Raw genomic sequence first — 144,179 nt, forward strand, 5'->3', positions numbered from 1 at the left:
CTACAAGTCGTACAGTTATTTATCTCCTTGACATCTGATGGGAGGGCGTTCCACAGGGCAGGTGCCACTATTCTGTAGCCTGACCCTATCTAAATTCTAGAGATATGGAAAGCTGCTATAATGTAACATGGAATTAAGTATGAAGCCTTTTCCCCCTTCAGCCACTAATCCACCCTTCCTTTTTCATCTGGAAATATTTAATAGTTTCAGAAATCATATTCAAGGGAGGGAGTGGATTCAGTGTAGATGAGAAACAGTCATACCCTCCACCTGCCTGGTATATATCAGGCTTGCATGATATATTCATTTACAAGAATAAAAAGGAAACATCTGTCTTGGAATCCTTTTCAAATTTTATTCCTTACTTAGCCTGCAAATAAGATGCATTTCCAATGCAAATTATCCTTCATGCCCACGAAAGGGATTTTTAAAAGTTACTTTCAACACGGCTTTCAAATTGTCATCCTCATTCATGTATTTAAGCCCTTATAAATGGAGAGGATTTACTCCTTTTTGGAAAGCTGTCAATCTACGTGCAGTGTGGGAAGCCTCTGAACCAAGCTTCTCCCACACAGCTCGGTCAGGCTCAGCAATCAGCTTCATTTTACAGAAAATGTGTAGTCTGTATAGGCTGCTCAAGTCCCAACCAACTCAATGCTGTTGACACTGAATGGCAGCAATGGTTCTCCAGGGCTTCTGGGGGGGGGGGAATCTTCTGCCAGCCCTGCCTGAGGATACCATTGGAGATTGAACCCAGGACTTCCTGCATGCAAGACAGATTATTTATCCACCACTTTGTCAAATAGGAAGCTGTCTTCAGATATCTAAAGGGCTGTCACATGGAAGATGCAGTAAGTTTGCTTTCTCCTGATCCAGAGGGTAGGGCCCAGTGTATTCAAGTTCCAAGAAAGGAGATCCCAACTCAATAGCTTTCTGGCAGTAAAAGGTATCCAATAGTATCCAATAAAGAATAAATTATTATTATTGCTACGAGAAGCCAAGTTACAGGGAACCAGGCAGAGGGCCTTCTCGGTAGTGGCGCCCACCCTGTGGAATGCCCTCCCACTAGAGGTCAAAGAGAACAACAATTACCAGACCTTTAGAATGCATCTCAAGGCAGCCCTGTTTAGGAAGCTTTTAATGTTTGATGGATTTCTGTATTTTAGTGTTTTGTTGGAAGCCGCCCAGAGTGGCTGGGGGAACCCGGCCAGATGGGTGGGGTATAAATAATAAATTATTATTATTATTATTAGTGGGATGGACTTCCTTGGAAGGTGGTGGACTCTCCTTCCTTGGAGGTTTTTAAGCATTAGTTGAGATTCCTGCACTGCAGGGGGTTGAGCTAGATAACCCCCAGGGTCCCTTCCAACTTTCAGTTCTATGAGTCTATCAATAGTTCCTTTTAAAATTGGCTTTTATGAGTAATATGACTGTTTAATAGAGTACTTGTAGAATAATAAGAAAACGGCTCCAGTCATTAAATTATATGTATTTTTCTCTTCACAATTTTCTTAGATTTGTCAGTTGCATTTTAAAATAGAATTTAAAAGGGAGAAGATTGATCAGGAACGCTATTCTCTTATCTGAATTAACCTTTAGTTTGTTAACTGCATTACCACCTCCAAGCACTGATTCAGAACTTTTTTCTGGAATCAGATGAAAATGAAAGAGAACTGTGTGTCATCAACATACTGATGAGACACACTCCAAATCCTTCAATGACCTCTCCCAGAAAGTTCCTGTTGATGTTAAATAGCATGGGAGACACGATTTCACCAAGGCCTAGGCATCAAACAGGACTCTCCCAGCACCACATGGTGCAGATGACCCTCAAGAAGGATTGGAACTACTGTAACATAGGTCTCCAAGGCCTGTTTTCTCCAAGCAATCCAAGGCCAGTGGTACTGAAAGCCAAGGAGACTTCCAGAACAAGAACACAGTCCCCACCACCATCATCCAGTTGCTGGAATTCATCTACCAGAGTGATCAGAGCTGTCTCTAGCCTCCAACCAGGCCTGAATCCAGATTGGAATGGGCCAAGAAAATCTGTCCCACTCAGTGTCCCTATAACACCATCTGCGCAAGCTACTTTCCCCAAAGCACATGTTAGCAATTGGCTTGAACTTCTTTGACCCAATGGGCTTCAGAGACCAGGCAGCTGCCTCGAGTGGCAGGTGCTGGGAAGTGGGCAACAGCAATGCAGTGTTGGAGCTTTGTGTGTCATTCAGGTTCCCCTGCTACCCCATTAGCTAGTCTGCTGCCCTCAGCTACAGCAGAGGACACTGTAGAGTTGAATTCAAAATTTCAGCTACAAGTCTGGTTAGCTTCAGTACGTGGAGGGGAGTGCACCATCTTTGTCTCAAACCGCAACATGCCTTGGGGTTTTTTGTCCAGAGAGGGTATCTCTGGGAACACTCAAGGGCATAGCTGTCAAGTCTCCCGTTTTTCGCGGGAAACCCCCGTATTTAAATCCCTTTCCCGCTGTTATCCCAAATGGCAAAATATCCCGTAATTCCCCCGGATTTATAAGGAAGCAGCTCCTGCCAGCTGAAAATCGCCTCTGTGCATGCCTGAAGCTATTTCTTCACATGCAGAAGTGACTTCCGGTGCCGCTCTGCCCATGTCTGGGCATTGGAAATCGGGCAGAGCCGGCACCGGAAGTCACTTCTGCGCATGTCCAAACATGCGCAGAAGCGACTTCCAGTGCCGCGCCACTGCTGATCCCTTATTTTCCAAATCAAAAGTTGACAACTATGCTCAAGGGGGAAGTGAATTCCTACTCACCATTACTCTGTGCTGCAAACCATATAGGGTTATACTTCAAGAGCACCTATTGCGAAGTAGGAAAACTATCAGCCTTTCTCCCTCCATTTATCCAAGAGCATGCTGGGAAGCTTCCTTCACTCCTCACATACATTGTCACAGACTAAAACCTCTTTTTCTCCCCACCTTGTGAACCCTGAAATGGTGTCCTTCCCTCTTAACCTCATCACTTCAGTAAAGCAGGACTTGTGGAGCAGAAAAAAGACATGGAAGTCTAGCTCCCAAAGTCTAGTTTAATTTGGGATATTTCACCATTTAATGGTGTCATAAATTAAAATAAGTTCACTAGACTCCTCAGACGTTGTCCTTGTTTTCTAAAGAAGATAAATAATAATAATGAGGAGGAGGAGGAGGAGGAGGAGGATGGAATAGTGTGGGTAGATTTTGTTAAATATTATGGCCCTTAAAAGCTAGCTAAGTTTAAATCACCTTAATGGCCCATCACAGTTTAGAATAGTGTGAGAAATGGATAGTGATGCTATTTGTTCCTCATGAAACAATAACTAAAGTTGGTGGAGAAATCTGAGAACTGCAACTCCATTGTTATCTCACTTTCATATCGGAAACTCAGCTCAAATTTTATTTAGTATATAATGATCATGCATGGCACTGAAATCAAGATAGAAGGTGATTGAAAGTCACCTAGGATGCTTTGCTTATTCCGTCAGCAGTCTTTCATTTTGACTGGAGCCACATCGGCTGATCTTTAAGAATGAAGCAGGAACTAGGCTACTTTTTGCGGGGGGGAACAGAAAGGAGGGGGGAGGAGGGATTCGGTTTGGTTCACATTTCAAAGTGTTCCTAACTAATTCATTCTTCCCGAAACAAAATGCAAACTGAAATGCAACTATATTTCCATATTCACGTTGCTAAGAATTTTACAGTGCTGTTTCCCAGCCAAATAATGTGTACAGAAATATGTATACAAGGACATGTGTATCCAAAATGTGCACATTAGTGAAAACAACATACAAAAAGTGCATTATGTTGGGGGAAATTTGCTTGTGGGGATGTGTATTTCAGGCTCTGCTGTATGCAAAAATATACTGTACCCTATATCAGGAAAAGTGTGCACTAAACTGCTGGTGAATGTTTGTGATTTGAAATTTGCAAAATGGTGTGGAAATGAGAAGATCTGCATTTTAGACTAGGAAAAATGGGAAACAGGGAGAATTTTGAATTGGCAGGCTTATTTGTCAGTATTCTAGGACCTGTTAAATACACTAAGCATCTACAAGAGTCTACCAGAGTGAAGGAAGGTTGAGAGGGTGCTATCATTGGCTAACAGAGAATGGGTGCCATCTTCAGAGTAGTAGGCTGTTCCGATACATAGAAGTGGGCCAAGATGACTATGGATAGCAGCTATCACTTGGTAAGTGGGACATACTCATAATAAATATTCACCATGTGAGTTTGACACTGAAAACCAATCTTTTGATGACTTTATCCAATGTGGATTGGTTCTGAAATCAGCTTTGTTGATGAGGTTTTATGTAACCCGCTTTGTCCAATTGCATGCCATACTCTGTGTAGTGTGTGTGTGTGTGTGTGTGTGTTCACAGAACAAAAGGTGTCTCCATCTGGGAAAACATCTTTCATATGGAGCATCTAATATTTATAGCACCATTAATATTTCGGAAGGGAAGCCAGTGAGGAAAATAATCACTTCAATAAAGTCTCCCCTGAAGTCCAAACAATTTGTTCATGCATTTTTAACCCCCCCCCCCCCCGATTTGTCATGTGGAACTAGATCATCTCCATCCAACACTTCCTTAGAGCTGACATCTGGAAAACTGAAATGTGAAATAAACACTAGCCTATTTTGTCATCTCTTGATGCTATAGTTGTGTTCACTTTACTGCTTGCTACAGATTCAGGGGGCTCCTACTGTTAATTTTTTGAAGCTGCATTCACATGGTGTTAGCCACAATCCACAGCAATCCTATCGTTTCTTGACAATTTCTGTTGTTTGATGTGTGTATGTTTTTTTCTCAAGCCAACTTCAGATCACTAATAATAATGTATTATTATTTATATGCTGCTCATCTGACTGGGTTGCCCTAGCCATTCTGGGCAGCCCCCAGCAAAAAAAAAATAGTAAAAACACAACACACACTAAAAACTTCCTGCTGGATGCAGAATAAGCAGTAATATGAACATACCCTAACAGGTGTTGCACAGGTGCAAATGCATGGACAAGCACAAATGGACCCACAATTCACATTCACAAATGGAGGTGGGGTGGCAGCACTGGAGTAATGTTGGCGAATGATGTATGCTGGAGTATGCATGCATGCACAAACATTCAAGTATATTTTCTTTCTTTCATTAAATCCTTGGAAGTACTAGGAATTAGACAGAAATAAAAGAATGTTTTCATGTCTCAAGTAGATCTGTATTTAGTAATGTGGAGGGATTATAGCTTTTTCTACCCCCATCCCCAAGGAGCTAATTTGATCCAGGCTGTTTTTGGTCTTGTAATCCATTTCTCAATAACCTGTTTTTGCATGGTTGTATAACAAAATCCTCAGTCTAATCTTAGCACGGTTTGTTGTTGATTTACAGATTTGCTTTGATTTACCTGTGTGAGCTGTATACACAGGTCCTTTTCAGGCATAAAGCTCAAAAGTCCATTCTAGCTTCAATTGACTGTGCAACTCACATTGGTCAAAATGCTCATCCACACCACAAAACCCTCTCTTTCAACTCCTTTTATGCACTGATAATGCTTAACGGGTGAGAGAGGCTCAGAGAGGATTGCAACTTCACATAGGGAAAAAGAACTCAGCGTTATGACTTCCATTAATGTAAAGTTAAAAGTCCACAGGCTGTTTTAATTTGGAAGTATTCACTTCCTCACTAACTGGCATGAGTTACATTATTTTTTTGCCAATGTTATATGCAAGCATTAAATGATCCATTGTGCATCTTACTGAATTGTGCTCTTCTAAGGCCCACCATTAGGACAAGTTGCATGCACTTCATTCTAGTCCTATGACATCTGTACTCCTGCAATCTCTAACTAAATTGATGAATCTTTCCCCAACTCTCTTGATAGCACTATTCATGCATGATATTTCGTAAATTGGGTTAACAATGTGGTGCCACCAGGCACCAATGTGCCTGCCAGGAGCTCCTCTGGTGCCTGCAAAAGCTACTGGCAGATGTTCTTCAAAGTTTTAGGGGGGAATCCTTTTTTGCCTAACCTGGAGATGCAGGTATGGAACATTACGAAAGGTTGCACTGGTGGGGGTGGGAAAAGGTGAATTAGCAAAAACATCCTCTTCATTCCACTTATGGGTGCCTCCACTGAATCAAAAAGCCTTGTGTGAGCAGAGGAACAGCAATGGCTATAACCTAGAACGGGCACGGCCAACAGGTAGATTGTGATCTACCAGTAGATCACTGGATGTCTGTGGTAGATCACTGCTAGATCACTGGCACCCCTAAAAAAAAGCTCACCCAAAATTTTCCTCCTCCCTAAAAAAAAGCTGAACTATGACCTGAAGCCCTAAACAATAATGGGCCTCCCTCCCTCCTAAAAGAAGCTCAACAAGTTTGACCTAAACCCCAAAAAACAGGGCTTCCCTTCCTTAAAAAACTCAACAGCTTTGACCTGAACCCCCCAAAAGGGGGTAGATCACTCCCAGTTTCTAACTCTGTGAGTAGATCAGAGTCTCTTGGGAGTTGGCCACCCCTGACCTAGAAGAACCCTAAAATAAATATTGTAAACACATATTGTGACTTCTGAATTTCCAATGATTGGAATGTATTTAGTTTGGGAGCATGTAAATATATTTTCAGTTTAAAGTCCCTTCCATTTCTTTCTCAGGTTGGCTCAGTACGTATTCTAATAAATTCTTCACTTGACCTGCTGTTGACACCATATTGGGTTGGGGCAATTAAATTCAACCACTATTCCTTGAGGCAAGGATGTAGGTTAGACTTATTGATGAGCACATACCTAGCTGCCAGATGTTTTCTTTTTCCTTCTTTCTTCCCTACTGGCAAAATCTTCTGCTTTACATTCTGCTCCATACTACTCCTTTTTTTCTTTTTTACAGAATTTGTTCTGTTAAATTAATGAGCAATTTTAAAGTCTGATCAAAACATTATAGATAGATCAAAAGATGAATACATCTCTAATGGAATGCCGTAGAGCAGTTGTGAAATGGTCTTGGCATTGAAGATCTTGAGCGCAGAAGGGATATGTGAGTTGCCCCTTGTTGTAAAAAATCGCGTAATTGCCTGCGTGGATATCTTACTGGCGTTCACCACCACGCCTCGATGTGGAGACCAGAGGAGCCTATGGTGATAGGTGATTCCTAGATAATTGAATTTAAAGACCTGCTGGATGGGTTTACCTCCAAAAACCCAGCTATAACTCGTGCGTGAGTTACCAAACACCAGGATTTTGCTTTTTTCAAAGTTCAAGCATAAGTTCATTTTGGCCATGTACTCAATGCAGGCAATTACCAGACGCTTTAGACCTATTCTGGTCCGCGAGAGCAAAACCATATCGTCCGCGTACAGGAGGATGGGAATGTTTATGGCCTGGAGTTTTGGAGTGTGGGCATCCACCTGATTTAGTAATGGGGCTAGATCGTTGAGAAAAAGATTGAAAAGCGTAGGAGCAAGTACGCAGCCCTGTTTAACTCCTCTGTTGATACTGACTGGTGTTGTGATTTCATTCCCAGAATGGATTTTTATGCAGCAGGTGTTATTGGTATAAAGCTTTTTGATCAGGTAAAGAAGTCTGGGTTCTAAGCCCATAGCCTCCAATTTGGCCCAAAGCAACCTCCTGTCGATGGTATCAAATGCCGCTTGAATGTCCAGGAAGGCCACATGTAGATGTTCTTTATAGAATCGTGTGGATTTGGCGACTAGGTGAGACAGCACCGTGCAGTTTCGTAGGGTCGATTTTCCTGGTCTGAACCCAGCCTGTTCAGGGCCTAAGATGTTATTGTCATCGAGCCAGGTAGTTAATCTGTTTAACAGATGCTTAGCATATAATTTCCCAATGTTAGAGAGAAGACTTATTGGCCGATAATTTGCCGGCAGCTTTTTGTCACCTTTTTTGAAAATAGGGATAATTATGGATTGTTGCCAGGAGCTGGGCATAATTCCTGAGCTATCGACCAACGTGAACAAATCAGCCAATATCGGAGCCCACCACTCCGGTTTAGTTTTAATCAGTTTAGATGGAATGGCGTCCGAGCCAGGGGCCTTCCCTACTTTCATCTGATCGATTAAATTTATGATTTCTGACATGGATACTGGAGGCCACTCATCTAGGAAAGAGAGAGTGTTCTGATCTTGCCTGTCCGGTGGGATGCAGTTGTCGAAAAATACTGACTTGAAATGTTCTATCCATGTGCCCGATGGAATTGAGGTTAGCTGCTCATTCTGTGGCAGTGGGGGATCTGCTACGGCCTTCCAAAAATTTTTGTGATCTCTAGATTGTATGGCTGAGAGTAAAATTTCCCAGCTTTTCTGGATATGGCTTAACCGGCCGAGCTGGATGGACTCCCTTAGTTAATAATAATAATAATAATTTATTATTTATACCCCGCCCATCTGGCCGGGTTCCCCCAGCCACTCTGGGTGGCTTCCAAAAAAACAGAAATTCTAAAATACAGAAATCCATCAAACATTAAAAGCTTCCCTAAAAAGGGAAAAAGTTGTTGAGTTCTAGAAAAATAGATGTCAGGTAGGCAGGAACTGCCCGATTCTCTGGATTCTCTGTACAGTTTCCTGATTTCGGCTTTCATAGCTAAAGTCTCTTTGTCGGTCCAATCACCCGGGCTCCTTTTCTTAGGAGGCCTATGTGAGTGCGTGTGGGACAGTTCTGTTATTAAGATGTTAATAAATTCCTCGAACCGAGTAATTCCCTCAGCTGGAGTAAGAGCACCTTTCTCTGCTGAAAACAATTGGGTCACGCGGACGGTTTTTACCAGGCCTTGGAAGCGAGACAGAGTGTGTTCGTTGGTTTGTATCCTTGGAAGCTGGAGTCTTGGTTCCTGGGGGAGTGGGTTGTTTAACTGTACAGTCTTGCTCAATGGAAAGACAAGCTTGCAGTGAAGAGGGAGATGGTCACTGAGCATAGGATCGCCTATGTAAAACTCATCCACGAATGGCGTCATTCCAGCAGGTATTATAATATAGTCCACCACGCTGTTCCCCTGCGGGGAGATATGGGTGAAGTTCCCGGAGCCTTCCCATTCCGTTAGCCCGTTAAGCCATGTAAAAGTAAGCTAAATAATATCTCCTGCATACAATAAACACGAAGAGCGTACACCTTAAACAGATTTAACTTTTATCTGTAGCTTTGAGAAGCAACCTGCTCTGTTTTTCGAAGTCGCTCTGGGTCTTTCCGGTTTTACTGATTGTTTGGGAGCATATGCAATTCATTTAAAATGAAACATTGGTTCACTCTTGTTCAGTATAATAGGAAATCAGAAAAAAAACACTATAACTCCCCCCCCCAATTCACAGAACCGAATAGGAAAAATTCTCACAATATTTTCTCATAAAACACACAATTTGAAATGGTATCTTTTCTCAAATTGCACAATTCTCCATGTATTGTATGCTTTTCTCTCTCTTTGTGGGTGCCTCTTGGTACATTTTGGGATCCCAGGACAGTGTCACAAAATTCATAGACTTGCATATCTGAAGGATAACTTGCGTTCTAATCCCCACGGATCAGGTGATTTCACAAATAACTATCCCTCAAGTATCCCTGGCTAATAATTATGAACTGCATAACATTTCCAGGGTATTGTTATTAACATTTGTATTACAAGCCGTGAAGGTTCATGGTTACAGGCCTGGTGTTTGTGAACTGCAAGGTGAATGTTTCCACCTGCCTTGCTTCATCTCCCACCCCTGAGAGTCTTCAAAGGGGAGCTGAATCTAGAAGAGCTCTGAGGTGACTTTCTGGTTCTTGGGGTTGAGGCATGAAAGATTTGGTTAGGAGTCTTGCTAGGTCCTAAGGTCCTTGACTTCTGAGCTACTTTGTATGTGAAAGATAATTTATTTGTTTACTAATAGATTTATTCACCATAAAGTCTCAGGGTAGATTACAACCATAATGCTAGAATAATGGCTAAAACAGTTACAATTATAAAAACAAATGAAGCCATTTTGAACAGAATAGTATTAGATCTTGATGCTCACCTATGTTGATGTACTTATTTATCTTCAGTGTTATGTTCTAGTGTTAATATATTTGCTATCTATAATTATACTACTGTTTATATGTATTTTTTGATCACAGATACAGGGCCTTTCTGCACTTACCTTTTTTGTGGTACATTGCTGGGTTTTCTTTGGGGTTGGGGTGTTGGCATGCTGCCACATGATGTCATCCATGGTCAGCTAGTATTCCAGAATAATGTACTCTCTTTTAAAAAAAACCTCATTGTTTTCTTCGACCACAAAAAAAATCAAACTTCTGTGAAAGATCCACAGTGTTCTCATTTTTGCACAAGCATCATCTTGCTTTCTGTGTGGAGGGGTTGGTGGCTGGTGGGCATTTGGGGGACATCTGTTTTGCGCCAATTTCCTCCGACTAGTCCAAGCTGTCCATTTGTGAGTTCCATTCAGAGGGAAAATATGTTAAATTGGGATGGTGGTACAGAGTCAACGTACTGTCTGTGGAAACAATCATTAGCTGCAGATAACATTTCATCACAATAACCAGGTTTGACATAGCTCAGGCAGACATGTAGTCCCTAGTCTAATATCCCATATAGCCACAAGATTCTGGAATACTAGGCATTAATTTTTATTTTTATTTTTATTTTAAGCCACAAAAGGGCCACCCCTGTTCAACCAGAGAACTTTTCTCAGTTTGGGCACAATCCATCACTAGTGTGGAAAGGAAACCCGCCCCACACATACACTCTAACAACAGCTACCGTATTTTTCCGTGTATAACACAACCCCTATTTTTGGAGACTCCAAATTGCGAAAATGGAGGGAGTTTGCCCAGAGTTGTTAAGCTTTTGGGGAGGGGGATTGCCCAGAGTTGTTGAGCTTTTGGGGGGGGGATATTGCAGACAATTGCTCACCCGCCTGACCATTGATGCCAATCGCTCACATCAACGAAGCAACCAATCGTCTGCCACCACCAGCCACCAATCGCCCATCCAATTGCCGCAGCAGCCAACAAACCTTACCGCAGCCACCAACCACCCGCCCAAACACAGCTGACAATCTCCTGCTGGGGGCACCCGCCAATTGCCCATCAAACCTCTGCACTCTCCATGTATAAGACGACCCCCAATCTTTAGCATCTTTTTAATAATAATAATAATAATAATAATAATAATAATAATAATAATAACAACCTTGTCTTATATATGGAGAAATACGGTATGTGACCCCAAGGTGCAAATTTACTTTAAAAAACTTTGGATCAAACAGCAGCTACAGCACTATAAATGGCAAGTGTGGGGAATGTGATATATAAATAGACTATTATGAGTGTACATTCCTCCAAACAAATGATTGGTCTGCCAGAGCTCACAGCACTCTCCAGCTGTTTGACAGGTGTGCTGTACAATGAATGCAGCTGCTGCTCAATATGAGTATCTCTGAATTGGGGCAGCAAGCTTTAAGAATGGAACAGAATTCTTTGCTGCTGAGAATAATCCCACTGCCATTTTAACATAAGCAGGCTTAAAGAGGAGCTTTAATATTCAAATTGGAAGGCTTTGAAGATTTAGTGAAGCATGTGTCTAATTGGATTATTATTATTTTTCTTTAGGAGTGATAGCATTTTAAAATGATATTATCCTTGCATTAGGCAGGTTAGGTAAGCCAGAATTTTGGTAATTAATATTTTTGACCTTAAAAGCTATCCCAGATGATCTGGGCTTTCAGAATGTGAAATTAGTTTTCTCTGAGATTTGTAAGCACCAAAAATAAAAAGGTAAAGGGATCTCTGACCGTTAGGTCTAGCCGCGGATGACTCTGGGGTTGCGGCGCTCATCTCGCTTTACTGGCCGAGGGAGCCGGAGTACAGCTTCTGGGTCATGTGCCCAGCATGACTAAGCTGCTTCTGGCGAACCAGAGCAGCACACAGAAACGCCGTTTTCCTTCCTGCCGGAGTGGGTCCTATATATCTACTTGCAGTTTGACGTTTGACCAAGAATCTTTGCTGGTTGTGAGATCCAATTCCCAGCTGTTTCTGGAGATCCACCACAATCATATTGCTTTAAAATAATGAGCAAAATAACCTCAGATATGCAGATGACACAACCTTGATGGCAGAAAGCAAGGAGGAATTTAAGAACCTTTTAATGAGGGTGAAAGAGGAGAGCGCAAAATATGGTCTGAAGCTCAACATCAAAAAAACCAAGATCATGGCCACTGGTCCCATCACCTCCTGGCAAATAGAAGGGGAAGAAATGGAGGCAGTGAGAGATTTTACTTTCTTGGGCTCCTTGATCACTGCAGATGGTGACAGCAGTCACGAAATTAAAAGACGCCTGCTTCTTGGAAGAAAAGCAATGACAAACCTAGACAGCATCTTAAAAAGCAGAGACATCACCTTGCCAACAAAGGTCCGTATAGTTAAAGCTATGGTTTTCCCAGTAGTGATGTATGGAAGTGAGAGCTGGACCATAAAGAAGGCTGATCGCCGAAGAATTGATGCTTTTGAATTATGGTGCTGGAGGAGACTCTTGAAAGTCCCATGGACTGCAAGAAGATCAAACCTATCCATTCTTAAGGAAATCGGCCCTGAGTGCTCCCTGGAAGGACAGATCGTGAAGCTGAGGCTCCAATACTTTGGCCACCTCATGAGAAGAGAAGAATCCTTGGAAAAGACCCTGATGTTGGGAAAGATTGAGGGCACTAGGAGAAGGGGACGACAGAGGACAAGATGGTTGGACAGTGTTCTCGAAGCTACGAACAGGAGTTTGACCAAACTGCGGGAGGCAGTGCAAGACAGGAGTGCCTGGCGTGCTATGGTCCATGGGGTCACGAAGAGTCGGACACGACTAAACGACTAAACAACAACAACAACAATGAGCAAAATTTTCCTGCCCACTGTTAAAAGTGAAGGTTTGGCAAAAAGGGCTTTAAAATTAAATTCAGTTGTGCACCGTGAGAATTAGTGTGTGCCCCGCCCCCCGAGAATATTTTAACAGTTCAGTCACTGAGAGTAAAACAAAGGATAAAACTTCATTCTCTCTGATTCACTTCCATCCTGATATTAAAGGTTAATGGTGGGGAAGGGGAGGTAGGTGGAAGGGGGGAGTTGTGCAGACTGAAGCAAATTTGTATTTAAGAAGTAGAAACTGAACACAGACTCACTTTGTTGACCAAATCAAAGGGCCAGCTGAACATTTCTCAAATGGAATAGGATCTCTCCCTAGTTGGAATTATTTTCCTTTAAAAAAAAAACCAACCTACTTCTGCCACCCAGGCTTCTCAATGCAAAGAAATTAGTTTCCATAAATAAATGGCACGGCATTCATTTTCTGTCTCTGTGGGCTAGATCCAATTTCCTTTTAAGTGATACAGAGCCTTTTCATTGATTTTAGTAGGAATTAGAACCACTTTTAGCAATTAGTCTATGGATGAATTGGACTACACAGCCTACCAAAAGTAACAAAACTAAGATTTGCAATACAGTATTAGTATGGCATGTATTTTTTGTTTCAGAGCAGAGAACAAGCTAACAATGTAAAACCTTAGCTTATGTAAGAAAGCAGAACTACAGTGGTACCTCTACTTACGAATTTAATGCGTTCCGAACGAACATTCATAAGTCGGAAAAAATTGTAAGTCGAATCCCATAGGAATGCATTGGGAGAAAAAAAATCGTAAGTTGAAGCAACCCTATCTAAAAATTTGTAAGTAGAAAAAAATCCTATCTAAACCGCATCCAAGATGGCGGACGGAGCTCTGTTTGTAAGTAGAAACATTTGTAAGTAGAGTTATTCGTAAGTAGAGGTACCACTGTATATAAAAACAAGTGCATGTATAGTGTTGCAGTACAAAACTCATCACCTTCAACCAAGGAAGTGGGTTACAAAGTTGCTGCAAGAGGTCAAATGTTAAATTGGAAATGAAAGGGGACTACTTGTCAGGGGAGAAGGAGTCAGGGAAGCCTGCCAGGAAGGTTGCTGCTAAGGGCAGGAAAGAGAAGTGGATAGAATGTAATGGGGTCTGTGTGAAGTGCAGTAAAGCAGGGAGGATGAGGGGTTGAAGGCACACATCTGTGACAAAGCAGGCGGGCGAGAGACACAAAAGCAGCTACATTGCTCAGAAGAGCCAGGCATCAACTGCCTTTCCCCCATAGTCTTAAAATGGCCTGCAATAAATTTATGAGAAGGGGGGAGCAGAAATGTGCCTGCTTTCTCAAGACTACAGCAGCTCTGTGCATGCAAAACATGCCTCTGATATCACAATAAACCATGGTTTATGGTGGTGAGAATAAGTTTAGGCAAGTCTCAGGCTTGTGTGCACGCCCTCCGCTCTCCTCCTCCAAGAGAAGCCACATCCGAAGCTTGTTGATTTAACTGAATTTGACAGACTGTGGTAAATTGTAATTGTGGCCTGTTGGAAACAAGAGAGCTTCAGTTCATGGGTAACAGAAAGGCCTATTCACAAGCCACCTCTTTCTGTAGACTAACCAGTGCTTTTTTTCTTAAAAAAAATGTTTAGGGGTACTCTCATTTTCCTACTCATATTGAAAGACTGCCCCTCAATGAGGCCAAACTTAGATGCACAAAATGTTTAGGGGTAAGCGTCCCCCCCCCCAGAAAAAAGCACTGAGATGATGGGGCATGTGAGCAGCCCCAGAGTCATATGCGCCACTGGCCGAACATCAGTACCTTCAGTAGGTCAAAAAGAGGACACAAAACATGTACACCTAGGTACATGTAGGCACTCTATGCAATCAAAACCTCTAGTTGCACAGGGTTCCTGATTACAGTGAAAGCCTTAGTGCGTATAGTTGTAGTCTAGGAATATAAGGAGGCAGCAATTTTCATTTTCGCAGAGAAAAGCTAAAGAGCATTCTAAGGGGCTTAATCAGAAAATCTGAACACCACTAAGCTGGGTTTGTTTAAATATGGGGAACAAATATGGGGAACAAATTAAATATTTGTTGGCGTTCAACAAAAAGCATGACTCTCTTGAAGGCCCATTGACACAAATGTCAAAAAGGGCAAAAGGTAAGAACTTTCTAATTCTGTTACTGGGTTTCCCCTAACCTCCTGGAGAAGATTTGGGGAGAGGAGGAGGAGGAGGAGTTCTGCTGTACAAGGGGAAAGCCTTGCGCCAGCAGATCTACTTCATTGGACACTGTCTATCAGGGCCGTCTCAAGCTGGGCAGGCACAGCGCCCTCCTGCCGGCCCGGCGCCCTGGTGCCCTGCGCCACCGAGACTACCCCTACAGCCGGGCCTGCTGTCTATAGCCCCATCAGGCTGCCCCACTTACCAATCTGGTAGCCACACTCTGCACTGGCTGCAGTCTTCAAGGTCAGCCCCAAAGGGCTGCTCCACATAGGGCGTTTAACTGCTATCTATATTAGCTCAAGGGCACAAGGAGAAGGGGACGACAGAGGACAAGATGGTTGGACAGTGTTCTCAAAGCTACGAACATGAGTTTGACCAAACTACGGGAGGCAGTGCAAGACAGGAGTGCCTGGCGTGCTATGGTCCATGGGGTCACGAAGAGTCGGACACGACTAAACGACTAAACAACAACAACAACAACATATTAGCTCAACTTCCTCAGAAGTTTAGGAACTTTATATATATATAAAAAGAAGGCAACATCAAGTTATAAGATTCCAGAAGGGTTGGGGTACATGTTAATGCAACATCTTTGTTATGTTTGCTACATGATAAGCCCACATATTTTTCTAGGTATCAGTGCCACTGCTACAGGAACTAGAGAATTTCTTTTTGAGCATCATTCTGACAAACAGCCAGCTAGAACCTTGCCTGGCCTCATTTTGAAGAAAGAGCAACTGCTTTATTTTGAAAATTATCTGGAACTGTAAGCCTCCTTGGAGATAGGGTTCTTCATAAAGCTCAAAGATTAAAAAAAAAAGCCCACATCAGCAATGTTTGACTATAGATATGTCATTTTTAAGAAGAGGGTGGTTGGCAGTGGAGGGAGTTTTCTATTTACTTGCAAATCGAGACATTTACAGTCTGTCTGCATCGCATGGCTATCGTGACTGCAAAACCATTCTTGGAGAAGACAGTTCATGAGATACTGTAATTATTTTAATATGACACCCCCTCAGTATTGCTCTCAGTGAAAAGAAGTGAGGAAGCTAGCAAATAATACCATGCAATAGAAGGCCTGATGATGATGACACTGTCATCTTCAAAGCTTCTTCCAATCAGGAACTATGAGGTGATAGCTGCAAAATAGATGCTTGCATTGCAGCCGTGAAAGGGAAATAATAATTCAGTTAAATCCTAGCACAAAAACATACTTATCAGAGTTGTTAAGTGCACTCCCTTAGCCTACATCAGAGTTCTTTAGTGGAGGAAATGCAATCAAGAGAACAAGCCTGTCAAGTTTGATATTTTCTGAAGTGATTTTATGTAGGCTGAGCCTTCTGCACAAGAGAATGGGCGATAACATACTCAGGCCCGGTTCACATGCGGAATCACATCATGTCATTCCACCCCAACTAGGTGCTTACTGATAAATGTGAGAATTGACACCACTGAAAGTGTCTGTTCCTGAGATAGGTGAAATGAGTATTTGAAATGATATCATAGTTCTATCTGCAACATTTGACCTGTGTTGGTTAATTCCTGCAGGCAAGCCCTCTCTTGATTCTGCACTGAAAACTGGTTAATGGATGTTGGAGCCGTGAAAGAAGCCGGGGGGGGGGGGTGTAACTCAAAACACTGCAGGAAGCATTTTGAGGGAAGAAAACTGGAAGTTTGGAATAGTCCAAACTGATTTACAAGTTGAACTGAAATCCAAAAATATCTGGATTCAAATAATACGAAAGTTAATTATTTCGGAACTGAGGTGGCTTGCTTTTGACTCTCCCCAAATGCAAAATTTTGCAGTATCACTAAAGCACACCAAGATGTATAATAAATATTTTCATTTGTCTTCCAGTAAAGAATCTGCCTGTTTCCTTTCTATCTGTTGCAACGTCAGGCTGATCTGGGATGACTTCTCAAGCTTTGTGTTTGTTTTCATAAGCGAGGGCGTTGCAAACACTTCACATCTGCACTGGCTTTTGACACCTGCCATCATGTTTATGTTTCAGTGCTAGGGATGGGGGCAATATTTGATTCAGTTCATATTTAAAGCTGAATCTACCTGGTTTGAAATTTCTAAAACAATTCACAAACCAAAACAATGACATCTTTCAGAATTTACACTTCTCTGAATCTTGAAAGTAATGTGTACATATACTAAGGCAAAGCGTGCATAAAAAAAATGAAAATATGTGTGAAAATAACATCCAAATATGCATCATATTAGGTGATATTGCATTTTATAAATGTATATATTGGGAATATTTGCATACTGATGAATTTTCATGAGAACAGTTTTTAAACTGTTGTGGAAATGTGAAGAACTGAATTTAAGGTGGGGAAAATGAGAAATAGAGAGAAGCCAACATTGACAGATTCACCCACCCATATTCAGTGCCCTTCAGCATCCTTTGGGTTCTTTAGCTGCTGTTTCTCGCCACTCTTTTTTATTTTTCATTGTTTTTGCCCTCTGCTTCACTTTAACTCATTTTCAGGTAATCTATTTAGCCAAGGCAACACCCATGATTTTGTGAATTATGTTACAATTACTTCCCTTGTGAGAGGAGAGGCATGTGCTCAGGCTGTGGGGCTGAATGCCCTCACGACCAATGCCAGATTTATGTATAGGCTAAGTAGGCTGAAGCCTAGGGCCTCACCAGCCCTCCCGCTCCCCAGAGGGCAGTCTCCCCTCTCCCAAAATTGCAAACCCAAGACTTCATGCCAAAGTCTGCAAAATCTTATAGATATAAATAAAATCCATCTAGATCGCCCTGGTGCGGGAGGGGCCCTTGGGAGCGGTATGCGGGGCCCAATTTGGCCCAATTGCTCCAATTGCCTTAAGGTCAGCCCTGATGGGACTGTGCAGGGGTTGGACTGACAAGCCCTGCACCTTCTAGGTCTCTGGTGTGATTCTAAGTACAGATTCAATGACTTATTATGGAAATAAAGGGGGGGGCACTTATTGGAAATCAGTTTTGCCACCTCTTCCCCCCAAACCCTGAGACAATGAGCCCAGCCACCTTTTTTTCACAGTCGCATAAGCACTACACTACAACATGGCCATAAACCTGTACGTTCAACCGCTGGAACATACACCCAATATGTAGCAATGAAGATTTATGTTACTGCTTTATGAATGAACACTGTGTTTTATGAATGGACTCTGTGTTTTGTGAATTACCTAAGAGCCACCAGTAGGGAGCTCTAGAATCTGACAGCTAACCAATTGGGTACTACCAAACAGTGACCCCTATTGCTGAAAGCAGGTAACCAGCAGGGAATGCTTCAGCTCAGCCTTTGCACTGTTGACTGAACACCCCCTGCTGTGCAGATAACGGAGAAAGTTTGTAAATTGTATCCCTTCTGGCATCCTGGCCAGCTCTATTACACTGGTGTAAACCATAGTACACCAGAAGCCCAGAATAGCAGCAAATAAAATCCGCTCATATGTCAGTAACTGATAAGACTTGTCAACCAGTTCTTCCAAAGTCTTCCTAAATTATAAAGCTCCAAAATACAGGCCAAAAGAGAGCAGGTCTGGGAAGAGCGAGGCATACAATGGGCACTACCAGTGAAAAGGCCCTTCTCCGTGCAGCTCCTGCCCTGTCATTTGATAGGGTGCCCACTTGCCCTCCTTCTTGACATGGAATGCTCTCTATTGGAGTCTCCAAGTCCAGTACAAAGACCATAAGAAGGGAGAGCAGCATACCTGCCAAGTCTCCCACTGAAAAATGCAGGAACAGCAGCGGCACGGCACCAGACATTGCGTAGAAGCAACTTCAGGGGCCGCTCTGACTATGTGTGGGCACCGGAAATAGGGCAGAGCGACACCGGAAGTCGCTTCTACGCATGCCTGGTGGCCATCTTGGTGTGGCCGCCGGGCATGCGTAGAAGCGACTTCTGGTGCCGCTCTGCCCCATTTCCGGTGCCCACACATCGTCAGAGCAGCACCCAAAATGGAGGCTCCCTGGCAGATAGGAAATCTGGGGGATTTCCAGGATTTTTCTCCATTTGGGAGAACAGCGGGAAATGGATTAAAATCTGGGGGTTCCCCACAAAAAACGGGATACTTGGCAGCTAAGGAGAGCAGGGACCTTGAAGTTCCCAACCAGCTGTTAAGCAAGCAAGCAAGCACACAGGTCACCTTTGTCACAGTCAGGGTGCCTATGTCCTGGCCAGACCTGCACCCAATCTTGTTTTTGTACAATCTTGTTTGTCCTCAGTAACCAAAACTATATTATCAACATATACAAGCAGAAAAGTTGTCTTCATTCATTTGCAAGGAATCGTACAAAACAAAGTGGCACTAATAAATGAAAATTCCAGGGTGGCAACTGAAGGCAAACTAAAAATGCTTGTGCAGTTCATCAAAACTATCCAACAATATCAAGTTATAGGAAAACTGGTGCTATTAACAGTAACCCATCTAGTTGAGGGACCCATTCAGGTGAGGGTGAAATGCCTTGTCAATCCCAGCAGGTATATAGAGGATGACCCGGTCTGCGGCCTGCAGTTTACAAAATTCAGTTATTGCAAAAGTTTTTGAGTGTTAATTTTATGCATTTTTTAAAATCACTATGGTATTTAACAATAATATATTGTGTCCTTTAGAGGAGAAATTGTGAATTGCAGAATTTTAAATACCTGTCATCATCCTTGGCTTCACTCAATTTTGTTTATTACAGTCTTCCATTTCCTTCTAGTTGTGAGGGTGGGGGATGGGGAGGGGCCTCACAAGTGGAGCAGTAAGTAAGTAAAACCTTTATTGGCATCAAACAAACTCACAGACAAAATAATAAGAGACTAAAACTGTCACTGTGGCAAACGCTGTGTTAAGAGAGAGAAGGGAATAATCCGCTATCCGCTCTCACGACAATGGGGCTTCTAATAATTCAGACGACTGCAGAGTACAGCGACGAGAAAATAGTAAATTAAGATATTGAGCCACCATCTTGGTGAGGGCCTGGTCCTTCCCCAGCAAAAGAAATTGTAAGATTTCCCGCTCTGGTCTCCTTCTGGGGATGCCGAGCCGGTCCAGGAATTGTTGACGAAGGTCGGCGTAAAGATTACAGTGAAAAACCACAGGCTCCTCTGGTCTCCACATCGAGGCACGGCGGTGAACGCCAGTAAGATATCCACGCAGGCAATTACGCAATTTTTTACAACAAGGGGCAACTCGCATATCCCTTCTGCGCTCAAGATCTTCAATGCCAAGACCATATCACAACTGCTCTACGGCATTCCAATCTGGATCCCGGGGTTCACCCAGACAGTAGAGCAAGTGCAATCAGCCTTCCTCTACAAGATTTTCTCTGTTCCAAGATGCGTCCCATATGCAGTTTTATGTTTAGTGGAGCAGCTTAGGGCCTCTCTTCATCTTATCTGGCCCTGCTCAGGATATGTCCTGCCACCCCAGTCCTACTCCACACACCCTTTGAGTGTTTTTTCCTGGCTTGTGTCCTTGAACTGTAATAGTGCCTCTTACTTGTCTGGATGGAGGACCCAGGAGAGTTGGGGCTATATTAGTTTCTGGGCCAATGTTGGAGGCCTGATATCTTTTTCCTTAGAGGCAGCTGGAGACCATCAGTGGAGGAGGTGAACTGCCTCCTTAGCCCTGCTCCATAGCTACCTGCACTCCTTGCTCCTAAGGAAGCTGGTCTTTTCTCATTTCTGGCCTGCCCCTGCTGATTGACTGAGAGCCATCCTAGACTCCATATCCAGTAGAGTTCATGATATATTACTTCCCTGGGCAATGTGGTAACCCCAAAGGGTTATTCCCCTTTGAGGAGCATTTCATGTGAAGTGAAAGGGCAAGAGCCAGCTCCTGAACATCTGAAGACTACCCTGTTTCTCATATTTTAAGACATACCCATAAAATAAGCCATAGCAGGATTTTTAAGCATTCAAGGAATATAAGCCATACCCCGAAAATAAGACATAGTGATAGGCGCAGCAGCAATGCCGGCCACGGCAGGAGGAGGAGGAAAAAAATAAGACATCCCTTGAAAATAAGCCATAGTGTGTTTTTTTGAGGAAAAAATAAATATAAGACATGTCTTATAATATGAGAAACACGGTAAGTTCGGGACTTTGTGGAAAACATGGCCTCCATGGGGCTGTCCCTAAATAAGTTTGGCCCAACCCGTAGACATGGACATGCCTTAGACCTGGTGTTCACTTCTAAGGCAGATCCCAAGTGGTGTGGATCTACATGTGGAGCTCTAAGCCAGCATACATTCTAATATGTGAAATGGCCCTGACCCTAAAACTACCTTGGTCCTAGCTAGGGAAAGTCAAAAACTGTAGTTTATGTCAAACTCTGGCAGAAGTGCCATTAAATACCACTGATTGCCATAGAATTGCCTGTGTTGTGGCTGTAACAGAAGAACCGCACATTTAAACTGAGTGGTTTGCAAGAGACAAAAGCCTCTCAAGTAACAATACATCATCGTCATCGTTCTTATTATGTTAACTATTAGCAAGAACATGTGTTGGCAAGTTCTGCAACAATGCTGCTTTTTAAAAATTACCATTTCAAGTAAAAGGAAATACTTCTTGATGAGGAGTTCCTGACCTCCATTGTCGGTCTTTTATGAAAACTGGGTCCATTCATGTCTTTGAGCTTAACTTTGCAATGCGAACATACCAAAGTATTCACCAGGCACTAATCCAACAACATTATAGGTGCTCTGAACTCCTTCTGTACAAACTATAGTATTCAGCCAGTGAGACAAAGCAAATCACCAGAGATTTCGCGTAAGTGATCTGGATATGAATACAGCATTTTTTTCTGTAAATCATCAACTATTCAAGCTGCAGTCCCTACAGAATAGTGCATGATTCAGTGCTAAAAGTTCTAATGTGCATTAGATCATCTTTAGTATGCCGCTTGGGGGAGAGGCTGTCAAACCGTCATTAAACTTTTAAGTTTCTCTGTGCTCTGAGATGCTAAGAGGCAACAATTCAAACAATGCTGGAATCAGGCAAAGAGGACTTCTCAACAGATCACAACAGAAAATGATGTATTCTTGAGTATAGGTAATTACAACAGGACTGAGATAACAAATAGACCTGATTTCTAGCTCTCCAAAAGAGTGAAGCAGGAGAGAATTCATATCCACACCCAAACCCATACCAACTTCCTTGATAATATACTTTGCTCAGTGAACATTTACTAACTGAGATTCTTTTGTCTGCTGAACTGGAAGTTTTAGTAATCTAGTTCATCTAATAGCAATGCTGATGCTCAAAATTTATGGTTTGTAATGAAAAAGTCATAATAGCTATTAGACAACTAAAAACTTTTGTAACTATAGGGTCAAATTAAGTTGTACTCAGAGTAGAATGGCTGAAATCAGGCTCGGTGATTTCAGTAGTACTGGAAACCAGACACAGATGTAGATTACTGAAGGTATGGCCTATCTCATTCTCAGGGTACAGGTTTCAGGGGGCATAAACATAGATAAAACATCTACTTGATACATTGGTTTAAAGGCCAACTTGTAATAGTTGTAATAGGCTATTAATGATAGCCAAGCTTGGGCTTTGTACAAAGCCAAGTCTCCAGTGAGATGAAGATGCCAGCAATCTATGGATCTGCATAATTCAGGAGTAGCCAATATGGTGTCCCATCAGCTGCAGACAGCATGGCCAATGGTCAGGGATCATGGGAGCTGTAGTCCAACAACATCTAGAGAGTCACACATTGGCTACTCCAGCATAGTTAATATGGAGACAAACTGTCACCATGATGTGAAACATTCCAGTAACTGTTCTCCATCAAATAATCTATATTTGTAGAGCCAGCATGGTGCAGTGTTAGACCTTGTAGTGTTAGCTCACTTGATTTCCTTTAAAAAAATATTATTTGATTTTACAAGTGTAAGGTTATAACAATACCAAGTACATATCCATATATAGAGATTTCTCTGAAACTCCAGACTTCCCACCCTCCCCTCCGTGAGTCCTACGGTATTGTCAACATTTTCAACTGCATATTATTTCATAATCCATATTTTGTATCTCTCCATATTGTCCATAGTGTTTGTTACAAGTGCTATTAGAATCCTGCTAATGTTTTCATCTGCTTACAGAAAATTTACCATTTTTCCCAATTTTTAAAGTTTTTGTCTTCTTGGTTCCTGAGCTTTCCAGTCAGTTTTGCCATTTCATCGTATTCCAACAGCTAGCTCACTGGATTTCCATGAAGTCCAAAAACATTTGAGCCATAGCTCTTCTCCAGTGAAATTCCTACATCTTAACCAGGCACCTGTTCCGACCAGTTATGGCCTGAATGTGACACTGTTGCAGAGACAAAGCCAAGACTACACATACGTGATAGAAGTTGACAGCCAAACACAGAGGTACTTACATGTGCATAACTGTTGGTGAACATAATCTCAAAGCAAGTAATAACCAGTACAGAACAAAAAGTGCACTTCCTCCCTGAAAATATAATATTTGGTGAAGACCTTTTATATTCTATCACACTATGCACAGGATGCACTATGCTACAATCCTGTGGATGTCTATTCAGAAGTAAGTCGTATTAAGTTCAATGAGGCTTACTTCTCAGATAAGTGTGTATTGAATTGCGCCCTTAATCTTCATAAGCGGCTTATGCCCTAGTTTCAAAGCCATCACAGTTCCTTAGTTGAATGGACCTAGGGAGGGTGTTCTTATTCTGCCCTTTGGCTTGACTGCTTAGGATTGCTCTTAATAAACCCAACCCTTTAGTTCTTGGCAAAGGCCTCAGACATGTAAATGCCATCCTCAGCATCATTATTTTATGATCATTTCAATCCATTAGTTGCTTTCTACATAGGGAGTCTCCAAGCGATTTTCAACATTTTCAGAGGATAAAGCATCATAAAATAAAAAAGAGCAGCACATTACAATTAAAAAGCCACTGAATAACCCAATAAAATAGCAGGAAAAACTTAATAAGCAGGAAAATCATTATGATTGTTGCTAACTTACAACTCTCCCTTCCATGTATCACACCTGAGTTGGACCTGGAATTATGCAAAACTAATCAGAGCTGATTTGAAGTGACTTGAAATCGTTGTGTCCAAGCATTTGCAGTGTCTTAATAGTGAATATTTTATTTACTCATGCAACAATCTCTCTTTTTTTACACCACTTATCCTTTCTATTCTACCAGCCCACGTTACCATTAACTTTGAGAAAACAAAGAGTTAACTATGTTTCTGGCAGACAAGTGAGCAGACACATGCAGACACTTGAAAACACACACACACTCACACACAAAGTCAGGTGATGTTGCAAGTGATCTCAGTATTGGATGAATTATCTCTAGCTCACTATTTATTTATATTCATATATTCATTTGCACAATATGCACATAATTTTTAGGGGGGGGGAAACAAGTTAAGACCCTACTCCAAGGAAATGTAGGCATTCCAGAGAACAGGCTTGCCACCTGCAGTTATTTTGAATGTATATACCTCTTATTGATTGCCATAAATCATTCATTTCTATTTTCTGCAAATTTTGGGATTTTCCCTAATTTTTCTTGCCAGCTACGCGCTGGGCATTTTGCCAGTGTCACTTTTTTGTTTTCCTGGCAACAGATTAAAGTTAACTAACAGATAATCTCAAAATGCAGAATGCACAGACACAACTGGGGGTGGGGACTCCTGTGATGTTTACCTAGAATTTTAAATCAAGAGTGTTGTAAACCACCTATATCTGTATATATCCATATCTATCTTTATAGCTATGTCTCCAAACACACACACTAATAAAGATAATTCTTTAGCCCAGAAAGAGCTTGTTTCTTGTATGTGGTGTTGTCCCCTTATTTCAATGTCCCTGTTTTATCTTTTGGATAGAATACATTAGTGAGTTAACAACCATAAGTACCAACATGAGTATGACAAAAGAAGTTGCTCTTTGCCAGAGGTCAAATGGGTTGCCTTCCCCACTCACCTGGCTGGTAGTTAGAAGCCAGAAACCCAGGCTGTTGTGTGTGAGCTGAGTTGGAAGCAGGTGGCAGGCAGAAGCCAGAAAATGAGAACCATGCTTGATTTCTGATTGAATCCAAGGATGCGACTATGGGAGAAGCAAAGCAAGACCTTCTGGGGTATTGATGCTGTGAGCCCCTCCATTGTAGGCTCAGGTTGTATATATGTGCAAATAAACCATACAGTATATCACAAATACACAACAGCCTCCATTGTCCTTCATTCCAAGAAAACTGGAGCCTGGAAGTCTCCATCACTCGAAGATTGGGGTGGCGTGTAACACAGGGCATGCCTAGCTGTGGCTAAGCCCTATAGGCAGGCTAAGCACTCTTCAACCCAGGTCAGCTGACCTCCAGAAGCACCAGATACCTGTTTACCTCTCTGCCCATCAACTTTTCCCATTCCTTCCTTCCTGAAACAGAAGCCGCACCAACTTACAGAACATATTTAAAGCAGGAGCTAGATTAAGATATGTCAAATTACCATCCATTTCACATACGCCTCTCATAAAACTATAGTGTGTTGGAATCACCTTTCTCCACCCTCTCTCTCTCCACCCATCTGAAACCTACTGTTTGCTATTTATAAACTGAACATCTGCACCATACAGACTGCTCTTGTCCAAGAAAAGTATATTTGAACAGGGAGAGACACCTTTACTTCATTTTGTTTTTTTAAGCACGGTTCCATGGTCTGGTAGCAGGAGATACTGGCTTTAAAGAATATCATTATTATTTTGGATGGAAATGTTCAAACTTGGCACCTGTCCTTTGCTAGTTAATATGTAAACACAGTTACTCTCTGAATATGCTTTATGCTGCTTCCCAGCCATACTTTTTATTATTAATCACACTTCAAGTGTCTGTGCTGCTCCATTCACCATGGTACCTGAGCACCTAATAGGTTTTCTCATTTATACACCTCAAATTCTTGATGCAAGAAGCGAACAGATTAGAAAGGATTATTTATCAGCAATAAAGAGAGGGGGGCTTTCAGATAAAGGATGAAGAGTACAGAGGCATTGGCAATGACAGGATAGAGCAGAGAATAAGGAGTTATAAGGGACAAAAAGAAACCATGGTGTTGTTGTTTTTTAAAGTCACCTTGAAGCGTTTGAAATTTTCATTCGTGCTGTTCCTACCTGCAGCTTGGGTTCCAAGCAGGTTTAAGAGCTCAGGTTTGGGGACTACACAGAACCATTTGGGCCATTTTGTCCCATTTTAATTATAGGCCCCTGAGATCGATTGATACATCGCCCATCTAAGCCTGCTTGTTCATCGATGGCCTTGAGAGGATATTGTTACAGCTCCTAATGATGTAACATCTCTACAGCCTGAGACTCAGAATAGATTTCTGCATATAACATGCAGTATAATTTGATGATCATTTCCCCCTGGGTTGGTGAGTGAAGGAGGAATTAAATCATGGCACTACCGGCTCATCTGTGCACCATCAACTTTGCATCTTCTTCCCCCTGCCCAGGAAGTTCAGGTTTCAATAAAGTCTAGCAATGTTAGCTCATTCCAGTGTTTCCAGCAGTTTGTTTGGACGAGCGTTTAAAGAGATGATAAATGCCAACATGCTGGTGCCAGTGGGCAATTAAAAGAGGGCACCAAGTCCATCGATCAAAATGTGTCTGCATTCTCTCAATCAATGGGAGAGCTTAGCGCTGCAGTTTGTGTGCTGGATGGGATAAATAACATTGTAAACAACATTTATAGAGTTGAAGTCAGGGGCAGTAGTAATACATAGTTAGTTTGACTTTACGTGGTCATAAATGGCAGCTCTTAATGTATCAGCAATGACACTTTCATAGCACAGCAATGAACCAGTTCATTAAAGCAGGTGTTTACAGACAAAGCTGAGAGCAAAGAATTCATTTCAGGCACCGTTCGTAATGACAACCTTAAATGAGGTTTGCCCGGTGGGAATGATCATATGGACAACAATTATGGTGTCACTGCAGCTGCTAAGAGACTGATCTGGAATGCAAGAAACTCACCCAATATTCAGCTTTGGTTACTACTCACTTTGGAAGGAGATTATTTAGAGTCTTGTTTTTGTTTCATCTGGACAGTTTTATAGAATTTATTTCAATCTGAATTCCAGACCCCCTTCCAAGCAGCACAATTTTAAAATATTTGATGTTAGCACTTATTAGCTTTGCAATAACGGAAAAAGGTACATTTGTTTTAAAAAATTCTTTTGCATCTTGTTTAAGGAGAATGCGTGTTGATTGTGATAAGCTGCCATCTTATATTAGCAATCAAACAGTAAACTATTATTATTATTATTAAAAATACATTGGTTTATTTAAAATAAAGGCTTCAAAGAGGCTTCAATGCAGCCAAGAGCATTGAAAAGCATTGAAAAGAGCATATTTAAAAAGCATTAAGGCAGCAGAGGTTAAAACAATAATTAAAACCACACACCCAAATATTATAATTAAAATAGCTTCCACCACAATTATAACACATTTAAATACAAACCCCTTGGGAAAGGGTGGCCAGAGGACTACAGTGGTACCTTGGTTCTCAAACTTAATCCGTTCTGGAAGTCCGTTTCAAAACCAAAGCATTCCAAAACCAAGGCACGCTTTCCCATAGAAAGTAATGCAAAATGGATTAATTCGTTCCAGACTTTTAAAAGCAACCCCTAAAACAGTAATTTAACATGAATTTTTACTATCTAACGAGACCATTGATCTATAAAATGAAAGCAATAATCAATGTACTGTATTATAATATAAATAAGACAGTTTTGTAAATGATAATTTCTTTAAAATAAAAAAAACCTTACTTGCACTGATGATAGTCATTGTTTGGAAGGGGGTCTTTTATCCATTTCCGCATTCACACAATCAATCAATCAGTACAGTCACAAAAACAAAAACACAAAATAATAAATAGCAAAAACAAAAGCACCAAACTTAATCTGTTCCAGAAGACTGTTTGACTTCCAAAATGTTCGAAAACCAAGGCACAGCTTCTGATTGGTACAGGTACCTCAGAAACAATAGCTGACAGCCACATCGGACATTTGGCTTCCGGAAAACGTTCGAAAACTAGAATACTTACTTCCTGGTTTTCGGCGTTTGAGTACCACTGTATTGAGTTCGAAACCTCTCCCCATTTCCACAGGTAGAGAAGATCCAATGTTGAAGGCTAACTTGTTACTGTGGAAGAAAGAGCTTGGCAACCATTGCTCCTCTGCTATTGATGCTCCAACAGCAGTAGGGCGGGGGGTTGAAAAGCGGTGTGTTGGCATCCATTGGGGGAGCCCTCCGACCTACTTTTCTCCGTGGCCAGCATAAGCTTATTATATACACACACAAAATGGCATGTGGTTTTGCCTGTCAGGATAAATGCAAGCTAAAATGCATCTGGGTTTTCATGTGGATTTTTAATAAATAGATAAATCACAAGCTCACATGGAAACAAGCTCAAATTAAAAACTGGAACTGAGCAACCAAAATTGGCAGATTTGTCCAATTGTCTAGAACTGCTTTTTATGAGACTTATTATCTCGTCCAGATGTCCCCAACCATTTTAGGCACAGGGGGGCCATATTTGGAAAACGTCACAAAAAATAGTTGTCATGAGGGTGAGTTTGAGCCTAATCACAAAAGGGATGCTGAGATTACCTGCCTTGTCGCAAAGGGCAAATGACTTCCAACAAAACCCAAGTACAAAACCAAGGTTAGGTTTGAGTCTCAAATCACACAGTTGTCACCACAAATGTGAAACGCAGTGGTGACATCCACATCCCAAAGCAAACAAAACAGGAGACCCCCCCCAAAGCCAGTGGTTTTCAGCCAGTGTGCCGTGGCGCCTTGGATGATGGTCAGGGGTGCTATAGGCCACACTGGCCTCTGGCCCTCTTTCCTTCCCTCCCTCCTCTGATGTTCTCTCATGTCTCTGCCTCCCAAAGGCTTGCACAGGTGTCTATTACAGCAGCCCTGGTTATAGGTTCTGCAAGGGAATGGTGCCTCTGGGAGGCACCTCTTTTTGGGGTGGCGGCGGGGGGCAGCTCAGAGACCAGGGACAACAGCAGCAACTGCCCAGAGGACTCCCAAAGAGAGGGGAGGGGAGGGGAGACTGAAGGAACACTCCCCAAGGGAGGGTGTTCGAAAAAGGGTGAGAGGCTGCAGCTCTGTAGGCAAGGGGTGACATAACTGGGCTCCTGAGCCCCACAGGGGTGCTGCAGAAAGAATGTAGTTGGCCAAGGGAGCTATGGACTCAAAAAGGTTGAAAACCTTTGCCCAAAGCCAAATATGTCCCTTGCCAGCCTAGTCACCTCTCAATATAAAAAATCAAATTAAATAATCAGAATGGGTAGGTGTTCTCCGCAGGCACCTAGAGGGTGTCTAAGGGCATTGTTGGGATACACAGAACTCTGTGTGAATTGCAATTCTGGGCTGCATCAATAGGAGTATAACATCTAGATCTAGGGAAGTAATAGTACCACTGTATTCTGCTCTGGTCAGACCTCACCTGGAGTACTGTGTCCAGTTCTGGGCACCACAGTTCAAGAAGGATACTGACAAGCTGGAACGTGTCCAGAAGAGGGCAACCAAAATGGTCAAAGGCTTGGAAACAATGCCTTATGAGGAACGGCTTAGGGAGCTGGGTATGTTTAGCATGGAGAAGAGAAGGTTAAGGGGTGATATGATAGCCATGTTCAAATATATGAAAGGATGTCATATGGAAGAGGGAGAAAGATTGTTTTCTGCTGCTCCAGAGAAGCGGACACGGAGCAATGGATTCAAACTACAAGAAAGAAGATTCCACCTAAACATTAGGAAGAACTTCCTGACAGTAAGAGCTGTTCGGCAGTGGAATTTGCTACCAAGGAGTGTGCTGGAGTCTCCTTCTTTGGAGGTCTTTAAGCAGAGGTTTGACAGCCATATGTCAAGAATGCTTTGATGGTGTTTCCTGCTTGGCAGGGGGTTGGACTGGATGGCCCTTGTGGTCTCTTCCAACTCTATGATTCTATGATTCTAAGTCTGCAGGCTTTCTATAGGAGTGCTGAGTCAGAATGACTCAGCAGTAGTATGCAGACAGATGATTGGCTATTGTCTTGTATAAAAGGGAAACCTGTTAAGCTGTGAGCGGAATGTTATCAGAGAGAGAGAAAGAGTGAAGTAGTCATTTTGTCTTGTTTCTTTTGGTGCAGGTAAGCACTTTGTTTGTTTGTTTGTTTGTTTGAACTGACTGTAGGTATATAGTTCACAATAAATACATTACACTGAAGAACCTGTGGCTTTTGTGCTTCTCTGCTACAACGCCGTGGAGGAATCTGCGACAGGCATCTGGATGAGGTGCCTCATTGAGGATCCCAGGTCTTGTCCTAAACATGTACTCAGAAGTAAGTTCCTGGTAGTTCAGTGGGGTTTATTTGCTAGCAGCTATGGTCAAGACAGGATATTTAGGCTTGGCGTGCATCTTGTAATTCACAGAGAAGCATTTGAAAATGGATACTGTCTTAGCTAAAGAATGAGGATATAAGAAACGGAGGATATAAGAAACAGTTTTCATGATCAAGTAAGGTTGGGGAAGAGCATTGTTTGTAATCACTGCCAGGATGGAAAATGGTTTTCACATGACTTTCTATAGCTTCTTTCTATGTGAGGGAACTCTTCATTTATATTAGTAGACATCAATGAACCAAGTTAAAACAAAACAAAAAACCCTGACGTGACAGAAACCAAATAAAGGTCCAAAGTGGGAGAAAGTCTGTCTTGCTTTCATACTTCAGATACTTGAATATGCTGACTGGGTAGCTTTGAAAGGTTGACCCATGGTTCAGCCGGTGACATCCAGTGCTGAGCTGAGCACACACCAGAGTTCACCAAACAAATATATAACTTTTTTTCCTTTCCCAGAGAAACCAAGGTCACATCAAATCTAAATTTATAGACTAGACTTAACTGCTATTGCATTAAGTCTGCTTTTACCTTGCTGGGATACAAAGTAAAACTTGCATTAGAGAAATTAAATTTTTCAATTCCACTTTACACATAATTTTCTAATACCACATCTCCAATGACATTAAAAGTGTTTGATACCTTAAGCAGACTTTTGAAGTGAGTGCTCAGATAAAATACAACTTGATTCCATGGCCTAATTAGGTGTGTAGTAAATCACTCTCAAAGTTGGACATTTTAGGCATTTCTCATCTTATTCTATCTGAAACAAATTTATACCTCAGCTTTATTTTGCACTTAATCAAAATGTGAAGCTCATAATATTCAGGTGCCAGCGCTGGGGGATCAAGGAGGGAGAAATCAGTCCTCCAGCACCACAGATGCTTCATTGGTAATAAATATGAAGTGGTGTCTAAATTGTAAATTGCATGGCATCTGATAGAGGAATCATGCTACCAAAGTTTAGAGTAGTCATAAGACTACTCTAAACTTCACCTCCTGGCAAATAGAAGGGGAAGAAATGGAGGCAGTGAGAGATTTTACTTTCCTGGGCTCCTTGATCACTGCAGATGGTGACAGCAGTCACGAAATTAAAAGACGCCTGCTTCTTGAGAGAAAAGCAATGACAAACCTAGGCAACATCTTAAAAAGCAGAGACAATACCTTGCCAACAAAGGTCTGTATAGTTAAAGCTATGGTTTTCCCAGTAGTGATGTATGGAAGTGAGAGCTGGACCATAAAGAAGGCTGATTGCCGAAGAATTGATGCTTTTGAATTATGATGCTAGAGGAGACTCTTGAGAGTCCCATGGACTGCAAGAAGATCAAACTTATCCATTCTGAAGGAAATCAGCCCTGAGTGCTCACTGGAAGGACAGATCGTGAAGCTGAGGCTCCAATACTTTGGCCACCTCATGAGAAGAGAAGACTCCCTGGAAAAGACCCTTATGTTGGGAAAGATGGAGGGCACAAGGAGAAGGGGCCGACAGAGGACAAGATGGCTGGACAGTGTTCTTGAAGCTACAAACATGAGTTTGACCAAACTGCAGGAGGCAGTGGAAGACAGGAGTGCCTGGCGTGCTATGGTCCATGGGGTCACAAAGAGTCGGACACGACTAAACGACTAAACAACAACAACAACAAAGAACAGAGGAAACTGTTTTATACTGAATCAGGCCATTGGTCCATCTAGTCCAATATTGCTGATACAATATTGGACAATATTTTCTCTTTTCAGAAGAGTCTTTCCCAGACCTTTCTGGAAATACTGGCAATTTAACTGAGGACCTTTTGCATGCAAAGCAGATGCTCTACCACTGAGCTATGGCTCCTCCCCTCTTGCAAGTTGCTACTTGCCTGAAAGCAGCACTTGTTTCATAGTAGTGGCAACAGTCTCTCCCACCGCTCAACCTGCTCTACTGCTGTTTGACCTAGTCAGGAAATCAGAGCACAGTAGAGTGTCCCGATCAAGGGAAGTCATAGTTCTGCTTTATTCTGCCTTGGTCAGACAACTCCTAGAGTACCGTGTCCAGTTATTGGTGCCACAATTTAAGGAGGATATTGACAAGTTGGAACGTGTGCAGAGGAGGGCGACCAAGATGATCAAGGGTCTGGAAAGCAAGCCTTATGAGGAGTGCATGAAGGAGCTGGGTATGTTTAGCCTGGAAATGAGGAGACTGAGAGGAGATATGACATCCATCTTCAAATATTTGAAGGGCTGTCACATAGAAGATAGAACAAGCTTGTTTTCTCCTGCTCTGGAGGGTAAGAAACAAACAAATGGATTCAAGAAACAAGAAAGTAGATTCCAGCTAAACATCAAAAAGAACTTTATCATGGTACATACTGTGTTCAGTAATGGAACAAGCTCCCTAGAGAGGTGGTGGACTCTCTTTCCTTGGAATTTGTAAAGCATATGTTGCATGGCCATCTGTCATGGATGCTTTAGTTGAGATTCCTCTATTAAAGGGGTTTTGACTAGGTGACCCTTGGGATACCTTCCAACTCTACAGTTCTATGATTCTGTGAAGAGACTTTAGGAATTCTACAGTGTGACTTTAACTTTTTGTTCCATACACTTAAGGAACTGGGTGGTGTTTTTTAAAAACTTATACGGTCAAGTATGCTTTTGTGCTATCAACTTAATTGTGTAAAGGTGCTCTGCTTGAAAGAAAGAAGTTCATGATGAAAGCTGTTAATGTATGATGAAAGCTAATGAATTTCAGAGGACAACATTCATAATCATTTTAGCTACCTCGATCTATGGACTTAATTTTGCTGCAATGACTTCAGTAAAGCTTCGCTATCAAAGACCAAGGTCAGTGGAGTAGGAGCGAAAAATGTTGCGATCACATCTTACACTTTTTTATGACTCATTATCTCTGGATTCACACTACTTATGACATTTTCCTCCTCTGTCTAAGAAGATGGTAATGCTTTTTTTCTACATTTGCTTGTTTCCTTTGATGGTTTATTTGATAATCTGGTTACCCTTTCATCTAAATTTTTTGCAGTCTTACCCAGGAGAGAGATTGTGTCAAGCTTATCAATTACAAAAAAAGGAGAGACTTTCATTATGTAGTGAGGGTGTGTACTCACCACAAGTTTTGCTTTGACTCCAATTTGGTGCTTCAGAAAACACTTGGACTCAGTTTGAAATATCTAATTCAGTTTGGAGTCTACTTGAGTCCACTTCCTTTCTATGCCACACCCCCACCCACCCACCCCTATTCACTATTAGGAAATGAAAAATGGCTATAACTTTGTTCTTTATGGCAGTGTGGATAAAGCCTTCCAAGTTACAAACAAATAGTTATAGGAAATATTTTCTTACAATTTTGGGGGAGCAGATTTAAATGAAATTTGCAGGTAAGCTTGACCCTTCTCAGGGTATTAACCCTGTCAATATTCCAGAAAGATAGTTGTAGAAGATTCCCCACAAGTGCAGCCATTACAGTTGTGGGGGGCACTCATTTCCCTCTTTTCACTACTGGGAAATCAAAAAAGGGCTAAATCTCTCTCTTTTTTACCGAAGTATATGAAATTTGTGGACTTACTCGACTTTCCAGAATGGATAAATCCTGCTAAATTACAGACGAACAGTCCCATAGGCTTTTGTGCTGGACAGAAAATGTGATTTTGTTGTTTTGAAAAAAAAAGTATCTATAATAAATTCTATTTTTGCGAAGCTTCTCCTTCTCCTCTTTTACCTGATACCCTGGTGCTTTCGTTATATGGTAAGTTTAGAAACATAGTTTTGTTTCTCGTTGATGCCTGTTTACAGGGTGCCATGAACAGTTTCAGGGTTTGTCCATACCAATCTTGCTTTACATTTGTGTTTGTTTGCTTGCTTGCTTGCTTGCTTGCTTGCTTGCTTATGTGATGGCTTGACAGGCCTGGAGAGAATGTAAAAGTGTTTTAGTTAGGACAGCTGCTAAACTAATAATTTTATTCTTCACTGTGTAGAATGTTGGTGCTGGTACATTTTTTAAAATACAGTTTTATTAAGTTTTACATAACAAATTCAAATTCAAACAAATCATCCACCTCTTCATTTAGGATTCCCTGAATCCTTTGACTTCTCTCCGCCCTTCCATGGTTACCATCATCAATCTCCCCCCCCCCCAACTGCTTATCTTATTTTCTCTAATTTGTTAAAGAGTAGTAATCCATTTTTCCATGGTTTTTCGTACATTACAAGCATTACTCAAATCCTGCCAAAGTTTTTAGTTGCTTACAGTGTTCTCTTAAATACATTATCAATTTTCCCCATTCTTTCTTAAAATTCTTCTCTTCCTGGTTTCTGATTTTCCCAGTCATTTTTGCCATTTCAGCACAGTCCATCATCTTCATCAGCCATTCATCTCTGGTTGGAACTTTGTCTTCTTTCCATCTTTGGCCCAGTAGTATCCGCGTTGCTGTCGTCGCGTACATGAATAGTCGTTTCTGCTCCTTTGGAATCTCTGTACCTAGAATGCCTAACAAAAAAGCCTCTGGTTTTTCCACAAACGTTATTTTAAACATTTTTTTCAACTCATTGTAAATCATTTCCCAAAATGCTTTTGTTATCTTGCACATCCACCACATATGGTAGAATGTGCCTTCTTTCTCATTACATTTCCAGCAAACACTGCAAGTAGTTCTATAATTTTTTGCTAATTTTACAGGGGTTAAGTACCACCGATACATCATTTTCATATAATTTTCCTTTAATGCACAGCATGCTGTAAATGGTGCTGGTACATTTTAGCAACTGCATAGTTTTTCTGTTAGCTTATACATACCCAGTTCCTTCCTTCCTTCCTTCCTTCCTTCCTTCCTTCCTTCCTTCCTTCCTTCCTTCCTTCCTTCCTTCCTTCCTGGTTCAAGTCCCATGTTGGCTGAAAGTTTCCTGCATTGCAGGGGGTTGGACTAGATGACCCTTATGGTCCCTTCCAACTCTATGGTTCTGGTATTTCAAACACTCGCTCATCTGTATTACTGTAAAGAGTCATCCCAGGCAAAATCGACAGTCTCGGCATGAATGTGCAATAATAATATATAAGTGAAGGTTTTCATCAATCTGAAAAAATCCAGCTGCTTTGTGGCGTCTGATGCAGGCTAAGGCATGTCTCTCAGGAATATGTTCTTTATAGAAAAATTGCTCCTGCCCCAAATTAGCATGAAAGACTTGTCAATGATTTCTTCTTCCGTCTTTTTTTTTATTTCAAAAGAGCTAGACTTTATGACCATCTACATTTTATCAAGCTCAAGATCAATACATGAGCACAGCTTGAAAGATTCTGATCACTGCACACTTTGCGTCACTGAAACTTATCAGAAGAAATAGGTCAGAACGGGCATTAGAATTGGGGGAGGCGGGTGGGGAGGAGAAAGAGAGACTCAGAGAGAGTTTCTTTGTAAGATTTATGAATGTATATCCATATTTAGCCCAGGAACTTTGATTTGTTTCCTAAGCCCATTTGCCTTTCTTGAATTCAGCATTGTCTTTGGTTACTTTTATCTCTGCCTTGTTTCTCTTTCGTGGGTTATCGTGATCCGCAGAAGACTTCTAGCTGTGCATAAACTGAACGCAGCAAGCAGCAGCTCTTGAAATCCTGTAAGTGATTCACATATAGTAAAGCTGTTTAGATGCTAAAATGGGAGGTTTGCATATGACAGGAGGGCATAGGCCACAATTCAGTACACACCTATCTAGCCCAGAAACCTGCTTTCATAGTAACCAGCCAAATGCTTCTGGGAAGCTTGGAAGCAGATTATGAAAACAGTTATCTCTCCCCTCTCCAGCATCTAATGCTCACAGATATACTGCCATTGAACAATTAGGTTCAAAATTTTGAACCTGAGTATATAAGAACAATATATCTGAAATATACTCGGAGTCGAGAGTGAATTTCATGCTCTTTATTCAGCTCTTAGTCATCAAGGAGAAGAAGAGAAGAATGCCCTTTTCCCAAAACCATCTGCTTATATACATTATTTACACAATGGGCTTTGTGTGATTGGCTACTTCAGGGCTACACCTGTGGGCCAATCAGTTTGTGGATTGACTTCTGCCAGCAGCCTGATTGGCTGCTCCTGCAGGCCAATCAGGTTGCGGATTCACTTCCACCTGGAGTTGGATTGGGTGGCTCCTGCGGACCAATCAGACTGCTGATTCTGGATCCTATTGTTCTATGATTCAGCTCAGTACATAACAATATCTGTCATAGATGTTAACATCACTAACATTTGATATTAGGTGTACTGTATATCATTAATATTACTAGCAAGAACCCTTCTAGTGTGCAAAGCAGTTGTTAGAAAAAATCCTTTTGTGTCATGCCTTTTGTATTGTAAGGCTGAGAGTCTTATTACCCTGATCTTTGTAGATTGCTCTGGGTGCATTTTTGGCCTGAAGTCCAGAGTGAAAATTCAGAGGCCTGGTTTAAACTCCCAGTCCCAGTCCCACTCACAAGGGTTCCGGGTAGCGCACTGGGGCTTCTCCTTCTATCCTCACCCAGAACCTCAAATCCACTCTGGATGGTCATGAGAATCCCCTAGCATAGAGGGACGAGAGGGCTTACACTGACAGAACAATCAGTGTTCAGGAGGTCCTCTGCCTCACAATGCTTTCAAATTATTGCTAGTTTTGTCGTTTGCAGTGAGAAAACCAAATAACGTTTGATTTCTCTCTGGGTTTCTCCTTCTATCCTCACCCAGAACCTCAAATCCACTCTGGATGGTCATGAGAATCCCCTAGCATAGAGGGACGAGAGGGCTTACACTGACAGAACAATCAGTGTTCAGGAGGTCCTCTGCCTCACAATGCTTTCAAATTATTGCTAGTTTTGTCGTTTGCAGTGAGAAAACCAAATAACGTTTGATTTCTCTCTGGGTTTCGCCTGAAGGGCAGCTTTGAAAACAAAAGATTCCCAGTAATATATTATTTTCAGTTGAATAACAGGATTTCTGGAAACAATTTTTCTAGTTATATTTCTACAATGTTCTTTTATTCCTTATTTTACTCCATATTTAAAGAGCAAGATGTTCTTTCCTACCTGCTTATTCTTTGCCCCATGGTAGAACCTTACAATGGCTGAGTTTCCAAACATGGAATTGTGGGAACACTGATAGGAGCAGACTGTAGAGTTGCTTGTGAAACCAAGCTGAGCCTCATACATTCTTAGCCTTCGAAACCCACTATCTTCTGTGGGGGATTTCTCTCTCTCTTTGTTTGCAAACTGCTTTCTCTAATAGCTGATCTGTGTTTTCTTGCATTTCAATTTTTGACCCCCAGGGATATTATTTCAAACACCTGCTACTCTAACCCACACTTCCTCTTTGCATTCACAATGTTGTTCATTATAATATATGGACATCTGGGGAAAATTTGATTTGTAAAGATTGCAGGGCTGTGCTTTGTCTTGCTTGCTTGCTGCTCTAAATAGCGAGCAAGTCACAATCTGCATGGGAGTAAACACCATGAACCTAAAATATTTAATTCTTTGAGCATGTCTATATCAAAATGGAAAAAAGCTATCAACAAACCAAAATGTTGTTCATTGCAAACAACAACCGTACAATACCCAAAGCTTGCATTTTGAGGATAAATTTACTAACACTAAAACAAACTTCTACTTAAAATAGTATAGGTTTATTTTATTGTTTATAACTATCTTCAGAAAGCTTTCGGTTTTTGTGTGCTTGTTTTAAAAAATTGCAATATGGTGGTTTCTTGATAGCTTTCTTCCATTTTGACTAGATTTGGGAGAGAAATTCAATTCAGCTTGCATTCAAAGGGGGACTTAGCAAATTCACACTGTTCAAAATAATATGCAAACTGAAATATTATCATCCTTCAGAATTTTAACTTCTCTGAATTTTGCAATGCAGTTCTTCAGCCAAACAATGTGTGCAAAAATGCATATACTAGTGGGAAGTGTGCATATAAATGCACATATTGGTGGAAAATGTGTATATTAGGAAACATTGCACAGAAAAAATGTCTGCATGAAGAGAATGTTACATTAAAATGCTGATGAAGTGATGTGACAATGAGAAGAGCCAAACTTAAGATTGAAAATCATAAGTTCCCACTGCCTTCCGTCACTATGCAGGCAGCAGAAAATAGCAAAAAGCAACGTGCAAAGAGAAAGGGAAACATATATTTAAGAGAGGCACCTCCAACCTAGCATCAGTAGTTATAGTAATGTTCATGATGCAGCCTCTTGAAGCACTATGAAGGCTGCAGTCTGGCACACACTTGCTAGTGAGACCGTTTAGTCAGACTTAGTTCTATGCTTTCTGGGATACCATTCAAGAAGCCCACAGCCTTGTCAGGAGGACTACCATCTGAAGTGGAGCAAGACATCCACTAGTTTTTGATCCATCCATTAGCTGGATTGCAGCTCATGCTTCATTATAGTTTCCTTTCCTTTCCTTTCAAGGGCACTTAAAGTGCATTTTGGTATTTCTGAAGATTCTAAAAAATGTCCCAATAAAATGTGCAAGATTTATGCACAACTAATAAAACATTCTGACTTGCTGACTGCAATACTTAAATCATTTGTTCTCCTTGCAATAACTGCATGTAGTTAGAAGCTTTCTTGTGAGGACAGTGAATCAGGACCATGTTCAAAGGAGAGAAAGCAAATTTTCTTTAAGCACGACAGTCAGAACATACCAAGTTTTGAAAACATCTGCCATGGAAGTTTTAGAATGGATATGCAAACTCAGACATGCCAATGCTGGCAGCTTGTACACTGAGTAGCAAAGCGTTCTCAGATCCTTTGATTGGTATATTTATTGATTGGTATGTATTTTTATTGGATTATTAATATAAACAGTGCTTCACAACGCCATCATGAATATACACTGTGCCTTCAACTATAATGTGAGAACAATAAAGTGAATCAATGCATAATAGTACAAATAAACTTTGATGCGATAGGGAAAGGAAGAGAGAAAAATATGTTGATACTGGTCCATGAATCCTTATTCATAACAGTATAAAAGGAAGCCAAATATCACTGAAAGGATCATGCTGTGATGCTCCCCTCATGACTCTGTTCTGCTACATCAACCACTTGTACAGCACCAACTGCTGCACCTTACTATTTCATGAATACTAAATAATATTTCCAGTGGTACGCCATCTCCATACAAGCCACTGCCAAGAGTATTTATTTTTGTTAAAAAATTAAAAACCACTTTTCTGCTCCCTCCCCGCAAATAATATCTCCCCAGAGCAGCAGGCAACAAATAAGGTGGGTATGCCAACAACAGGCAACAACCAAATCAAGCAACCCAATTCAACAATAAAACATTTGAACAGCAAAGAGAACGTGATCAGAATCATCAAGAAAACCAAGCATCAGTTTAGAAACCATACATACTGCGTGGAGGGTGGAGGCAGAATTAACTGAAATTAAAAGCACAGCAGAAGAAAAATAATAATATTTATTATTATTTATTATTTATACCCCACCCATCTGGCTGGGTTTCCCCAGCCACTCTGGGCGGCTTCCAACAGAAAAATAAAATAAAATAATTGATTAAACATTAAAAGCCTCCCTAAAAGAGGGCTGCCTTCAGATGTCCTCTAAAAGTCTGGTAGTTATTTTTCTTTTTGACATCTGGTGGGAGGGCATTCCCACAGGGCGGGTGCCACTACTGAGAAGACCCTGTGCCTGGTTCCCTGTAACTTGGCTTCTCGCAGCGAGGGAACCGCCAGAAGGCCCTCGGCACTGGACGTCAGTGCCCGGGCAGAGCGATGGAGGTGGAGACGCTCCTTCAGGTATACTGGACCGAGGCCGTTTAGGGCTTTAAAGGTCAGCACCAACACTTTGAATTGTGCTTGGAAACATACTGGGAGCCAATGCAGGTCTTTCAAGACCGGTGTTATGTGGTCTTGGGGCTGCTCCCAGTCACCAGTCTAGCTGCCGCATTCTGGATTAATTGTAGTTTCTGGGTCACCTTCAAAGGTAGCCCCACATAGATGGGAGATGCTCTTCAATAACAGTTGAAAGTCTAACAAGGAAAAGGGCTAAGTGAGTCTCTCAGGGGAAGGAGTTCTACTCTACAATGAAGAAACCCTTCTCCTTGCCTTTACTTCCAGTAACAGGAAGACACAGACCATAGGTCTCTGCCACTGAAAATCTCACATGGTGGGCAGGGTGGCTGTAGCCTGCCTTTTAATTAATTTGTTGATTCTGTTTGTTTAAATATGTTTTTAAACACATTGATACAGAAGCAGGTGGTCCTTTAGATCACATGGACCAGGCTATTTGGGAAGTTTTTTTAGTTTCAACAGGACTGGCCCTGCCATAGGTGCATAGCTGCCAAGTTTTCCCTTTTCTCGCGAGGAAGCCTATTCAGCATAAGGGAAAATCCCTTTAAAAAAGGGATAACTTGGCAGCTATGCATAGGTGGCAAATGTTGAGTGTTAGTAGTAGCAGCTGTTCCTTCCTAACCTCTTAACCATTCTCCTCTGCTGCCACATAATCTCTCCTTGGCCCACTAATCTACCCTGCTGCCTCAGGTGTAGTGAGGAATGGCACCCCCCCCCATGAGTGGTGAAATACAGTTCAATAGCCATCTTGTTTGCATCAGGCAGCAAAATGTTTTGGGCTTGGCCCTGCAGGTCAGGATGAGACCTCTGAATGGCACTAAAACATGAGCTGGAATGATATGTAGTTAATATACAGAGCTTCAGGGACAGAAGTAGATAAGCAAAACAACAGGTAGTCAAACATAGTAGTCACTAATATAATTCAGCTCAGTGAATCATACTTTTTTGTAGGGTTGGAAGCAATGGTGTATCATATATCATTGCTATAATGCAGCAGCAACTCAGTATTTCCAAGAAAAGCAAACCTATTCTATAACATCCATATGGATACATGCAAATTGTATATGCATAAACATGCAGTGTAACAGAGTAAACACTATTAAAAATCAATCCAAGACCTGTTGCTGGGTAGAGACCTGAAATTATTCCCAAACAGATAGGCATCCAGTTAGAGTAAAAAGTAATAAGGAACTTGGATTGCAAGAGGATGACTACATCAGTGATACCACAGATCTTCAATATGCATATCCATTCACAGGAATATGTGTAGGTAAGCAAATATCTTTAAAAAAAATCCTTCAGTAGCACCTTAAAGACCAACTAAGTTTTTATTTTGGTATGAGCTTTCGTGTGCATGCACACTTCTTCAGATACACTTGAAACAGAAGTGTCAAGAGTCTGACTCTTCTGTTTCAAGTGTATCTGAAGAAGTGTGCATGCACACGAAAGCTCATACCAAAATAAAAACTTAGTTGGTCTTTAAGGTGCTACTGAAGGAATTTTTTTATTTTGCTTTGACTCAGACCAACACGGCTACCTACCTGTAAGCAAATATCTGTTATTCAGAGTTCTAGGCGATCTGATTTTGTATTCACTTATTTTATTTTATTTTTTTAAAGAAACCCTGTTTTAGCTGTAGGTCATCCTGACAGATTGTCGGCAATGATGGCCGCTTCAAAATTTCACTCAGAAATCTGTTCCATGACTGAGGCACAAATAAATGCACTTGTCAAGTTCCATTTTATGCTAGTCTTGTTTTGGTGTTTGGAATCTACTCAGACCATTTTAAATTGGGTTAGAGAACTCTGATGGGAGATAGCTTTCGGCTGATAGAATTTCATTTACTGTATTATGTGTGGACAGTCTCCTGCAGAAGCCACAGGCTTGTTGTAATGACTTGTGACTATTCCACTTTATTGGCTCAGACTGTCTCAGAAACCTGTCTGAAGCTTGTTTCATAGGCCTTGCCAACCTACTGACATCTTAGCAGCACGGCAAAGGGAAGTGGAGCATTTGGTTCCCATCACCACCACCACCAATGTCACAAAGCTTTCCAATTGAAAGAGAAGTGCATTATCATGAATTACATCAACATCAGGAAGAGGGGGAAGGCTACACTCTTGAGAGGATGGTTTTGGGTGACAGATTCAGCTTCTTAATAAATAAGACTGAGGGGACAAGAACTAGTGAGAGAGGGCATAGGTATGGAAAAGAAGAAAGACGAGTCCCTGGGGTTTTAAACATGTATTTATGAGTGCCTTTCTTTTCCCTGCTTTGTTTAACCTCTGTCTATCTAATTTCTAATTTGATCCCTTGAGGAAAAGATAAACGTTCAACATATGAATAATTGCTATCTCTGGCAGCTGGTTATGTGAAAGACTGGACTACACACAATAAAAAAATATGATTTAACTTGTTTTTTAGAATATAATTATCATTGAGAGGTAATAGATTATGAGAGAATATAAATAGTCCCATGGCGCACAGGTAGAGCAAGCAGGGTGGCTGGCCCAAGTGGTTCCTGTGGCTTCCCTCCACAGTAAACGGCCTTGGCCCAGTATACCTGAAGGAGCACCTCTCCACTTCCATTGTTCAGCCCAGACACTGAGGTCCAGCGCTGAGGGCCTTCGGCGGTTCCCTCCCTGCAAGAAGTGAGGTTATAGAGAACCATGCAGAGGGCCTTCTCAGCAGTGGCGTCCTCCCATCAGATGTCAAGGAAATAAACAACTACCTGACTTTTAGAAGACATCTGAAGGCAGCCCTGTTTAGGGAAGTTTTTAATGTCTGATTTTTATTGTGCTTTTAATTCTGTTGGGAGCCAGCCAGATGGCCGGGGTATAAATAAGTTGTTGTTTGTTTGTTGTTGTTGTTGTTGTTGTTTTATTGCTTGAGAGCAGGCCTCTGGAACTATCCCCATTCCCAACTGCATTAGGCACAATCATCAGGTCCTCATTTGCTCACCTCGTATAATTCCTCTGTGTTATCCTGGAGGTGCTGCTGAGTTTTAGCTATGAAACGCTCAGCATATAATTTAGGGATATTCTCAGTATCAATAGTGTGGCACATGTTGGCCCTTACTGCTTTAGTTAGGGCCTCTTCAGCATTATTTTCAATGATGCAGGATGCAGAATGTCTCTTCCTGCTATATCACAGGGCCAAGGTAACATGGGAGGAATCTAGTTACTTTCCAGAACTGACCTATGACTCCTGAATAAGACTATCAGAGGGATGGGAAGCAGGTTCTGCTGAGAGGCCAGTTTCATTTGGTATTTCCTCTTGCTCAGTTACTATCTTTCACCTGCCATTCTACCTTTTTCCGCTAGAGATGGAAATCAGGATACACTCCATTTACTCACTGACAAACTAAATTTAGTTTCTTCTGTTTTATCCTAGGTAGGAATTGCTTTTTTAAAAAAAATTGTCACAAATATTTTATTGAGAGAGGAGAAGGGACCTCAGCTCCTAGGAATTGGCTCCCATGCAGGGTGGATGCATTGGGACATGAAATATCAGTGATCATGGGCAAGAGGAGTTACACTAGGACCAGACCATGTCATAACCAAGGAGGCAGGTTTAGTCATTGTTTGAAGACTACCCCTGCCTTCGCGCCTTGTGCTGACCAGAAGGATACAGGTATCAACAAGGGTGTCCCACATGACCTTAAGGTGCTGCTGTTCAATGTCAGATCAATGATTCATGAGGCTGTTGCCATCCATGACTTGATCATGGATGGAGGAATTGACCTGGCATGTACAACAGAGACTTGGTTGGACACAGCAGATGGGCCTGTTCTTGCTGCTGCTTGTCTGCCGGGTTTCTCTTACGCACAGCAAGCCTTGTTTGCTGAAATGGGCCCAGTCTTATTATTTGATTATGTAGATCAGCGTTTCTCAACCGCTGTTCCGCGGCACACTAGTGTGCCGCGAGACGCTGGCTGGTGTGGCGCGACGTGCAGCGACGAGAAGGGCAATTTGCATCGTCACGTGCCTGACCCGCCGGAAAGGAAGCCGGCCGGGTCACGACGCGGGGCGAGCGCAGCTCTCAACAGCCACCACCACGGGAGGGTGGTTTTAGACAAACTTAAAGAAGCTGGCTGGATGAGCTCAACCTGAAACTTGCTGAGCAAAGGATTGTGCTGGCAGAGAAATCAGCGGCTTGTGAAGCCTTATTACAGGAGATTGCAACCAACACAGCAATTGGCAAGTGTTTCTTACAGTCATAATTATATAGTCAATATAGGGCGGCACAGAGTTAAATTTTTTAACTTTTTTAATGGTGGTGTGCCTCGTGATTTTTTTCATGGAACAAGTGTGCCTTGGCCCAAAAAAGGTTGAGAAACACTGATGTAGATCCCACCCTCCTTCCCAAAGGTGCCCAGGGTGGCAAACAATAAGTGACAAAACAATAGAAGCATCACTCCATAGTGGAAGAAAAGTGGGATATAACCACCAGTATTTTAGTGTGTGTTTGTTTTAATATACACATCCCTAATATAAGAGTCGGACACGACTGAACGACTAAACAACAATATAATTTTATCTAATATAATTCATTTTTATGCTATTTTCACAAATACATGCATTTTGATGCACATTTCTCACCTAATACAGTATATCCATTTTTGTGCAACATTTTGGTCAGAGAACTGCTTTGATGGGCTCATTCATGGAAGCCTTTTAGCCTTTCAATCTGCCCCAAATCAAACATTTCTATTGGGAAAGGGTGTGCTTTTGATTTCTCAGATCACAGTGTACTATTTATTGTCTTGGTTGCCCAAAGTATAAGCATGTCACCATTTCTAAAACAGTATTATTTTCTTCTTTGCTCATAAGCCCAAAACAATTGTTTCTGATTTTTTATTTTAAATTGGGAACTCCTCTTGATACTTTTGCACTTTGTCCTCCTTGTGGCTTATATTACTTTAAAAATATGTCTTTTCCTTATTATTTCATGACTATAATTTTCTAGTCTAGCTCCTGCCCTCTTTTCTGATATGAAATGCTACAGAATATTGATTGTCACCAGACAGTACATCGACCGGATCAATAAAAGGAACTGGTTGTCTGATAGTTTTTCTTAATCCTTCAATGGGGATACGTAAAGTAAATCTGAAGAATATATAGCAAGTTGTCTCCCATAAAAGAGTTAAGAGCGTTTATCTGACCTACTTGGAGATGTCCCACATGAATTTGCTGCACAAGTTGTCAAGAAAAATGACAGCCATAAATGTATAGCAGGGATACAATGCATAGGCATATAATATCTGTGTCATTGAGATTTTGTGTTCAAGATTGTCCCCTTCTCATGGGAAATCACAGTTCTCTATATTAAAGATGTCTTATTTTAGAACAACAACAGCACAAAAGGAAACGACCATGGCAGTTATCCAGCACCCCTTGCTTTTGAGAAACAAGTGCGACTAAGAACTCAAAGCTCGGCTTGCTCATTGTAAATGCTGGGCATGTGAAGAAACCTCTTGCAGCCTGCAGAATAGATCACTGCCCAGTTACAGAATGTGTAATATTAATAGGACTGTTCACATGTTCATGTGAACCAGCCTGGACCCCACAGTCCTCATCAGAATCCCTTTTCTATTTCCCTCACCAGAGGGAGGTGCAGAGGGTGACCATAAATGGTGCCCCCCCCCGGAATGATATCCCCAGGGAAATATACATGGCACTGTCATTATCTTCTTTGAGGCACCTGCTTAAGACTTTTTTTTATTCACTCAGGTGTTTAGTAACTAAGCTGGCCTCTGTGGTGGTGCTCATCTTTTAGCAAGGCAGGGCTGGGCTTCTTAGTGTGTTTTTGTATGAGCACTTTATATATTGTGTATTACACAGCTAGGGAAGGTATAAAGGGAAGGAAAACGCTTCTCTCCCATTGCTGCCTCTCTATTAGTTTTCATATAATGTGTGAAGGGCTACTGCGCTTTTAATAGCTGTACAAAAGAGAGACTTTCTCTAAGTACAACTTTTCTCATGATTGCACCATTGTGATGTGAGAAACTTGTACAGGGATACCTCTGGTTATGTACTTAATTCGTTCCGGAGGTCTGTTCTTAACCTGAGACCATTCTTAGCACTTTAGCTAATGGGGCCTCCTGCTGCTGCTGCGCCATGTGATTTGTGTTCTCATCCTGAGGTAAAGTTCTTAACCCAAGGTACTACTTCCGGGTTAGCAGAGTCTGTAACCCGAAGTGTTTGTAACCTGAAGCGTTTGTAACCCGAGGTTCCACTGTATTTGCCAAATTCTCTGTTCCCCAAAGCTGTTTAAAAAGTCCGGGAGGATTTGTTGAATATGATCACTCTGCACCTTACACAAAATCCAACGAGCCCTTGGAATAAAGTAAGGAATAGGGAGGGTGCATACTAATTCTCTGGAAGGTGATTCTGTTCCATTTTCCAGCAATAGGATTGAGCTTCACTGCATTAATACAAGCTTTCGGCAGTATTGCCAAGTCAAGGAACACATTTGCCTTTTTTTAGTTCCTCTCATTTGCCTTAAGAGTCCCACACCTTTTGACTTTAAGAGCTGGATAGAAGTTAAATTACACCACATGCAGCTTTTCCTAGTTGCAGGGAATGGGAGAACAGAAGGCTACTAGACTTTTTTTTTTCATTCCCCCATTCCCCATTCCACCCTTAGAGATAATCTTGGTCACCATTGCAAAGAGCAGCTTAAGACAACACTGTGGATCATGGGAACATGCCGTGAGGTAACTTGATTATTAAAAGCTTGACATTTTTGCTGTCTGAATACAATCACTGTCTTAGTGTTGTTAGCTTATTCCTCCACTCAGTTACTATGATTCCTTACAGTGTAAATATGTTTTAATTGTGCCCACTGGAAGTTGCAATATCACTTTGAATTAGCACGGAAAAATTAATTGGAATATTTATGAAGTGGCATTTTCATCAAGGTTTGTATCCTCTAATTTCACCCACCACATCTGACTCATGGCTAAGATAAGAAATCAGAGTAGGTGTTGCCGAGGGAGGTGGGAATCAGTTTTGCCTGTCGTTCAGAGCCAGCAGGCCACAGACATTCTGAATAAGCTCAGTGCTACAAAACCCAGAATGGTTTCTTAACGGTTGCTAGATAAAATTTATTTCCTGCAGAAAGGAGAAAAATTGCATGGATGTTGCTTGATGAAATCCTCCAGACTTCAGCTGCTGCCATGTATTATGGAGGAAATCAGCTGGATTTTCACTAACAAGAAATTGATTTTTGTTTTAGCAGCAAACTCTGTTCCCAAGTTGTTCTTAAACTGTTCAGCATCACAGCACTAGGGCATGCAAATCCCCACAACCTGGAAAAGGGGAAAAGATGTGTGGAGTTGCCTTTGAATCCATCACCTTGTTCTGTTAATAGTTATTATTTCAGTAGGTATAAAATGACCCCCACACTTTTTGGGGGGCGGTGTTGTGTGTGGGATGGGAAACATAAATCAATGTGATCACCCAACCTGAAACACAATATACATGTTTATGGCAAAAGTTGATCCCCTTCCCCACCAAAATCAGCATTGAAAGAAGCCTTCTATTGTAGCCAATAAGCCTGTGGGGTAATTTCAGGGTAGGGGGTATTAGAAGAGTGTTTCCTTTCCCCCTGTGAAAAAGCCCCTTGTGCCACAATTAGGCTTAAAATAAGACTTCAGTTGGCTGCAATTATATTCTGTTGTACCCAACAGAAGGCATTTTTCAATCCTATTTTTTTGGGGGGGGGATGTTTTTTGGCAAGAGTCTAGTTTGAGAAGTAAGGGTTAACGATACCACAGTTAGCGTTCAAATGGAGGAGGGCGATTTTGGCAAGGTAGTGTCAGTATTTCATTCTCTCATCGCAGGATCATGTGATTCCATAACACTGTAAGTGTGGGAGCGGAACTCAAGACTAGAGAACTTCCGTCCTGTGTGTTTTTGTTTTCTGCTCTTTGTTCTCTGCTCTTGGACAGAGAAGATGTATGTGTGAGACACTGTTCACACTAGCCATGTTTTGTTGTTTTTGATTTGCTATAAATATAGAAAAATTGTGATGACACATACCTACACAGCCTCGCTTCTTGCAGAACTCTGCTAAGCGTGCATACAGCTCCATTGGATGTATGTCACAGATCTCCTCCGTACAGGGGATGTATGGAAAGGTGGGGTATCAAAGCTGGGGAGGGAAGGATCACCACATCCCTCAGTTGTGTGACCATATTCCACCCAAAATGCCCTGCCACAATTAAGCCTTGATCTTCCTGGAGATTGTAGCTGAGGAGGGAGGGTTAACCCAAGCTGCAGTATCCAGGAAGAACAATCCCACTTTCCAGGCCTGATGAAAAAGCAACAACACTTTCCTCCACCCTAATAACTGGCAAAAGAGAGTGAGTCTGCATGCGTATATAGTTGTAATGTGTGTGTGGTGCTCACAGAAGTTTTTTCCTGTTTGCAAATGGGCCCACAGGCCCCAGAGGGTTGGCAATGCTTGTGTGACCACAATGGTGTGTCCAGAGAAAGTGTGACTGTGCCTGGCCCTCTCTCATCTCACTATTGCTTTCCCAACAGCTCTCCATGACTTGTGGGCTGAACTGAAGAACATAACAGCTCCATCTAGTCCAGCACCCTATTCTCATATTGGCCAAGCAGATGCCTTTAGGAAGCCTGCAAACAGCACCTGAGTGCCTCAGCACTCTCCCCTCTTGTGATTCCCAGGAACTGGCTTCGTGTCTGGGACATAATTATACAGCAGGGAGCCCGCTCTTGCTTGTGAGGGCTCCCCATGCCGTTAATGGGGAGCCCCCCACTGATCTCCCACTGAGGCTACGATTCTGTGCTCACTTTAGAGTAAGACCCACTGAAATCAGTGGGCCTTGCTTTTGAGTATTTGTGTTTGGATGTGAAGTCCTAATCCAGGAGACAACTCACTGCAAAACCCAAGTACAGTTGCTCTAACAAGATGGTGACTAAAGGGGGAAAAAACTGAACATCTATGGCTGACCTCTTGAATCAGGGCCCCAAACTAAGGCCCGGGGTCCAGATGCGGCCCAATCACCTTCTAAATCTGGCCCGCAGACGGTCCGTGAATCAGCATGTTTTTACATGAGTAGAATGTGTTCTTTTATTTAAAATGCATCTCTGGGTTATTTGTGGGGCCTACCTAGTGTTTTTACATGAGTAGAATGTGTCCTTTTATTTAAAATGCATCTCTGGGTTATTTGTGGGGCATAGGAATTCATTCATATATATTTTTTTCAAAATACAGTCCGGCCCCCCACAAGGTCTGAGGGACAGTGGACCGCCCCCTGCTGAAAAAGTTTGCTGACCCCTGTCTTGGATCATTCTGAACTTACCAAGTGGACTTAAATGAGGCATTTTCCCCACCATACCTGAGCCTTAGCATCTCCCTTTGGAACCGGGTTATAATAGTACCAGTCTACTGCAGAATGTTGTGTTAACAGCTCCTGTGTTGTGAAGGGCTTTGAGCATTTAGAGGAAGTGTGATATCCCTGATAAAGCCCACTATTATATATCACAAGCTTAACTTCAGAATGAAATAGACAGATACAGGACAAGACTGCTTGGACAGATGCTTAAAGTAGTCAAAATCCAAACCTAAGCTGCTTTGCCCAAATGCATGTCTTCATAGCTGAAAGAGAAAGGTCTCTGGCATCTCTGAAGTTTCCGCCATTGATGGGCCACTTAAGAGAGACATTAACACTAGGAATGGACTTAGCACTGGGGTTGGGGAAAACTTTCCACCCCAAGGGCCACATTCCCATCTGGCCAACTGTTCGAGGGCCACATACCAGTGATAGGTGGGGCCTGAGGTAAGAGTCAACAGAGCAATTAATGTAAATTTTACTGTTGTACAGTAGGCTAGTTTCTACACACACAACACTGCTCTCTAGAAAGAATCTGCAGTAGTTGAAATGCTTCATTTGGATAGAAAATCTATAGTTGGTGATATGCTGCCTTGGCTAATTACCTTAAGACAGTGTGATTTTCATAGAGTCCTCTACTTCTTATATGCAGAAAGGTGATTACTGATGATGGAGCTCCAAAAATTTATTTAAAAACAGGCATTTTTCTCTCTAATTCTAGTAGGACTTGTCTGAAAACCTTAGGAACTAACCTTCTGAATAAAGGTTAGCTGCCAAAACAGTGAGTACAAATTGTGTTCATGTCTACATTGGTGAAAAATAATAACCAACAGATGTACCCGTCAATCATTAATACTGCCAGGATTTCCCTTTAACATATGACACCATGTTAGCTCCAATCTGCCAGTGCGTGATTTGGATTTTTATTATGTGGTTCATGGAATGAGAACTTACAGTTTGCTTCTGAACAGGAGGTCAAGGCCCTGATCTTGGAGCACAATGTTATAGCAGCCCAAAGCACCACTGAGGTCACTGTTGCTTTAGTAGGCTTGCGGGAGACTTTGTCCATTCCCCATGGTAAGTTCCTTTCTAATCTTGCTAAAACAACAGCAGCAACCTCAGTGACACCATTAGGCATTTGATTATCTTGTGATCCAACTTCATCAGTGTTACGAAGGTCAGGTTCATGGCCCCTTACTTTTGGGAGAGTCGAAAGGCATCTGCTACCTGGAACTGAGTCAATGAGTTCATCTGGGCAGTAATGAACAAAGTAAGGTGGTCTCTTGTGGTTGTCATTCTGCCCTGGCTGAGCTAGAAATGTAAAAGTAGACCTTCAGGTGAAAAATAAGGTGTTGCCATGCCATACATGAAAAGAGATTTAAAGACGCAGTAACACTAGAGGCAATTGACATCAAGCCCTTGCATTTTAACACACCTAGATTGTACCCACTCGCCAAACAGTGACAGGAGCGAGATGGTGGAGCAGCATCTTTCACATACCTTGTGATCTCTCACTATTATTTATTGATTGCACTTATATGCCACCTTTTTATCCAAGGAGCTCAATGTGGTATACATGGTTCTCCCCCTCATTTAATCCCCACAACCACGCTGTGAGGTAGGTTAGGCTGAGAGGCAAAATGAGCTTCCTGGTCAAGTGGGGATTTGAACCCTGGACTCCCAGGTCCTAGTCTGACACTCTAACCCCTACACCTTACTGGCTCTCATCTCTTCACACCCCAGAAAGAGGGGTGCCAGCAAAGGGGTAGCGGTGACAACGGAAAGGAGGAATGGATCCCACAGAGATTAATACCACATTGCTCAAAGGCTCTCCAAAACCTGCAGTCAAGTACTAGTGATTTCTCCCATTAGAATGGGATTTTTAAAAGCAAACTGATTCACAAAAGCAGACCAGAGTGAAGCAATGATTCACTGCTAGGTCACAAATCAAAGAACATTGTGCTGTCAGGTGCCCAAGAGAATAGCTTTAGAAAGAAACACATACTCTTGTGATTGGTATTTGCCATTATGAGTGCCACAACATTTAACTTTTCTTCAGAAATTGACTTTATTACATTGCCATTTGGAAATAATTGTTTAATATTTCAGCCATGGTAAAGGACCTCCATATACACATCCTAGGAACTGATTAAACTTGTTTCCACACATTTAAGTTTACTTCTATGTAGGTTTCATTTGTTGAGTCCCCTTATTTGGGCAATGGAGGGGAAGATGGTCTTCCAGGTAACCTGGCCAAGAGATGTTTGGGGTTTTATATGGAAGTAGCAGGACCTTAAAGCTGGTGCAGCAATTATTAATCAACCAGTAACTGGCATGATAAGGGGCACCACTCAACATTTGGGCATCTTTTACCAGCTGCAGCCTCCAGACCAGCTGAAAGAGAAGCATGAGAGAAACATATTGATTAATCTACATACTGTCTCTCTGTTCAAATAGTACAGTATATATAAATAGCAAATAAATCACAACCAAGCCGCAAGCAACATGAAGGGTATATCTCAGAAAATCACAGCCTCCTCATATTTTATAACAGACAAGTCACCTAACTGCCACATACAGTAATATAGTTTATTTTATTATTACATTTGTACCCCACCTTTCCTCCAAGTTTCTCAACCCTGTGAGGTAGGTTGGACTGAGAGATGGTGAATGGCCCAAGATCACCCAGGTGAGTTGGACTTTGGTTACACAGGTCATAGGCCAATGCTCTAACCACTACACTGGTTAGTGACAAACCCAATATTCTTTCTAGCCCCTTCCTCCCCCTCTTCCCCTTCCTCCTCCTCCTCCTCCTCCCCATCTTCTTCTTCTTCGAACCTGGATACCTAGAGATTCTTTAGCTTAGGCCAGGGATGAACGGTCCATAGGCTCACAAGTACAAAACAGGCCTTGCCTGGTCGCCAGCGACTATTTCAAACCAGAGGGGAAAAGATGGGTTAAAAATGCCTGGGTTTGTGAGAGATAGCCCATACTTCACTGTGCCATCCCTCCTGGAGTTTTATTCACAAAAGAATTTTATACACATAGCTAGAAGCAGTGAGAATGGTTTCAAAAGTAATGAAACACTATATATTGTTTGTGCACTTGTTGCAATCTCAGGGGCATTCCAGAAAAGCAAAGGAACCCCTGAAGGTATCATTTGAAAAATACATTTGTTTTCAGCCCCACTGCAGTGATCACCTTAAATCACTTGAGTACATATGCTCTATAACTATATATGCTTTATATCTAGTTGCTGCCAAGCTTACTATAGGCCATGATCAATAATGGGTATGGCAGGCTCCGAGTCAAAATGCACCTCTGGCCCCCAGATTAGATTCTTGCATGTTCCCCAGAGGTCTTAATAGCATGGACAAGCATGTGCATGAGCTATTTTCCAGCCCAAATTCCATCCAGATGATCAAATGTCTAGGAAATGGAATAGGCTTTTAATGGTCTATTTAACTTTAGGGGGTGTAGCAAAGGGAGAGGTAGAGACTAAAAACATATTACTTTCATTCTGATGTGTTTGTTTTACTTCTGTATTTCTGCCATGGTTTGTTTTCTGTAAGGCCTTAAGATGGAGGGAATTCAATCACTACCTGGAAGTACGTCCAACTCAACCCAAATAGATATGTATAGGATTGCTCCTAATGTACTAAGACATTGCATATGTCTCTATACAGATATACTGTAGATATAAAGATGACATAATGTGATGTTAACATGTCTCCTTTTTTATGAATGCAGCATGGCTCCTCCAAAGCTAACATCCTTCCTCGACAAGAAAGCACTAGAAGCTCAAACTTTTGTTTTTACAAGGGGGTAATATTTTCTAGCAGTTGAGGACCTTTCATTTAAACTACAAGTCCTATAAATACAAAGTGGGAATTGTAATCACTTCCACATTCCCAACCAATCACTGCACTCTGCAGGAGTGGGTTTCCTGCAGATACCATCTCATCAGGACATCCATTCCAAACAATGTGGGAATAGGTCCTTTAAGGTGGTGGTGTCTACTCTCTGGAAGTCCCTCCCATTACACATTAGACAGATGCTAATCTAACTGCATTTCCAGTGCCTATTGAAGACCTTCCTTCTTTCGCCAAGCCCCTGAAGTAGGTATTTTTTATAATGCAGTGTATATCTGTATTGAATATGAGATTGGTTTATAGCTGCTTTTTATTGGTAAGCCAAGATGTTTCATAGAAGAATGATACATAAATGTATCATGCATCAGGCCCACTGGCAGACCAACTCTGAATTACAAAGATGTCTGCAAATGTGACATTAAGGCTGGCAACTCCTTTCTCTTTCTTTCTTTCTTTCTTTCTTTCTTTCTTTCTTTCTTTCTTTCTCTCTCTCTCTCTCTCTCTCTCTCACACACACACACACACACACACACACGTGTGTGTGTGTGTGTGTGTGTGTGTGTGTGTGTGTTACAAAGAAGAAATAGGCCACATTGTTAAAGTTCACTCACCCTCACCCAAAAGTTCTTAGATTCCCCCTACTTCAAAGATTAATGCAACTTGGCTCCTCAAAACTCAAAAAAGGAGAAAAGTCTGAGGTTGAATACTAAACTTCACTGTGCATTTGCTATTCTATATATGGTAAGGCTGGCTCACCAAAAGGCATATCAGCATAAGCTGTTGTTTAGTCGTGTCCGACTCTTCATGACCCCATGGACCAGAGCCTGCCAGGCACTCCTGTCTTCCACTGCCTCCCGCAGTTTGGTCAAACTCATGTTGGTAGCTTCGAGAACACTGTCCAACCATCTCATCCTCTGTCGTCCCCTTCTCCTAGTGCCCTCCATCTTTCCCAACACCAGGGTCTTTTCCAGGGTGTCTTCTCTTCTCATGAGGTGGCCGAAGTATTGGAGCCTCAGCTTCAGGATCTGTCCTTCCAGTGAGCACTCAGGGCTGATTTCTTTAAGAGTGGATAGGTTTGAGCTGTAGAGTACTCTAATTTGTAGGAAACTGTTGATAATCCAGGTTCACGCAGTAGCTAGTCATAAGGAATGCTTCTGACAGCAATACTCCTGTCAGACTTCCAGGCTGATAACTGTGATGAATTGTGATCTACAAGGTTGTGTGACAATGCCTTCATTCATTTTTTTCTTCATATCTATCAAGCTTGAATGGTTTCCTTTCTTTGGTTGCTGTTCTTTGAATTACCTCTGTATCTTGAATTTCCATCATCTTTCATTGTGTCAGTCATGGGTGAGCAACCCAGTGGTGTAGTTAGGTAATTTTAGACTTAATGATCTAGGGTGGGGGGTGGGGCTTATCTTTACTTCACTTGCTACGGTAAGCCAGTCCTGCTGAATTTGGGGGCCTTCTTGTTCATTCTGCTGAGAGTGGTCCTTGAGTTCTACCTTAAAGTCATTCCCAGACAACACAACTGGATCAACATGAATGCTACATCTGACACATGTGGTGATGCAGAGGAAGACCTTTTCACTGGTGGCTGAAATATATTTTGCTGATAGTCATCTTGGGGAAGAATGTCACCAGCACTCCATGTGTTAGCATCAGTGACCACACACTGAGGTGGAAGACAATTTTGTGTACTTGGGCTCCACCATAACCAGCAACATCTCCATTGACACTGATCTGGACTTTGATGCTGCGTGTGTTGGCAAGGCAAATACAGCAATGGCTCACTTCTCCAAAACGGTATGGAAGAATGTAATCCTCACATCCAGTACCAAGATTAAGGTCTACCAGGCTTGTGTGTTGAGCATGCTGCTTTTTAGAAGTGAGTCATAGGCAATTTACAACCATCAGGAGCAACATCTCAACGCAATCCAAATGTCCACGTGTCAGGATTTCGGGTGTCACATGGCAGGACAGAATTCCAAACAGAGATGCGCTCTCCCGAGTCCACATTCCCAGCATGTTCTCACTCCTGTCTGAGCAACATCTACACTAGTTTGGTCATGTCCACAGAATGGAAGATGGCAGATCCCCAAGGACATGCTCTATGGGCAGCTGTCTTTTGGCACCAGGCCAATTGGCAGACCCACTCGGTGTTACAAAGATGCAGCTTGAATCATGCTTCTTCAAATGCCACTTCGGTGATCTTAGAGCTTTTAATTTATTGTGGGTTTTTTCTGATTTATGTGTAAATGGTGTTGTTGTTTTTTATAAATTATGTTGGTGATATGATTGAAGGGTGCTATAAAAATACTAAACAAACAGGCAAATGAATATGGGCCACATATTGAGATGATGCTGAACTGAGCAAGCCAGTAAATGCTGTTTAGCTGTTCTGTGCCTAGTGTACAGCTAGATGTAGCACCGTTTGCAGTGATTATGCTTGGAAACATCTGTCTTGTGCTTGCTTATTTATTTATCTATTGCTGAGAGTCGGAGCCAGCCAGGTCCTCAGGTGTTATTCAGGAAAGCGCCACTGAAGTCAGTAGAGCTGCACTAATTTGCATCAGGTGAAAAATCTAGCTTTCGGTCCATTGCTTTGTTTAATCCGTGTTCTTTAGAACTGTCCTTTACAATAGATTGCAGCATCGATATTGGCTGTCATTTGAAAACAGCACAGCTGGATTGATTCAAACATTTATTTTTAAATGCGCACCCAGTGCCAGGCTATGTTGTTCGCCCTTGCAGCCTACAAAGCAGAACTGATTCATCTTAAGAATCTTAAGATTTTTAAGAATCTTTAATTTTTAAGAATCTTAAGAATCTTAAAAGAATGTGTGTGTATTTGGAGAGGGGGTTGTTCCTGTTTTCAGGGTTTGTTTAAAGTTTTTGCCCATTTCCTTCCCATCTTGTTTTGCCATTTGGTTGGACACAATATGTCCCCCCCCCCTTGATGCAGCAAACTGTGGAAATAAGCTGAAGGACTTGACACACATCTCCAAAGTCACCTCTCGTTCTCCCGTAGTGCTGTTTTCCCTCCATATTGTTCCAACATCATCATCTTCACTTTGAGCAGAAAGCTGAGGGTTTGTCAAAATGGTCTTTCCATCCTTCTTCTTACTGTTTCCTTTGAATTGGTGATTCAAGACCTTTCCTTTGAAACTGGTATAGGAAGATGAGAATTATAAGAAACCGGGAAATGAAGCAACCCACCCACCAATATATCAAGATATGTATGCCATTTATTTCAGCAAGGAGAGAGATCCTCTGGCTAGAATTGCAGTTTCTGGTTGTTCTGCATCACACTATTATAGTACAGTAGTTTCCTTCATTCATGCATTACTTCAGGGGTGTGGAACCTCAGCCCCAGGGACCTACTTTGGCCCTATGGAGATAAAGATCTCTCTATCCAGCTCTTGGGACTTTCCCCAGACTGTGCCCCACCCCTGAATGCCCACATACTGCCTTTGGCAGTGGAGATGGAACACTGTGGTAGCAGCCATGGAGAGCTTTATCTTCCATGAATTTGACTAATCCTTTTTAAAGCCATCCAATTGGACATCACTACCCCTTGTGGAAGTGAATTTAACTATAATTTAACTATGCACTGAGTGAAGAAGTGCTTTCTTTCATCTCTCCTGAATATTTTAGCACTCAACTTTATTGAACGACCCCATTCATTATGAGAGAAGGGTGCCAGAAGATGAAGGGACAATGTCATAAATTGTGAATGTAGCCACACACAAGTGATTTCTCATGCTGGGCTCACAGGAAAACGTGAAAAATATGCATTCTTGTAAAAATAAAATAAAAAAATTCCAGAGGAGCTCAATTGCCTTCTAAACCCACCCCGGGGATGGTCAGGGAATCAACGTGTTTTTACATGAATAGACTGTGCCCTTTTGTTTAAAATGCATCTCTGGGTTATTTGTGGGGGCTGCTTGGTATTTTTACATGAGTAGAATGTGTGCTTTTTATTTAAAATTCATCTCTGGGTTATTTGTGGGGCACAAGAATTCGTTCATCGCCCCCAATATATATATATATATATATATATATATATATATATATATATATATATATATATATATATATATATATAGTCCACCCCCCCCCAAGGTCTGAGGGCCAGTGGACCGGCCCCCTGCTGAAAAAGTTTGCTGACCCCTGATCTAGAACATCTTATTGGTTTAAAAAAATTACCTCAATTTGGTTTCACCTATGATTTACCCATGACACTTCTGTGTAGATTCTGTGTTCTATAAATGCTGATAATCTCTGTTCTGCTGTCATGGAATCCAGTAAAAATAATTTCAGTTTTGCGCAGGCTTCATTTAGGCTACTGCTATTATTTGGCTATCAATTCCACTTGTATCTCCTTCATTAAGAAGAAGCAAAAGGGAAATGCTTTCTCCAGGAATCCAAAGACAATAATTTTTTTTTAGTGGGGGAGGGGGTGCTTAGTGTCACCCAACTCACATAAATTTTAACATGGCATCTTACTATTGTTTATTTATTGTTTCATTGCTTCCATTTTATTGTTTCGACTTATGCAAACAGTTCTGGAATCATCGGATGAAGAGCAGTACATGATTTTTTGCAAACCAACAAATGGATTAAATGTAAATATCTGTTAATCATAATAATATAAAGCTCCCTGTTATCAGACATGTTAAAAAAATGAAATGGATAAATCAAGGAGAGAAGTGCACACAGAAACACTGCGCTGTGCAGAAAACAAAATTGGAAACGGGCTCTCCACATTCATGGTACGTAGGAAGAAAGATGAGAACACAAAGAAATAACACATGTATAAATATTTGTCGAGATAAAAGAAGCAGATAATCTTAGGCACAATGGCCTTCTACCCCTCAAGATCCAGCCAATTATTTATCTAATATTCATGCTGGAATTCCAATTAAATGTAAGAATTCTATTCTATTTATGACCCACACAAGAAGAAGCAGAGGTGGTGGGGGGAGTAGTAGATCTCTACAGAGAAAACAAATTAACAAATTATTGTTCAGGTTTCAGCTGCAAAATTAGGAAGGGTCCATGGCTCATTGGCAGAATGTATGCTTTGCATACAGAAACAAGTTTTTCACACCGCACAGAGTTCCATGTGCCTTTTCTCTGACCTTTTTAATGGAAATGTAGAGCTGGAAGGGACCCTGAGGGCCATCTAGTCCAACCCCTTGCTATGCATTCCACCCTTTCATCCCCAGGCATTTCTTTCCCTCTAATTTTGCCCTCCAACTTAACTAAAGGGGGGGGGGAAATACCAGCCCTCCATATCATTACCTTCCTGGCAACAGAAGCATTTAGAAAGAGGAAAAAATGGCTCCAGCTTCTCACCTTCTTTTCATCTGCTCTTGACTGTAGTCTCCAGTGGGTGAGAATTCTTCTTCAACTTAAAAACTGGCCAAATTTGGGTGATATCATACGTATGTCAGCTTAATAAGCTAAGCTATGATTGAGCCTTTTGCCCACCCCCCCAGCCCCAAGTGTCCTCGCTTTACAGTGTGCCACAATAAAATACAGACATCTCTAATTAACCATAGTTTCCCATGTTATCCAATTCAGGAAACTATGGTTATCAGCTTTGAAACAAGTCAAGATATTAAACTATGGTTTGAGGTTTGTGTAAAATTATGGTTTGTTCCGAACTGGATAGCTATAGTTTCCCAAGTTGCATAAAATGGGAAACTATGGTTAATTGTCGAGGTACACATTTCATTAAAAGAAGAGAAAGGGACGTATACACAAGCAAAAGGCTCATTCATATTTCAGCTTATTAACTCAACATATGATTGAACACAATCGTTCAGTTTCAGGCTAAACTATTGCATGTGCTATTCATGACCTGTCCTTTAAAAGCATTCTGAAACTTCAGCAGGTGCAAAAGTACTGGCTCTATTATCAGCTGGAGTTGGCCAATTAGAAGATACAGTGGTACCTCGGTTTAAGAACTAAATTTGTTCTGGAGGTTCGTCCTCAAGCTGAAACTGTTCTTAACCTGAGGTACCACTTTAGCTAATGGGGCCTCCCGCTGCCACCGCACGATTTCTGTTCTCATCCTGAAGCAAAGTTCTTAACCCGAGGTGCTATTTCTGGGTTAGCGGAGTCTGTAACCTGAAGCGTCAGTAACCTGAGGTGCCACTGTATTACACAAGTTTTGCTTAGGGTGGCAGATCCCCAATGGCTAGAGACAGGTCTCTTAAGCACCATGTTATTCCACGTGTATCTGCATAAAAGCACTGTGTTTAATATAGTGCTTTGCTGAAAGTTAGGTCTGCAACTTTTTCAGCACATTTGTGATGGCTGGAGTGAAGGAAGGGAAACGGGTGAGCAAAATCCTTTTAACCTTCATTGGGCTGAAGGGGCTACAGTCATACCTCGGTTTAAGTACGCTTCGGTTTGAGTATTTTCAGTTTAAGTACTCCACGGACCCGTCTGGAATGGATTAATCCACTTTCCATTACTTTCAATGGGAAGGTTTGCTTCAGGTTAAGTACGCTTCAGGTTAAGTACAGGCTTCCGGAACCAATTGTGTTTGTAAACCGAGGTACCACTGTATTGAAAATCTATACCATTTAAGGGAAGACAGACCTCCCTCTCTGCACCCCTGGGCACAGGGCACACGCACTGCCCCATGCGCCTGATTGGCTTCCTCCACCGCTGCTTGTGAGGACAGGATGTTGAACTAGATGGGCCATCATCCTGATCCACCAGGCTCTTCTTATCATAAGCAAACAATGCTTGCAGATCTCAACACTGCAGCCTGCACCAGACAGGCACAACCTCATTTTTTTAAAGTAGATGAAGCAATGTTTGAACAACCTGTTCTAACTTATTGCTCACCTCCCAGGAAAGACTTCGAATGTGGCTGAGAGTGCTGCTGCTGACAGTTTGTGACAAGGAAGTTACTTCTTCCCTGTCAAGGTTACGCTTATTTCCAGCAGGCTCTGATGCTACCAGGGGAGCTCATATAATGAACTCTTTATGGCAGATTATGTTTTATGGCCATGCATTCATTTAATGTGCTCTGCCTTCAGTAAAATGTGTGATATGTATGAATTATAATGACTTGTACATAAATAGCGAATCTGCCTTCAAAGATCTCGGAGTTGTGCTTATGTGATTTAATTAAATGCTTTGCCATATTCCCATGAGCCAGGCAGCGATCTGCACATGTAACTGTTCCCAGGACTGTGTGAGCTTCCTAAAAAGGGAGAGTTTGGTACAAATATAAGAATGGTCCAAACCCTCATATGGCACATTAGATACACCAGACCCTGGATACTTACCTTTGCACTATGTCAGCAGAGTAGTTCAATGGCATAACCTTGTGTGTTATGAACATTTTAATGGATCTTAATGGTAACTTCTCCAGTGCATTACCTCATTCTGAAATGTTAGGGCAACTTTAGCTCTAAGAAGGAGTTCAGTCCCCATCATTCATGAGCTGCCAAGAACATTCCCTGGAGCACCACAGTTATGGATCGGAGAAAGATGTACAGTTAAATGTGCAGCTCATTAAGCAATCACCGGTCTTAAGAGACCACATCAAAAGGTCTGTGAAATGCACAGCAGCCCTGTTGGTTAGTTCTTTTCCATTAACCAATTGCCCTTTCTAGTCCTCTGGGTGGTTACAGAAGACACATTTCACAATAACTCTGCAGGAATAATAAGCAATTGAAGATGCGTAGGAGCAGATCCATCGTTACCTAGGAGAGAGCATTGGTAGGAGAGAGATAAGATATACAACAATGGCCTACAGAAGTTTATTTAGGGTGCTTTTAAAAAAGTGTTGCCTTTGTCAAAAAAAACTTTGCAAAACATATTTACATGAATGCCCAATATAACAATTGTCAATGTTTTCTTGCTGCTATAAGTAATTGTTCCAAGTTTTTTATTTATCCCATTTTTACTATTTTGACTGGTGGAAAATGTATGCCACATCACACTGTTAAGCCTCACAGTATGTAGAAAGAGGAGAGGAGAATAAAAGGGAGGTATTCGTGTGCACTCCAAGGCTTCCAACTCTCCTTTCTGTTTGCTCACATTGTTTTCGTACAGCTTGTGTACATTTCTGCATATCTAAATCAAATAGCTTTATCAACTATTAACAGACCTGCGTCTTCATTCAAGCTGAGCTTAGATATTTTTCATTATTATTACACCAATGGGACTGCCACTATCTTCCATAGGTAGTGCTGGATTTGGGGTGGGAGGTGAAGGATGAAGCCATTGTGTTATTTAATACTGCTTCTAAATGCTGCTGTTGTTTTTGAAAATAATAACATTAGTCATATTTATATCCTGCCTCTGGGAACTGGATATCAGAATGATATTGGTCTGTGTTGTATATATTTGGCTTGTACAACAAATGGATGATTCTCCCAAATATTTGATGAGCTTAAAGTTGAAATAAAACATGCAAATAGGGAGGTGAGGAAGAGGATGACTGAAAATCAAGATTGCCTGTTATACAAACCATAAGCTTTACTTTCTTGTAAAACATTTCAAGGATACAAGCTATGCCCCCCCCCCCGGCACCATAAAGAAATAGTTCAAAACTAATATTTCAGCAGCAAATGCAATGCTCTTTTCCAGTGTTTGAGTTAAACATTAATCTAATGAGCAGGATGCCGATGGATTTTGACACAGAATCATAGGGAGAAGAGGGGATCTAAATGCTGTGGAGCCCATCCCTGTAGCTCTAAACAGGACTTTCCCCACAGCCACGCTTCCGGAGCACATTGTGTTGGAAGGGGGAGCATAGGATGCATGCTTCACTGAGATGCCTACTTTGCACAGAGCAAACAGCACCTGCTAACTCAAGCAAACAAGTCAAGCCACTGCTGCAAGAGAAGGCAGTCATTGCCTGCCCCAAAGGTGATGAGAGGTTACCATGAGGCAAACCTCCATAAGGAGGAGAGGGGAATATTAATTGGAGCTCTCCAAGGTGCTGGACAGAGCTCTTTTCCAGCACTGCTATCGGCAGAGGTTAAACAGACTTCCTTAAGCAAAGAGTACATTTTTAAACCAGATCACTGACATATATTTAGTCTATTGGATTAATATATACCTTCTTTGATTTAAGAAGAAATTAATTACACTGGGGTCATAAAGTGAATTCCTCGAGCATATTTGGATTTAATCGCTCCAATACCTTTAAACAGAAAAAGGCTTATGGGCTTAAAAATGCCTTTAAGCAGATGAGGCCATTTATGCAGAAGATGAAATGTTCCCATTAAGCATTAGGGAACCACAAAATTTCAAGGGTGGCAAACTCAGGCATCTTGTGCTGCCTGGATATGATATAATATAATGGAGCACTTGAAATACCAAGTGTATGAGGATTGTCTGTGCCACTAAATGGCTGGCACCCATAGACATGCAACAATAAATTATGCTAAGAAGACATAAACAAATGGTGTCAAATTATGAGGGGAGATAGACTTTTTAGCCTTTGCTTTAAGGTTCTTTGGCAAAAAAAAGCAATGGGTAAGTAAATATTAAATTATTATTTATTATTTATTGTAAGTATTTTTATACTGCCCTTCAATCCTAGGGCAGTTTACAAAAAGCATAAAACAAAATGTTAATGAGAGAGAGGCCACAAAAACTTACAAGCAGCATAGCACACTCAGTAGGATTAAAACCTGCATTTAAAAGATTCAGGAAAACAATCAAGTCTTTGCCTGGTGCCAAAAGGACAATTAAGTAAGAACCAGAAGATCCTCTTTGGGGAATAGCACAGCTGGGGCCCTGCACTGAGAAAGCCCTCTATCTGGTAGCCATCTGCCTTACCTTAGATAGCAGGAGCCATTCACTGAAGAACTTAATGAAAATCTTAGTTGAAGGTAGGCACATATGGTGAAAATCCTTCAAGTACAATGGTCCTAAAAGGTAAAGGTAAAGGAACCCCTGACCGTTAGGTCCAGTCGCAGACGACTCTGGGGTTGTGCGCTCATCTTGCTCTATAGGCCAAGGGAGCCAGCATTTGTCTGCAGACAGCTTCCAAGTCATTTGGCCAGCATGACTAAGCCGCTTCTGATGAACCAGAGCAGCGCATGGAAATGCCGTTTACCTTCCTGCTGTAGGATTTATCTACTTGCACTTTGACGTGTTTTCGAACTGCTAAGTTGGCAGGAGCTGGGACCCCCGTCATGGGGATTCAAACCGCCAACCTTCTGATCGGCAAGCCCTAGGCTCAGTGGTTTAGACCACAGCGCCTGCCATGTCCTAGGCTAGCTAAATAAAGCATAACAAGAGGACACTAATGCAGAATGGTAAGGGAAGGCACATATGCATTAATAGAAGAAGAGTAGAAGAAGAAGAGTTTGGATTTGATATCCTGCTTTATCACTACCCAAAGGAGTCTCAAAGCGGCTAACATTCTCCTTTCCCTTCCTCCCCCACAACAAACACTCTGTGAGGTGAGTGGGGCTGAGAGACTTCAAAGAAGTGTGATTAGCCCAAGGTCACCCAGCAGCTGCATGTGGAGGAGTGGAGAAGCGAACCCAGTTCACCAGATTACGAGTCTACCACTCTTAACCACTACACCACACTGGCTCTCAGAAACCTTCTGGTCTTAGAAACCTTCTAAGACCCTTTAAACTTATGGCTAACTTTAGTGCACTGCTCATAGAATCTTTTCGTTTGTGTCTATAGAGCAAGAAAGATAAATATACCTACATCTTAAAAGTATGTTTGTAAGGTGCAAACATACTCTGAACAACTTTGCTAATGTTTCGGATATTGCAGTGCAATGCTTTTCTCATGATCGGAGGTCTATATTTACATCTGTTTGGCTCTGCTCTCACTTTTTAATATATTCCTGGCTATCAGTCCATTATAATAGACTTGAGTGTAACATAAAGTGTACAGGATAAGTGTGACTTTGCTTCAAAATTTAATAAGAAGAGTAGAGAGCTTGGGAAAGAATAAATTGCTGTTTCCGAATACAAACACCTCTTTGCTGATCTGAAAGTGTGTCCAAAGTAATTACAAAGCATGAATTAGAAATGAATTGGTCTGGATTGTTGAAAGTCTCCCCAGCACAGATATTTCTTCTTAGGAATGTTGACTGGAGGGGAACCCAGGTGTTAGACCATTCTAATCTACACTTTTTTCCTAATAATAATCTTTATAGCAATGGGCTGCTATCTGGAGTTGTTGCTTTGTTATTATAATTTATGGTGCATCTTTGGTACTTGTTTGCCATGCTATATTTCTTTATTATTAATAAGTTATCAAATATATTTTCATCAATACCCTGTTTCTCATATTTTAAGACATACCCATAAAATAAGCCATAGCAGGATTTTTAAGCATTCAAGGAATATAAGCCATACCCCGAAAATAAGACATAGTGATAGGCGCAGCAGCAATGCTGGCTGCGGCAGGAGGAGGAGGAAAAAAATAAGACATCCCTTGAAAATAAGCCATAGTGTGTTTTTTTGAGGAAAAATAAATATAAGACATGCCTTATAATATGAGAAACACGGTATTTATTCATACTCCAGTTGCTCTATATCATCTTCATCATCATTTACAGTAATAACCTATAATTGCAACAACAGTGCTTGGAGATGATAGGTAAGGTGATATTCAACTTAGCTTTACAGAGAGTAGACCCATTGGCATTAAAGGATCAAATTTGGTCACTATCATTAATTTCAATGGGTGTATCTGACTTTGACTACCACCCATAGATAGAATAAAATATAAACTGTAATTGAACAAGCAAATTATTCACCAGTAGCTTTCTGAAAACTACCAGAGAAAGATATTGTGAATTCTGCTCTCTGTGGAGAATAAAACTGGGCAGATGAGGGGAATATGAAGTATGATGGGCTGACTTCCTCCTTTCTACCCTTCCTCCTTTTTTTTTGCTAGTGAGAAAGGCACTCTTCATTGTAACTTGAATAGTTTTGTAGGGTGTTTTGCTGCCTAGAAAATCATACAGCAATCCCCCTCTGCACTGTGCTGCTGTTATTATCTTGTGTTTTATGCAGTCAGTGATTTCTGGACTCACTGTGCCTGGTCATTGAAGCAATGCGGTATGCGAAATGAGTGTCAGCGTGTCAAGTAGATGTGTGAAGTGAGCACAATTCAGGGTTGAAGGGTGTACAAACTGGGACCCTCAAAGTCACACTGAAATTCATGACTTTCACTGGCTTAAATAACTCTGCCACTTTGGACAGTGATGACCTCCAAATAAAGCAAGAGACTCCCTAGGAGCTTGAATGATTTTAAGATGGGCTGTATGCATGATGTTGAACATGGCTTTGTGTAGCTGCCTGCAAGCTGCAGAGTTTTGCCTTATCTAGGGCAATAATTCCAGTTATTATGTTCTGTTAAAGTCAGGCCAAATAAATCAAGAAGAAAGTCCTGAATTTTAGGAGCTTCTGGCATTTCCTTTCCTTTCCCTTTCTCTTTATCCTTAAAGACTTACCCACCTAGCATATTTCTGCTCGTTCCTCTTTGCCAAAACATGAAAAACCCTTGACTAATATGCTAAGCAAGAAGAAGCATTTCCCATGGCAGACTAGCAAAAACACGCTATCATTTAATTGATGCGTGCACATATACTGCACAAGAGGCAAATCCTACGCCATGCTATCATGAGTTGTTCTTAAGTAATTTATTTGTAATTAAAATTAATTAGACCATATTGTGGCCCAGGCAGCTGCCAAATGTATTTTTAAGTTAGTCCCTCAAGAATATGCATATCACAAGCCAGTAAAGTTTGGTTTTTTTAAAAAACCACACACACAAAAAAACACAAAAACTACTGCAGAGGTTCCAGCGCAGTTCCCATGAGAACAACTGAAACTACCCCTGACTGTTAAAATGCCCGTCAGTGGAACCTTCATCTCATCTGAGACAGGTTGTCAAGCTCTGTTACAACAATCGTTACCGCCATGGCATCCATTTTGTGACTGGCTCCCATGGCACATTCTCAAAATGTGCCCACTGTCCCCAAAAGATTGCTGGCATGTACACCAACCCATATGTTTAAGGAGGGATTCTCATTTTCCTTCCCACCCTAGCAATACTTTAGGCAGCCCATTTCATATTTCCATTGGGACAGCATATAATTCACAGCAATATGTTCTGTGGTTACTTTTTTATACCTCACAACAACTAGACATTTAGGTGTTCTGAGGAATAATTGAATGTGGTCTGAGTCACTGAAGAAGGCCTAACGGTGGCCTTTAAACATCTCAGCAGCAACACAAAAGTCGGGAATATTAGCAGAGACATGCAAAAGGAAAGGCTCCTTTTGGGCAGAAAGGCTTGCGAGAATCCAAGGCAAAAAAAGAGAGGGGGGCAGGTTTATCAGTAGGATTTTTGTTTGGCTCTAGACAAAAGGTTGAATGTTGTGTGCATGCTGTAATTTCTCTGCTAACCAGATCCCAGCTTTTGTAAATCAGATGACAAACTGGTTGAGATAAAAATGGGAAGACAGATGCTCAGGCCATTTGGGACAGCTGGTTTATCCCTTTCAATTTGCATTGCATTCAAGCAGGAGGTGAAAAGACTAGATAACCTCAAACCCTTTAGCCATTTATGAGAACATATCCCCCCCCCTAACTGGTGCGTTTTACTTTGCAACAGCCAAAGCTGGGAGGATATATTCCCTCAGTGTGAATTTTTAAAAAACGCAGCAGTAATGTGACCCGGTGGCAGTAAATAATTCTGCCACCTGTACTTGAATGGAATTTCAGATGTCTTGTTTTTCATCTCCACCACTGGTGTATCTTCCCTTAAGACAATATTTTATAACCCTTATAATGAAAATGATAATATGGCCTTGGTTTATTTATGGGGCGCATTTCTGCGTGACTGAGAAAGTCTCCACATTTTTTTTGTATTATTAATCAAACCCCAGACCGATGTTAGTGCAGCAGTCAAAACCCAACAAATTATATTTCTACTGGGCATGGAGGGATTTTATAACCATAAGCAAATTTGCCACTATAGTTGTGACTAATAAAATTGACTTTATTTCACTGGAGGACTAGGCAGAGGGTCATGAAACATTATGTGAGGTTAGCAAGCAAAAAGAAGAATGGATGCAGACTGATATTTCCCCTTCAGGTACTTTACCACCAAAAGTAAGACAGTTGAACCGTGGTCCCCAGTGACACAAGGCCAAGACTAAATGGAGGTATCTTGGCTTCTGTACCTGACAATTGATTGTTTTTCTCATATTTTCCAAGGATTTGGATTATTATTATGTAAGACTGTCATATTTTATAGATGAAAAGCTGTCAAAAGATTCCTAGTTATTTTAGTTGTGAGGGGAAAGAAATAGTGTGGCTTTATGTGAGTGTTCTACTGCCTGTTGTATAGCATCATGAAACACACAGTTATGGCTGCATCCTGCAACTGTTATAAGTGCCAGAAGCCTTTATAGGCTGTCATGGACTAAAACTAAAGACAAGAGTAGATATATATGTCCTCCATGGAGACACCCCCAAATGGAATCTCCATGACAAATTCCTTCCATCTCCCTGGAATATGTAAATGTGGTTGCCTAGTAATTGGCTAAGTGTTTGCATTAGTTTTCTTGTTTAAAGTGAATTGCATTACCATACCTATTAAATGCTTCCTAGCCTACAACAACATAAAAATTGGACACGGGTGTGGGTGCCCAAGGTCGTGGGTGCCATGCAGCGTGCATGGCCCTGGCACTGAAATTTGTGGGTGCCCAGCCCATCCATGTGGAATTTTGTGGGTGCTCGGGCACCCAGGGCCCCAGGGAGTTGGCACCTATGGTCAGACACAGTCCCAATAATAAAATTGCTACTTCAGTGCCTTACCTAGAAGCAGAAATTTATATAAAAGTAATGCCCTTGTGATTAATGAGTTATTCCAGGTCTGAAAAAAATGTAAAACTGTCATTAGCTCATCCTGCCCTAAGTTGTATAGAAAGGTCTTTGGGGCTGGAAAAAGAATTTGTTTTGTCTGCTTTTCTCAGTGCATCAAACTGCATTGCTTGCAGATTGGAAGACAACTCCCAACTGGATTACTCACTTATCCTGATTTTGCAATCCATTTTAGGTGCACAAAAATACACATTTTACAGAAAGGGAAAATACATAATGCAATGCAGGTGAGGGGGGCGGAACTATAACTGAGTGACAATGAGATTGAAATAGCATGTGGCATGTGGAACATACATGTGGCCTCACAAACCTGGATAATTTTTCTATCATTGTCCTGAATAATGGGGGAGGAAGAGAACAGTAACAGCAGAAAATAGTACACATTTGTTATTGCTTAGCTGTCTGTAGAAGTGTCCCCAGTGATAGGTGTTGGGGCTGAGTTAACTACCATGGCTCCTTCACCTGTCCCTTCCACCCAGCACCTCATGCTTCTGTTACAGCTTGCAAGTAAAAGGTAAAGGTAAAGGGACCCCTGACCATTAGGTCCAGTCATGACCGACTCTGGGGTTGCGGTGCTCATCTCGCATTATTGGCCAAGGGAGCTGGCGTACAGCTTCCAGGTCATGTGGCCAGTATGACAAAGCCACTTCTGGCGAACCAGAGCAGCACATGGAAACACTGTTTACCTTCCTGCTGTAGTGGTACCTATTTATCTACTTGCACTTTGACGTGCTTTCAAACTGCTAGGTTGGCAGGAGCTGGGACCGAGCAACAGGAGCTCACCCCATCATGGGGATTCGAACCACCAACCTTCTGATCGGCAAGCCCTAGGCTCAGTGGTTTAACCCACAGCGCCACCTGCGTCCCCACAGCTTGCAAGTAGCTTCCATCTTTTCTAATGGGCTTCCAAGAACACATTTTCAGTATTTATGTTATTCCACTATCCCCCCACTATATTGGTATGGAACAAAGGTGCCTTAGCACAGTCACTAAACATTAAGGGGGAAAGCACATGTAGAAGCAGACCCAGAGGTGTGTTTCTTCACATGACTTAAACTACAAATGGAAAACCATAGGACCAACCTCACATAAGGCCAACCTATTAGGGTGGATGGAACATTGCAGGATACAAATACAAGGCAAAGCAAAATTTGCTAGAGCTTCCATTTAACTGCACTTCCAGCTGCTTCTGGGATTGCATTTCAGAATTAAAGCAGTAAAAGGCTCTGGTGTGGATGGCTTGAACATGAAACGTGACATTAAGCAAATTGATCACATGACTTTGAAGGTTTTTATTTAGGAATCAAAGTGTGCCTTCGCGTTAGAATGGAATGAGGGAAATGGGAATCTAACCAAACAAAACATGGTTTCAGACACCATGGCTCTAAGAATGAAGCTGCAGAATATGGTGGCCACAAATAATAAATGTCATGATAAGAAGGTAATTAAAAGAAGTCCAAAATCAGTATGATTTTAGTAGAGCTGAGTCCAAAATACTCATCTCATTTCACCTTTATTTTCATATCAAGAGTCCTCTTGTTTTTTGCAACTTTCATCCCTTTACAAACATATTCATGTGCTATTTTTCACAGTGACATCTTCTCCATTCCTCTCGCAGTCCTAGGTCACCCTGCTGTTTAATCCAACTTCTGTGCCTCCCCATGTGATGTTTTTAAATTAGACCCATGAAACATAGTTAAAATATATTTACTAGCAACATCTCTAAAGTTCAAGGCACAAGTGGATTACCACTTCGTTCAGTGGAGTCATGTGAGCTAAGGAGGCAAAAGAGTTTGATCAGTGGAAGGTCGGACAAGGGAAAGTCTTGTGCTGTCAAAATAGCCAACAAAGCAAAGAAATAACTTGAAGATGAGTATCTTTACCATATTAGATATAATACAAAATAACCTTTCAATTGATTCTTGACAGAAAGCACCTGGAACTCAAAATGTGGTGGATCCACTTCACCCTCAGAGAATAAAAATAAGCCACGATGTAGGTCCGCTGCTTGAATCCATTTCCAAAGGAAGATATAGTGATGACAGCATCAAATGAAATATAAATAAAAGCAAGGGGAGAAGATGCACGCAAAACGTTGACCTTGAAGGTCAGCCGTTATTGCAGAAGTAATGAGAATGAAACAAAGACAGAGCACATCCTGGAGACTGACTGCCTGGAGACAGAGCCCGAAAGAGATTCACTCACCAAGAGATTTATTTTTTTTACATTCACTTTGTGCCTCTGCTGCTACAGCATCAGCTACTTTTAATGTATGCAAACTGGAACAGTCAGTGCTCACACTACTTAGCTGGCAGGGGGAAATGCTCTAAAATGAGTCCGTCTGATGGGCGATAGAAACCTCTTTGCATGTACACGGGAGGAAAACATGCCCCATCCTATAAAGGTGGGCAATGTTGCCCTCCAAATAAAAATTCATGGGTTTCACCAAGTTGACTAGCTGAGCAGTTATCTCACAGTCCGATTAACGCACCTCCTGCTTCAGAATCCAGTTGTGCCTTTAAAAATAAACCAGAGATCTGTCAGACATTACGACCAGATATATTAAATGCATGTGCAAACAGTTCTAAAAATTATCTCAATTCACAGACATCCCAATCTAAGCAGGAGTTTACATTTTAAGGAGGTGTGTGTGTTCCATTAGACTGTATATGCTGCAGTGTATATCTTCTGGAGCAGGACAAGCCACCTTGAATCATCGTTTGACCTGTTCTCCAAACTGGACTGATTTCAATAAGTTGGGGGTGATATGTAAGTTATGTCAGTGTAGTAGAGTAACAGCTGTTGAGAGGAGGAAGTGACCCTGAGTTCGGGAGGCACTGCTCATCTTGGTTTCCCAGCTGTATGTTTAATTAGGGTTCTAAACATTATCCCCACCCCTGAACTTGTTTGGTAACAGATCTGGGCCAGGGTGTGTCAACCTGATAACTCCACCCCACCCCCGCCACCACACACACACATTGGAGCCACAGTGTGGATTGGGTGGCTGGCTGTTAGATGTTAAGCAGTATATAAATTGTTGAAATTGCCTTGGCATATAAATAGTTGAAATAAATAATAAACCAATAAATAAAGTTGGGAGTAAGAAAAAGGCTACTGCTGCTGCACCAAGCCCCCTGACTTCACCCCCAAAACAAAGCAACTTATTTCCCACCCAAACGGGTGAGGGAAATGCAATTTGAGAACACAGTGTCGAATTTTGGAGATGATGTTTTCAGTTCATCCTTATTCTCCATGTTTCGCATTCTGTAGCACAACCCTTTATAAACTCTGCCACTTCCCTGCACAAAGTCTGCTGCTTAAATTTGTGCAAGCGTTTATGGAACACCACCAACACTGTTCTTAAATGCCTAACCTTTTTTTGTTTAGGCAAGCCTTATCCAAACATATAGGAATAAACCACCTAGAGATTTACTCACAGTCAAGCGGTATAGAAACTATGTTAAATTAATAAAATAATAAAAATTTCTGTTCTCAGCTCTTTCTATAGGTTTATATAACAGCTCGATAAATGCTTTTGTATTATCTCTAGTGTATAGAATGTGAAGGTGCCCTCAGCTAATTTTCCTCTTCTATAGAATGGGGTTTGAGGTGTTTGCATTGCTATTGACGCCACATCTGTAAACTCTCCCGGAAATCAAACCAGTAGTGGATGATTCCCGATCAGTGACTCCAGGCTGGATCTGGTACAAATAGTACAAGATAATTTTCAGTACTCAAAAAAGGCTTTCCTTAATATTGCTGAACTAAGTTTCATTGTCTTTATTAACAGATTTTGTATGCACTAAGAAGGAAGAAAGTTGAAAAGAAAAGGCATCATTTTTGTACATATTGAAACCCAAAACAACTAAATGTGAATTATGATAATATTTTATCTTTATTATGATTTTTTCCCTTTAGGATTTCATAAATAGCAGATTGTTTTGGTTGCCATATGGGGACTAAAATTATTGCTCCATGAGGTAATTAATAAATGATATCATGATTTAAACCTGCAAAACAGAAAATTGCTCCACTCTATATAAAAAGGCATTGCTAATTGTCTTACCCCATATCATAGCTGCCATGTTTTCCCTTTTCTTGCGAGGAAACCTATTCAGCATGAGGGAATTTCCCTTAAAAAGGGGGATAACGTGGCAGCTATGCCCCATATGTGTCCAGGGGCCACATAAAACCCATTCTGTATTTGTAAAAAAAGTTCTTTAAGCGTGGCAGCCCGTGAATTTCCAACATTCCTGCCTGTTGACACCAGGAAGGCACTTTTACTGCACTCTTTTCAGCGCCTGCTTAAAACATGTCTAGACATGTAGATGCTGATGAGTTTTAATCTTTTAGTTATCTTTTAAATGTTTTATTTACTTGTTTTCAATGTGTTTTTATTGGTAATTTTAATATTCCTTGTAATATTCCTCAGAGGTCATATTACAATCAAGTAGTACATAAATTTGCCATATATGGATATGATTCCTTGGGGAGAATTTAAGGCTGCATGTGGTATTTGAGGAATAGTTCATGAAATGCTTTGGGAAGGAGATCCTAACTTTCCTGGCCTCCTATGCATGTTTGGCATGCCATCACTAGAATCATAGAATCATAGAGTTGGAAGAGACCACAAGGGCCATCCAGTCCAACCCCCTGCCAAGCAGGAAACACCATCAAAGCATTCTTGACATATGCCTGTCAAGCCTCTGCTTAAAGACCTCAAAAGAAGGAGACTCCACCACACTCCTTGGTAGCAAATTCCACTGCCGAACAGCTCTTACTGTCAGGAAGTTCTTCCTAATGTTTAGGTGGAATCTTCTTTCTTGTAGTTTGAATCCATTGCTCTGTGTCCGCTTCTCTGGAGCAGCAGAAAACAACCTTTCTCCCTCCTCTATATTACATCCTTTTATATATTTGAACATGGCTATCATATCACCCCTTAACCTTCTCTTCTCCAGGCTAAACATACCCAGCTCCCTAAGCCGTTCCTCATAAGGCATCATTTCCAGGCCTTTGACCATTTTAGTTGCCCTCTTCTGGACACGTTCCAGCTTGTCAGTATCTTTCTTGAACTGTGGTGCCCAGAACTGGACACCAGGAGGTCTGACCAGAGCAGAATACAGTGGTACTATTACTTCCCTTGATCTAGATGCTATAAGGAGTCGTCGTCAAGTGTCCTCCATATAGTCTCATTATCCCTGACCATTGGTGATGCTGTCTGGGGCTGATGGGAGTTGTAGCCCAGCAACATCTAGAGGACATCACAATGACTGTCCCTGATCTGGAGGGTGGAAAGTCAGCTAAGGCACACTTCTCCCAAAAGGTTAAAATCCACCGGCTCAAACCAGAACTTGGGAAATGACTTAGTGGTAGAGCACCCGTTTTGCATGCAGAAGGTCTCATGTCCAATCCCCAGCACCTCCAAGCAGGGCTAGAAAATACTCCTTGCCTGAAATCCTGGCGTGCTGCTGGGAGTCAGTATATAGAGCTAGATAAACCAATGGCTGGCTCTGGATAAGGAAGCTTCCTGTATTCCTCTGCTCCAACTTGCAGCTCAGGAAATAACCCCAAGAATAATGAACTAACAGCAAGCCTAAATTATATTTCAGCTTAGCATTGCCTCTCCCTCTGCTCAGGGAAGCTTGCAAGCTTGCCATATTTGAGGGCTTGGTTAAACCTACATCAAAGGAGAGGAGAGTTTTAGAAGCCCCTGAATTCTTCTCCGGTTTAGATTTAATTCTGAGCAAGAGAAGACTCTGGGCTAAAGAGTTGGCTGCAGGAAAACTGGGCCCAAGGACAAATCCCCCCCCCACAAAGGAACCCCTCTTAGTGTAAGGTTTTCCCACAGGTGAGCAGGGTTTTGCCACCAATATTCAGGGAAAGTTCTTCAATGCACCTCCCCCCACCAAGGAAAACCATTGAGAAATGTTTCCCATCACTTTGCCATACATTGCTTTGAAAGCTGCCCATGTTGGTTCGGCAAGGAACTGAGCTGTTTATCAATTTGAGGGGAAATAGTTCGCCCCATTGCCAAGCTAGTTGCCAAGCCCCATTGCCAAGAGAGTTGACCCACCTCTACCTCTGCCCTTTTGCCATCAATCTGATTTTGAAACCAAAGTGATTTAAGCATCTGCGCATCTGCCATTTATCTCGAGCTCATACACTGTGCTTTTATGAGAACGAGCCCTGAAACACCAGAGGGCTTTGTGCCACCTTCTGCTAGTAGCTGGAGGTTGTACACCAGCCCCCGGGTGGCAAAAATAAATAAATCCCAGAAGCTGAGGCTTTTGGCAAGCTTGTCACATACACAGCAGAAACTGCTGAGGGCTTCCTTTCTAGCCAAGCACCAAGGTTATAGCATTCTAGCATTAAAACAATCTGCATGTCCCCACTACCCAGCACACAAGGCGATGTCCTTGTTGTCGCCCTACATATTTCAAGCTTGAAAACCAGACATGCGGGCTACAGAAGTGTGGAATTATTAGACCATTTATATCTCTCTTTCTCGAGAGATTCGAAGGTTAGTGAATTTGACATTTGAGTGTGAAGAGAAGCATGCACTGACTTGGGTCACCCCCAGATTGTCAGTATTTCACAAGAGCAATTCAACCACACATGAGAAATGCGAGTTTGCACAATCAAAATGAATTAAAGCACTCTTTAATTATTGTTTTTTAATGGTAACTAGGAAAGAAGTAGAGAACTGCATTAAAAAGTGTGGGATCAGTGAACGACAGAGTGGATGTTCATTGTTGTATAACCTCCCTGCAAACAAATCACAACAAATGCTTAAGAAAGAGCAGTCATCGCATAATCTCTATGTAAGCTTTGTGTAAGCAGATCAAGAAGAAAGCTCAATCAAGATGTCATTTTAAGAAGGCGTGCAGTTAGTGGTGTTAGCTAGGGTATTTGGGTGTCCCCTAGTTTGCTTTGTATTTCTTGTGTCAATGTGGGCTTGTTATTTTTGTAGAAGTCTGCTAGGCAATAGAGGTCTTTGGCTTGCCAGGTTTTATCTAGAGATTTTGTGCTGTGTGGTGGAATGGTGAGCCAAGGGGATTAGTGGAGATGGGGTTGGGGACAGTTTGCCTACTACTCCCTTCCATGCTTTCAGCATGGTCTGTGACACCTGTTCAATCCAGTAGTAAAATCAACAGCCACTAGGCCCTTGTCCACCTTCGAAAACCTCCTAACAACAACAGGACATGGCAAGAGAATGGTATCCACAATATAAAAAACATTGCTCCAAAGCCCCACAAAGCCCCTTGACGCAATCAATAAACAATGGGAGGACGACATAGGCTACGGAATTAACCTCACCCAATGGACTAGAATGTGGTCTAAACCTCCCTTTAAATCCATATCAGTGAGAAGAAAAGAACTCACTCTGAAACTCACTTCAGATGGTAGCTAACACCATGGAAACTGGCTCTGATACACCCAGGAGCCTCACCAAAATGCTGGAGAGGCTGCACCTCCACATGCACATACCTCCACATGTGGTGGGAATGCCCACAAACCCAACACCAGTTTAAGTACACATTTGGTTCTGGAAGTCTGTGCTTAACCTGAAGCGTATTTAACCTGAAGCGAACTTTCCTACTGAAAGTAATGGAAAGTGGATTAATCCATTCCAGACGGGTCTGCGGAGTACTTAAACTGAAAGTACTCAAACCGAAGCATACTTAAACCGAGGTATGACTGTACAAGAAATAAGCAAAATAACTAAACAGGTACTAGATCTCAGCCCAGAACTGGCCCTACTGAACATCTTCCAAGATAACAATGCCCACTCACACTATAAAGAGCTCATAACCCACCTACTCTCAGTAGCAAGAAACATCATCGCCAGACATTGGAGGGACCTGTCAGGAATAAACATGGAACACTGGTATCAAATAGTATGGGAAACAGCCTTACTAGAGAAGCTAACCAATAGACTGAAACTGACAGGGGGACAAGTAGAAGAGGACACATTCACTCCGGTATGTCTCCCCTTTATCACATATCACAGCCCAACAAGACAACAACATGAACCCACCAACAGCATACGATTTAATATGGCTAACTTAACCCAACAATGCCCTCCCCACATGCAGAAACAAATCCCACTGCAGCCAACCAAAGACAACCACACCCTAGGCCACCCCAACCTCTCTCAGCACCAAGGAAACATAACAAGCGAATAGAAGAGAACCTACCCAAGTGACGCTGACACAAAAACCCCACACATACACTAAGTAAAAGAACATAAGCTTTCCCATCCCACCCCCCTCTTTCCCTGACAACACAGCCTGAAGACAGAGACAATGCATTTGCTTTTATAAAATTAATAATAATAATAATAATAATAATAATAATTTAATTTATTATTTATTAATTTTATTTTTTTTATTATTATTATTATTACTACTACTACTACTACTACTACTACTAAAAAGGTCATTTTGGGGAGTCCTTGAGTTTTCACTCAAGTGCAAAGGCTTCTGTGATCAAACTTGTGTTTTAGGAGGCAAGAAAGCTAGTCTGCTGCTTTATGGGGGATTTCAGAGGAAAAGTGGGACAAATGCTCTGACGTAACATCTTGTATTATTATATTTTAAGTTATTTGAAATCCACCTGTACTAGAGCCTTTTTTGTTTGAGTGATTTCTTTCCCCAAAAGTCTCTATTTTCTGCCTATAATCATATGAACTCATGGAAGAGAATGTGCATACATTTATAAGGATCATTGTAATTAACATGCATGGTTTCCACCTGGAGACTGTGCCTATTGATTCATCAGGCAGTGTAGAAAGTTTATGTGGCCAGTTTGCACACATTCTCCATGCATTCATATGAACACCAAACAATCATTCTCTACTCCCCGATCCCAGCATAAAACCATCCATTTCTTCTCTCTCTCAGACACGCACAGAGAGTTGTTGTTTTTTTTGTCAGTTACCATTGTATAGTTTACTCCCATAAGCACATTATAAGCAGTATGGAGTTGTTGTGCACAAAGAAAAGATGGGGGGGTCCCAGTAGAACCTGTTTGAAAATCTACTACTGGGTTTTTCAATTTCCTGGCAAATAACATGTAATTTAACAAAAAATAAAATAATCCTTTTGAATCAGTCAAGGATTTCTCTCTATATTCATTGAAGAGAGAAAAGGTTGTATACATATGTATTAAGAACGGCTGTGAATCTAAAATGAATGTTGCTGGCTTGCATTTCTGCTTATCTTGATGTTTTGTTGGAGTGAGTGTTCATTCTGAATCCCAGCCATTTGTAATCAGATTTCCCCAGCATCTAAATTAAGAAAAAAATATGGTTAGGATAGACAGAAAACTGCTTAGACAGATACTGCCATTTGTGATTGGAAGGGTAAAGAGGTCCCTCCCTTTCATTCTCTCACTTTCCCTTTCTCTCCCCATAGTACTTGAACAGCCAAGGTATGAAAATTAATCTTGCTCTGTTGCATGTGCAGCACTTTTCTATTTTAAGGCAGCTGATTTCATAGATGGCACCATCCTTTTCAAGAGGGCCAGTGGTGGCTAGCATTTAAGAGGTGAGCTATTGGCTGGTGACAGGTTGGCATGTTCATACCACAAGGCCATGGAAGCTCAGGCACCAAAGGGTTGAACAAGGGTTGGTTTACCATATTCGCATAGGTTGAAATGTTTTACATGACCACAATGTGGGTTCTATCTCTCAGTAATTGATGGAAAGGATACCTGAAGTATACCTGAAGGAGCGTCTCCAACCTCATCGTTCTGCACAGACACTGAAGTCCAGCACCAAGAGCCTTCTGGCGGTTCCCTCACTGCAAGAAGCGAAATTAAAGGGAACCAGGCAGAGGGCCTCCTCGGTGGTGGCGCCTGCCCTGTGGAACTCCCTCCCACCAGATGTCAAGGAAATAAACAACTAAATGACATTTAGAAGACATCTGAAGACAGCCCTTAGGAAGTTTTTAATGACTGATATTTTAATGTATTTTTAATCTTTTGTTGGAAGCCACCCAGATAGGAGAGGTAGAAATAAATTCTTATTATTAGTATTAGTAGTGTTACTACTACTACTACTACTACTACTACTACTATTCCTGTTCTTAGCGATCAGAAGCTGCAGTCATGTTCCTCATGTTTCAATGAACCCTTGAGGGATGAGATATTGTTTAAGGCTTTTGTTGCTGTTGTGGATATATCTTTATATTGTATAATTTTAGATCTTATGATTTATGTGGAAATTGTTCGATTTGGTTGTGTGCTTTTTGATGTGTTTTATTTGTTGTCTATGATTACTTTTGGGGTTTTTTGTAATTATGCAAATACTTTTGTGTTGAAAGCTGCCTTGATCATAGTTTTAACTACCGGTATAGAAAGGTGGCATACAAATAAAATGATGAGGATGGTGAGGCAGAAAAAGCCCCATCCTTTCCAGAACAGCATTTGTACACCGTTGAACGCTCAACGCAAGTGCGAGGGTGGAGGTCGGAAAAGTGGGAGCCTCTTCTATTAATCTAATTTAAAACCTGATTGCTCAGCCACGGAAATTCTGCATGTTATCTCTCTTCCTTCCTATAAAGGCAGATAACACAAACACATAGAGGGACTTGTGGAGCAATGGAAAAGTTCTGAAAACCCACTCAGCTGTCTATGGCTTTTCTTGGCAAGTGAAAGCAGGAGCACCTGGCGGGGGGCAGCTTAGGAAAGGCAGTTTTGTTTCCTCGCTTTTCCAACAATGAAGAGAAACTGGATAAGCAACACTGCCTTGCCACTGCTGGTGGAAAGGTGAGTCGATGTCTTTCACATGTCAGCAGGATCAGATTAGAGTTCAATGTAACTTTTATTCCATTTTTTGTTTTTGTTTTAATTACCCCTGTCTTCTGTGGTAGAGCATATACCCGTCCCAAAGTTATCAGAAAAGAAGGTAATGCCATTCCTTTGTACCACTGCTCGTCTATGACATGCACAGATGATATGCACCGTAGTCGCTGGAAACAGACTTCTGAAAATACGATGCAAAGAATAAAATAAAGCCAGGGCCTTTCCACATGTCAAAACATGCCCAAAGTTATAGTGCCATAAGGTAAATGATCATTTATTACATTGTAAGTGATGTACGAGAGAATTGATTTTACGACACTGTGAAATATCATGCTATATATCACCAGCCCCAACACATCCATGGCTTCAATAGAAGCCACAGTTTAAGAGGACTGTCAAAAATCTCTAATCCGACCCCGCTGGACACGAGAGACATCATCTCACCTTTCCATCTCGCAGGCTTCAAAATGAGAAAACCCATAAAACCAATCAGAATATCCACACACCCCTGCAACTCCACTGCCAAGTTCTCCTTCATTTCCACTAGCTGACTGGTTATCTGCTTTTAAAGCAAGGGAAGAGAGCGACAGGAACAATTTTAACTGCAATGGTGGAGGAGGCAAACTAACGTCAGCACTCCAACCGTCTCACAACCGCTCAGAAGCTGTGGCTGAAATATTCATTTGAAGAAATCCAAAGAGAAAATAAGACAGAAAGTGTTAGCACAGAGAGAATTGAAGGAACATGCACAAACACGCACAAGGCATATGGAAGTCTTTATTAGTGAGTACCGGGGGGTGGGGGGGGTGGAAATAGGTGGTAAAGCTGAAAGTGCCTTTGAGGGGGAAAGATGTGAAGAATATTCCCACCACCAAACATGTGTATATCTGCAGGGGTCCTTTTTTCCAAGCATCTGCAACAACTTAACATGATCTGTGCTCCTGGAGTCTCTGAAGGAGGTGCAGTAGAAAGAGAATCTGCTTAAGGGGGTGGGAGGCGTATTAGCAATGAATGAAAATGAATGCACACACACACACCCTAGGCTTTGAGGATCTCATTATCAGAAGTGGTTGAGTAGTGCAGGCTCAGGGGATTCCCCCCACCCACAGTTTTCTCCCCCACCTCTCTCTCTTATGTGTAAGTCACCTCTGGTATGTTGAGCGATGACAGCTCAGCTGTATATGAGGATCAATATTTTGCCACAATCTTTGAAAGGTAGTATTCCAAAAAGGGATTTTCCCGGTGCAGAGTTAATGAAGGAGGAATTTGCTTTGATTATACCGTGCCGTTTTATTCATGCTAAGAACAAGAGGCTCGCGCCCAGGATGTTCAAGCCCTGGCTGCCCAGGAAAAAGCCATTTCCTTAATTGAGAAATCTCATTTGGAAAAGAGCAGCACGCCAGGTCTCCAAAGCATATTGCACACGGAGCACGTAGGGGAGAGATTATGCTTTCATCTTTGGCTTTGATGGGGGCTTTGCCTCCCACAGAATTTGAGTTTAAATCCGAGCTCGGTTGGCACATGGGGCTCCCTGCAGTGTGGCATTCATCTCTCTGTCTAGCTCTGTGTCCTTGAGGCGGGCAGCCTTTGGTGTCATTGTTTCTTGAAATCAAGGCTTCTGACATCTGGCACAGAAGCATGGCCTGTGCCGTGTTGCATAAGGCATTATATATATGAGAATGACATGGCGGAACAGTCAAAGGCTACCATGGAATGCCCTTAGTCTTCGTGGGGCTTGCAAAATAGGCCTTTGGCCATGTTTTCATGGAATACATTTGCTTCCTCTGTTTGATTCTTTAATATAAGAAGTTGTTTAGTGGGTGAAAAGTACCAGGAAATCTCAGGCAGTGTAAAGCGAAGGGGATTTTGGTAGGAGATGTGTGGGGATAAACTCAAAGAAAAGGGACAATAAATCAGCAGGGTAGGAGACCTGCCAATCTCAGTTTTTTTCCCTCAGTTTCTCATTTTTCCAACCTTAAATTCCATTGTCCACATCAGTTAGAGAGAGAGAGATTCTCATGAGAATTCTTTGACATTTGAGAGTTAATTTCTCCTATATTTGTATGCAATTTTGCCTAAATTCTGCAATGCATTCTGTACATTTTTATACACACTTTACCTTGTACACATCACATGACTGGAGAACTGATTCACAAAATTTGGAGAAGTGCAAATTTCAAAGGGTGGCTTTGTTTTGGTCCATGCACTCTTTTAGAAAGTTTGAATTAGACAAGTTCATGTTTAAATGCCTGCGAAAGGCATTACAATCAACTAATGAACCCAGTTTGTTTTGCCATGGCCTCATGATGCCTTGTAGTAACATGGAGGCAGGTTTTTTCCACTAGTGGTTGTGAAATGACCTCCCAGCTAAAAGGGAGGCCTAATCAGGATTGGCTTTCCGGCAGCCCTTGTTTAGGAAAACATACCCTTGAACGGATTCATGTATATCATCTCAGTAATCCTTACAACAGTTCTATAAGGTAGGGTAGGTGAATCTTCTTATCTCAGAGTTGCAAATGAAGTATAGAGGCTGAGAATGAGTGTCTTGCCTAAACCAAATATTGAGTTCACAAAACTATTATTTGAACTGGGAAATTTCTGCATCACCACACACAAGATCCAGCTTAATGAACTAATGCAGAAGCCTTATAGTGCTCAAGAACCTGGAAACAAGTATTGCTATATAGAATATGCCCAAAGAATTTAATGTGTACTTAGTGCAAAGAAAGAAAAATATATGCAGTGGTAGATCATGAAGCACATGGAGTACCTAGGGAGTTCCAGGAAGGTACCTGAGCATTTTAAATAGGTCCCTAGTACACATATGATTTATTGGCATAATAGAGATGTATTCATTTCCCAGCTCATCCTTCTTGCTAACAAAGCACAGGTTGGGAACCATTTCCAGGTCTTGGTCCAGATGGCCTATTTTCACAAGTGGGTGGCAAGTGGCACATTTCAGTCTACAGATTGTTGGCACCTGCAATGCCCATTATCTTTGCAGAGGGGCAGAGCTTTGCATGGCATGAGCATGAGTGATGATCAGTTGATCATCACTGCCTCGAAGCCCCACTTTAGGCAGGGACCAATATCTTTACTTGCCATTCATATCATGTGAGATGCAGTGAGGGGAAAATCTGTCCGTATCAGTTTCCCTGAGTTTCATAATATTCCAATCTTAAATCATGTTCTTCACATTTCTGCAGCAATTTGTGAATTACTCTTTTTTAAAATAAATAAATAAAATCACCAGCATTTTAGTGCAACTTTCTCCTCATAAACACATTTTTATATGCATTTTTGACTAATATGTGCAGTTTTGGAAAGAAAGAAAAACCCCTCATATAATGCATTTTGGTAGATGTTATTTGGTTGGAGATCTGCATTACAAAATTCAGAGGAGTGCAGATTTCAAAAGACAGCTGTGTTTTGGTCTATGCATTTGTTTGAGATGTACAAATTAGGCAGCTTCTCATTAAAAAAAAAACCAACACAAATATCTGCACCATTCATAGTCAAGTGTAGGGAACAGTAGGAGTAACCTAGCCAATATAGCCTCCCAAGCCAATTGAAAAGGCTTACTGGGTCAAATTGCCCCTTCATGGATCAATGCCTTGTCATGGCGCAAAATATGGTCTGAAGCTCAACATCAAAAAAACCAAGATCATGGCCACTGGTCCCATCACCTCCTGGCAAATAGAAGGGGAAGAAATGGAGGCAGTGAGAGATTTTACTTTCTTGGGCTCCTTGATCACTGCAGATGGTGACAGCAGTCACGAAATTAAAAGACGCCTGCTTCTTGGGAGAAAAGCAATGACAAACCTAGACAGCATCTTAAAAAGCAGAGACATCACCTTGCCGACAAAGGTCCGTATAGTTAAAGCTATGGTTTTCCCAGTAGCGATGTATGGAAGTGAGAGCTGGACCATAAAGAAGGCTGATCGCCGAAGAATTGATGCTTTTGAATTATGGTGCTGGAGGAGACTCTTGAGAGTCCCATGGACGGCAAGAAGATCAAACCTATCCATTCTTAAGGAAATCAGCCCTGAGTGCTCCCTGGAAGGACAGATCGTGAAGCTGAGGCTCCAATACTTTGGCCACCTCATGAGAAGAGAAGAATCCTTGGAAAAGACCCTGATGTTGGGAAAGATTGAGGGCACTAGGAGAAGGGGACGACAGAGGACAAGATGGTTGGACAGTGTTCTCGAAGCTACGAACATGAGTTTGACCAAACTGTGGGAGGCAGTGCAAGACAGGAGTGCCTGGCGTGCTCTGGTCCATGGGGTCACGAAGAGTCGGACACGACTAAACGAGTAAACAACAACAACAACAACACTGGGTCAAATTAAGGCCAGGGGCTGGAGATTCCACGCCACTGTTCTAAAGGATGTGGCAGTGTTGATGAAGCAACTTGAAAGGCATGCAAATGAAACTGTAGGGTATTTTGCTGCTGAGAATGAATTCTTGTCAGGGTTTTATAAGGACGCGTAGCTGAAGGAGCGAGAGAAGAAACTTGATGTAGCTGCCTGTAGAGCAGGCATGACCAAACTTGGCCCTCCAGCTGTTTTGGGATTACAACTCCCATCATCCCTAGCTAAGAGAACCAGTGGTCAGGGATGATGAGAATTGTAGTCCCAAAACAGCTGGAGGGCCAGGTTTGGCCATGCCTCCTGTAGAGGAAGCTGAAAACAATTGTGGCCATTGTGGCAGCTGCATGTCTTGTGCAGCTGGAATCAAAGGAGACCTAACATCTGTGTTTAAAATGGTAGGATTTATTGCACTGGCATCAGATGGGCGGTTGGTTGGGGAGTGCCGATAGGTTAAAAAATACTATGCTACAAGCTGTGTTGTGTATTTGGGGCATGGTCTAGGATTGTCTTCTGTGATTATGTTCATTGATCTTGCTGCCTTTAGGTGCTGCCTTTTGGAGATAAATATAAATAGGAAGCCATGTATTCCACCTTGACTGCAAATAGATGTTCATTTGGTGCACTCTTCTGCCAGCTGCTGTGAATATCAGAAAATAATGATTTTATTATCCAGAAAGCTGCTTTCTGCAGGTTGATCTGTAGATTAGAAGGCTGGACAGTAATCTGTCTCCAGAGAGGCTAATGTATAGTCAAAGCAAAGAGATCAGACATGCTCGCCAAGATTATTATCTGCCTCCTCAGAATCATGCTGGGTGCTAATTCTGTTGCAATTTCTCTGATGGGAACCTCTACAGGGCACAGAACAGTCACCTGTCAGACACAGGAACATAGGGAGGTGCCTTTCAGGGAGTCAGAGAATTGTTCTATCTAGTTTCTTGTTGTCTACACTGACTGGCAGCAGCTCTCCAGGGTTTCAAGCAGGGAACATTCCCAGCTGGAGATGCTAGGATTGAACCGAGGACCTTATGCATACAAAGCAGATACAGTACTCTACCACTGAGTTGCAGCCCTTTCCAAAACCACTAACATGAGCAGCAATGTTTTTCTGCAAGATCTCCAATGTGGGCTATGGGGATTTATCCTGGGCAGGTGGAGGGAGGGAGACTAAGCAGAGACTTGTTCCCTCTCTTGTGGTAGTGCTGTGGGGGAAGAATTGAGATAGGTAGGAATCAAGCAGGCAACTCAGTGGCACCTTTCATGTAACTTGGAATTCCTGAGGCTTTCCACCAGGAATATAAGGACCCTAGAGGCAGGATATGAGTTCCTTTGGGGGTGAAATTGTTTCAGCTACCCTGAGCTGTGAGAATGGGGTGAGGGGGAAGAGGCTGAAGGATGGCCTCCCTCAATACCTGAACAGGCATAAGCTAAAGGAAATGTGGGAATAACTGGTTGTTCCCTCCCCAGCTCAATGGGCTTAATTTGGATAGATTTCAGTTTCTTTTCAGTTCCTCTCCCCCCACAATCCTGAGTTCAGTTTGCCTAATTTCTACATAAGGTTTTTTGGGGGAAGGGGGTATTAAGTCCTCATGAGAATTGGCACATATGGAGTTGGTGTGAGGGCAGCTCGAGGCCCCTTAATTTCAGAAAGCAAGGTTCTTGGGGGTGCAAGACAGATCAATGTGTCATGGTCCTGGTTCTATCAAACAAGCTCTCCTTGGAAGTTCACCTTAGCATTTTACAGGTATGAGCCAAATTTGGATTGGTGGGCATTTAAACTCTGAAGTGTTCTGATTGCTTATGCTTTTACTGTTCGATCAGTGGTTGCTTTTAAACTGATTTCAAAATTTGATTTCAGTTTGGCTTTGTGTTTTAGTGGAAGCCACTGGAAAGGTTTCAAGTGAGCGAAATAAAAACTATAAATCACTAGCAGCCAATACAAAGGGTCAAGGTCGTCTGCATTTCTATACACAGCTCTGTGTCTTTCCTTGCCCTATCTGGATAGTTAATGAAATGGGCAGGAGGAAGAAAAACAAGGGCAGTATATATGCTAGCTGTTTGGCAGAAAGAACTATCAGGATAGATCGGTTAGTAGTTTTGACTTGGCAACTCTCCCTGAACCATCAAAATGCTGGTGCGGCTCTTTAGAAAGAAGGATGTGGAAATTATGGTGGCTCCAGAGAGCTATAGGTCATATGCTTCTGGCATTGCAAATGCAAGCGACCATGACAGCAGCAAAGGGGCATTGTCATGAGGACCAACTCCAGAAAACAGAGCGTAGTTTTTCTGGTGTTGTTTCTTAAAGAGAAGTTATAAGCTACTAAAGGAATGAGGAAAAGAGTGCTGAAGGATAGATCTCAATGCAAAGGTTAGTCAGAAGTATGGAGTGAAAAGGAATAAGATAATTCAGCAAAGTGCTGGTGGGACTGTGGATGTGTTGGACAGTTTTCTTGCCTTGATAATGGATTGTATGCCAACAAACTGAATCTTAATCTAGATAAGACTGAGACACTGATAGTGGGCAGTTCCCAGTAATAAAGAATGAAAGATGAAGCCTACAGTGGCCTTCAGTTGGTGGGAAACAGCCTGATCCAAGGTGAGTAGCAACAGGAACACTTCCACCATGCAAATATGTTGTAGAAGATTAAGAAATGTGTCCCCAAATGCATGTTTGGGTTAAAAGGGAGTCCTGGGTCATAAAAGGTTGGAGTAGTTGTCTACCCCACAACAGAAAACTAAAGCTACAAGAAGGTTGGGAGAAACTCAGAACCTTTCCAATTGAAGGGAGGAAACCACTCAGAAGTTATGTTTAGCATCAGAGTATCCACATAATGGATGGGATAATCTTGTGCAGATAATGCTTATGGGGTAGTGGGCTCGTGGTGCTGCAATATTCATTTGAGTTTGGGGGGAAAGCGAGGGAGAGTAAATCAGATTAAAAGGATCCACCCCTGAAAGCCTTACCTCTCCTATGTCTTTATCAAAATTTGGAAGTAAGGCAAGGACGTAAGTAGGGTCTTTACTTACTGGTTTTTACTTAATTAATTTGAACCTGTCAGGGTCTGGAGTGGATCAATGGAAGAAGGGAGCACACAGATGAAAGAAAATTAAAAATACAGTGTGGGGGAGGGAGTCAACAAGGGAATGGAGTAAGTATGGGATGGGCAAGTTGTGTCAATGAAAAATAGTAATAAAAAGCTCCCAGTGCTGGCAATTTTATTTATTAGGGAATTAAGTGCCCCACTCACCTGTGGTGGCACGGTGCTTATCCTCCATCAGGGATTCTTTAGCTGTGATTCCTACATCACAGGTGGTTGCGCTAGACAGGCCTTGGGGTCTTTTCCAACTCTGTGATTCTTTCAGTGGTGATAATATGAGCACTTCCCAAGATGAAGCCATGGTACCAGCCCAATGACATTAATCCACACAGCACTCCAAATATAGTTTAGGAACATAAGGAGAGCTCTTATGGACTAGACCAAAGAGCTCTTTCAGTACAGGATCCTGTTTCCCATGGTGGACAAGCAGATGCCTATAGGCAGCCAAGAAACAGGACAGGTGAGCAATAGCATCTATTGTTCCCCAGCAACTGGTATTCATGCTGCCTGTGATCCTTAGAGGTAATACAGCCAGCACTAGCTGGGGGAAAATAAAGGTATTTTACCACTGACAAGATATTGAATTATGAGTGCTGGGGAAGTGTGACTTCCTTCCAGCATAAATGCTTCCTTGAGGAAAATATTTTTGACAACTTTGCAAAATCTGTACATTTATCATGAAGGAAACCGTGCCTCTCAGACACCTGATGGATCAAACCGCAGAATGTGCCACAGGAGTGATTGCCCTGGGAACAGAAGCCTTTTGATGTTTCAGTGAGCTGAACTCGAACAAGGTTTCATTCTGTTATGAAATGTTCAAAAACAATTTGTGAGCTTCCCAGCTCCATCAGGAAAGCCTCTTTTAATTGTCATTATGCTCTCAGGTATCAAGTAGGGAAGGCCATTTCCTGTGTGAGTTAAGTGCTCTGCTGTGCGGAGGCTCCTGACGGCTCTTTTTAATGTGCCCTATTGGGTATTAATAGTGCTTAGCTTTATTTTACATAATTTAGAGGTTGCCTTATCAAATATTAAAATGCTTATTAATGTTTTGGGAAACTGGCAAAGCAACAAACATAAATTACGGGCAGTGGCGAGAGTACTGATCTGCACCATACTAATTAGCTACACAGCAACACTTAACTGTTATTCATGGGAGGACAAGTTGGAGGCAAAATCCTCCCTGTCCCCTTCCCAAAAGTATCACTTTTAAAACTTTCTTTGTATTCCCTGATAACTATTTGCCACACATTTAAAAACACTGAATTGTGTACAGTTGGATTCCGGCATCGTGATTCCCTGTTCACTGTCACCAGAACAGCCGCAAGCTCCCCCAAATCCCCTGTTCCTCTCTTCCTTTAGCCTAGGAGAAACCCAGCTGCAGGCCACACCTGGGAGCTTTGCCAGAGAGCTGGATATAATCCCGCAAACAAAGTAATTCATTTCCGAAACAAACAAACCTTTATGGAGCCTGAATTCAGCCGGCAAGGCTCAACAGAGGACGTGGCCTAGTTTCGACGTGGCCTAGTGAGCTTCCATATTGTTGTTTTACTGGTTTTACATGATTAGTTTCATGTTTTAATTCTATATCATTTGTTTGCTTTAGACTGTGCAACACTTAGAGATCTTTGAAACATCAAGCGGTGTATAAATGCTTTTAAATTTAAATCAAATCACTATGTTATAGGTACAAAACAAGCCTAAGGCTCACCCAATTCCCTCTGCCTTCTCTTCTTTTGGTATGTCTGTGTGTAGGACATATGAACATTAGAAGAGTTTGCTGGATCAGACCAAAGGCCCATCTAGTCCAGCATCTTATACTGGTCCAGTAGGACCAATCTGTCCATTTTGATTGATTGAATGATTTAGTCTTACAGGTTTGCCCCATTTCCACATGCTTTCCTTGTAATTTTTTTTTAATTTAAAAAGTTTCCCTGAAAATATATACATGTTTTTGTGGTCATTTCCCCTATTATATTATCAGCTCACATATTTCAGAAAGTGTGGATTAAGTAAGCTTGCTTTTAAATGCAAACTTAACTGAATTTCTCTAGTGACTGTCAGAATACAGAGTTATTTCCACAGTGATATTAACTGATGAGAAATTGGAACCCTGTTACTGAATACCTCAAAAACAGAGCAATCTCTTCAATCAACGACAGCTTGCCTCAGCTCTTAAAACTTCACAGGTTATGCTGCATTTTATGTACATCACATATCTAAAACCAGTGCGAGCTTGACTGGGCTTTAATGTTAAATAAAAGTCAGTAGAAATGCCGATGACTTTCCAGCTTTTAAATCAGAGAGGGAGATGCAAGATGCTCTGTCTATTTTAGCACCCAACTTGAGTGAATGAGCTCTTTGCCTTTTACAGATATCACAGTATGGGTAGCTCAGTGGGAGAGAAAGGGAGGTTTTAAAATGAAAGAGCAACAGACCTTTCAGTCTGGTGAACTTTGTGTGTGGGGAAATGTCAGCTGCATAGTGTAATGCTACTGGGAATTCTTCAACAATTTACCTCGCTTATTTGTGTCAATAGAGTTTGCATGTGGTCCCTGAGAAGTCAGCATCCTCCCAATCCAAGTCTTCGCTATCGGTAACAGAAATGTCTCCACATAAAAAGAGCAGCCAGTCTCGGAAAAGTCATATTCATTATCCAGAAAAGATTTCATGGGGAGTCATCTATTTTAGCACTAGTCTTGGCTGGATGGACTCCGAAATTCTAACTCTAAATTTTCCTATACTTTTTGTTTTAAGCCTCTCCAGCCCTCCTGCTTTAGTGCCACCCAAGGGTAAGAAAATAACCTGAAGGAACAGGAATCATATCTTCTAATATTTGCCTCTTCCTGTGCCTCAGTCTCACAAATTCTCCACTGTGAGATTTATTAGAGGAGGACTGCCCCCTACTGCAAGAAAATGAAAAAATATAAATGAAGCCAAGGCACAAAATGATAGCCAGTTTAAAGAGCAGCTGGTAGCAAAAAGGAAGCGGGGGTGGCCCTGCTGGTTTTAATGTAACACAAATACAAACTGATCAGAAGAAATAGGGAAGTAAACACATTTCAGTAGTGATATCAAAAAGTTGGCATATAAATAAGAGGCAAACAAACCCACCCCGAAGCTGAACCTAGTTGAGCTACTGCAGTGTTGTAGAATCCATAGCAGGGCAAATGTATCTGAAAGATCACCTTCCCCTGTATATACCTGTAAGATCACTTAGATCATCTGAGGAATTTCTACTCAAAACACTATACAAAATTATGAACAGCAGGGCCGGCTCTAGGTAGAGTCCTGGTGGCGTGGGGCGCCAGGGCACTGGGCCGGTAGGTAGGGCGCTGTGTGGCAAAGCCGCACAGAAGCCATGCTGCACCCTGCGAGGGCGCCGGAGCGATCTCCGCCCCTCAGCGCCAGGGCGCGCGACCTGCTCGAGACTGCCCTGATGAACAGTATAGGCAAGATTCTATATCACTTGCAGTTTTACACATAACCTCAATCTTTGAGGCAATAGCGGAATACCATCATAGGCCCACTAGTGGCAAAGGATAGAAACAAATTACCATACTGCCCTTGATGTGTGATAAAATTCTCCTTACTGCTTAGCAAAATGGCTGACATAACCAAGCTATGCTGGGTTGAGAGACCAATAGGGAGATTTGCATAGATTGTTCGGGTTCAGTTTGACAAGCTGCCATCAGTACCTTCTGTGGGAATGAATGTCATAGATCAGGCATCCCCAAACTACGGCCCTCCAGATGTTTTGGGACTACAATTCCCATCATCCCTGACCACTGGTCCTGTTAGCTAGGGATCATGGGAGTTGTAGGCCAAAACATCTGGAGGGCTGCAGTTTGGGGATGCCTGTCATAGATTAACTACGTGCTGAGTAGAGAAGTGCTTTCTTTTTCTGTGATGAACTTTCATCATTCAGCCTCATTGGATGTCCACAAGTTGAAGTGTTATGTGAGAGGGAGGAAAACCCACTTTCTTTACCCACTTTATCCATGCCATGTATAATTTTATAAACTTCTACCGTATCACTTACATTTTCTTTGAATTAAAAAGCCCCCAATGCTGCAGCCTTTACTTATATGGGAGTTGCTCCATCACCTTGACTATTTGGGTTGCCCCTTACTGTTTGCACAAATCATTACAATGCACACACAAAAAAAAGACTTCTGGAGAGGACGTATTCCACACTCTGAAAACTGTCCTCGTTCCCTATTCCCTGGCCACACTTTGCCCTATTTTGGCCACTATCCGTTCTTACAATTTTGCTATCCCTTCTGCAGCCTATTCCTTTACATATAATGTACTTTGTTACAAGACCTCATCACAACCCAAGTCTGGCCTTCCGCTTTTCGATTTTTCCAAAGGTGGGCAATGAAAAGTTGGTAATGTTCCTACCAAAAACTTCCAGGACATTTTAGAAGTGTTGAAAACCAAGTTTCAGTCTGACTAAAATGATAAGGTAAATCTTAGGTAGACACTGAGTATATTCTTCTTAGAACCATATACATCATAATTCTTGGCATATTGTAGGTAGTATTTCTATATAACTATGCAATACAGAGGTACTGCATTTTCTCAGCTCAGGAGGCAACAGTAGTATTTTTTGGCAGGAGCACGTATCCCCACATGTACACAATTGCAAACCACTTTGTAGGCTGCCTCATGTTTCTTCTGACTAAAAAGCGTCATTCAAATATGTAACAAAAAGTCTAAATAGTCTGTTTTGCCAGGAGTGCTGAACTACTAGTTTTAAGGTAGCTATGGTGTAGCATAGAGGAGCATAATACAGCCCTTTCTGTATGCTTATATTGCTACAATACCTCCGTAACTCCCAAAGGATTCGAAAGCTCTCCCCCACCCCCTCGTGAACTATAGCAATTCCCCTTTAAAATCACCTAATGTCCTTCCCTTCCCTAGATCATGTGCCAACAACACTCTAAGTGCACATAAAAAAACAGGAGACTGTAATTTACATCTGAAATGTAATTGTGTTAACTTTGTAATCAACACCATTTAAATTGAGAACAGGTGGGTAATTGTCGGTGTGGCAGTTTCCTTAACCAAAGCAATTTCCTTCCTTCCTTCATGGGTTAGGAAGATACAAGAGCAGGTGTGTTTGAGGATTCTCACTTTTATGATTAGTGTGTGTTATATACACAATGGGTAATTAATATTGACAGTGAGTCAATGTTACTGTTTTTTGTTTATTGAAAACTTACCTAAAGAGGCCTCTGCAAAAATTATTCGGAATATCCCTACAGGTTTTCCTTTTTGCCTGCAGTACAATCCCTAGGCCCTTTGCCTTGGTCTTAATCTGACTCATTTTTCAAAATTAACCACAGCTACTTATTAGAAACAAATCTTAAGCCTCAGTTCAACATAGTCCATAGACTGAACAGTTAACCTTGCAATCCTAGGCAAGGATGCTACTCGGAAGCAAGGGAGGTGACTGTCAATTTTGCTTTTTCTGTTTCTCATTTTGTTCAGACTGAAGGGCATTTCTTCGTATTTTCACATCAGTTCACAAATTATAATTTTTTTAAGTCCTCATGAAAATTCATCAGCATTTTAGTGTAATTTTCTGCTAATATCCATATTTTTGTGTGTAATGTGCCCAATATGCACATTTTTTGCAAAGCATGTTTTTCCAACTATAAGGCATTTTGTTGTGTGTTATTTTCACCAGTATATGCACTTTTATGCATGCTTCACCACATTATTTGATTTCAACACACAATACTTTGCTAGGAAACACAGTACAAAATTCAGAGGAGTGTGCCTTTCTAAAAATGGCTGTGTTTAAATTCTCATAGTGTTTCAGAAAGTGCAAATTAGGAGAACTGAATTTCTACCATATCCCTCCTCAGAAGTAAATCCCATTAAATTCAATGACACTTTCTCCCAAGTAATTGTTTATAGGATGGCAGCCTACACACCCTTCCAGTAGGCGAGAAGTGCTGTTTGAAAGAGAATTTAGAATGAAAGAGAATAATCTTTGAGAAAATTGGTCTGGTGCTAATGAGTTTAAAAGGAAAAAAAGCGTCAGAGAATTGCTTTAGTATAAGAATGCTGGAGTGTGTGGGCGAATGGAGGATCCTGTAAAATAACCCTTATTTGTCCAGATGCTAACAAGCCCCTCTCCGTGACTCCAGAGATCCTTTCTTTCCTACAGAACTGCAAGATGACTCTGCTTGCCTCCCAAGAGTCTTCTTATTAGGTTTCATATTGCTAATATGAAGCCTACATTTTTCTCTTCCTTGGGGTTTTGGACTAGAAAGAAAGTACATTAAAAAATTCAGAAAATGTGTAGCTGGCAGATATGATTAGTCTTACAAATTAATTTTTCTCTCATTTTCCAATAACACAGAAATAACAGGGCCAGACCTGCCATATAGCAGGGTGAAGCAACTTGCTCCTTTTTGGGAAAAACCACACCGGTCCATTTCAGCCCTGCCTGTACATAGTTGTTCTCTTCTCCTGTAAGGCTGAGGCCCCATTCAGATGGTGATTCTCATAGGCAGTGTGTAGAGAGAAAACACTCAGGCCAGCATGACATTCCACTAGGAAACAAGTGGCTTAGACTCCTCTGGGTGAGGCATCAATGGGCTAAGTGGAGTTGCATTGGCTCCCCGAGCTACCTAACAAGGTAGTGAGTCAGTTGATGTGGCCTTTAATGCAACTTAGGTGAGGCATTACAGTCAAATTTGCCATTCCTTTAGACCAGGCATCCCCAAACTTCAGCCCTCCAGATGTTTTGGGCTACAATTCCCACCTTCCCCGACCACTGGTCCTGTTAGCTAGGGATCATGGGAGTTGTAGGCCAAAACATCTGGAGGGCCACAGTTTGGGGATGCCTGCTTTAGAGAATCTGTTGTTTCGGTGTTGCAAGAGATACATTGCTAAAACGTGGCTGCAAGGACTCCCTGTTTGGGTCCCCTGGCACTTCACAGGCTATGCAGAGGGCAGACTATCTTAGATAGGCAGGTCAAAGCCATCAATGGCTTTCAAAGTCAGCAAATTTCTGCTGAAAAGATCATAGAAGCCTGTAAAAATGACTGAGCACCTAAAGAACCTGAAGTCCTCCTTTGTTGCTGGACCAAAACTCCCACCCCCCACCCCCTAGTGATTAGCCATGCTGGCTGGTGATCATGAGAGCTTGAGTCCAACAGCATCTGCTCTCTTGACCTCAACAAGAGAGTTCCATAGATAGATTTCCACAGAGCCAGTGATGGAGGAGGATGACACCCTGTCCATTTATATAGCTCTGTCTCTCTCAGAGATGTATGGGCTCCTGGCCTGTGTGTTGAAAGCTTAGGCATGTCACTTTCTGTATTGAGGACTCAACAGCCACCTTATTTCCCACAAGAGCGTACATGATACAAGATAATTTATGTCTTTGGCCTCGGTGTTAACCTTCTATCTTGGAAGATCTTTGAGATGGTCAGCTTAGTAATATGCCCTTCATTAAAGGTTGGTCCCCTGCTGATTTATGCTACCTAATTGCCTTCCAAAGCTGTCTCATCTCCAGAACAATTCAATAATCCCATAAAAAGCACTTTAAACAATAATGTATTGTAAACCCCGAGAAATGTACTGGCACTCATAAAAGGCGGTAATAAATTGTGCAAAACGGCGAGTGTTTTATGCAATGCAATGTTTTAGTTATAGTGCTATTCTCTTTAATAGTCACCCTGTGCCTCCAGATATCATTAATATCATATTCCTCCATTTTGAGTTTAGGCCGCTTGCTGAGATTTGTCTGGGAAATTGCTTCCAGCTGTTTGTTCAAAGCAAAAGGGCATCATTTTCAATGTAGTGAACGGCAATATTTACTAGGGGTGTGCACTGGCTTTGGATGAATTCTGAACGCTAAGCTGTAGTGAATGTCTCAGAGAGATTATTGGCTTCTAAGGCAAAGTGGGATCCATACTTGGCACCCCAGTCAAAACAGAAATCTCTTGAAGTACTTCATGGCTCCTTGGCAACCTGGATGCCAAAAAACCTCTGCAGACAAGGGTTTGCAAAAAGCAAAACCATGTCTCTGAACTTATCATATAATGCCAGGATGTAGAGTGAGAGCGGGAGAAGAAACAGCTTTACGAAACTGAAATTTATGTCTCCAGCATAAGGCAAAGACCAAGATTTGGAGGGGGAACTCCTTTGTGATGGGCAAATCTAGCTAGTAATCAGATGGAATTGTTTTACCAGTATTCTCCAATCCCAGACCGTTGGGGAAGGGAGCAGCTTTGCAAGAGCTAAACACATGTAGGTTTAAGGAAGATGCCAGGAGGCAAGGAGGAAGGGGGAAATCCTTCATAACTGACACACCTAGCTTGTAATCGGAGAGGATTCCTGGTTGATCCATTATAGTTCTTCCCATTCCAATATCGAACATGCCCAGCACAAAAGCTTTTGGACTTACTTGTCTGAACATTTGGCAGGTTTCTTACCCAGGGAACCTCTCTCACGCTTGTAATTTTCAGACAAGTTGCCTCAAAAAACTAGAGGAGAATTGTTCCTTTTTAAAACTGCCCAAGACACTACAGATATCCTTCTGAATTTCAGCAAGATCCATCCATTGAGAAAGGGTGTCCTGGCTTACACATTTCACCAATTCCACCCAGAAAAAAATAAAGCAAAGTTTATTTAAAAATCAAACTTTAAAGTTGTCTACCATAAAAACAAAACAAAACCCCTGGGCCTTCTTGTAATTTGACAGGTTTTGTTGTCTCTGGAATGGCAAGTATTCCTGCAAATACCATCCATTTCTGACCAAAATATAAAAAGTTGTAGCTTTTTAAAATGTTTCATTTCCCAGTAGTGAAGGGAGTGGAGTGGGGGCGATGGGAATCAGACTCAGATGGACCCCAGTTGAATTGGGCAGCCTACCAAACAGCCTACCAAAAAGACAGAGGCAAGCTGCTTCTCCAAGTGCCATATTGGGGTCTGAACTAAGTACGTGCACACTCTTAATATTTACCACCGAGATAGATCTGTATATCTCCAAGCAGATAAGATGAAGCTGATAACCCCTGTGACATCTTCTAAAAATAATGAAGAGAATTGGTTTTGCCATTAGATCAATGGGGCTTGAGTGCTAATAGACCTTATCATCCAAAAGTGTTCCGTTACATCTTGATTAAGTCAGAATCAATGAGAAGTTGGCTGGCACCAGCTTATTTCCATAGAAAGCTTGTGGGGAGGCGAAGGGACTCTTAAAACAATAAGTGAGAGCCACTCTAGAAGTTACCATTGCCAGGAAATTCGGGTCCTCTGTTGCAAGTTTCACATTTCCATGTCCCTGGCTTTATAATTACAGTAGATACAGGTTTCCGTATGAGTTTTTGCTATTGCATAGTGCATTTCCCTAACCTCTGATTGACACAATGATGGCAAGTACAGGCACACCTTGGCAGATATTGCTCCTCCCAGGGACATGGGTGCAGCTGCAGGCAATCCGGCCACTTCCAGGGGAAGGAAGACCCCTGCTGCCACCCCTCTTCTGGCCACAGGAGTGGAACTGACTAGGGCTGCAGCCTGGTCCATTCCGCCCCTGAAGCCAGGGAGCAGGGGCTGGCTTAATACACTGCAGTATAGTGTAAACGTAACTTTTATATGCACTGGGAAGCAAACAAAATGGTACGACTCACTTTAATGCAATATTCACATTATTGTTGTGGTCTGGAGCCAAACCTGCAACATCTCTGAGGTATGTCTGCATAACATCAGCATCTAACAGAGTTTGCAAATCAAAGAGCTGAAGGAACCCAAAATTATCTAATGCAATATGTATGGACCAGGTTGCAGTATGGCACAATGATGGGACTAGATGAAATGGAGATCAGGGCTCCTAATAGATCTGGGGAAAGGGTAATTTTGTCAAGTCCAGTTTATCAAGAATGAGAAATGTGGCATCCAGCTAACATCAAGAAGGACTTTGGATTACATGGACTATAAGGCCCTCTATGATTCCGAATATTTTCCCATGTATCTCCACTTGTATAATGCTGTACTGTATAAATGTAAGCGCAATAACAAAAGTGATTACCGGTAAATTGCTTGTGCTTGTGAATCATTTAAGGTGATGGGAGAAGAGGCTGGCAGAATCACATGAGGTAGTTCTCAAGCCATTCATTGTGGATAGTTTTCCGAATGTTGCATACCATGTAGAAGCACAGGGGTGAGGAACTACGTCTATAAACTGTGGGCCTAGTTCACGATAACATCCTGAATACACTACATACACTATTCAATAAAGAGATTAAATGGACGGAGCAAAACACACCCTCACACAGATTGACTGTGGGATATGTTTAACAAGAAATGTTCAGATCAACCCAAAGCATCGCCTCATGCTACAGATGGGCAGAACAATCCAAACTATAAGATGCCAGTGTAATTTACAGCAGGGTAAATTATGCTGGTGTAACTTACCCTTGTCCAAAACTCCATACAGGAGAGGTGCTCCTGCTGGCTGCATTGGCCCAAGTCTAGCAGAGAGAAAACAAACCTTTTAAGTATAGTTTGGTTTCCCCCAGGAAAACCCACTCATTAGCACGGAATGAAAGCAAACGTCAATCTGCAGGAAACATGGATGATGTTTGCTCTGATTCAGTGGTCAAGATCAGGTTACCCCGGGGGGAGCTGCTGTACGGAAGCGGTGGGACAATTCAGAAGTCTTGGTGATCCCTGGGGACTTCAGAGTGTATATATTTGACTGAGCTGGAATGGGGAGATTTCAGCAGGCATGGTCCACATTGAACCCAGGCTCAGCCACAGATCTAACTACAGTCGTACCTTGGAAGTCAAATGGAATCCGTTCCGGAAGTCCGTTCGACTTCCAAAATGTTCAAAAACCAAATTGTGGCTTCTGATTGGCTGCAGAAAAGCAGCCAATCAGAAGCCATGGAAGCCCCATTGGAAGTTTGGGTTCCAAAAGAATGTTCGCAAACCGGAACAATTACTTCCGGGTTTGTGACGTTTGGGAGCCAAAACGTCCGAGTTCCAGGGTGTTCAGGATCCAAGGTACGACTGTATTCCAAACTCTGCTCATCCTGGCAGATCTTAGATTTGGACTGCTTCCTAGGACAGTTTAATCTCCTGAACAACCAAGTTTGCAATCCAGTTTGATTTTTGTCTGACAGCAAATCCCACTGGTCCATTTCCCCCTACATATGCTTCTCAAGCAGATGGTGTTGACATGTGAGAGGACGTCTTCAAGTCCCATACTTTCCATTGGAGACCTCTGAGTTCTGCCTTTCCACTCACAGGTATCTTGCAGGAGAATATTAAGGCATTTCTTCATAAAGCACAGTTTCATTCTTCAATGGGAATTCTTCATAGTTTATTTGTTTCTTCTGGAACAACACTTTCCCGTCTATACATTATTGGCTGTGCTCCCAAGATGCTACACATAGCCTTAAGCCATCCAAATATTAAAGGTCCCTGTGTTACTTTGTATGCATATGCCTCCCATATTACTAAATTAAAACTATAAAATATGGGTGGGAGCGAGTTTCAGACTAAAAGCACGCGAAGTAGAGGAGATACACCAGAGGAAGCTTCCTCCCTGTCATATCCAGCAACAAATATGTTTCTTATTGCAATAGATTCACAAATGGTAATGAGACCTTTGCCTTACGCCAAATGACTCAGACTTGGAGGATGATTTAGCCTCCGAATTTACCATTTGCTCACATCTCTCTACACCTGTCCCTGCCGGAAGACATTTAGGGCAAAATAAATAAAAAGCATCCCTGTTGAGGTACATTAGTGTATAGAAGCTAATGAAAACGCAGGACATTGAAAACGAGCTCTGCCTTTGATTTATCTTGGAGAAAGAGACGTCCTTTATCATTACCCTGCAATCTAATTGGCTGCTTTGTGTGTGTTTCCTCCTTGAATGGCCCCAGAATAAATCAGTTACCTTTGTAATAAACAGCATCTGAAAGAACAGATGATTTTAAAAAGCCACTTAGACCGCAGTGGAGAATTTTATTTAATGTCTTGTCAAGAAATAACAAAGGAGTCCGTACTCTTGCGATATTTTTTTAAAGAAAAGAAAAACAACCACTGCAATGGTATTTTGAGTTTATCTTGCAATAATTTCATATCTGCTGTGACTATACACAGGCTCTTTCTACCTCCTTGGAGCCAGACAATAATTGGTTGTCAAGTCAGTCCTATTATGTTTGCAGTATTTTGTCTCCTGTGGTCCATCTACATCTTCTCCTGCTTGCCTGCTGCATTACAGCTTCTAACCCTGTAGTTAAAATCTCACAAGATTCAGGCAGCAAAACTGCCATTGCTGTGAAAGACAAGGAAGAATGGAGGAGTCTCCTTTGGTGGGAGACTGCTGCCTACCTCGAATTGTCTACCAAAGGTGTGATAAGCTACAAAGCCCATCTCCTACCCAGAGGAAGCCATGTGAGCCTTCCTCTCTTGGGAAAGGGAGTTATGAGGTGGCAAAAACACTCCCCTCACAAAGAGGGGGGGTGGAGTGGCAGCAAAAAAAGGAGGTGCTGGTATTCATCCAGTGCTTTATCAGCTGCACTGGCTCCTGGTGGAGTACAGGGTCAGGTTTAAGGTGCTGGTTTTGACCTTTAAAGACTTATGCGGCTTAGGACCCTCGTACCTACGGGGCCGCCTCTCCCGGTATGTCCCGCAGAGGACATTAAGGTCCACAAATAATAGCATACTGGAGATCCCGAGTCACAAGGTGGTTAGACTGGCCTCGACCAGGACTAGGGCCTTCTCAGTACTAGCCCCAACCTGGTGGAACGCTCTCTCTCAGGAGACTAGGGCCCAGCAGGAGTTGTCATCTTTTCGTAGGGCCTGCAAGACGGAGCTGTTCCGCTTGGCCTTTGGACTGACTCAGTCTGACCCCGGTGTTACCCTCCCCTAAGGCTTTATCCTACAAATATTTAAATGAGGTTACACTTGTAGATTCCTAATTTTAAAATTGAATTTTAACATTGTATTTAATCTGCATTTTAATTTAATTGTTTCTTTTATGCTTGCTTTGATATTCTTGTTGTTAGCCACCCTGAGCCCGGCCTTGACTGGGAAGGGCAGAGTATAAATAAAATTATTATTATTATTATTATTATTATTATTATTATTATTATTATTAAGTACCGGTCAGTTTCGACAGAAAAAGAGCACTGCCTGGGAGTAAGCTCCACTGAATTCAATGAGACTTACTTCTGAGTAGGCATGGTTTGGATTGTGCTGTTAATTTCTATTTTGAAGGAATGAGATGATTCTTAAATAAGACGGATAACCCCCTAGGTTTAAAACATTTGGCAGTGAAAGTTGTGCTGTTTGCATCATGCGGTTTCTTAGTCACTGTTGGGCGTCATTTGATAAAATGAATCCTACTTAATGGGAGATAAAGATCAGTGTGGGCTGCAGAAGCATCCAAGGCTTCCTTATGTCTCGGTCTCCTCTGAGATGGATGGAGAATCTCTCCTCTCCAGTAAGTGGCACAAAGGATGTGAAGGATGCAGGGCAGGAAGATCTCATAGCTATTCTGAAAAAAAAGTAATTAATTACAGGCATCTGGCAGATTACTCCCTCTGATTAATTACGAACTGGGCCAGGGGTGTGTGTTTTTATCTTTTCCTGGAATGGAGAGCAAGGAAAGAGAAGGCCAGTTGAGAGAACGTCAATATACAGTTTTTCTTGTTTTTTTTTCAAAAGACAAAAGCGAAACCTTTTTCCTTGGGGTGCTCTGCAAATGCCAGCCCAGCTGTGCATTAGATGCAGCCCTTTACAGGTCACAGTCATCAAATATACGTCATTCAATGGGCTTGTATATTTACTTTCTACTTCTCATCAATTTTAAGTACGTTGGTTGTTTGATTTTACTATAGCTATAAACCAGAGATCATAGGAATGCAGAGGGAAATAACTGGGCAGTAATGAAGCAGGGCAAGCTGGTTAGCACTAACAGGAGTCAAAGCATCTGAAAACTTAGGATAACAAAGAAGGAGGCCCATAACTTTTTTTATCCCAGCTTCTAGTGCAGCTGATGACTAATTAGTTGTGTTATGTCCATGCATCCTTGAATCAAATCAGTTTTATGGCCACTGTTTCCCATAGAAACCAAACTAGAGTTCAGGAGCTTATGGCTACTAAAAGAAAGGAAACCATTCCAAATATTTAACGACACAGCATCATCATCTAGGAAAGTTGTAGAAATGTACAACCATAGAGCAGGGAGTCTCTGTCTAGAAGCTCATGAATACCGATTGCCTACTTCAGAATAGAACCCTCCACACAAATTCATCAATATACATTGCCGCCAGTATAATTGGATTGCAATGTCTTATTTCACCTCTAGTTACAGGTAGGTAGCCGTGTTGGTCTGAGTCGAAGCAAAATAAAAAAATTCCTTCAGTAGCACCTTAAAGACCAACTAAGTTTATATTTTGGTATGAGCTTTCGTGTGCATGCACACTTAAGAAGTGTGCATGCACACGAAAGCTCATACCAAAATATAAACTTAGTTGGTCTTTAAGGTGCTACTGAAGGAATTTTTTTATTTTATTTCACCTCTGCCGGTCTTGTTTTTAGGGTGACTAAGGGCACTGTAGCATGTGATCATCTGGAGCGACCGTCTCCTGATGATGTTTTGTCAGGTAAAAGGTAAAGGGACCCCTGACCATTAGGTCCAGTCGTGACCGACTCTGGGGTTGCGCACTCATCTCGCATTATTGGCCAAGGGAGCCGGCGTATAGCTTCCAGGTCATGTGGCCAGCATGAAAAAGCCGCTTCTGGCAAACCAGAGCAGCACATGGAAACGCCGTTTACCTTCCCGCTGTAGCGGTTCCTATTTATCTACTTGCATTTTGACGTGCTTTCGAACTGCTAGGTTGGCAGGAGCTGGGACCAAGCAACGGGAGCTCACCCCGTCACAGGGATTCGAACCGCCGACCTTCTGATCAGCAAGCCCTAGGCTCAGTGGTTTAACCACAGCGCCACCTGGGTTTTGTCAGAGACACCAGCAAAGACCACATTTTGTGCTTCTATGCACACTCAGTTAATGCGAAAATTCAAGTGACTGACTCGTGGCTAACAATTGCAACCAAGGAAGAGGTGAATTATACAGCACAACATTTTAATGCAGCTCCGATGTGCAAAGCATGAGGTAATGTAAGCTTGACGTAGCAGTTGCTAAGACGTCTTAAGCTTCCCACACGGGAAGGATCGCAAATGGCTCCCCTTCCCCTCCTGCTGTCAGTGCTGGAGGTCAATTCAGTATCACGCTGTTTTCTCCATTTTCTGGTGGGTTGCCTCTCTTTTATCCCCTCTCCCTATGGTTAGTTTAAAACAATCTAACCGTACACTATGGTCTCTGAAGCTGGCTTTTATAAACTAACTATGGTGAATGTTAATCTCAGCTATAACTCAGTTATAACTAAAATCAAAGCAGAAGCTACTATTCTCTTCCCCTTGGCGGCATAGGAAAGGGGGAAAAGAGTGTGTGAGTCCAAATCTCACTCTGGCTTATTTATGCTGTGTTAAACCAGTGATTCCCAAAGCGGGTGGTGCACCCTGGGGGAAACAGCTAAGAGGCAAGTGAGTAGCAAAGGGGCTGGAAGTGTAAACAACTATGAGATATTGAAAAGCTGCTTTCTGGATCAAGTTCATCAGTTTGGTTCAATTAATTTGAACTAAATAGTTCTAACTGGATGCTGAAGTAATGCAGCACACAGTCAGGCTATGGAACTTGCTCTCCCAGGAGGCAGTGATGGCCACCAACTTGGATGGCTTGAATAGAGGACTAGACAGATTCATGGAGGACAGGGCCATCTTAATCATAGGCGCTAGGGGTGCGGGGCATCCGGGTTTCAGGGGCGCCAGGCCGAGAGTCCGGGGCCGAGAGTTGAGTCTGGGGAAGAGCCTGTCTGTCTCTCGGAGCACCGGAGCAGGCTCTTCTGCTGCAGGTGACTCTGTGCTGCGAGTTCAGGGGCAACCAAGCCAGAGAGACGCTGAGGCGGCCAGCCGACTCCGCCCTCCTGCACGCTTGGGACTGGGCAACCAGAGGGGCGCCAGGTGGATCTTTGCACCCTGGAGCCGCATAGGCTTAAGACAGCCCTGTATGGCTATGCTCTATATCTCCACAGCTGGAGACCAGTTGCTGGAGACCACAGAAAGGTAGAGTGTTCTGTTTGCTGGTTTCCCATGGTTGGCTACTGTGAGAACAGGATAGTGGACTAGTTGGGGCATTGGCCTGATCCAGCAAACTATTATGTTGTTATGGTTTAGCATCATGTTCAAATCAAACTCATTAAAAATAGCCTAGCTCAAAGCATAAGAGGGAATATTTGGTTCCATTTCTAAGCCTTTGTATTTTTTCTATGCAACTTGCAAACTTCCTGTGCACAATCAACAAGGTCTGAATAATTCATATTATTTTATGACTTGTGGTTTGCCAGCTCTTTGAGAGCTTTACCTTCTGTCTCTCTCCCCCTCCCCTTCTGACCCCCCTATTGTTCAGTTTCTTTCTTAAAAGACGGAGGGCACTTTCATCATCCCTTTGCTTCCTCTGTAGAAATGGCCAGTTTGCTATTTTGGGAAGGAACATGTCATATATTGTTAGCAACCTTTTTATTTCCTAGTTTATCCTTCAGCTACGCTTCATTTACTTACAAAATGAGGGCTTTGCTTTGTTTCATTGGAGTATTTTAGACCTTGATGACAAAACAAGTGCTAATTCCAGCACTATTCACAGATTTTCCATGCATAATCTAATTTGCAGATTATAAAAATGCACCATTGCCCATAACCAAGAAACAAATAGAGCCCTATTTTTTAAAAAATTACCTTCCAGAAATTGAGACAGCAGCATATGTAGCAGGCCCAGCTCTAGGTGCAGTCCCGGTGGCGCGGGGCGGGGCCGCTTCGTGGCGAAGCCACGCGGAAGTCGTGCTGCGCGCTGCGAGGGCGAGGGCGCTGGAGCAATCTCCGCGCCTCAGCGCCAGGCCGCCCGAACTGCTTGAGACGGCCATAATATGTAGAATTCAAAACTTTAAAAGAAAATGTTTTTAGTGGGTTACAGGGAGTACCTTTTATTAGCTTCAGGAAAATCTGAATACAGTTCAAGGTTTACAAGGGAAATTCAAAATATGATCATAGCATTTGTAATGATGACACCTATTGTGGATGAAAATTCTAATGAGCTTCACCATTATAATACTGGATTGTTGGGAACCAGGAGTATATAAACCTTCAGTCTGATTCTGCAGAGCACTTCTCATGTTGCTAATGGATGGGATTATGCCTTTGGAGATTTGAACCATGGTCTCCCTGATTCAAGTTATGCAATCATTCTGACTCAGGCCTGCAGATCCAGAAAGTGATCCAGAAAGTTTACTGCAGCACCCCACCAGCCACATATTATGGGTGTTTTGACAACCACCTTGTACTTCCCACTCAAGGAAAAGCCCCAGAAGGACTGCCATGCCATATATGACTAGTGGTAGGTTCATTTCACTGAGTGGTTGACATGGTACTGGCTTGCTCTATTTGGTATGCAAAACTGGTGTGTTGCATAAGAATGGACAATATTATTATGTGCAACTTAATATCCCCCCCCCCAAAAAAAAACCCAGTTGTATGTTTTCTATTTTGTGCCTCTGGGAAGCATCTTAAGACAACTGAAGCTGCGCAGTGCTTTCAGCTGTTTAAAATGATGGGGCTGACATCCTGTTTTTATCTCATGATGATTTTTATGCCGTATAACTTTTTAGGACTTAATAGCACAATTCTTTCTTCCTTGCACTTTGATACCAAAGAAGTACTTTCTGATATTAATAAGGTAGGCAGCAGAGAAATGTCATGAAAGCTTAGCTCATTTGTCTTAGAAATATCCTAGTAGCAAGAGGAAAGTGCCTTCTGATCTCAGTGGTAAAATATTTTTCATGACCCTCCGTCACACTCACATGGTAACTGAGAAGTAATCCATTGAATAGGGGGTCCCCCCTCCCTGAAACCTCAAGGGCTCAGAAGTGAGAGATGGCTAGAGACTTGGTTCTCTGGGGGAATATAAATTTCCCTTGGGGTTCCATTAGCATGTGTAGCCTCTCATTAGAGAAAGGATGTATGAGTCTTAAAACACAGATACATTTGAGTGCTGCTTGATTCATAAGCTAAAAGTTCCAGTTCACTGTGCAATAATCCCGATTCTCAATTAAATTAGCATTTTTCTTCTTGAAAAGTTTAATGTCTGTGAACTTCAGAAGTTTGGGCTTAGCAACAGTTGATGTAATTTTCCAAAGACAGGGCAGAAGTAGAGGAAACACTGGCTCAATTCCTGAGCCACGTTAGCTCACTGTTGCTGCTTATAGAAAAAGTAGAATGAGGCTGTTGAAGTTCAAATTATGGAAGAGTGAGAATTAAATCCCCATTATGAACTAGCCACTGCAAGTGGAGTCCAAACTCTTGTCTTGGCTCCTCCTGGAAAGAACATTCCCGCTCTGCTTCCAATCCTCCTCTCTCCCAAAACTCATCCTGGCAAGGTTAGCAGTAAGGCAGGTGGGGATGAAGGTCAGTGGCAGTGACGTCCTGACATTTGTGGCCAAGGAGTTGCTAGATTCTTCTGAGGGTGTTCAGAAATAATCTTTAGTGTCTAGGAAATGGAGTTTGTAATGGCCATTGGCTTCCCAGGAGCAATGGCAGTATGCAATCCATTGTCTCTTCATCTGAATTCAGTCTGTTTGTAAACATACCAATTCAAGACCATTTCTTGTTGCACTTTTTAAAGTTCTACACATAACTAAACTACTAGAGAAAATAGGAGATTGGTTTTAATGTAGTTTTAAACAATTGCAAAAAAGGAATCAATTAATCGAAATATGCAAAATAAATCACAACTTTAGTTTTGAGCTGAGAATGAAGAAGGTGCAGCAAATGAAAGGAAGTTGTCCCCATTGGAGCCAAGCAAGAATGATCAATATTTCATATTTTAAAGATGGAATTTATGATCTTGCACACTTGGAAAACCCATTGACCAGCAAGATTTATAGCAGATAAATGAGTTTGGGGTTGCAGCCATAATAATTTCCAAGTTTATTTTCTGGGCTTCTAAAAGATTTTCTAAAAGAGAAAAGCTTGTGCTAAATGCTGAAAATAAAAATGTCTCTGACAGCAGGGAAAACAACTTTAAAAAATATCAGTGATAAAGATACACAAACAGACATATAGATAGATAATTATAGACAGTTTCTCTCAATAAAACAAGTAATGTAATTTCAATCCATTTTAAGATAGCTGGAGATTTTACTTCTCCACAAGAAGTGAAGCTTATAAAATAGAAATTCCCTCCTTCAGCGATGAGCTAATCCAAGCACATTTTAAAGCCTCTGGACAATAAAGCCAACATGAATGCCAATGGAGAACAACAATCCCCCTAAAGATGGGAATTGCACAAGAGCAACACTTGAGCTCTTGGGCTTCTGTTGTTCATTTGAATGTGCATGGGGTGCACAATCCACTCCCTGGTGGATTGTGCCCAGAGTCCTGATCCCATTTTTAAACATAATTTGTTTTTGTTTTTAAGAGACTACAGTTTTAAGTGGTATATAAATTGTTCAAATGAACGAAGTGTGTCGTGATTGGCAGGCACCATTTTAGAAGATGCAGTCACTACTGTGTGAAAGATTATAATCTTTCTAAGATTATGCCTGCCACCTGCTGCTTTCGTAAATTCTTATTTTTAATATGACTAACATATATTTTTTAATGGCTTGCAGCAGCATCCCATGACATTTTGTCTCCCTGAAACTAAAGACAGAACAGCACTTGCAATTCCATGTGCAGCAGTTGAACAGACTGGCTGCTGAATCCTACTTTGACACTAGGCTTGTTCACACATAATGCTGAAGTCATGTACAAGCTGTCTGGGCACAACTACAAGTGTTTGGATGAAAAGGGTTGTTGATTTGTGCAGCTCAACTGTTATGTACACAGACTGTTCACTTACTGAATGTTATATGTGAATAACGGTAGAAGTGTACATCTTAGCTATTTGTGTACACAGCCTCAGAGGCTGTACCCTTGTTGAATGTCATATGTGAACACTTGTGAACCGCCCTGGGACCTGTGGGTATATACATTTTAATAACAGCAGCAGCATCCCAACTGACTACCTCTGCACACCTGTGGGCAGCTGGTTAGCTCAGTAGAACCTAGGAATCTGCCTTGTACTGTATCAGGCCATTGGTCCATTTAGCTCTGTATTGTCTGCCCTGACAAGCAGGCTCTCAGAATCTTCTCTAGCCTTACCTGGAGATGCTGGAGACTGAACCAGGGAGCTTCTGCGTGCAACACTGATGCTCTACCATTGAGCTTATGGTGGTAAAATGCCTCAGTCCAACTCCCTAGCATCTGCCCACCAGAGTTAGCCAACCCTCTCTGCCTAGTGGCTGACCCAGCTCTGATGGGTTGCCTGGTTAATCAGGGCCATTTTTAAAGCAAAAGTTTTGTCATCAGTCTGCTAAGTATTTCAGCCCTTCTTGTGTGTCCCATTGAGTTGAAAACAACCCACCAGCATGTCTACTGTGACCTGTCAGTTGCCTGGTAGTCTCCCATCAACAAAACCAACTGGAGCTCCTTGCCATAGTCCCGATGAAAATCACTCACCCCCCCAAAGGTGCTCATTCTTTTGGGAGGGAAACCTTTTTGGTGCCAAAGGAGACTTTCCTCCCATTGCAAACAACAGCTTCAAGGCAGACCATTTTTATCAGGACCATGACAGAAAAAAAGGTTAAACTCTTTTTCCCCTTCCCCTCTGTGGTCCTGCCGCTGCTCAGGACTTTTCTGAAATATGTTGAATTAAATCAACATTGGCCAAGTAGACTGTTTTGCACTGAAGCTCTTAAAGATTATGAAACTGAAGCTGGCCGTTTCAAAGAACCAAAGAGCATAGGGCTCACCTGTGCCCTAAGCACATCCCCCACAGTCTGGACCCTTTTTCACATGGAATACATTCCTTTCATCACACATTCCATTCATCACAACACATGCCACAAGCACCCATGCCCTGTATATTGCATATAAATGGCATAATCCAGCCCTTGTATGGTTCATGGGAAGGGGATGGTAAGGATAACCTGCAGGCATACAAGCCATTAGGGAACAACAGAAGCAGCTAGATGCAACAACTCCAATCCAGCAGAAGGATATGCTATATGCATACACAAAAGCCCCAACCAACAGCAAACTGCCTCCTATCCTTGAGCAATCAGGCATCCTGGGCTCACAGAGTTTCACCTGCTATGAAACTCTGCTGGCAAAGATGTGGGAGCACATCTTTTCCCCTTATTCCTCAGCAATAAGGGCTGGTTTATATCCAATGTGTTTAAGGTCCCTTATTTACACATCAGAAAAGTAGTCTGAGATGTCTGCATATAAGCAAATGACCCCAGTGTAGCTTTGGACACCTTGCCCAATTGGGAAGGAAGAATTAATCGCTCATCTGATGCCCACATGTGGCAAAAGGGCTGTTTGTGACTATCCTTTATCTGTGGATATGTCACTGCAAGGTACAGTATAAGCAGTATGGCTCTGTCTCTATACAGGGAAGAAATCAAAAATAGCAAGCACATTTTCACATCAAGTTTCTATCTCAGCAAGTTCTCAAAGCACTTTGCAAGACAGATTATTTCAATGTCATGTTGTCCCAGTTTTACTCCTACTTAGAGAAGTCCTGTGCAATCAAGAAGAAGAAGTCTCATTTTTTAAACTTCCACCTCGCTGCCTTGATAAGTATATTTTTAACATGTTGAATAATATACTAGAACCAGTCGCAGGGATAAGGCTATAGCAATTACAATTCCAAGCTGAAAACTTTGTGCTGAAACTGCTTGAGACTCTTAGGACACAACTCTGAAAATGTGGAGGTGACACTTGTGATTTATTTATTTGATAAAAAGCTGCTGTATTTTTTATTTATTTTGTGATTTAACAGTATCTTGACACACATTTTTGAAGTGTATCTATATATCTACAAACACTTAAAGCTCACAAGAGAGAGAGGTTAATATTTTGCTCTTATATGAGCTATTGCATGTTCAACGCAGCCCTTGTGTGGAACAGAATCTACTTTGGAGGAGAGGTGTATATCTGGGTTGTCTTCCTAAAATACCTATTTGCCCATATACAGATTTGTACATGGTGTAGTCTTTTATTTGAACAGGTGTAGACCACAGGAGGCAAAACCAGTTTGCAAGCCATATTGTCTTGTACAGTGTCAGACCATCCCCTCCCAGTTCTCCTATATGCAGACAATGCAGTTTTAATCTCCTTTTCCGGTGTAGGCCTAATAAAACTCTTAAGATCGCTTACTGCTTGCCGTAAGGCCGAAAAACTAACAATTAATTACAGTAAGTCTAAAGTTATGGTGTTCTCTAAGAAAAGAAAGAGACACAGATGGAGAATTGATAATCGCCCTATTGAACAAGTATCAACTTTTAAATACCTGGGTATAACCTTCTAGGAAAGGGGGTCATTTTATCATGTCAAAAATACCATTGCAAATGTCCAAAGAACTACTAAAGCTACCATAAAGCTACCCATTTTTCTATGGGAGAGGAGGCCAATATATCCCGGCAGACTCTCAGGTTTTTGCTGCAAAAATATTAGCACAACTGACATTTGGCTCACAGATTTGCAGCTTTCCAAATTATGATCCCCTAGAATCGTTTCAAACTGAGTTCTATCACTGTCTCCTGGGGATCCCCTCCTGTGTGTCCAATATAGCAGTGCGCCTGGAGGTTGGGCAAATCCCTGTCAACTCCCGGATATGGATTTTGAAGATTCACTACTAGCTAAAACTCATTTTTTCTCCTGTTGGGTTGGCACCCCTAACCCTTTTGGACTCCTTCCAATCCAAATGGAAAGCCACACTGTATGAAAAGCTAAGGGATTTGGAATTCTCGCCTCAGGCTTTGTTAGCTGCAGGATACGAGAAAGCAAGAGCAATGCCAACGAGTTTGGGATGTGGAACTCCAACGCCATGTGAGCGAGATGAATAAACACCCAGCTATAAAGGACAATGGAAGAGGATTCTCCCCAGCAAAGTATTTGATAAAATTACAAATACCTAAATATAGACGGGCATTTACCCTTGCCAGATTTAATGTATTGCCATCTGCCTTACTGCAGAGAAGATTTGCAGGTAAACCATATGCATAGCTGCCAAGTTTTCCCTTTTCTCGCCAGGAAGCCTATTCAGCATAATGGAAAATCCCTTTAAAAAAGGGACAACTTGGCAGCTATGCATATGCAGAACGAGTCTGCCCCTGCGGCCTGCTGGAGGTAGAATGTGCCTCTCATGTTTTATTATGCTGCCATTTTTATAATGACATACACCGGGCTTTCATTTCCCAGTCATCCAAAATTCTTTAAACGAATCCCAATGTCTTAAACTCCTTGTAGAAGATACGGACCCTGAGATTACGCTAAAAGTGACCAAATTCTGCGCCGCAGCAATAAAGCTCAGAGAGCAAGCGGTGCTACCGCAATGAATAAGACCCCAAATGGTAATCTTTAGGCTATATTTTAGTGTCCCAGTTCCAATTTATACATTTTAAATGCTGCTGTGCTGTATACATATATATGTGTGTGTGTTGTTCCTGCTGTGTAAATTTTAGTGTATTATCTTTGTGTTTTATGATTTTTATGATTCTTCTGATTTTGTAAGCTGGTCTGTGACCATAAGAATCAATTCAATTCAAAAGTGCCAGACCATTGCTACATTTGCCTAAACTGACAGTTAGTAGCTCTCCAGCATTTCAGGCAAGGGACATTCCTAGCCATACCTGGAGATACCTACCCACACACCTAGAAGATGGAATATCATTAACATAGCCTCTTTCCAATACCCATCATACTGAGTCGGTTTCCAGCAGCTCTGCCTCTAGTGCTGCTGGTTCCATAGACATGGCTGGCCTCTCCCCATCTGGGTTGGAATCAGAATCCAGGCTGCTGCACAGAGGAGGCCCATACGACAGGGAGCACGCTGCCAATTAAAAGCTGTGCTTCCACACAGCACTCATTTCTGTGCAAAGCCTATGTACACAGTGGGGTTGAGGGTACTATGATCCTGCTCCCTCCCCACCCCAGGGCATGTTCAGCTTCCCCGGCTTGGTCTTCTGAGCAGGGCTGCATAGGAGCCTCTCAAAATAGCAGTTGCATCTGCTAAGCATCTTCCACATTAATTCTAAGATGTTGCCTCTCCTTTTGTCCCGACTTCATCCCAATTGCCTGTCAAAAAAACATTCGTCTTCCATCAAGCCAATTCAGATTAAATTGTGTGCTGCGCTTGCGACTTCAGAGCCATGCCTCCATGCGTGCGTGTGAAGTAAACTGATAAGAGAGACAAAAAAGGGGGAATTCAAAAGACAGAAAGATGAAAGAGGCACTTTTAGCAAACCACTTCTGCTGTGAAAGATGAACTGTATAATGTTGCCAGCTTGGGCATGTTGTAATTAGCTTCGGCAAATTCTTGGTACTCGCTGATGGGGAGGCAGTTTTTGTGTGTATGTGTGCCGTGCACTTTGATTTCCAAACAATATAATAATTAACACTTGTATTACAGAACCTTGAAAAGTTGCTATCATTAGTCAGGCAGGTGTATCTACCATTTTGTCAAAAGGGTTCCTTTGAAAAGGAATTGGTGGCTTCCTTTTCACTGCTGAAAACAACACTCTCTGATTTGATGATAGAAGTCCCTTTAAACAAAAAGTCTGCATTTAAATTCAGGCATCATACTCTCACACAAAATGCATTTAAAGGATTTCTCTCCTAAAACATACTTTCACTGGTAGAAGAGAAGGGAACGCCATTGGTTTAAAAGTAGGCAAGTTATAAGAAAAGTAAGAAATAATGTAAAGCAAGTTTGGGGGGTGGGGGTGGGAATCAGATAGGGTTGCATTTCGATGTGCAGTTGGTAGCAAGATACAGCCAGCAGCAAGAAAACCTGAGCATAAGTCCCTTGGCTCTTGAGAAATCTTTACCATTCCCAGGTGAAAAGGTTGCGATTGAAAAAATTAAGAGGATGTGAAAACAGAGTTTATACAAGAATGAATTCCGAGTTTTAGATATAGGCCACTTTGGTAAATAGTTTAACGCTGATTTCAAAGGGTCCTCCCAAAGGACACACATGTTTAAAATTGATGCATGTTTTAAAAGCTGAGATTGTATGCTGTAAATGGGAAAGAAATTTAAAAGGGTTTTCTTCCTTCAAGTGAAAACTGGTTAAACCTCTGTGTGTGTGTGTGTGTGTGTGTGTGTGTGTGTGTGTGTGTGTGCGCGCACACACACACACACACACATGCGCTAGTATTTTGATGTGCTAATACTTTGGGGGTCAAAGCATGAATGGAAAACCTCTGGGAGCCCTCTGTAAGCCACTTTGAGCTTTCTAAACAAAGATTGGGATATAAATAGAATGAAAGAAGGAGCTCTTTTTATCATTGGCATATAAATTCCAGCCTTACAAAGTTGACCTTGCTACTGCAAAATCCCTAAGGCAGGCTTCTTAGGATGAGCTTTCCCTTTCACAGCTTCCGTCTCTCTCTCTCTCTCTCTCTCTCTCTCTCTCTCTCTCTCTCTCTCTCTCTCTCTCTCTCTCTCTCTCTCTGTGTGTGTGTGTGTGTGTTAAATTGCTTTAAGCAAACTAATATTTAGGTAGTGACCTAGGATGAGCCTGCTGCATCAGGTCAATGGCTCACCAGGTGCTAACCAGATGCACGTGGGAAGCCTGCAACCAGCATCTAAGCACAACAGTCCCTTTGGTTTTGAAAGTTATTGGGACCCCAATGTGCTAGGAGTGCTGTCCCTCACCCCACCACCCAAATAACCTATGGCTTTCCCTCCCTGCCCATCTCCCATAAGAATGAAGAGCATCACCAACAGTGTAGATGATGTGCTGGCAGGGGTAGGTGGGCTGATAGTGAAATATCATGCTGGAATACGGTTATAAAATGGATCCCCTGGTCCAATTTACCCCAGTCTCCCCTGCTTTCCTCTTCCTCTGTTGTTTCTTTGGTGGTGTAGCTTGTAAATTCCTAGGGGTCAGGAGCTGTCTGTCTGTTCTCTGTAAAATCTCATGCTCACTAATGGCACAACTAATTTTAGGATTTCAACTTCCTCCTCCTCTGCTTGGACATAGCAAACGCAGCAGCTGAACAGTGAAGAGATACCTGATTGGGAAATGTTTAAATGTGATTAACTTTCTTAGATATGGAAATCACTCTATTCATTCGCCTCTACTTTGAGTTTTTATGGTCTTGCCATCACGTCCTGTTTCATTAGATTTGTGTAAGAAAGGATACAATTTGCATGCATGAATATATTGGTGGCAATTGTTTTCTCTTTGTACAATTTCACGTCTTTCAGAAATATGCAAAACACTTTTCCCTTCTTCCTCTGCAGGGTGGTGGACAAGACACTTTTGTTTCATTGACAATTGGGGGGGGGGGACACCCAACAACCAGGAATACACTGTACCATGTCAGTTGTAAGAGCACCTTGTACTGTTCCTGTGATTATACAAGATCTGAAACTGGCTGTGGTTTTCAGGGTTCTTTTGCTTTTCAAATATATCTAAATGATTTGGGTTTTCAGGGCAAAAATACTTGGATAGTTGCTGGGGGCCCAGTAACTATAAGGGCTCACTGATGACCTCTACCCTGGCTCCCCATTTACATTTTATTCCAGGCTTACACTAGCTGCCATTTAAATTTCCTGCAATGTCCCTGATGTCATATCACCCTGGGCATAATGGGAAGTTGAGATGCCAGCTAGATCCAGCTGCCAGTGGCTACTTGGAGGCAGCCTCAGCTTCAGGATCTGTCCTTCCAGTGAGCACTCCATGGGACTCTCAAGAGTCTCCTCCAGCACCATGATTCAAAAGTATCAATTCTTCGGCGATCAGCCTTCTTTATGGTCCAGCTCTCACTTCCATACATCACTACTGGGAAAACCATAGCTTTAACTATATGGACCTTTGTAGGCAAGGTGATGTCTCTGCTTTTTAAGATGCTGTCTAGGTTTGTCATTGCTTTTCTCCCAAGAAGCAGGCAGCTTTTAATTTCGTGACTGCTGTCACCATCTGCAGTGATCATGGAACCCAAGAAAGTAAAATCTCTCACTGCCTCCATTTCTTCCCCTTCTATTTGCCAGCAGGTGATGGGACCAGTGGCCATGATCTTAGGTTTTTTTATGTTGAGCTTCAGACCATATTTTGCGCTCTCCTCTTTCACCCTCATTAAAAGGTTCTTTAATTCCTCCTCACTTTCTGCCATGAAGGTTGTGTAATCAGCATATCTGAGTTTGTTGATATTTCTTCCGGCAATCTTAATTCCGGCTTGGGATTCATCCAGTCCAGCCTTTCGCATGATGAATTCTGCATACAAGTTAAATAAGCAGGGAGACAATAAACAGCCTTGTTGTACTCCTTTCCCAATTTTGAACCAATCAGTTTTTCCATGTCCAGTTCTAACTGCAGCTTTTTGTCCTACATAGAGATTTCTCAGGAGACAGATGAGGTGATCAGGCACTCCCATTTCTTTAAGAACTTGCCATAGTTTGCTGTGGTCGACACAGTCAACCATAGGCTTGTTAGGTGGCCTATAAATGCTGTGATGAATAAAGGCTTTTCCTAAGTAGGCTTTACAAGGACAAAAGAGACAGATGAAGGGGAGCTGAGAAATTCCAGAGTATGTGAGGAAGCTCCAGGATGAGTGCAGAAGGAAAATACACAATAAGGTGTGAGTGCATTTATTTGGCAGTTCACAGGACTCAGGAGAACCTGCTTCCAAGTAAACATGAATAGGTTTGTGCTGTACATATAATGGTGGCCAACAGCTAACATAGAGATAGTGGATACAAGGATGTTGGGAAATAGGTTGTGTGTTCACCTCTTCCCCCATCCACCTCTGAGCAGACACGTGTTCAAAGATCTGAGCATGCCTCTAGCAGTAACCCATCATTCCCCTTATAGTTGTTGTTTTTTTTGCTATGTCCGCAGAAACCAATTTTCCTCCATTGTTTTCTGTACATAATATTCTCAAATGCTGCTTTCCTGTTATCAGAGGCACTTAATGTTGACTGTTATTTTTCCCCTCTGGCTGTTTCCTTTACAGGTAAGATTTAGGTTGATAAACTCTCCTTCTGACAGGGTCCTCAGCAGACCTTGAGATGCCCTAATAAACACAGCTAGTCTGGTAACATTGCTTGTTTTCTACCTAGCCATTGTCCTTATAGAAATGGTGCCTTTCCCGGAAGGTCAGAATCTGTGTGACTGTAAAATGCAGCAGGTGCTAGAGTTAGGTAAAGTTCAGAGAATGAATGGCAGCCACAAGGGGCGGAGATGCAGAGCACGACAGATTTGCAGACCAGCACAGGAAAATGTAATAATGTGTGACCTTTCAAACATTCCATGTGGCAGCTTATGACTTCATTAGCACCTGTGTGATTGTCGCACTGAAAGGGTTGAAATTTTCTGGCTCTATATTGCAAGCCATGGTTGTTGGCTTAAGGTTACGAAGGGGGCAACACACATTTGCACGATATGTTGCTGCCTGTCACAAATGAATAAGTAGCTGTGCTTTTGAACATTACGTTGTTCAATGGGTCCACAGAGCAGCTGGTTTGATTTATTAGACTTGTATATTGCCCTTTACTGTTTTTAAAAAAGCCTCGGGATTTGCATATATGTATGTTAAGGGGAATTTTAAAGGGGTGGCTAATGTGCATAATAACTGGTCATTGTGCACATGCACCAGGCCTCATGGAGAATGTTCACATATTCCTTCCATGAAGAGGGAAATGTATATGTTTCCTAATCAATACAGTGGTATCTTGGTTTACAAACACAATTGGTTCCGGAAGTTTGTACTTAACCTGAAGCGAACCTTCCCATTGAAAGTAATGGAAAGTGGATTAATCCGTTCCAGACGGGTCCACGGAGTACTCGTCTGAAGCGTACTTAACCCGAGGTATGAGTGTAATTGGTACTGGAAGTCCGTACTTAACCTGAAGCGTACTTAACCTGAAGCGAACTTTCCCATTGAAAATAATGGAAAGTGGATTAATCCGTTCCAGACAGGTCCGTAGAGTACTTAAACTGAAAATATCCAAACCGAGGCGTACTTAAACCGAGGTATGACTATATACATAATCCCCAACAGGCCTTGGGAATGCACAAGTCTTGATGACGTTTGGTACATTTTCTGAGCAATATAGTGTGGGGTGTGGCAGGCCAGGTAAGGGGCACACGGCACAGGCAGTTAGTGACTGTACCATGTGCCATGTGCCCCTCCTCCAACCTGGGGAACTTTGGTTGTCCTATCAGCCAGCCCTTGGGTCTGTGGCTGTTGTAGCTGAATGCCAGGGCAGCTTTGAGTAAAATCTCCCTCATCCATCTGGTCTGTATCACTGAGACCTGGGTGGGTGAGCAGGGTAGAATTGTATCACCCACCTGTTCCCACCTGGGTACTTAGTTCATCGCAATCTTGACTCCGCTGTTACAACAGATGACTCTCAAGGGCTGCCCTGTCTAGTCCTGATGTGTTGGATGAGTTTCTCTTTTTTATAATAGTTTTATTGGTTTTTACAATTTTTTCAAATATGACAACATCTTTATATAATAAAAATAAACATTTGGCTATATGTAAGCCTGGGACTTCCCTCCCCCCCCCCCCCGAATGATGGTTTTCATATTTATTTATTCTCTAGTCCTGCAATTGATTAAATTTCATTATTATCAAATCCTGGATGAGTTGTAGGTCAGGCTGATTGCTTATGCTCTGGATCCTTGCCCCTCTTGGCTGATAAAAACTCACAGGGAAGGGACAGATGGCTGGGCCAGGAAGGCAATTAATACTGTGAGAGGAGGTGGTCCCTGCTTGCTTGAAGGAGGCAGTGGTAAAACCACTCCTCAAGAAACCCTCCCTGGATTTGGAAAATCTAAGTAACTACCAGCCAGTTGCCAATCTCTCCTTCTTGGGCAAGGTTCTTGAGCAGCTGCTCGCAGACCAGATCCAGGCACTCTTGGAGGAAACTGATTTTCTAGATCCAATTCAATCAGGTTTTAAGACCCAGTTTGGGCACAGAAACTGCTTTGGTTGCCCTGTATGATGACTATAGGAGAGAGACAGGAAAAATGTGTCCCTCTTGATTCTTCTCAACTTCTCAGTAGCTTTTGATACCATCAACCATGGTATCCTTCTGGAGTGGCTGTCTGAGTTGAGGGTGGGTGGTACTGGTCAGTTCCAGAAGGTGATGTTCTTTGACCCTGTGGAGCCTTCAATGTGGGGTTTCTCAAGGTTCAGTTCTATCCCACATGATGATTAACATCTACATGAAACCAATAAGTGGGGTCATCAGGAGTGTCATCAGCAATACGATGGTGACACACAGCTCAACTTATCCTTTACATGTATAGGTTTGGCAGTGGATATGCTGGATCATTGTCTTGCCTTGGTAATGGACTAGATGAGAGCCAATAAACTGAAGCTCAATCCAGATAAGATTGAAGCACTGTTCATGGGTGGTTCCCTAGATTGAATAGATGGGGTTACAGTCCATCTGAAGGTGTGAGTATGTAGTTTGTGGGTAGGGTTGCCAGACTCAATAGAGGACAGGACTTCTGTGCCTTTAATTGCCCTGCTCTCTTTTGAGTCTGGAAACCTTAAAGAGAAACCAGCAGACCCTTTGTTTAATTTCCAAGCAAAGGGTCTGCTGGTTTCTCTTTAAGGTTTTCATACTCAGAAGAGAGCAGGGCAATTAAAGGCACAGAAGTCTTGTCCTCTATTGAGTATGGCAACCCTATTTGTGGGTACTGCTGGATCCTTTGATGTTGCTTGAGGCAAAAATGGCCTCAGTCGTGTGGAGTGTTTTCCATCAGGGATAGCCTAACTCAGGCTTCCTCAGCCTCAGCCCTCCAGATGTTTTTTTGCCTACAACTCCCATGATCCCTAGCTAGCAGGACCAGTGGTCAGGGATGGTGGAAATTGTAGTCTTAAAACATCTGAAGGGCCAAGGTCAAGGAAGCCTGGCCTAACTTATGTTGCAGTGCTCTGTTAATACTTCAACTATTATTAGAAACTCCACTGATTTTCCCCAATTGAGTCTCACTTTTTTAAATAATAAGAATAAAAAATTCCCAGCATTCATGTGTGTGTGTTTTTATCAACATGCACTATAAACTTGATTCACATATCTTTTATCTTGCACATTCCTTGTTATTACATTAGTGTGCTCATGAACTGGCTTTAAATCCTGTAAGCAGAGTGAATTTGACAAGCCTCACAGTTTCCTTTACTTTCCCACTGTGAGGAAAATGGTTGAGGGAAGCAGAATAGTGCTGGGGACAATTGATTTTATTTGGTATGAGCTTATCTACATGACATAGTGCTCTTTAAAAAGAGAAGCAGGGGAACTGAACCACGAAGGGAAACATTGTGCTTAATGTGTCTCTGAGCTGGGGTTCATTAAGGCGCTCTGAGCAGCGGAGAATGTGTTTTCTGCTTCTTCTCTCTCCCCGCCCCAACTTGAGATGCGAGTTATGCCATGATATGAATCGGCAGAGGAAATAATCTCTTTGCCAGGCTAAATCAATATACGAGAGCTTACAAATAGATTTTTATTTTATTTTCATTGATTTTTTTTATTTTTGCAAATGGGCAATTCCATGTGCCTTATTACTGGGTAGCCCTTTACTACATCTCCTCTATATATTACTGTTCCCCTTGAAGAACTAAGGGCTGCTTTAAACTCAAAGCTCCGAGGGAGCCAGTTCATTCATTTAAAGAAGAAAAAAACCAAAGTGTTGTATCCAAGCAAATCATTCCATTTGTGCAAGGACTGCTGCTTGCAAAATGCAACTTTCCCTTCCTCTACTATCCCATGCACACCCATGCTTTCTGTTCTGGGCTTTTCCCAACCCTTTGGGACAGATTTGGGGAGGCTCGTGAGGAGCGGAGAGGGACAAGTTCTGTTGTGCAAGCAGAAATCTTTGAGCTAACAGAATAACTTTGCTTGATACAACCCAAAGGGTTCCATCCAACTAAGCACACTCAGAGTAGGCCAAGTGAAATGAATGGTCTGATTTCGGTGACTGATTTAGCTAGATCCAACCCAAATAGCATGGATTTTCCCACTTCAGTTTGCCGGTGTATCAGGGGAGCAGGTTGCAGAATGAGAAGACATGGTGTTTTTTCTAGGAGTAGGGCAATGCTGACATGGTGTTTTTTCTAGGGGTAGGGCAATGCTTACATAGGCAGAACACAACACCTACACACCTGCAGCCATAGCAATAAAATATGTAGCCAAAGCAATTGAAATGTACTGGGCATGAGATTGGCAGATAAGTTAACCCAAAGCCACACAATGAGCTTCATGGATCATTGGTTAAGGTAAAGTTAAAGGGACCACTGACCATTAGGTCCAGTCGCAGATGACTCTGGGGCTGTGGCCCTCATCTCGCTTTACTGGCCGAGGGAGCTGACGTGCAGCTTCCGGATCATGTGGCCAGCATGACTAAGCCGCTTCTGGCAAACCAGAGCAGCACACGGAAACACCGTTTACCTTCCCACCGGAGTGGTACCTATTTATCTACTTGCACTTTGACGTGCTTTCGAACTGCTAGGTGAAGCTGGGACCAAGCAACGGGAGCTCACCCCGTCACGGAGTTTCGAACCACCAAACTTGTGACCTTCTGATCGGCAAGCCCTGGGTTCTGTGGTTTAGACCACAGCGTCACCCGCGTCCCTCATGTATCATTAGGGAATGGCAACTGAGCCATCCCAATCCAAGTTGAACAATTGATCCATTACACTTGCCAGTGGTTAGCAATAGACAAACCATTGAAACAAATAACCCCTGGGAAATCAGAAACGGGATAGAAACCTGGATAAATTCCTATTCCCCAAAACCTGTTAGGTTTATCTGCCGCACGCTACAGCGGGCCAATCCACCGTGCATGGCGGTGGGGCAATCTGCCACGTGCTGCGGTGGTGGCTCGCGCCACTGCACAAGGGGGTGGTGGGGCGAGCCCCCTGTGGTGTGCCTTTTTGTCACCCCCCTCAGAGATGACACCTGGGGCGAACTACCCCCACCGCCCCCCTTCCTACACCCCTGTCCCCTCCCATGAGTCTTTAGGGAGCCTGCTGTTAATGTTTGATCTTTTGGGGGGAGAGCAGCCTCTAAAAAAATGAAGGCAAGAATTGCATAACAGGGAACAAAACATAAAATGGTGGATCCACATTTCTTTATCATATAATCAAAAGGACTAATGTCTGTAACTATGGTGGTTCACCAGTGGGATGTATAGATTCTACCCAGGTCCCCACAAAGGAATACAACTTGCATATGCCTCCCTGGGCATGTGAATAGTTCACTATGCAACCCGGCATGTTAACAAGGCTTGGTTTGCTTCACTGAATACGTAAGCAGAATTACTTCTTTTATGTTGCCCAATATTCCCCATAGAACTCATAGCAAATTGTATCTAGCAGCAGGTAATTGCATTTTGACTAAACTTTCAGCCCAGAAATTAAGACAACAGTATAATTAACCCCATCTTAAGAATAGCAACATGGATGTATAGTTTTGCTGTACAGTCTTAATATGGGTGTTTTCAGAACTGAATGTCTGGGTGGGCTGATGCATTTTTTCAGCCCAGGCAAAGGATGGGGTGTGTGTGTGAGTAAAATGGATTTCGCCTGTGTGAACTACAGTACATATTCACCTTAACACACTCCTGTACCTCTTGGGGTTCTTCTCGCTTTTGGACTGACTGCAGTCTAGGGAAGCTTGAGCCCTGTGACAATATTGTTACCAGCCATTCCCAATCCCTGCCAAGCCATATGAAATTCCAGGGGTCCTGGCCCTCAACCAGGGTCTGTGCTCCTTTGGAAAATTGAAAATGTGCTGGAGGTTGCTGCAGCTTTAAGAAATATGGTTTTGTCACATATTTGCGCCTGGGTTAGGATGGAGGGAGTCCAGATCTTACAGCACGGTCATCTCAAGAGGGGCTTGTTCTCCACAACAGTGCAGCGCTGGAGCCCAGGGCATCTCTCCCAGCCTGCCCAAGATGGATCTCTAACTTTGTTCTCTTCTTCCCAGCATCCTCAAACCTATAACAATATGAAGAACTATCACTAGAATCCAGAAATGAAGGGATATGTCTTTTGCTGCCCCATATAAACTAACAATCAATATAGTCATGATCATGGACTTGCAGCCCTTAGTCTGTGAAAGCTTTTTCTTCAGTACAGTGCCATGCACATGAGATAGGAGGACGCAGCTAGGCTTGACATCAGTGGTGGTGGTGAACCTTTAATAGCATCAACATAAGATCATAATTGGGGACCCAGGTGGTGCTGTGGGTTAAACCACAGAGTCTAGGGCTTGCTGATCAGGAGGTCGGCGGTTCGAATCCCTGTGACGGGGTGAGCTCCCGTTGCTCGGTCCCAGCTCCTGCCCACCTAGCAGTTCGAAAGCACATCAAAGTGCAAGTATATAAATAGGGACCGCTCCGGCGGGAAGGTAAACGGCGTTTCCGTGCACTGCTCTGGTTCGCCAGAAGCAGCTTTGTCATGCTGGCCACATGATCCGGAAGCTGTCTGCGGACAAACGCCGGCTCCCTCGGCCTATAGAGCAAGATGAGCACCGCAACCCCAGAGTCGGACACGACTGGACCTAATGGTCAGGGACTCCTTTACCTTTACCTTTAAGACCATAATAGGTCACTGGCTTGTTGCATTATGCCCCCCCTAGTCCTGTATCCTGCTCTCATGGTGCTACCCAGAGGCCTATGGGAGGCCCGCAATCAGAACATGAGCACCACAGAATTCTGTCCACCTGTGATTCCCAGATAGTCAGAGGCATACAGATTCTTCCCGGTTGCTGCTGATGCTGCCTCCACCGTTATAACCATCCACAGGCCAGCTCAAGGGGGAAGTGAGCAGTTGGGCAGGCTCCATGACCCATTGACAGGATTCTGGGTATGTTTTAGATTCTCAGTGATGTCATCTGGAGTTCAATAGAAACAGAGCTGGGCTTGGAATTTCATTGAGGAAAATTCCTCTATTTGCCAAACACAAAACTGAATCGAGAGGTGGCGGGAAAATGTGCATATGTGTTCATGTTCATCCATGTCTAATCAAACTCTTCCCTCACATTAAAGGTGGATAGGGAAGTTTTTTAAAGGCTCTGGTGAAAGCAATGGTTGCTAGCTTTAATTTGTCGATTTTCTGGCACTGTGTAAATTATTCAGAGCAATGTTCTCCCAATGCACTTCTAAGCAAATAGTCATTTTGACATTGCATCTAAACATCCACATTCGTCAGGCTTCTCTCCATTCTTAACTCAAGGTATGAAATCTGTAAATCAAACTACCTTTTCTAGTAGGGCAATGTTCCATTCCTTGAGGCTCACAACAAAGGATTAGGAAAAGGTGAGGATTTGTAAAGTGAAATTGAATGTGTTCTACTTTAATTGACTTCTCCTTTGCCTTAAAACGCAATTATTTGTTCTCCTAAGTATCTCTTGTTGTTGTTTAGTCGTTTAGTCGTGTCCGACTCTTCGTGACCCCATGGACCATAGCACGCCAGGCACTCCTGTCTTGCACTGCCTCCCGCAGTTTGGTCAAACTCATGTTCGTAGCTTCGAGAACACTGTCCAACCATCTTGTCCTCTGTCGTCCCCTTCTCCTAGTGCCCTCAATCTTTCCCAACATCAGGGTCTTTTCCAAGGATTCTTCTCTTCTCATGAGGTGGCCAAAGTATTGGAGCCTCAGCTTCACGATCTGTCCTTCCAGGGAGCACTCAGGGCTGATTTCCTTAAGAATGGATAGGTTTGATCTTCTAGCAGTCCATGGGACTCTCAAGAGTCTTCTCCAGCACCATAATTCAAAAGCATCAATTCTTCGACGATCAGCCTTCTTTATGGTCCAGCTCTCACTTCCATACATCACTACTGGGAAAACCATAGCTTTAACTATACGGACCTTTGTCGGCAAAGTGATGTCTCTGCTTTTTAAGATGCTGTCTAGGTTTGTCATTGCTTTTCTCCCAAGAAGCAGGCGTCTTTTAATTTCGTGACTGCTGTCACCATCTGCAGTGATCAAGGAGCCCAAGAAAGTAAAATCTCTCACTGCCTCCATTTCTTCCCCTTCTATTTGCCAGGAGGTGATGGGACCAGTGGCCATGATCTTGGTTTTTTTGATGTTGAGCTTCAGACCATATTTTGCGCTCTCCTCTTTCACCCTCATTAAAAGGTTCTTTAATTCCTCCTCGCTTTCTGCCATCAAGGTTGTGTCATCTGCATATCTGAGGTTGTTGATATTTCTTCCGGCAATCTTAATTCCGGCTTGGGATTCATCTAGTCCAGCCTTTCGCATGATGAATTCTGCATATAAGTTAAATAAGCAGGGAGACAATATACAACCTTGTCGTACTCCTTTCCCAATTTTGAACCAATCAGTTGTTCCATATCCAGTTCTAACTGTAGCTTCTTGTCCCACATAGAGATTTCTCAGGAGACAGATGAGGTGATCAGGCACTCCCATTTCTTTAAGAACTTGCCATAGTTTGCTGTGGTCGACACAGTCAAAGGCTTTTGCATAGTCAATGAAGCAGAAGTAGACGTTTTTCTGGAACTCTCTAGCTTTCTCCATAATCCAGCGCATGTTTGCTATTTGGTCTCTGGTTCCTCTGCAACAACCTTGCTTAGCTGGTAAAACAGGCGAAGTACCAAATTGAAGTGTGGCCTATTGATTTCAATTGGGTTCCTCCCAGGAGTAGGAATAGGATTGTAGCCTTGAAACAATTAAGTGGTAAGAGCAGATTCTGATAGTTTTATTATTTTGGGGGTGGGTGGGGGTGGAGATGTTGAACAGTTGAATCTTAACTGCATAATTTACACTGGGGCAGGTTACGTAAATTCCGCTGGGTTGCTAGGTCACATGACTGAGCTCCCTGAACAGTCATTTTGCAGGACCATAAAGAAGGCTGATCGCTGAAGAATTGATGCTTTTGAATTTTGGTGCTGGAGGAGACCCTTGAGAGTCCCATGGACTGCAAGAAGATCAAACCTATCTATTCTGAAGGAAATAGTGCCCTGAGTGCTCACTGGAAGGACAGATCCTGAAGCTGAGGCTCCAATACTTTGGCCACCTCATGAGAAGAGAATACTCCTTGGAAAATACTCTGATGTTAGGGAAGATGGAGGGCACAAGGAGAAGGGGACGACAGAGGATGAGATGGTTGGACAGTGTTCTCGAAGCTACGAACATGAGTTTGACCAAACTGCGGGAGTCAGTGGAAGACAGGAGTGCCTGGCGTGCTATGGTCCATGGGGTCACGAAGAGTTGGACACGACTAAACGACTAGACAACAACAACAACACTCTTCCATGCATGATTAGCAATCCTGCAGTTGTATAAAGAGATGGTTATTGTAGAAGAGTGAATTGCCATACATTTCTTAATTGGTGTGTGTGGGGGGGGGGAATCTTACAAATATTAGAATGCTATTTCTTTCATCATAGGAACAAATATTGGAACTCAAAAAAACCAAAGGTAGAAGCTCCCAAATATCCCAACCATATGTGATCATCAGTAGAGCAGGACAGCCTACGACACAGAGGACTGTGTTGAGGGTGGGTAGGCAAAAATTAGGTGTGCCCCCTTGTGTGAGTGGAAGGACTTTCTGCTCCTTGGATGCCTTTAAAAGAGGATTAGACAATTACATGGAGGAGAAAGCTACCAATGGCTACTAGACATGATAATTATGCTCTGCCTCCATGGCCAGAGGCAGCAATGCTTCTGAATGCCAGTTGCTGGACCACAGGAAGAGGGAGTGCTCTTGTGCTCGGTTCCTGCTTGCAGATTTCCCACAGGGATCTGGTAGAGTGCTGTGAGAAGAGGATGCTGGACTAGATGGTCCATTGGCCTGATCCACCAGGCTGCTCTTACGTTTCTATGTTCCCATGCTAGTGCAAGGCCTCAATTGGATACAACCTTTCAGTTGCCACTCATTTAGCATGTGTTGTCAGATGTTTGAGTCCAAAAGCTATAAGGTTATGTTCAGTAGTGGCCTCTGCAATTACAGACCTCTTCCTAGTACATTGCTTTACTCAAAGATGGAAGGCATTGGACTCCTGGACTGGTCATAGCTCAGATATGAAGGATCCTTATGTGTCTGGTTTTAAAGAATCTGTCCTGTATCTTCTGTAGCCCACCTGTGCTTCCCAAAGCCCAGGGTATGAGACCTTCTGGAATAGGGGATAATATCTTGCAGAGCAACCCCAGTTCCTGAACCACCATGCTCAAGGATGTTAGAATGCAGAAGAGAATTGACATCCCCCCAGCTGTGCTCAGCTCCACCAGTGGGGGAAGGAAGCCCCACAAGGTCTTCACTGCACTCACTGAATACATGGAAGAAGCTACTGCCACCATATCCCACACAAGTGGTAGCCACTGTAAACTTCTGGAAGGGGAGGGAAGGGAAGGGAGGACCAAGGGTCCACAATGGTCCAGTGGATCCTAAGCCAGTCCAGCTACCAGCAATTGGCCAGATCCAGGCCCCCTTGCAGCACCAGCCTGGATTTGTCTAGTAAAGCAAAATTCAGAAGTTTCCTTTCCCATCCTTCTCCCATTGCCTTGCTGGTGCAAGCATCAGGGCTTTAGATGTGGTGGAGGCAGGAAATAGAATTGTGCCCCACCATCTAAATATGTCCCCTACATTCTCCCACCCCAGAAATAGGGAAGTGGCCATTGCTCAGCGGCCGGGTACATGGTCCAAAATTCAATCCCTGGCATCTCAGTCTGAAAGGTGTAAGAAAATAGGAATGGGAAGGCCTCCGGGTGAAAACATTGGACGACACCAGCAAATAAAACAGAAGTTAGATGAACAAATAGGGACCCAGGTGGTGCTGTGGGTTAAACCGCAGAGCCTAGGGCTTGCTGATCAGAAGGTCGGCGGTTCGAATCCCTGTGACGGGGTGAGCTCCCGTTGCTTGGTCCCAGCTCCTGCCAACCTAGCAGTTCGAAAGCACATCAAAATGCAAGTAGATAAATAGGTACCGCTACAGCGGGAAGGTAAACGGCGTTTCCGTGTGCTGCTCTGGTTCACCAGAAGTGGCTTTGTCATGCTGGCCACATGACCTGGAAGCTGTACGCCGGCTCCCTCGGCCAATAATGCGAGATGAGCGCGCAACCCCAGAGTCAGTCACGACTGGACCTAATGGTCAGGGGTCCCTTTACCTTACCTTTTAGATGAACAAATGGTTTCACTCAGCACAGACCATGCAGTTTATGCAAGGTGCAGTCTGCTGCACTGCTGCAGCATCTATATGAGAGAGTTGTGCAAATGGTTTCCTTTCATCATGCCATTAGCTTCCAGTGTGAACTGGATCCTTTGTATGAGTGTTTGACCATGCTGAGAGCTGATTTATGAGATTCCCCCCCCCATAACAATGGAGAAACTAGATTACAATGGAGCCTGAGTGCAGAGGGAAGAAGCTTGTATCATTCTTCCATTATTCTGTATCAGCACTCTTCTCAGATAAACTGAGGCATTATCTATTAAATAGAGGATGGAATCCATCTCTGCACTATATTCAACCTTACAGTCTGGCCTGTGTGCAAGAGTTCTTTGCCAACTCAGTGGGCAAGAAATAGCACCATAAAATTACAGCCCTTTTTGTAATGGAATGCCACACCCCAACACAGAAGGAATAGGACATCTGGACCGGTCATAGCTCAGATATGATCCTTAAACCTACACAGCTATGCAGGAAAACTACACATACAGTTATTGTTCCTATTTATCTAATCATTCCAATATTCTAATACAGTGTTTCTCAACCTTTTTTGGGCCAAGGCACACTTGTTCCATAAAAAAAATCACGAGGCACACCACCATTAAAAAAGTTAAAAAAAAATTAACTCTGTGCCGCCCTATATTGACTATATAATTATGACTGTAAGAAACACTTGCCAATTGCTGTGTTGGTTGCAATCTCCTGTAATAAGGCTTCACAAGCCGCTGATTTCTCTGCCAGCACAATCCTTTGCTCAGCAAGTTTCAGGTTGAGCTCATCCAGCCAGCTTCTTTAAGTTTGTCTAAAACCACCCTCCCGTGGTGGTGGCTGTTGAGAGCTGCACTCGCTCCACGTCGTGACCCGGCCAGCTTCCTTTCCGGTGGGTTAGTGTCGTCTATTGGCGGCCGCCAGGCACGTGACAATGCAAATCGCCCTTCTCGTCGCCGCACGTCGCGGCACACCAGCCAGCGTCTCGCGGCACACTAGTGTGCCGCGGAACAGCGGTTGAGAAACGCTGGTCTAATACTGTGTGGACATCCAAGTCAGTTGGCTAAGTGATACTGTACCATGTTTGCTTAACAATAAAATTAATACATGCTTTGAGGGATGTTCACCAAATCACCACAGCCTTCCACAGCTGCAAATGTTGAGAAAAGCAAGAGGGCTTACCAATTTTTAAATAGTCCTGAATATTGTTCAAAGATGCTGGATTTTGCATTTGACTTCAAATTCACCCAGAGACCTATGGATCCAGAAATATTAACACATCACACCTCTTGCTTTTTATTAAGCTGAGTGATATTCTTATTATGTATTCCGGTTATCAAACTGCACTTTGGCTAACATTGGGTTCTGGGGTTTCATGCCTCTGAGAGCTCCATAAATCATACAAGCCCTTCTGCTGATGAGCTAGTGTTCTTTTCCACCCAATTGTTTTAAAGTGACTACTTATTGCTAATTCTACTTATTCCATTACATGCAGAATTAGAGACGGAGGGTTCGTGTTTCAAGGGATGCTCAGTGTTGCTTTTTGGCACCCACGGTGATAATTTGCCATTGGAAAAAGATTACAGAATGGAGTAGTTATCTATCATTCAGGGTTATGCAGGAAAAAATTATCAGAGAGTGAGAGATGGATGGGGAACGATAGTGGGGAATTTTTAGGGGGCATTTAGAAATACTAACTGGAACGCAAATTAAAGCTAAGCCTTGAAGTTCTAACATGGCCATTCATCCCCGATCCAATTTCTCTCAACACTCTCCCTACTCCTGTTTGCAATGGGGAGGGGGAAGCTGGGAACTAGGCAATACTGGATAGCAGGGTGGGGTGATAGCATTTACCTGACCTCCTCATAGCTGAGAGTGGGAAGAGTGAGGCAGCAAGGTCAGCATTGTGAAAATGCACCAGGGATGCGCGCAATAAATTAGGCTTAGATTTTACACCTCAAGGCTCAGTTTCTGTTGGGACTCTGCTAGCCGTGTGCTCATGTCCTTGGATATGGGTCACATCAGCGTGATGGGACACCGGAGTGATGAATCCCAGGCAGCGCTGCATTGGGGGGGGGAGACACCGGCCTTGGCGTTATCACCCAACACACGTCATCCACTACTGGTGCCAGACATACTGTGGCCTCCCATAATTGTTTTAATTATCAGAAGAGTATTGCCATCAGCATCCGTTTGTTCCCCAGTTACTCAAATAGCTCATATTGAGCTCGTGACGGTTTCTTCTTCTTCCAGTGAGGCTAATTGAAGAGGCAGGTAATTATCCAAAGTGGAACAACCTGGGTGGGGTCAGATGAATGCCTATAGAGTTTTGATCCAAGCATTTTCTTGATCAGATTGATCCCGGGGGTCTAAATTGTCACATGAGAGACATCCTATTGTTTGTGTCTCCATCCTGCTGTGATAAATGTATTCTCTCATGTAACAATTTTATCCAAAGGTATCAAGGGAAGCTGGCAAACGTACCATTTGATTGCACGTGTTCCAGAACTATGAAAAGTGGTGGCTTCTCATGAATGTAGCAGCAGCAGCAGAGAGTGCCTATTTGCATTCCATATTAATCCCCAGTGCTCTCTTTGGCCAGCATGGCAAGAATTACTTTTACCCTGAGCAGCTCCATCTGAACAAATAAGACTCATCTGAAGAAAAATGTAGATTAATAATAGCCTTTCTTTCTTTCTTGGAATTAAATACATATGTGATCAATGCAAAAGCTTGTTCACAGTCCCCAGAAGCTGCTACTGTATATCTAAGTACAGTAAAAGCTTCTTATGGACAGGACAATTTGCAGCAATAGAGAAGCAGTGAGTGGGGAAAGGGTTGTGGATCCGTTTACACATTTCCCATTGCTGCCTCCCAATTCTCTACCCCAGATTGACATGTCTGAAATGTGCGTTTGATTACAATTACAGTGGCTGATGAAGATCATTACACCTCTTTGCATGGAGCATTAAGTGAAGTTCTCAGATAGGTCCCTCTAGGTCAGGCATCCCCAAACTGTGGCCCTCCAGATGTTTTGGGCTACAACTCCCATGATCCCTAGCTAACAGGACCAGTGGTCAGGGAAGATGGGAATTGTAGTCCAAAACATCTGGAGGGCCGAAGTTTGGGGATGCCTGCTCTAGGTTATATCTTGCTACACTGTTATAATGTGTGTGTTTGGCACAGGTGGACAGATAGATTCAATTTTGTTAATGCTTTCCTGTGTCCATCACTTGCACGCCATTCAATCTAAAGTTATTACTAGGGTTGTGCATGTCCCTGTCCCAATCCAATTAAGAGGATGATTAAGTAATTTGGATTGGGCCATAGCAGCCAACTCCTAGTGGCTAAGGTCCCTTCATTCGCCCCAATAAAATATTTGAGAGGACTGGGTGGCCCCAAATAATTGATGGGCATGACCATTCAAATGGTGTGTGCACACCACATCTTGTGATTGATTATGCAGGGTGGGGCTTGAGTCCCCCACCCCCAATATTTTATTCAACTTGACACCCCTGGAGTGGCCCCTGATTCAGTTCAGATTGACCCAGATCCAAATCAGACCCTGAATATGAATTACAGTATGGAACTCCAAATCTGTTCTTCACATAAGTGCATTAAATTTGGAGACATGGTAGCCCCTCAAGATGGAATTAATCCTGCCCAACTGCATACAAGTGGATCCAGGGATTTACATGCTAGCTACTTCTAAATTTTGTTGTTGCTGTTTTAAATACAAATAAAAAAATGTCAGTTTACTGCTGTTGTAAGTGCTCCTGTTTGGGCTGTTTCATAAAGATGTAAAAAAAAATGAAATCAATTGAAGGGTGCAGCTGCATCTCCCAGGCAGCTAAGTCAAAGTCAGACAGACATGCCAGACAGGCTAGCATCTCCTAAGTGCAGACTTCGATTGTTGCACCAAAAGATGGGCAGGCAGGCAGAGGAGCAGTAGGGAACCGAGTCCAAGGAAAACAGTGTTGCCAGGCAGGCACAGAAGTCCCTTTAACAGTTTGGACTCTGTGCTTGTGTGAGACACAGAAGTCTCCTGAGTTCAGAGTTGAAGAACTGCACTGAAAGGCAGGAAGGTGGGGTGGGGTGCAGTTACTGTGTACAATTTGGGGAACTGCTATGATCTAAAAGGTATGGTTAGTGAGTGGACTGGACAATTGCTGCCAAAACCAAGAGCATCCCTGTCAAGGGAGACTTTCTTCAATGGAAAGGTCCTTGGGCACACATCAATGAAGTCATACCCTCCTTGACTGCATTGTTCTCTGATGATCAACAGTCAGAGCATCCTAAGGAGCTCAGGAACCAGTGTATCATATCAAAAGATTCTGGGCAGTGTTACAAGTGGAGAAGTGAAGTCAGCCTTTGAAGACACCTGCAACCAAGGCTGCATGGACGAAATAAATAAGTGAAGGTTTGTGGCAGAGGTTTCACCAGAGAATCAGGACAAGCCTCTTAATGTGGAAACAGCCTGGAGATTTTGAAGAAGGTTGACCATCCCTGCCTAATCAAGATAAAAAGACTTCTTTGAAGGAAAAAGACTCTACATTCTCTTGGAATTTATGGAAGGCAAGAAGCTTGTTTGGCAAGGATCTGTGCCCATCAAGATTAAACGCAGTGACCTACATCTTTTATTTCTATCAGATACGGTTGGCTTTGCAAAACCTTTATGAACTTGGCATTATTCACTGGAACTTGGAGCTGACACACCATGACAAAGCACCCAGCCCTGCTGCTTCACAGAATCTGGTCACAGGCAGTCAGAAAAGGCAAAAGCATGGAGTCCATTTGACACTGCTGAAATAGCAAGGAGAGTTGAGCCATCACACTGAAATGCAGCAGAGGTGACGTGGCAGAAGTGGCAGCAAGCCAGGAAGAGAAAGTATATGTTCTTGTTTCTATATACTGACTGTGTATATTGTATATGTAATATTACACTGTAATGTGTGCTGCTAAGAATGGACTGTGTACAGTGTACTGAACTGTGTACAATGTATTCACAAGTCTTACCGAAACAAAAATGATAAACAACTAATAAAGACAACCACAGAAAACAGAACACAGCAGTATATCCCCCCCCCCCACCAAGCACATTCTTCCTTGCAAGCACAATGTTGGGTGAGACCATCAATGATTGAAGTCAAGCTTCTTTTGAGAGTATTTTGAGTTCCAGATTGCTCTGGATCAACTCAGGGCAACCCAGTCTGGATTTTGCATGAACTGTCTAAATTTGGTTTAGGAAACAAGATTTGACCAAATTGGTTTGCACAACCCAAATTATTTCTAAACAAATATTAAGCTAGGTAGTGTAATGATAATAGCAGAAACAAAAACAGCCTGCAGCAGCACAAGAAAGAAGAGAGGGAAGGACACAACTGCTTGCACCCATCTATTCCATTCTCTATATAACAATATATTGGTTGTAAATTGCTTTGAGTTGCCTTTGGCAAGAAAAAGTAACATTTTAATAAAATAATAATAATAATAATAATAATAATAATAATAATAATAATAATAATGTACTGTGACCATCATCCCTATATAGAGATTTCAAATGCCAACCATTTTTTTAAATAAAACCTCCTCATAATTTCTATCCTTTTCCTTATAACTGAAAATTATGAACCTCCACTTCATATGCAAATAAGGGTGCTTATTCTGCTGTTCTAGTAAAAACACATATTCTTTGGGGTGTGCAAATATTTTCATTCCTTCTCGCCTCTCCCTCATTCCAGGTGCTTCAGTTACTTGGGTCACATAAAATGCAGTAATTTCTAATGTGGCTATTGCAGTAAAATGATTTATTTTTCATGGGAGGGGGTTGCCAATACAGCTCCTTGCAAAGCGCAGACGGGAGCCTAGGTACACCTCTGAGTTCTGGAAGACTGAAATATACTCGGAGTCCTGTATATGTCTTCATTGCAGCTTGTAAAACAGTGAATGAAATGCCCCCCAAACCTCAAGCTTTTATATACATTATTTACACAATGAGTCCCGTCTGATTGGCTGATTTGGCTTCTGTCCTGGAGCCTGATTGGTCTTTTCCTGCAGGCCAATCAGTTGTTGCATTCTAGGATCCTACTTGCCTATTGTTCTAGGATCCAAGCTTAGTACATAACAAAGATCTTGCTGCAACCACCTAAAATTAAGCCCTGGTGTGAAGGGCACGAGAAAGCATATAGCCAGCTACTTTTGCCTAGCTACAACATAAGAGGGGGGCTGTCTTTCATATAACCTGCTGGGATATCTTTTTACCTGAAAAGGTCATTTCCATCAGCAATGCCTGTTATTCAGAATGGCCCATTATTTTTCTCCAAGCTTTCTACTATTTCATTCTTTCTGGAAACAAGTCTGTGCTTGTCTCAAAGGTCTGTGCATTAATATAATCCCAAAGCATGCTTTAAGGATTCACTGCACAATCCCAATACTTCTGCTGGAAAGGACAAAGAACAGATTGCATTTTTAATGTGGTCATGCATGGAAACACTTTTGCCAAAATTAAATGGCTGCCATAGAAATGTATGGGTTGGATTTATGTTGTCAAGTCCGGTTTACTAGGGTTAATAAGGTGACCCTAAACTGACATGTGACCAGTCATTCCCCTTACTCTTTTTCCAGTACGCCAAAACCGCAGCATATTGAACTGCAGAATTCAAGACAATGTGCCCTTTGTATCTGGTGTCCTTTTTCTGCTCACATGAGCCCATGAGTCCTCGCTCTGTCTGAATGAACCACACAACTAGAACAGAAAACTGTAATCAGAATTAGACTGTAAACAAATACATTGAAGGGTAACTGTCCCTAACTCAAGATTACTTATAACCTTCACTTGGGATAATAATTCTCTTTATTTAAATGCTTTTCAACACATCCAATTATGCTATTACAGCCTGCATCTCGATGTTAGATGCAAATGCATGTGACCAAATCCAAGAAGATGCTTAAAATAGCAGCTTTGGGGTCGTGCTGTTTGGAAAGAGGATCAGCTGAGGGGTTGCTGAGCTCTTTCCGCATTTCCCTGCTCCACCCCCCAAGGGGATTTCAACCATCTCCTTCCCCACTCCCCACTGTCCCCAGGATAATACTGTGAAAGTATTTTCCATTTGACGTGAGCATAAATCTAGTTCAACAATAAACACCACATCTACTTTATACTGTCAAAGGCAAATGACCGTGTAGCAGCAATTTGAGTTGGCATACTATATTGCTCTATGCCCATCACTTTACCAATAGACATTTTAACAGTTGTCCTTCAGGAACTAGCTTTGTCCTCTTTCCATAATTTAATTGTGATATAACTTTTAACTCCTGCATCCATGGTCCCCCCCCTCCCCCGGGAAATCTAAGTGAACATGGAACTCCTATCCAGGTATGACAGGCAACCTAATCATGTCTACTCAAAAGAGCCTCCTCTAAACATGTGCAGAGTGTCTTCCCCTCACCCATTGTTTTCCCACCTTCACAATGACTGATCTTCTTAATACACTCAATTTTCCTTCTCCCTGTCTCTATTCTCCAGACCCCGCAATCCCCCCTTTGGCCTTCTCTCACTAGTTTCCTTTTTAGGGGGGGGACAATTTCTCCTCTGGAGCATGCTCATCAGGCCCCCATTCCTTCATACATCTCATTCCCCCTTTCTCCCCCATTCACACTCCCCTTCCAGTAAGCCCTACTTGCCTGGACAAGGCACCTCCTCTCCCGCAAAGCCTGACTCCCAGGACAACATTGATTTGGGTCAAATCTAGCCACACCTTTATTGATTACAGATGTGGATGTTTGGCACAGTCTTCGGCATAGCCATTCAACCACCAGCCCACCCGTTGGAGTATGCCTTTTTTTAAAAAAAACAAACAAACAAACTTTATTTGGAATTATTTAAAATACACACACTCACAAACATACACATACACGTATAACGTTAAAGTGAAAGAGAACAAAACTGAAATAAGAAAAAAAGGAAAAAGGGAAAGACCTTATATTCGAAAACAATCACTTAAACAAAGTAAAATTAATAACATAACATAATCCAAATAATATTTGTGAAGTATCCAAATCATAATTATAACAAAAATTCTAACGTAAGAATCTTAACCATCAAACAGAAGATTTAAAATAGAAGCAAATAAGGAATAAACAAATCAAATTTCTCTTCAGACAGTCATTCATACTCAACCCCCTAATTTTTTGGACTCTAGTCCAATTCATCTTAACCATTAGATCTGTTAAAAAAGGCTTAAATATGCCTATTTGGGATCAACCCAAGGCAAAGAGGGCTACGATCCACTTCTCCAGCCACGGCGAGGACCATTTAGGGGTTCTGCCAGCCAGGAATGGCCCTTGGAACGCAGTTCCTTGTCGGGTCATGGCACAGCAGGGGAGGGGAGTTGCTGTCCAGGAATGTCAACAAGGGGAAAAGGCAGGGTGGGGTGGGGTGGGGAAGGGTGGGGTGCAAAGGAAGAGGCAGCAGCTCAGCTCCCAGCACCACAGGCTGCCTTGGCTCTCTTGTTCACTTGTTCACTTCCCTCACACAACTCCTCCAAACCTGAGTGTCATGAACTGGCAGGACAATGACGAGGAGGAAAAGGATCCTGGCAAGGGGTGTAGCCCCAAGACTGGGACACATTGGGGCGAGCTGGGGGGTGGGGAGAGAGAGAGGTTGGTGTAGGAGGTACTCACAGGGTCACAAAGGATGGCAAAGGGATGGAGGTCAGGGCACAGGAACCAGAGCTGCAGGACCCATCACCAGAGTCTGAGGGGCCCCTGTCTCCATAAACATGGTGGGATCATAGCGATCAGCAGAAGGGGTGCCCTAGGAGGCTGAGGCAGGCAAGGGCTCACAGCCCAGTTCCTTAGCTGGCCAGGTGGGGCTCACTAGCCCTGGGAGGAGGGGTGTGATTCCTCAGCTGGAGTCGGCTTGGAGCAGGTGAGGGTGCATATAATCAGCAAGCCAAGTGTAAAAGGGCAACAGAGCTGAGGTGCTGTGTCTGCTCAGCTGCATGTCTTGATGAACCTTGACTTGGATGCTTCTGGACCTCCATGGGTTTGACTCTGGACTGTCTCCTGCCTGCTGGACTTCAGACTTGGCTACTTGGATTGACCCTGAACTTCGTTTCCTGCCCTTTGGACTTTGCTTGTGTAAATTGACCCCCGGACTTTCAACTTTGGCCTCGGCATACTGACTTGCTGCCAGGTGGGCCAGGGGTTCAGGACACAGGGCTGGCCCACCCATGAGGCAGTTGCCTCAGATTGCGGGACAGTTAGAAGGAATGGCAGATCTTTGAGGAATGTGTTGTGCCGCTCGTTGCCATCTTCTCCTCCACTGCTGCCACCTGCTCCTCTCTGGCTATTTTTCTCCCCTACCAAGGCAGCTTGGGAGTTGGGGGTGGGGAGGTGGCTTTGGCAGTGGTGGCAAAGCCTCTCAGGCTGGCCCTGCTCCAAACCTATTTCCTCACAGCTTCTTCTACCCTCAACACTACCATTTATCCACCACCACCACCACCACCACCCCGTTGCCAATCACTACCTCACAGTTCCCCCCCTCCCCACAACTTGCCCCAATCCTAAAATTACCTCTGCTGCTTGTGGAGGAGAAGCGAATGAAGAGGTCTCTCTCCCTTTCACCATGCTCTGCTGCCCACATCCTTCTGTCAGTGGCACAGAATGAACAGGAGAAAAACCTATTCCCTCTTCATTTCCTTCTCCCCTGTGAGTGACAGCCAGTGAAATCTTAGGATTGGGCCAAACTGTGAGGACATGGGGCAGTGCAGAAAGCCCTCCAGGCCTGGCTAGGCAGGCCACTCGTGTCCTTACGCCTCCTGACTGCTTGATCAGTTGAGCCGCCCACCCACTTGGACCTTGGAGGGGAGGGGCATTCCTGCGACCCACCCAGCATGACTCCACAACCTGCCTCTGCGTTGGGACAAATGAGGTTGTTTCATCTTGCGTAGTACTGGATCCTTTAAACTGCATTTAACCACAGAGGTGTTAGACATGACAAGCATGTGTTCTACCTCTGAATTGTGACCATATGCACTGGCAGAGGAAGAGGGGGGCGAGGGAGTGCACAGCGCCTGGCAGCACGATCCCAGTGGGGTGCCATCGCGGCTGCCCCCCTGCCCACGCTGGGCACCATGCCCCTGGGATGTGCGCCAGCTACCACCCCCCGCCTGCTCTCCGCCCCCCCCTGCTCTCCGCCACTGACCATATGCTGAACCTAGTTGCTGTAACATGGAATTGTCTATGTGCGACCGTGTGCTCTTTCTCCATCGCTTCCATCAGTCCACATATGAGGAAAGGAGACCAGGTGGCAGGCAGGGGAAGTGTCCATGCACTCAAGGATATGCCACATCGTATTTCGTGGCCCTTCAGTCTTAACAAGGACTTTTTAGCATCCTTATACATGCAGTCAGTCTGTGTCAGGTCATATAGTGAAAATAATGGGCAATGACAGTTTCCAGATAAAGTGACAGATGAAAAGACTCGGCCTCCTTCATCATTTAATTTAGCTGCAGGTTGATGAGTTTCAGCAGGTTTTGCATTTCACCCTGAAATGGAAATCTTTAAGATGGAAGCATGGTACTCACCAGGGAGCATCCTATGTGTCTAAAAGCAGCAAATGAACGGCAAGGCCTGAAACCCAGCTGGGTAGAATTGCTTAGCAATGCAGCAAAACAAGACAGTGCTACACTCTGGAGTGAGATTAGTTTCTTATTGATCCTGCATGTTATGTGTCTAGGAGCTGGATATTATTTCTGAGAGCTGACTAACCAACCAGGAGCCCCCAAGCAACAAAGAGGTCAGTTTTCCTTTTCAGCAACGTCATTCTCAGAGGAATCTTTATTCTTCTGGATTCTAAATCCTGTGCAGTCATCAGTTTCCACACTCCAGAGTACTGTATAAGCAAGCAATGAAGGAAAGAAAGGGTTCTAGCTCAGCAGGGACATAGGAAGACCTCAGGTTTAATCCCTGGGAAAAGACCACCACTTCTGGAGGTCGGGTGGACTACTCAGCTAGACAGCTTCACAAAACATAAAGCAGGTTAACAGGTTAATACTCATGGAATCCTGCAATCAGTGTCTGTCTCTGCTACAAATAGCAGAAAGGAGAAATATGGAAGATCAGAGCGCCTGCAGGATGGCCTAGCATCTGTAGCTGCAGACAACATTTCACACCAGGAAAGGAGATGGGGCAGGAAAGAGAGAAGCCTGGAACTAAGAGAGACTACAGACATCTATAAAGGTAGCCCCTTTGAAGTGTAGACATGGCCACCCCAATCCCAGTCTATTTCCTACTTTCATGTTTAGGATTGACCTTGGGTAGTGAGGGTGGGTGCATGTCTGCAATGGGCATGGGCAAATCTGGCAATGGGCAAGAGACCCTATTCTGGGCAGATCTGCGCTGAAACCATTTCATCAGTTGTTTAGGTTTTCCCTGTCTATTAGAACAGGGGACCTTCCGGAGGACAGATGTGGTACATGTCTTCGCTTGAATTCCATTTCTGACTGCAGAATTGAGTCCAGGCTGTTGCTTAAAAAGCTTGATGTGAGGTTGACAGCTGAAAAGGTAAGCTCTTTTTCTCCGCCTGCTACTCATTTGCAGCACCAAAATGTAAAGTCTGAACTTTTAGCAAAAGGTGCAGATACACAGTTTGTGGTGTCTCATAAAGGCTATTCTCCATAATGGGCTTTACAAAAATCCTACTCAGAGGTTTTGCTGAGTTCTAAATAATCAGTTATTTCGGCTGTTATCTGGCACCTGCAGGTCTCCTGAACCACAGCAGCAGCATTGTGGTAAGCAAAAAATATCTTAGTTGCCAGGAGAGCTTTCCTCCTGGGAGTTGTTCATTTTGAACCGTGGGGCATTTATTTGCATTGCATACGTTGACACTGGTTGAAGCTTTGGAGGATATTTGGGAGTCATTTTTATTTACAGCTTAATTTTATTCACACATCAATGTTTCTGCTATCCCAGACAAAAGGTCCAACTCTGCAGAGTGAATGCCAAGGCAGGCCCCAGCCAGGAGCCATCTTTTAAGCACCATGGTATAGAAAAATCACATGGTACCCTCCTGTGGGCATTTGCTTCTTTGTGTGGTGGGAAGCACAGCACAGCAACCCTAACGGTGGATGGTTTCAGACTTTTGAGTCCAGTTCAAGGACTGGGATGGAACACAATGAGCAACCTTCTCTGCCCCCCCCCCCAATCAAAACAGAATCAGAGCCATTTCAAAGTGGATCAGCCAAACAGCAGAAAGTGTTTTTTTAATCCCTGCTCCCCCGATTTAGGCGCAATAGTAAAGTTTACCCCAAGAAGGTTGTGCTAAGTCATCTTTGACACAAATATTAGATGCAGAAAGGAATGCTTATTTCCCTCTCCCTATCGCCTCTGCCACTGTGAAACAAGCAAACACAAATAAAATAGCCACACAAGATCCACTGTAATAAGTTCAGAAGGAAATATATTGGCTTGTGCAAATGAATGACAGACATCAAGGCGAAAAGTAATTTTCTATTCTTTTGAAGATGGTTGCCAAAGTAAGCAGGGTGGGAACTATCAGCAGAAGTGTTATCTGGGCAAGCCTCTTTAAGATATACCAGTCTTGCCGGATGGGAGGCGGACAGAAGCAAAAAATAACATCTCCCTCCCTGCCCCCCTTACCCAAAGACCCCTTACAATTCATTTAAAAATGTGCAGCTTCTGGTTTTTCCTTGACAGGAAGAATTGTGAATAAGATTTTTAAAAAATCCCACGAAATAATTTTTCTCCCCAGGAAGAGAAATCCCCTTCATCTTTTTAACAAAAGATTGAGACCTGATTTTTGAAGAGGGAAGACTTCACTGAAGGGTGGGTGGCTGGGAAGTCAGGTGTAAATAAGAGCATCTAGAGAAACATCGCTGATGAATAATTTAAGTATTAAGACAAGAGGCAACGGGAATGATTTCATGGTGAGTTCTGAGGATCGAAAATGTAACAGCAATGCGGTGAGTTATTAGCCCCGCATGCCTTGTAGTTGCCTGTTTTCTATGCACAGTACCCAATCAGTGCATCAGCAGTGACATTCTATAATGGCATTCTTTCTGCCTTTCAGTCATGCAGTAAAAAGCCCCATTGTTTAAGCCCAGGTTGCTACGCAGAATGGAAGCATCTCATCTCTGCCTTTTATCGGAAGGCTTAGCTTGAGTTGCAAGGAGTGACATTTACTAGCCTTGCACAAGGGATTAGGATTCTTGTTTGTCTGGCAGTGCTGAGAATCATCCTAAATGGTCTGCATGCCAGATCATACTTTGTATCTGCGATCAATTCCACTAATCAACAGCACGGACCAAAATGCCAATCTTTTTCTGACCCACTGGACATGGAATATTAGCATATATTGCCCTCTGAAAATACCCCCCTGCCTTTTTCTTCATGGATGGGAATGGACCACAAAGACTCGAGATTTAAAGCGGTGGGGGTAGGGAAGGGAGGAGCCTGTTTTAATACAGCACCAGAATGTGCGGGTGCTTTTCAGGTAGGGTGAAATTTAAAAGCCTGGTCTAACTTAATGATCTGGAAGCACAATGCCTCCACATATCAGATCCTTGGCAGAGAGTTCACCTTGATCTAGCCTGCTAGACGTCTGATTTACAGCTCCGCACCAGACTGGAGCTAATCACTGGGGGCAGGATGGCAAAGTGAAGCACATAAACAATGACTTTAAAATAAAACAAAATGCTAAAGAGGCTGGGAAGATTGGGCAGGATCTTTACAGAAAATCTGTTGGTTGCTTGTTTATCAAGAATCCAGTGCTAAAGGCAGCAGTAATGAAATGGGACTGGAATATTAATCTTTTGTTGAACAGCTCCTTCGGATGATTCAGGCATATTAGAATCCTTTAATTAATTTTATTGGAACACAAACACTGGTGCGTGCATACATGTTTCAGCAAACGGTGAAAAAATGTTGAGAACGATCCATTTCTAATTTGGATGTTTCATTTTCCAACAATCAATGCAATTAGTGATTGCCCCCTGGATAAACTGCAGCAAAATATGTCATTTTTCTTTTTTACACGTCTCTCCTACAGCCTTTGAAGGCTGAAAAACAAAACAGCAGCAAGTCCTGGTGAAAATAGCTTGAGCACTGCCATCCCTTACTCCTAATTTTCTTATTGATCCTACCACAGCTCATCCATACAGATTTAGCTTTTGCAACCTTATGGCAAGTAGGAGATGCAGCCCAAGTGGAAGAAGCTGGTTTTATTTTCAATTTTATTTGAAGAATGCTTAGGCACCCTTGGTATTAGAATGCTTAGGCACCCTTGGTATTAGTGATAGTTTGGCCTGGCTCACACATGCGCACCCACATACATCATTTAATTTCTCAACTCTGCTGGAAGAGCGCTCCGCAGCATGGGCCATTAAGTTCTGGTGTATTTATTGTATTTCTATTTTATCTTTCATTTGCATTAATATGCTGTTCGCCACTTTGGGCCAACGAAGCAAACTTTAACATAAAAGCTTACTCAAGATTGCACTCATGGACCAAATCCAAAAATACTCAGGTATACACATTGTTCTTTTGCGCATGCAGGCAAACGACTTACCTTTCCAATGGAGGGATCTCATCAGTGTATGCAAAGCTATGACCAGAATGGATATATATAAAAAGAGGAGGAACTCTGGGTGTTCGTTGAAGCTCTTGCCTTCACATCAGATTGATGAAGCATTGCTAATGACTACAGCTTTCGGGCTGTTCCTGTGACTAGTAAAATTTAACCGTTGTAATGAATCTCTGAAACAGATAACCAGTAGGCATTATGACATTTTGCATCCCCCAGCATGTAGTATTTGTGTGCTTAAGGTGCTAAAGGTTTTATCTGATACCTTCTTTTTTTGTTTTAATGTATTTTTATTAAAGATTTTCTTGCTTTACAAAAGTATGTACAATGTCTGTCTTTTTATTCCAAGTAACATTTTTTGCAGATCAGTTTCATTTGTTGAGACATTAGGAAGAAAAGGGGAAAGAGGTGAAGGGGGGAAAGGTGAGTGGGAGTGGGGGGGTTGGGGGTTGGGTGGCAATGTTTCTGTTTTACTTAGTACATGTGGGGTTTTGTGTCAGTGTCGCTTGTGCAGGTTCTCTGCTATTCACTTGTGTTCCTTTGGTGGTGAGAGAGGCAACCAAAATGGTCAAAGGCCTGGAAACGATGCCTTATGAGGAACGGCTTAGGGAGCTGGGTATGTTTAGCCTGGAGAGAGAAGGTTAAGGGGTGATATGATAGCCATGTTCAAATATATAAAAGGATGCCATATAGAGGAGGGAGAAAGGTTGTTTTCTGCTGCTCCAGAGAAGCGGACATGGAGCAATGGATTCAAACTACAAGAAAAAAGATTCCACCTAAACATTAGGAAGAACTTCCTGACAGTAAGAGCTGTTCGACAGTGGGATTTGCTGCCAATGAGTGTGGTGGAGTCTCCTTCTTTGGAGGTCTTTAAGCGGAGGCTTGGCGGCCATATGTCAGGAATGCTTTGATGGTGTTTCCTGCCTGGCAGGGGGTTGGACTGGATGTCCCTTGTGGTCTCTTCCAACTCTATGGTTCTGTGATTCTATGTTGGCCCTACTAAACATCTTCCAAGACAATACCTGACACCTTGTTGAATGGCTACAGCTCATAGCTGTCAAGTTCTCCCTTTTTAAAAAGGGAAATTCCCTTATGCTGAATAGGCTTCCTCGCGAGAAATGGGAAAACTTGACAGCTATGCTACAGCTGTTTCTATGTGGCAGGAGTCAACAGGGAGAGTGGTGCATTGCAGGGCTGGCTCCCATTTTGACCCTGTTTGCTCTTTGGAGAACAATCTTGGTGCCACAGCACTGCATTCAGAAGCATTCCTTCATAATCAAAAAGAAAATGTTTCCCCCAATTAAACCCTTTCATGCCAATAGCCACTGAGGAGCCTTATTTGATGCTATACATACAGCCACCGGGCTGGGCAGCTGCTGCATATAAACCCTGAGAGGAAGGAGCAGGGAGCCCTAATTGAAAGGGTGAGCTATGTTGCCAAAGGCATAATTAGAGACCAGTGTACTCTCGAACCAGAAGTCAGGCCATCAATCACAAATCACCAGAAAACCAAGAAAGAAAATGAAGAAGTGTTCAGGGGGGCACAGCTTAGAAATCCCTTTTACAGATTTCCAGGTTCTGATCTCAGTAGCACCAAATCTCAGGTATAATATCACAGCACCTATTTTAATTGCATAAGAAGGGAGGAAAATCTCAATATCATGATCTCAATTTTATTCCTTCTTCAAGGACAGACGAATTTTATTGATGTCCCGTCCCCCGCTGCTTGTTCTTGAAGCTGTAGACTTCCAAGAGTGAGTTTACACAAGGCCCCAAAGGGTTTGTTTCCCTTGTGTGTATTGTAGCACAGCGCTCTTTCTTCTGAACCTCCTGTGTGTAAGGGGGAAATGCTTCTGGCCCCACTTTAGTTTTAAAATTATTTTCTTTCTAGGTATTTTTAGCTTATTTTATTTAGCTTATTTAAAACAAAATGCCAACAATATTAGCTTCCAAGACCACACGATATCAGGCATGTTCTGAGTGGCATGGCCTTGGTTGCTGTATCCACTTGAATGCTGGAAGTAACCTCAGTGCTAGGGTATCATTGCTGCTGCTTCCTAGACTTGAAGAATGAAGAACCCGATGAGCTGCTGGTTTAGGAACATCCTTTCAGAGAAGACTACTCTACTGTGAAAAGAGTGAGATAAGGTGGCAACTGTGCCCTCCAACCATTTTTCCTGAGCCTCCCAGCCATTCTCCTTCGTTGGAGATCGGAGGTATGTGGGCCAGAGCACAGTCATATACCCACTAAACAAGACTTCTGCCCTCAGCTGCCAGTGTTGAAGTAAAAGTCCAGCATGCCAGTCAGCTTCTGTATATGGAATTCAAGAGCGGGGAAAAGAACCAAGTTACCTGAGGCCATACCCTCCAACTCCCGGATTGAAAAATCCAGGATCAGCGGCGGCGCGGCACCGGAAGTCGCTTCTACACGGTGGTGCAGCACTGGAAGTGGCTTCTACGAGGCGGCGCGGCACCGGAAATCGCTTCTACATGGTGGCGCGACATTGGAAGTCACCTCTACGCATGTCCAGACATGCATAGAAGCGACTTCCGGTGCCAGGCTGCCCGTGTCTGCATGTCTGGGCACCAGAAATCGCTTCTGCGCATGTCCAGACATGCGCAGGCAGCCAGGAGCCGGGACATGGCCGCTGGCAGGAGCTTTACGGGATATTTACGGGATATAATCAATTCGGGATAACAGCGGGAAAAGGTAACAAAATACGGGGGTTTCCCGTGAAAAACGGGAGACTTGGCAGCTATGCCTGAGGCATTTCCTCTCCCCATATAACCCAGCCTGACAACTGCACTCTTCAGATGAGGCACTGCTGAGAGTCATAGCTGTCAAGTTCTTCCTTTTTTTAAGGGAAATTCCCTTATGCTGAATAGGCTTCCTTGTGAGAAAAGGGAAAACTTGACAGCTATGCTGAGAGTAGCACATATGCCAGTGACATGCTTATTTTGAACTAGAAGCCAGGTTTTTAATGTTGCATCTCCACTCCAGTGGAATGAGTTGCCAACTGAAATTAGACAGATCAGCTGGCATCTAGGTGTTTGTTCAGCTACCAGATATATGTTTGTTTAAGAAGGCTTTCCCTGAAAGGTGCCACATTCATTTTATGGAATATTCTTTTTGTTTGTTTTTACACAATTGTGGAAATGGTTTTATTACATTGAGAGTCTCTATATTGTGTGTTTAATCTCTTATTTCTTATTGTACACTGCTTCTATAGGCTTCTGGCTGTGAAGCAGTCTGAAAAGCTGTAACAAATATTCTCTTCAGGTAGCAAAACATCCTGGCCTGGCTTGGTGTGTCTGGGCTCCTTTGGTTTGGTCTGGGGAATCTTGGCCCTCCAGATGCTACTACTGGACTGTATCTTCCACCATCCCTAACTGGCTGACCTGGCTGGGGCTGCTGGGAGTTGGAGTCCACAACATCTGGAGAACCAAAGACTCCCCAGTCCATCAATATAGGCTGGAGGACAGAGAAGCTCTA

The sequence above is a fragment of the Zootoca vivipara genome, chromosome 3 (assembly GCF_963506605.1).
Source record: "Zootoca vivipara chromosome 3, rZooViv1.1, whole genome shotgun sequence".
Classification (NCBI taxonomy): Eukaryota; Metazoa; Chordata; class Lepidosauria; order Squamata; family Lacertidae; genus Zootoca; species Zootoca vivipara.